Source organism: Chelonia mydas, chromosome 16 (genome assembly GCF_015237465.2).
Source record: "Chelonia mydas isolate rCheMyd1 chromosome 16, rCheMyd1.pri.v2, whole genome shotgun sequence".
Taxonomy (NCBI): domain Eukaryota; kingdom Metazoa; phylum Chordata; order Testudines; family Cheloniidae; genus Chelonia; species Chelonia mydas.
In genome coordinates this window covers 457190-598220 of record NC_057857.1, presented here as the reverse complement: position 1 = coordinate 598220, position 141031 = coordinate 457190, and the positions used below count along the sequence as shown (strand labels likewise).

The 141031-nt window shown below is 51.7% G+C and overlaps 3 protein-coding genes and 2 non-coding genes across 19 annotated transcripts; 2 read left to right on the top strand and 3 right to left on the bottom strand.

Annotated features, from left to right (window-relative positions):
* The first annotated feature begins 67504 nt into the window (after positions 1-67504).
* On the top strand, positions 67505-74742 carry STPG3 (sperm-tail PG-rich repeat containing 3). The gene is made up of 7 exons (XM_037880000.1): positions 67505-67620; positions 68503-68567; positions 70414-70557; positions 70891-70979; positions 71728-71845; positions 72834-72959; positions 74609-74742. Exons 1-7 carry the CDS (start codon positions 67505-67507, stop codon positions 74740-74742), a joined length of 792 nt encoding a protein of 263 aa, XP_037735928.1.
* A 1035-nt stretch (positions 74743-75777) lies between these two features.
* On the bottom strand, positions 75778-80933 carry RPL12 (ribosomal protein L12). Its single transcript, XM_037880067.2, has 7 exons — positions 80748-80933; positions 80406-80479; positions 79292-79390; positions 78115-78196; positions 77217-77303; positions 75968-76080; positions 75778-75875 (listed from the first exon to the last, which is right to left on the bottom strand). Exons 1-7 carry the CDS (start codon positions 80782-80784, stop codon positions 75870-75872), a joined length of 498 nt encoding a protein of 165 aa, XP_037735995.1. The 5' UTR covers positions 80785-80933; the 3' UTR covers positions 75778-75869.
* Positions 77434-77561, bottom strand: LOC114021267. The gene has a single exon (XR_003565897.1). It is a non-coding gene; the product is annotated as a small nucleolar RNA SNORA65 (small nucleolar RNA).
* Positions 78561-78690, bottom strand: LOC114021268. Its single transcript, XR_003565898.1, has one exon. It is a non-coding gene; the product is annotated as a small nucleolar RNA SNORA65 (small nucleolar RNA).
* A 269-nt stretch (positions 80934-81202) lies between the features above and the next one.
* On the top strand, positions 81203-140413 carry LRSAM1 (leucine rich repeat and sterile alpha motif containing 1). Of its 15 annotated transcripts, none has more exons than XM_037880060.2 (26): positions 81220-81478; positions 87069-87176; positions 89187-89380; positions 92018-92074; positions 93602-93646; positions 97619-97696; positions 100003-100071; positions 114553-114637; positions 117809-117930; positions 118342-118432; positions 119951-120081; positions 122377-122406; positions 123779-123901; positions 124433-124572; positions 126099-126143; positions 127307-127377; positions 129083-129182; positions 130179-130266; positions 130792-130866; positions 132593-132673; positions 135962-136057; positions 136748-136846; positions 137846-137977; positions 138502-138583; positions 138927-139063; positions 139808-140413. In XM_037880060.2, exons 3-26 carry the CDS (start codon positions 89309-89311, stop codon positions 139931-139933), a joined length of 2175 nt encoding a protein of 724 aa, XP_037735988.1. In that variant the 5' UTR covers positions 81220-81478; positions 87069-87176; positions 89187-89308; the 3' UTR covers positions 139934-140413. The 15 variants fall into 15 exon arrangements, with proteins under 15 accessions (XP_037735987.1, XP_037735988.1, XP_043386580.1 ...); XM_043530645.1 differs by having other exon boundaries at positions 81245-81478; positions 135917-136057; XM_043530642.1 differs by lacking the exon at positions 81220-81478 and adding an exon at positions 81487-81925 and having other exon boundaries at positions 135917-136057.
* The last annotated feature ends 618 nt before the right edge of the window (positions 140414-141031 follow it).

The following is a 141031-nucleotide window of genomic DNA, read 5'->3' as shown; positions in this document are numbered from 1 at the left end:
TGGGAGTTATAGCGCCATTCAGAGAGCTCTGAAGGGAAACCACTGTTGTGTGTTCACACTGTCAGTTGCCCGCGCAATAGCGTGTTCACACTTTCGGCACTTGCAGTGGTATTCAGAGCGGTGCACTCTGGGCAGCTGTCCCACAGAGCACCTCCTCCTCTTCCACCGCTAAGACTTGTGGGAAGGCGGAGGGGGTCGCGGGGCATCCGGGGTCCTGTCCCAATGCCCCATGATGCATTGCTTCGCATCCCAGCAATCCCTGTGCTTCCGTCCCTACTTGGGGCCATCTCTCAACGGTTTGTGCACTGCGCGCCCTGCCTCTTCAGGCTGCAGGAATGGATCCCGAGCTGCTGACCAGGGTGCTGCTCGCTCTGACCAGCACATCACAAGTGGCCGTGGAGTTATTCCTTAAACTACAAAGACAAGAGGAGTATGACATTGATCTCGCCACGTGTACTAGCTATGACACCAGATTACTGGTGGCATTCACAGAGGTGCTGACCACAATGGAACGCCGCTTTTGGGCTTGGGAAACAAGCACTGAGCGGTGGGATCACATCGTGATGCACGTCTGGGATGACGAGCCGTGGCTGCAGAACTTTCGGATGAGGAAAGCCACATTCATGGGACTGTGTGATGAGCTCGCCCCAGCCATGTTGGAGAAGCACATGGCGATTGCACTGTGGAAGCTGGCTAGTCCAGACTGCTACTGACTGATTGCTAAGGAGTTCGGAGTGGGAAAGTCCACTGTTGGACGCGAGTTAATGGAAGTGTGCAGGGCCATTAATCGCATCCTGCTCCAAAAGACCGTGACTCTGGGCAACGTGAGTGACATTGTGGATGGCTTTGCACAAATGGGCTTCCGTAACTGTGGAGGGGCGATAGATGGCACACTATTGCAATTCTGGCACCAGACCACATAGCCACAGAGTACATTAATCGCAAGGGGTATTTCTCAATGGTTCTCCAGGCACTTGTGGATCACTGTGGGCGTTTCACAGACATTAACACAGGCTGGTCTGGAAAAGTGCATGACACACGCATCTTTCGGAACACTGGCTTGTTCAAGAAGCTGCAAGCAAGGACTTTCTTCCTGGACCAGACGAACATCATAGGGGAAGTCGAAATGCCCATTGTGATCCTGGGAGACCCCACCAATCCCTTCATGCTGTGGCTTATGAAGCCATACATGGGGCAACTTGACAGCAGCAAGGAGCAGTTCAACAACAGGCTGAGCAAGTGCCGAATGACTGTTGAGTGTGTTTTTGGCCATTTAAAGGTCCGCTGGTGCTGCCTCTATGGGAAGCTGGACCTGGCTGATGACAATATTCCTATGCTTATAGCCATGTGCTGTACGCTCCATAATATTTGTGAAGGGAAGGGTGAAAGCTTCACTCAAGGCTGGACCGCAGAGTCTCAGCACCTGGAGGCTAAGTTTGAACAGCCAGAGACCAGAGCTATTAGAGGGGTGCAGCATGGGGCCATAAGGATCAGGGATGCCTTGAGGCAGCAATTTGAAGCTGAAAACCATTAATATTTGTTGCTATGCTCGGGAGTGCAGTGCTTGTAATGCTAGCAGGTGATTGTGATTGGTGCAGATGATGCAATATGAAGGTTTAACATAATTGTCTGTTGCTTTGAGGGCTCTTTTTGCTTTCAGCTAATGGAATAAAGATTGCTTTCACACCAACACAATTCGTTTATTAAAAAACAACCGGAGGAGAGAGTCAAACAAAAGAAAACATCAGCAATGAGGGGGATGGGGGAAGGGAAGGTCCCAGGAGGAGGTGGGATCCCAGGACAGCTAAAGATTTGTGTAAGTCCAGGGATCATATCCAACCCTCTCCTTTGGAGTACAATGCAGCAGGTACTGTACTTCAGCAGGGCAAAACTGCAGAGGGATCGGTGTTCAGTGCAGTGGGAGTCCACAGTGCTGGACTGTGAGTGGGGAGGAGTGGAATGCCGGGGGTATAGACTGGAGCCTGGAGGTTGATAAGAGTGTGTTGGCGGTGTCTGGGGGGGCGCCTGGGAAAGAGTTTTGTGACAGCAGTTGCAGGGGAGGGTGGGCGCAGAGCTGCTCGGTTTGCAGAACTAGTATCGCCTGGAGCGTGTCTGCTTGGTGCTCCATAACCTTTAAGAGCCACTCCATGGCTCATTCTGGCATGCCGCGTTCTCCTTTCTGTCCCTCTTCTCGGTGTCCTGCCTAGGGTGACCAGACAGCAAGTGTGAAAAATTGGGACGGGGGGGGGGGGGGGTAATAGGAGCCTATTTAAGAAAAAGTCCCAAATATCAGGACTGTCCCTATAAAATCGGGACATCTGGTCACCCTAGTCCTGCCACTCCAATTCCTGTTTCTCGGCAGTGGAGTGCATCATGACGTCTCACAGAAAGTCCTCCTTAGTTCTTCTTGGCCGCTTTCTAATTCTGCACAGCTGTTCATCCACTGATAACAAAGACAGAGGCTGGGCTCCCAAGGTCATCTCTGTGAAGTTTAAAAGCAACATTTTACAGAAGCAGTATTGTTTGCAACACAGACTGATTCAGGGATTTAAACTTCAGTGATTTAAACACTGATTCAGTGATTTAAACACAGCCCGTACTCACACACCTATCACTAACTGGCTGACCCCAGGAAAGCACACATGAGCCACAAGACCCCCAAAATGGTGAGTAGCCGCAGGGGCAGGGTAAATCACTCTTCCTGGACCCTTCTGTACACTGGGCATGTGGCTCTTGGGGAGAGCCAGCACTGTCGGGGGGCCTGATAATCATTCCTGTCTCCACACTTTCCACAGGATGTGATCGTTATGGAAGATAACTCACTGCTGAGGGTGAGCAGGGAATCAAGGGAGTGTCTTCTCCAAGACTGCAGCTTCCACCCTGGCCCCTATGCAGCTCACCTGTGTGCAGCAATGGTCCACCGTCCCCCCGTCTCCCCCATGAGGGCAAAGTGGAGTGGGAAAGTTACTGTTAATGGGGCAAGAAACAAAGCAGCTCTGCCGAAGAACCTGGGGCAGAGGATTGCCCAGTATCTCCACACTAGGCATGCGGTGGGAGACAAGCCTGCTTTCTGCAACCCTCCTGCCCCCAACAACTTGCTTCAGCGATTCCCAAAATCAAATCCACTTACCAGGAGCCTCCTCTCCTGTTTGTGCTTCTCCAGCATCTGATAGCTGTGACTGGCTAGCCTCCTCTGGGGTAGAAAAAAACTTTTGGCTGCATGAATCTCTGACTTCTGAGTCATCCTCTACCTGTAGGTCCCCCTTCCCCTCCACATCCTCATCCAAGATTTCCTCCTCCTGGCTCGGTCCACTATCAACTGGCACACGAGCCATCAAAGTATCCACAATGGTCTTCACAGTGGAGGTGGGGTTGCCGCTGAGTATCGCGTCCAGCTCTTTGTAGAACCGGAAGCTTGTGGGCGCAGCACTGGAGCGTTGGTTTGCCTCCCACGCCTTGTGGTAGATGTTTCACAGCTCCTTCATTTTGACCCTGCACTGCAAAGTGTCCTGGTCATGGCCCCTTTCTGTCATGCATTGTGAAATCTGTCCATAGGTATAGGCACCGACTCAGTTGATGCTCTGGAGCTGGAGCACCCACAGGGAAAAATTAGCTGGTGCTCTGCACCCTCCGGCAGCCAAGCTCTTCTCTCCTCGCCTCCTTCTCCCCCCGCCACCGAATGCACCGCGTTCCTGCTCCTCCCCCTCCCTCCCAGTGCTTCCCACCCCCCACCCCCACCGCCTAACAGCTGTTTGGCAGTGCTTAGGGCTTTCCAGGAGGGAGGGGGAACAGGGGGGACATGGCGGGCTCAGGGGAGGAGGCGGAGAAGAGGCAGGGCAGGAGCGGGGACTTGGGGGAAGGGGGCGGCTGGGGTGGGAAAGGCTGGGTGGGGTAGGGACTTTGGGGAAGAGGTGGAATAGGAGTGGGGCAAGGGTGGTGCAGGGGCAGGAATAGGCAAAGCAGGAGCGGGGTCAAGCACCCACCGGGCAGAGGGGAAGTCGGCACCTATGTCCGTAAGTATCCTAATTCCTACGGTTGGAGCGCAGCTGGGACTGGACAGCCTCCTCTCCCCAAATGCCGATGAGGTCCAGCAGCTCGGCACTGCTCCAAGCGGGGGATCGCCTGGTGCGTGGAGCAGGCCTGGCCACCTGGAAAGATGTGCTGAGACCACTGCACGCATCACCGAGCAGACAGGAAGGGGACTTTCAAAATTCCCAAGGAATGTCCGGGGTGGGCCTGATGGTTGGTCACCTGAGGGCAGGGCGGTGGAGTTCAAACCGATGACCAGAGAGGCGAGAACAGGCATTGTGGGGCACCTCCCGGAGGCCAGTTGCAGCGCTGTCATCGACCAGGGTGTCTACACTGGCCCCGCGGCGCCGTACCCCCGGCGCAGGAAGCTGGAAGCCGCTCATCGGGGTCGGATTTTTACAGCGCGACAATTGCGCAGTTTCTGTGCACTCAGTGGCTTGGCTGTGTGCTCCCCTCGGGAGTTACAGAGCAGAACGCTGCTTTACTGCCCAGAAACTTCCCAGTTTAGACAGGGCCTAAGTGTCTTAAAAGAGTATGAGTTTTAGTGTCTAGCAAAGCTATGAATTTAAGCTCCCAGGCTCACTTTTGAAGGTGTTGTGCAGGTCTTCTCTGAGGATAAGGACTGAGGGGTGAGATACAGTGTGGTCACTTTGTGAAAAGTGTTTCCCACTGTGATAGACCCAGGCCAGTTGGGTACAGCAGAGTAGTCCTGTTGGGATCCAGGAAGTAGGCGGGTGGAGCCCGCCCACTACTCAAGGACCTCCCCCAGCCTAAGGGGAGGATCCACAGGTCCAGGATTCCAAATAATTGTGGGGGACAACGAATGAGATAACAGGGATGGGAGTGAGGTCACAGGGCTTGTCAGGGTTCCCTCCCCACTCTGAATGCGAGGGTACAGACGTGGGGACCCACATGAAAGACCCCCTAAGCTTATTCTTACCAGCTTAAGGGTCTTTCATGCAGGTCCCCACGTCTGTACCCTAGAGTTCAGAGTGGGGAGGGAACCCTGACATGGTGGCAGAGTGGTGGAATCATTTTTGAACCAAAAGCACAGCAGGATTTTAAAAGGACACATTTTTCTTTCCTTTCAGCTACTTGGAAATAGGTTTTTGCTGAGAGCAGTTAGAGGTGTTTTTTTCTCTTCCGGAAGGCAGAGCGGTCAAGTTACAGTAGCAAAAGAATTCACAAGTTGGATTGGTTTTTTTCTTTCTAACTCTCGAGTATAGATAGGTTAAACACAGAAAGGTTAAGATGACCGAAAGTGGTGTCCAGAAAAAACTGGATTTAGCTAGACTGGAAGCACAAGAGAAAGAAAAGGAACATAAGAGACTGATCAAATTAAAACAACTCAAGAAAGAAGCTGCTGAGAGAGAAGAGAAAGCCAAAGAGCCTGCCCACAAGAAAGCTTTGGAGGCAGAGAAAGCTGAAGTGGAGGCAGAAGAGGCTGCCCACAAGAGAGCTATGGAGGAGAAAGAAAGAGACAGGAAGTATGCATAGGTGTTAGAGATGGCAAGGGCTAAGCAGAATATACCAGGCAACCCTAGCAATCCTTCTCCAGGTACCGCTTCCCATCCCAGAAAGTTCCCCACCTACAAGGCAGGCGATGATACTGAGGCCTTCTTAGAAAACTTCGATAGGGCCTGCCTTGGGTACAGCATCTCTACAGACCAGTACATGGTAGAGTTGAGGCCTCAGCTCAGTGGACCCTTAGCAGAGGTGGCAGCTGAAATGCCTAAGGAACACATGAACAGTTATGAACTTTTTAAAAACAAGGCCAGAATCAGAATGGGGCTAACACCCGAGCATTCCCATCAGCAGTTCAGAGCCCTAAGACGGAAACCAGACGTGTCATTTACCTGACATGCCTACCACATTGTGAAACATTGGGATGCCTGGATATCAGGAGCAAGTGTTACATCTCCAGAAGAGTTGCCCTTCCTAATGCAAATGGAACAGGGGGAAATTGGAGCCAAATGGGTGGAGGTGGCAGAAAAGAAAAAAACTAGTAGCAGTTGGGGCAAATATCAGAAGGGGCAACCCGAAACAAAACCCTATCACCGGGGGCAACCCAAGGCCCCACCTACATCTTAAGGAAAAACCCAACCACCTTATCATCCCACCACACCAGTCTCCAGCAATCCACCTCACCCCAGTGACCCGTCAGCTGGGCGATGTTTTAAATGTAATGAGCTGGGGAATGTGAAGGCCAATTGCCCCAAGAACCCCAACAAACTGCAGTTTATTACACCGAAGTCACACCCAAGGTCCTCAGGCCCAGATGCCTCCCAGGTACCCTCAGAGCGAAGGGAAACTGAGTGTGGGCGGAAAGAAGGTTATCACGTGGAGGGACACTGGAGCACAGGTGTCAGATATCCACCAATCCTTAGTGGACCCCAGATTCATCAACTCAGAGGCCCAAGTGACGATTCAACCCTTCATGTCAAAATCTTTAAACTTACCCACAGCTGAGTTGCCTGTCCAGTACAAGGACTGGTCAGGAATGTGGACTTTTGCAGTCTATGATAATTATCCCATTCCCATGCTGCTGGGGGAAGATTTGGGCAACCATGTAAAGCTAGCCAAGAGGGTGGGAATGGTCACCCGCAGCCAGGCTAAGCGAGCTTCCACACCTATTCCTGTTCCTGAGCCTTCCACCAGGCCCCGTCTGTGTTACCAGAGACCCAGACAGAGGTGGTTGAACCGGATCCCCTGCCAACAACTGCAACAGCCGTAGTGGATCCAGTCCCAGGGACCAGGCCAAAGCCAGTCCCCAAACTGGAACGGGCGAAGCAACCAGCACCAGAACCACTGCCAGCCCTGAGTCCAGCGCTTGCAACCCTGTCTGCAACTTCAACACCAGAGGGCACCACCGAGCCTGCACTGGCAGCAGCAGCAGCAAATAACCCTACACAAGAGGCTCAGCCAGAGCCTGCAATACCCCACAGTGCACCCGTGGAGAGCGGTTCACAGTCAGCGGAAACAGCCCCATCCCCTGCGTCGCTTCCAGAGGGACCAAGCCCAGGTCCACAATCCAATGAGGAACTGATGTCTCCAGCATCAAGGGAACAGTTCCAGACCAAACAGGAAGCAGACGAAAGCCTCCAGAGAGCTTGGACGGCGGCACGGAGCAACCCATCGCCTCTCAGCTCTTCTAATCGATCCAGTTTGTTGTAGAAAGAGGACTTTTATACAAGGAAACTCTTTCTGGTGGACACCGGGAAGACTGGCATCCTCAGAGACAGTTGGTAGTTCCAACTAAGTACCGGTCTGAGCTCTTGAGCTTAGCCCACGATCATCCTAGTGGCCATGCTGGGGTGAACAGGACCAAAGACTGTTTGGGGAGGTCATTCCACTGGGAGGGAATGGGCAAGGATGTTTCTACCTATGTCCGGTCTTGTGAGGTATGCCAAAGAGTGGGAAAACCCCAAGACCAGGTCAAAGCCCCTCTCCAGCCACTCCCCATCATTGAAGTTCCATTTCAGCGAGTAGCTCTGGATATTCTAGGTCCTTTTCTGAAAAAGACACCCAGAGGAAAGCAGTACGTACTGACTTTCATGGATTTTGCCACCCGATGGCCGGAAGCAGTAGCTCTAAGCAACACCAGGGCTAAAAGTGTGTGCCAGGCACTAGCAGACATTTTTGCCAGGGTAGGTTGGCCCTCCAACATCCTCAGAGATGCAGGGACTAATTTCCTGGCAGGAACTATGGAAAGCCTTTGGGAAGCTCATGGGGTGAACCACTTGGTTGCCACTCCTTACCACCATCAAACAAATGGCCTGGGGGAGAAGTTTAATCGAACTTTGGGGGCCATGATACGTAAATTCGTAAATGTGCACTCCAGTGATTGGGACCTAGTGTTGCAGCAGTTGCTCTTTGCCTACAGAGCTGTACCACATCCCAGTTTAGGGTTTTCCCCATTTGAACTTGTGTATGGCCGTGAGGTTAAGGGGCCATTACAGTTGGTGAAGCAGCAATGGGAGGGGTTTAGACCTTCTCCAGGAACTAACATTCTGGACTTTGTAACCAACCTACAAAACACCCTCTGAACCTCGTTAGCCCTTGCTAGAAAAAACCTAAAAGATGCTCAGGAAGAGCAAAAAGCCTGGTATGATAAACATGCCAGAGAGCGTTCCTTCAGAGTAGGGGACCAGGTCATGGTCTTGAAGGCGCTCCAGGCCCATAAGATGGAAGTGTCGTGGGAAGGGCCATTTGCGGTCCAAGAGCACCTGGGAGCTGTAAACTACCTCATAGCGTCCCCCACCTCAACCCTAAAGTCAAAAGTGTACCATGTTAATTCTCTAAAGCCCTTTTATTCTAGAGAATTAAAGGTTTGTCAGTTTACAGCCCAGGAAGAAGATGACGCTGAATGGCTTGAAGGTGTCTACTACGAAGGAAAAAGTGACAGTGGCGTGGAAAAGGGTCAATGACCCTCGGACGTATGCAGCACCAGCAGATCAAGGAGCTGTGTGCTAGCTTCGTGCCGATGTTCTCAGCCACCCCAGGACTGACTGAACGGGCATACCACTCCATTGACAGAGGTAATGCTCACCCAATTAGAGCCCAACCTTACTGGGTGTCTCCTCAAGCCAAAAACTGCTATAGAACTGAAGATCCAGGACATGCTACAGATAGGTGTAGTCCGCCCCTCTAAGTCCCAAAGTCAAAAAAACAGGTTCAATCCTTCTTAGACTTGGCCAGATATTACAGGCGATTTGTACTACAGCCAAATCGCCGCCCCACTGACAGACCTAACCAAAAAGAAACAGCCAAATGCCATTCAGTGGACTGAAAAGTGTCAAAAGGCCTTTAACCAGCTTAAAGCGACACTCATGTCTGACTCTGTGCTAAGGGCCCCAGACTTTGACAAACCATTCCTAGTAACCACAGATGCGTCCGAGTGTGGTGTGGGAGCAGTTTTAATGCAGGAAGGACCGGATCAAGAATTCCATCCTGTTGTGTTTCTCAGCAAGAAACTGTTTGAGAGGAAAAGTCGCTGGTCAATCAGCGAAAAGGAATGTTACGCCATTTTGTACTGTGACAAAGTTCCTGCTCTACCTTGACAGGTTTCAGAATAACAGCCGTGTTAGTCTGTATTCGTAAAAAGAAAAGGAGTACTTGTGGCACCTTAGAGACTAACCAGTTTATTTGAGCATGAGCTTTCGTGAGCTACAGCTCACTTCATCGGATGGGTCTTGCGCATATTGATGGATTTGCTCGCCTTGGAGCTTCACGGCAGCCCTCAGCTTGGCCGTTTTTCTGAACCCACAGTCCAGGTCGACTCCTCCTGTGTCTGACCAGGAGTTGGGAGGATTTGGGGGGAACCCGGGCCCGCTCTCTACTCCGGGTTCCAGCCCAGGGCCCTGTGGAATGCAGCTGTCTAGAGTGCCTCCTGGAATAGCTGTGCGACAGCTACAACTCCCTGGGCTACTTCCCCATGGCCTCCTCCCAACACCTTCTTTATCGTCCCCATAGGACCTTCCTCCTGGTGTCTGATAATGCTTTGTACACCTCAGTCCTCCAACAGTCCACATTTTCACTCTCAGCTCCTAGTGCCTTCTTGCTCCCAGCTCCTCACACGCACACCACAAACTGAAGTGAGTTCCTTTTTAAAAACCCAGGTGCCCTGATTAGCCTGCTTTAATTGATTCTAGCAGCTTCTTGATTGGCTGCAGGTGTTCTAATCAGCCTGTCTTAATTGTCTCCAGAAGGTTTCTGATTGTTCTGGAACCTTCCCTGCTCCCTTACCCAGGGAAAAGGGACCTCCTTCACTTGCTGCTACTCTATCTGCTTCTATTCTCTCCTAAAGCCCCCTGGCCTGGGCTTTTCTTACTTTTTGCCCGCACTTTAGCTCCCCCCCCCCGACCGGGCCAGATGCTTTTTCTTCGTTTTGGTTTTTTTTGCTGTTTTTCTGCTGCCGTTTGAGTGCTGATTGGCTGCCAGCTTCCTGCCAGCCCCCCCACGCCTGCCCTCGGATGCTACTACTGTTCCAGCTGAAACCCCCGGGGCGGGGGAGGACTTCCGACCCGCTATCCGGAGGAGGGGAGTGGACGCCCCCAGACCCAACCGTTTTGCTGCTTGTTTGTGGACCTGTAATTAACCGACAAGTTATTTTTTTCTTCTTATCTGCTTGGCATTTTTGGAATGCTCCACAAAGCCCGGGAGAGAAGAAAGCCGACAGAGGAATCGCCCAGGGAAGCTACAAATCATCGTGGAGGGGGCCATAAGACTGAGTAACTTTTAAACTGTACTCTCTTGTGGGGGGAGTTTGACTGTGTCTTAACTGCATTTGTAGGGGCACAGGGAGTGTGGCACGGAGCTGCCCCCCGATCCATCGGTGCCCCCCCCAACACTACTGCAACCATCACGGCCCCCCCGCCGTCCGTCCCTGCTGGCAACTTGCCATCTGCCTCTGGATTCAGCTGCTTGCTCTGAATTCCGCCGTCCGGACCAGACACGACAGCCGACCAAACGAGACTCTTTGGACAAACACGCGTGGGTCCACGTTCCCCACCACCACCCCCGGACTGCCTACCCCACAGTTTGCCCATACTACCTGACCCCAACTCCTGTTTCCTTCCCCTGTCCAGTCTGACCCATTTAGCCCCCCTCCCCCCGCCTGCAGCCCAGCAGGAGAAGTGATTAATCTGCTTCCCCCTCCCCCCTCCTCCTTCTGGTGTCTCCCCGTCTCTCCCTGCTCACGATGGCAGGGAATGGGAGGGGTGAGGCCCCTCTAACAACCTCAGTTGCCCCTCCCCCACCTACCCCCCTGCCCAACCCCCAAGCCTCCCCCCCCACCACTGCTGCCAAAACACCTGCCACCGCCCCCGCTGGGGCATTGGCAGCAGGAGGCACCGGGGCGACTACTGCCGCTGCTACGCCCACCGCCCCCCCAGATTCTAGGAAAGCCCCCCCCGGTTAGCCGGAAAGGCCAGGGTGCGAAGAAGGGAAAGGTCCCCGCCACAATCACCAGGCCCTCTATGGCAGGGGCTGCCCCCACCACTGTGGCCTCGTCATCGACCATGGGGTCTCTCCCCGCTGTTCCCTCCACCTGCTCTGCGAGCGTCCCTCCCCCGGCCCCCAGGGTGTATGCCCGGGCGGTGGCGGCCCCCCGCACGCCTGCCGCCTCGTCATCTCGCCCACCCATCGCCTCCGCTACCATCAATAGTGGCCGGGGCCCCTTTCCCACCATGACCAGGAAGCATGGCATCCCTTGCCTCCTGGTCCCCGCCTCATCCCACATGGAGACATACGTGCAGGCGTTGGCGAGGGTGGTAGGACCCACGGCTATTGTGGCCGCCTCCAAAATGTACGGGGAAGGTCATCTTTTTCTTAGCATCGGAGGCTGCCGCCCAGGAGGCGGTGGAGAAGGGCCTGGCTGTGGGGGGGGTGGTGTTTGTCCCCCTGGAGCCGCTAGAGGACCTGGGCATCCGCCTAGTCCTGACCTCCGTCCCTTCTTTTCTACCCAATGCCGCCCTGTTACCCACTCTCTCCACCCTGGGGAAACCCGTTTCTGTCATCAGCCCTCTCCCGTTGGGCTGCAAGGACCTCACCCTCCGTCACGTCCTTTAGTTCCGCCGGCAAGTGCAGCTTCTACCACCGCCAGCAGCGTGTGACGGAGAGGCGCTCGAGGGGTCCTTCCTAGTCCCCTACCAGGGAGCCCGCTATCGGGTCTTTTACTCCACGGGAGAGGCCCGGTGCTACCTCTGCCGATCAGCGGGGCATGTCCTGCGCCTAACATCAATGGGAGCCCCCTCCCCACCCCCTTAACCCTCGAATCTGTTCGGGAGGCGCCACCTCTTAGCTGCTTGCCTCCCGAAGCCCAGAGCCTCGCCTCTGCCCCCGCCCCCACCCCCACCCCTGTCCCTGCCCAATCCACCTCCTCCTGCAATGCTATTGCCGACCCTGGGGTTATTTCTTTCCTGTTTTTTGCGGATTCCCCCCAAGGAGCAGCCTTTGCATTTTCCTGCCGTGACCCATTAGGAGCTGCAATTTTCCCTCCGCCATCCCCTTCTACCCCAAGGCTTGAGACGGACCTAATAACTTTAGCCTGTCAGACGCCCCGTCGGTGGTCCGCACCCTGCCTGCCCGCCTCAGTGGACCACGAGGCTGCCCCAAGAGCCCCACCAGGGAGTAACCGGGAAATTGCAACCCCACCCCCCCATGAGCTGCGAAAAGCATTGCGGGAGTTATGGAGGGACTTGACCAAATCCTCCAAGCCACAAGGGCCCTCATAAGAGAGGGTAGAGGGACAGGAAGGCAAGGTGCTGTGGCCTACAGGGGGGTCCGCAGCTTCCGTGATAAATTACTCACTTACAGGACGGGTCACGGATTGTTGCGTGACCCGCTGGGGGCCGCGAACACCCCCGCCAACAAGGAACCCCCACCCCCGAGCCCTCCACATGACACCTCTTATTATCGCAACGTTGAACACTAGGGGCTGTAGGATGGCTCTCCGCAGGTCCCAGGTGCTCTCTTTCCTTCGGGAGGGGGGGTACTCTGTGGTTTTCCTGCAGGAGACCCATACGGATCCGACCGCCGAGGACAGGCTGGAGTGGTGACACTGTTCTCCCCTGACCTACGGCCCGAGGTGCTAGGGGTCACTGAGGCCATGCCGGGCCACCTGCTGCATCTCCGGGTCCGTATGGAGGGGCTCGTGATCAACCTCATTAACATCTATGCCCCGACAACGAGCACGAAGCGGCCGCAATTCTATCAGTGGGTGTCCGACTTCCTCAGCACCCTAGATTCTCACGAGTGCCTAGTTCTGGGAGGGGACTTTAACACCACCCTCGAGGAACAGGACCGCGAGATCTCCTGGTTAACCTCCTCCTAGCCCTAGCTAAAACAGCCATTTATAAAACCAGAGAGGGGAGGTTGGCTAATGAAGCGTCCTGCGATTGTAGGGCTGTTTTCCGATCCTCAGTACATTCACGTATCCGGGCAAAGTTCCTCTGGGCGGCGTCCACTGAGTCCCTTGACGCATTCAAGGAGCGGTGGGCGCTGTCCGAGGTTCTCTGCTCGGTGACCCCGTCCGGTTCCCTCCGTCTGACCCTTTGATTGAGGGGAAGAACGAGAGACCCCAGCCCCAGCCATTGCCGCTGTGGATACCATCATCACCGTCACCTAGGAGGGGTCCTATCACACGTGGGTGTACACCCCCCCCCCAAACTGCCCACCCTGCAGCCGTGCCCATCTTGTTGGGGACTCTCAGGAGAGGAATAATCGGTGACACTGGGCGTGGCACTAGGTAACTCGAGGGGGTGGAAGACCACGAGTGTCGAGGAAGCCCCCCCGCTCTAGGCCACCAGGTAACTCAGGAGGGTGGAAGACCACGAGTGTCGAGGAAGCCCCCCGGCTCTGGGCCCAGGCTAGCCTGAACACTTCTCCCTCCTGAAGGCTGCTGTGTTATACCTTGCGTTTGCTTTTGTTTTGTTGCATAGTTTTGTTTTTTTCCTTTTTGGTGATTCTTTGTAAGTGTTATGGAAATAAAATTCTTTTCTGCTTTAAAAAAAAAATTACTCTCCTATAGCCATCTGGCCCGACCCTGTCACACAACACTTTCCCCAAAAGTTAACAGGAACATGCTGACCCATTTTAAAAATAAGGTCAGGGTGACAGCATGATGGATAGAGATGTTTTAATCAAACCAACAGGTACAAGGTAATGGGTTGTGGTTAGCTACTTCAGAGGGGGCAGTAACTCACACCAGAGTGTGGCACCTAACTGTATCAGAGGGGTAGCACGTAACTTGTTTGTACTGGGGTATAAAGACAAATCTCAGAGGGAATGTCTTTGTCTGGCCTTGTGGGGAACGGAAAGTCCTGCCATTCACCGATCTGGTCCTTTGTAACGGGCATACATGTGTTAGTGGTCCTGTAGAGTTTGCAGGATACTAGGACCGTGCCTCATTGACAATAAACCTGGCCAGGTGCCTTCGCTTAAAAAAAAAAAAATTACTCTCCTATAGCCATCTGACCCGACCCTGTCACAGTACACTCTGAAAAAGCTACGCCCATATGTCTGGGGACGGCATTTCCACCTGCAAACAGACCATGCTGCGCTGAAGTGACTTCATACCATCAAGGACAATAACAAAAAACTTCTTCGGTGGAGTTTAGCTCTCCAAAATTTTGATTTTGAAATACAACACATTTCAGGAGCTTCTAACAAAGTGGCTGATGCACTCTCCCCTGAAAGTTTCCCAGAATCAACTGGTTAAAATTGTTCTTGAAATGTGGAACATATTGTTAGTTTTTATATAATCAGTAGTATCTCTAGAGGTGCATGTGTCTTATTAACTCTGTTTTTTCCTAGAGCTCCAGGAAGAAATCAGAGCCAATGTGGTACAGGCTGTCTGACACCATCTGTGATTTGGGGGACATGTCATAACCATAGAGGTAGCCTAAATTCCTCCTTACCTGTAAGGGGTTAAGAAGCTCAAGTAACCTGGCTGGCACCTAACCAAAGGAACCAATGGGGACAAAAGATACTTTCAAATCTGGTGGGGTGGGAGAGGTTTTGTTTTGGGTTCTTTGTTTCTGTGGCTGTTCACTCTTGGGACTAAGAGGGAGCAGACATCAATCCATGTTCTCCAAATCTTTCTAAACAAGTCTCTCACATTTCAGACTTGTAAGTAACAGCCAGGCAAGGTGTATTAGTTTATCTTTGTTTTCTCAACTTGTGCATTTTCCCTTTGCTAGAAGGAGGTTTATCCCTGTTTTGTTGTAACTTTGAAACTAAGGCTAGAGAGGGTTCCTCTGTGCTCTTTGAATTTTCTGCTACTCTGTAAGGTTAACTACCAGCCTAAGTTTACAGAGGTGATTCTTTTACCTTTTTCTCTTTAAATAAAATCCTTCTTTTTAAGAACCTGACTGATTTTTCCATTGTTCTAAGACCCAGGGGTTTGGGTCTGTAGTCCTTTTGTAACCAATTGGTGAGGATATATGCTCAAGCCTTCTCCAGGAAAGGGGTTGTAGGCTTGGGGGAATATTTTGAGGGAATAGGACTCCAAGTGGTCCCTTCCCTGATTGTTTGTTAAATCACTTGGTGGTGGCAGTGATCCCAAGGCAAGAAAGGAATCTGTGCCTTGGGAAAGTTTTAACCTAAGCTGGTAAGAATAAGCTTAGGGGGTCTTTCATGAGGGTCCCCACATCTGTACCCCAGAGTTCAGAGTGAGGAAGGAACCCTGACAGGGCAAAATGAAGGGAACCTGATGGGAACACCAAGCCGAGAACCCCAGACAGCGCCCACTCCTCCTTGAAGGTGTCAAGGGAGCCAGCAGACACTGCCCAGAGGAACTCTGCGTGGATGCGTGAATGGACTGAGGAGCAGAAATAGGCCCCACAGTCACAGGAAACCCCATTGGCCAGCCTTCTATCCCTGGTTTTGTAGATGGCCTTTTTGGCCAGGGCTAGGAGGATGTTGACAAGGAGGTCTCGCAACTTTGTGGGGCCACAGATGGGGAGTGCATAGATGAACAGGTGAGGGGAAAATTGCAACCAAAAACGTAATAGTATATCAAAGAGGAGCCGGAATAGGGGCTCCAACCTGGCGCACTCCAGGTACACGTGCGCCAGGGTCTCCCTCATGCCGCAGAAGGGGCAGGTGTCTGGGAGGGGAGTGAACTGTGCCAAGTACACGCCCGTGCTCACAGCTCCGTGAAGGATCCACCAGCTGACATCCCCGGTGGGCCTCGGGACCAGGGTGGAATATAGGCTGGCCCACTGGGGCTCTTCACCCTCCAGAGGTGGCAAGAGGTCCTGCCACTTCGTGTCAGGGCAGTATGTGAGGGTGAGGACTTGAAGAGTGTGGAGCACGAGCATGTACAGATGTTTTCTTGGCGCGGTCCGGAACCAAACTGGCTGCAAATCGTGCAGCCAGCTCGCGGTAAAGGGGTGGGATGGCCTGGCAGATCCACGGGGCAGGGGCCCGATGAAAAGGTCTGGTGGGCCTGGGGTGGAGGGTGGGCGGGGCATGCCCTCCCACAGGACCCAGTCAAGGAAGACCCAAGCAGTGGGCAGTAAAGCAGCCCTCACTTCCTGAAGTACGTGCCGGGAGTTCAAGGCCTGGAGAGCCTCATGCGCCGAGCGAGCGTCAGGGGATCCAGCCAGTCTCCCCGGTTGTAGTCCAGGAGGTCTCTGACTGTGGTGACTTCTACCAGGACCAACCTCTGGTGCACCAAGGGGGATTCCGCCACCTGAACACGAAGCTGGGGGTTGTGTAGCAGGGGCTGCACGAGGAGATCTGCCCCCACTGAGGCTGCCACAGACCTGGTGGCCGAAACCAGTTTCCAGGTCCAGAGGAGGTCCTGGTAGAAGACTGGCAGCCCAGAGAGGTCTCGTGGAAGACCTCTCGGATGGAGATAAAGGAGCTGCCGGTCGTATCGGAGCCCTCGGAAACGGCGCACGCCAGTATGCTCCACGCTGGACTACCTGCACCATAAAGGAACCTGGAGATGGAAGATGTGGACCTGAGTGCGCAGGCACTTCAGACCCTGTCCTCCCTCATCCAGAGGCAAGTGGAGGACCCCTGCAGAGACCCAGTGCAGTCCTGGCCAGAAGAACTCCAGAACCAACGTCCAGAGGTTGGCCAGGAAATCCGGGGCCGGGACCAGGGTGTTGAGCCGGTGCCAGAGCATGGACAGGACTAGCTGATTGAGCACCAGTGCCCTCCCTCGGATGATAGGGGAGGACACAGATGGACCAGGGGGCAGCTCCATCCCCCCGTGTCCCCACAAACACAGTCAAGACCCCCACCACAAGAGCACAGTTCGAAAGTTACTCAGTCCTTGAAGGCCCCCTCCACAGTGGTCTGCAGAGTCTCTGCGCGCTCCCCCAGCAGCAAACAATCCTCTTCTTCCTCCTCCCCGAGGCTCCAGCAGCTCCCAGGGAGCAACAGCAGCTCTAGCAGGCAGCCTGGTGGCCAGGCAGGAAGGACCCCTCACAGGTGGTGGTGGTGTCCACAGCAGCAGTAGCAGCAGGTGCAACAGCTGGGGCTGGGGTCCCTCACTACCCTCCTCTGGGGAGGGGGCCAGCAGCCCCCCCTCCAAGGGGCTGAAGCAGGAGCAGCAACAACCGGAGGGGTGGTCCAGCATCTAGGAGCAGAGAAGGGGGGGCGTGTCTGGCCCAGCCAGGGGAGTAGCTGGAGCTGGAGCTGGAGCAGGAGCAGGAGCAGCAGCAGCGAGAGCCCAGGGCCTAGCAGCTGGATTTATTGGAAAACCCGGGAGGTGGGCAGGTGCAAGCCTGCCCACTTCTAAAGGCCCCTCCCCCAGCCTAGCAGGCACAACCACTGGACCCAGGAACCAAATGAATACTGGGGACAAGTAATGAAAAACAGGGATCGGAGTGATAGTCACAGGTTCAAAACAAGGGTACTGGATGGGGACACCCAGCAGAGGACCCCAGACAGCGCCTACTGTTCCTCGAAGGTGTCTAGGGAGACAGCGGACGCTGCCCAGTGGAACTCTGCCCGTATGCATGAGACGAGGGAGGAACGGAAATAGGTTCCACAGTCGCAGAGCACCCCCTCATCCAGCATCTTTCTCCTGGTGTTATAGATGGCGACTTTAGCTACAGCCAGGAGGAGGTTGACGAGGAGGTCTCACGACTTTGTGGGGCCTCAGATAGAGTGTGCAAAAATGAACAGGTGCGGGGAAAAGTGAAGCCAGAACCTCAACAAGAGGTTCTGAAGGAGCCGGAATAGAGGCTGCAACCTGGCGCATTCGAGGTAAGCATGTGCCAGGTTCTCCCTCATGCCACAGAAGGGGCAGACCTCAAGTTTGGGGGTGAACTGCGCCAGATACATGCCCATGCTCCGGCTCCATGAAGGAGCCACCAACCAATGTCCCCGGCGGGCTGTGGGACCAAGATGTAATAGAGGCTGGCCCAGTGGGGCTCCTCACCCTCCACAGGTGGTAAATAGTCCCACCACTCAGTGTTGGGGTGGGACGATAGGGTGAGGAAATGCAACGTGTGGAGCACGAGCATGTACAGTTGGTCCCTGGGCATGGTTCAGAAGCAAATTGGCTGCAAGGTGCACATCCGGCTCGGAGTATGGGAGCAGGGAAGCTGCGGGGGGCTCGCGGAACAGGGGCCCAATAAAAAGGTCCGGACGGCCCGGGGTGAGGGGTGGGCGGGGAGTGCCCTCTCACAGGGCCCGCCATAGGAAGACAAGAGAAATGGGCGACAAGGCAGCGCCCACCTCCTGGAGTACGCACAGGGGGATCGGAAGGGTGGAGAGCCCCATGCGTCGACCGAGCACACGGGGAGCCACCCAGTCCCCCCTGTTGTTGTCCAGGAGGTCTCTGACCCTGGTGATTTCTGCCAGGACCAACCTCTGGCACACTGAGGGAGGCTCCGTCACCTGCACACATAGATCGGGGTTGTGTAGTAGAGGCTCCGCCAGGAGGTCCACCCCCTCGGTGGCCACAATGGACCTGGTTGCTGAAAAGAGCTTCCAGGTCTGGAGGAGGTCCTGGTAGAAGGCCGGCAGCTTGGGAGAAGTCTTGCAGAAGGCCCCTCAGGTGAAGGAAAAAGAGCTGCCAGTCACATCAGAGACCACAGAGGTGGTAGAGGAAGGCGTGCGCCAGCATGCTCCACACCAGACTACCTGCACCATAAAGGAGTCTCTGAAGGGCCTGGAGGCAGAAGACATGGACCTGACTACGAAGGCAGACCAGGCCCTGTCCTCCCTCCTCCAGGGGAGGACTCAGGACCCCTGCAGAGACCCAGTGCAGTCCTGGCCAGAAAAACTCCAGGGCTGTCCTCTGGAGCCTGGCCAGGATTCCCGGGGTCGGGCTCAGGGTGTTGAGCCGGTGCCAGAGCATGGACAGTACTAGCTGATTCAGCACCAGCACCCTCCCTCGCAGGGAGAGACACTGGAGCAGTCCTGTCCACCTCCGCAGCTGCTCACCTATCCTGGCCTCCAAACCCTGCCAGTTCTCCAGAGGAGAAGGCTGCGTGTCGGAAAGGTAAACGCCGAGATAGAGCAACGGACCCATGCTCCACTGGATGGCTTGAAGAGCGGGTGGGAGGGAGCTCACCTGCCACCCATCCCCGACCACCAGGCCAGAGCTCTTGACCCAGTTGACCCGGGTGGAGGAGGCTGCCGAGTAGATGGCCTGGCAAGCCTCCACCCGCACCAGGTTGCCCAGTTCCTGGACCACGAGGAGCACGTCGTTGGCGTACGCCGACAGGACCAGCCGCAGCTCCGGCTCCTGAAGCACCAACCCATCAATCTCCGGCAGAGGAGATAGAGGAAGGGCTCGATCGCCAGAAAGTACAGCTGGCCCGAGAGGGGGCACCCCTGCCATACTCCCTGCCTGAAGCTGACTGGCTCGGTCAGGGTCCAGTTGAGCCTGACCAGACACTCCGCCTCAGTGTACAGCACCTGGAGAAAGCCCATGAACTGGGGCCCGAAGCCGAACGCCCGCAGGGTGCCCAGGAGATACTTGTGGTCCACCCTGTTGAACGCCTTCTCCTGGTCCGGGGACAGGAGGGCGAATGACAGACCATCCCTACACCCCAGCTCCAAGAGTTCCCGGATGAAGTATAAGTTATCGAAGATGGTGCGGCCCAGGACGGTGTAGGTCTGGTCTGGGTGGACCATGTCTGCCAGCACAGACCCCAGCTGCAGCGAGATGGCCTTCGCTACGACCTTGTAGTCCACGCTGAGGAGCAAGATGGGACACCAGTTCCGTAAGTCGTGGAGGTCCCCCTTCTTCAGCAATAAGGCGAGCATGGCTTGCCTGCACAAGAGAGGGAGGACACCACTTTCCAAGGACTCAGCCCAGACGGTGATGAGGTCTGGGCCATGGACGTCCCAGAACACACGGTAGAGCTCCACGGTCAGCCCGTCCATGCCCGGAGAAATGTTGGTGGAAGCGATGGAGGGCTTCTGAGAACTTGGCCAGAGAGAGAGAGGCAGCTCCAGTCAGTCTCGGTCACCCTCACTGACCGTTGGGATTTCAGTCCAGAGCATCCTACAGGCTTCAGCGTCAGTTGGATCCGGGGAGAAAAGGCCTGCATAGAAGGCCCTGGCCCTTCCATGCATCTCCTCTGGATCCGTAAGGGGGGTGCTGTCCTCGGCCAGAAGGCAGGTGACATGCTTTTTGGCCCCCCTTTTTTTCTCCAGGGCATAGAAGAAGTGGGAGCCATGATCCATCTCCCGAAAGAGACAGACGCGGGACCGAACGAAGCCACCCCGGGCCCGATGGTCCTCCAGGGCCCAGAGCTCCTCCCGCTTCTCCCAGTGTGCTGCGCAGAGGGGGTGGATCCTCGGGGCCGGAGGCCAGACACCTCTCTAGCTCTAAGACTTCCTGCTCCAACTGCCCTCTCACCACATCCCTCCGCTGGCTGTCGCCCCAGGTGTAGTCTCGACAGAAGAGCCAAGCGCAGACCTTCCCCACATCCCACCACCGCCGAGCCAAGGGAAAGGCACGTCGCTGCCCCCACTAAGCCAGCCAGAACTCCAGGAAGGATGCCAAGGAACCCACATCCTCCAGCAAGCTCTTATTGAAATGTCAGTAGACCAGCCCCAGCCTCTCTGAACTGAGAGAGGCCGTCACAATCACGAAGTGGTGATCCGTGAATGGGGCTGGCTGGATGCCGGAGGCGTGGGCCCGTGCCAGATGGAAACATGAGAAATAAATTTGGTCCAACCAGGAATGACGCGACCGATTGTCCTCCACCCGGACATAGGTGAAGGCAATATCGTCATCTGAGTAGTGGTCACACCAGACGTCCACCAGGGAGTGATGGTCCACGATCTCCCTGAGGACGCCCGCCGCGGCCGGGGAACTCTCGAGTCCTGAGCAGTCCCGGTCCTGGAGGGTGGTGTTGAAGTCCCCACCCAGGACCACGCACTTGTAAGGATCCAGGGTGCCAAGGAAGGCCAACGCCTGCCGGTAAAAGCGCACCCTGTCCCGGGCCCGTGTTTGGGGCATAAACGTTGACTATGTTTAAGATCAGCCCCTCCACACAGGCCTGGACATGCAGCAGGAAGCCCGGCAAGACCTCAGTGACCCCCAGCACCTCGGGCAGTAGCTCAGGGGAAAACAGGGTGGCCACCCCAGCTGTATGAGTGCTGAGGTGGCTAAAATAAAACCCGTCCCCCCACTCCAGCCACCAACTAGCCTCAACAGCTGGAGCCGTATGGGTCTCCTGCAGGAAGATCACAGACTACCTCCCCTCCCGAAGGAAAGAGAGCACCTGGCTCCTGTGGAGACTCACCCTATATCCCTGGGTGTTTAATGTAGCAAAGATGGTGACTGTCATAGTGAGGGCTGGGGTGGATCCTCACGGGCAGGGTGATCGACAGCCTCCAGCGGGCCCCAACAACCCAAAAGTCGATAGGGAGTCACGGAACCTGCAGGCCCGCTGGTAGGCCGCAATGCCCTGTCTCCCAGTCACTCTCCCCTCCCCCAGAAGGGTCTTCACAGCCCGGAGGACACGATGGAAGTCCCCCCAGCGCTGGAGGGCGAGCTGCACCTTGCCCTTCGAGCCACGGGTTTCAGTTAGGAAACAGCGCAGCTCTTCCCTCAGCGCAGAGGGGGATGTGGCAGCCAACCCGCTGCCGTCCTCCGGTGGGGCCCCTGAGAGATCCTCACGGCCTGCGGAGACAGGCAAACAGGGAGCTGAGCCCCGGCGCGACTGCACCGGGCAGCCCATCCCCATCCCCGGCAAGGGACGGGTCGGCGGAGGGAATACTGCAGCCCCCATGGTGTCGGAAAAGGAGAGATGAAAACTGCCCCCTGACGGCTGTCAGTGGGTCGTGGAAATGAGACAACCTCGGGGGTGGCAATAGCATGGGAGGTAGAAGGGAGAGGGGCAGGCAGTGCTTTGGGGCAGGAGCAGGGCCAGGAGTGGGATCAGGATCAGGGGCAGGAGCAAGGACGGGACCGGGGCAGGGACTAAAGCCGGGGCGGGGACTGAGGCTGGGGCTGGGGCAGAAGAGGGGCCAGGAGCAGGATTAGGGGCAGAGATAGGAGCACGAGCGGGGACACAGGTGGGTTCATGGTCCCCAGCAGCTGAGCTGCCGGGGTGTGGCTCCTCTCGGCCAGGGCTCAGGGCCAAGGGGGCAGGGACAGGAGGGGGGCTTTTGCCGATGCTGGGCACGGGAGTTGCCATAAATGTGTCACCCGCGGCCACGGCGTTAGGCATGGTGGGGTCAGCAGTGGGGCCCCCCTCCGGAGAGGAGGCTAGCTGCTCATGCTTCGGGCCCAGCCACTCAGCATCAGCTGTCGCCCAGTGGGGCTCGGCGGCCTCAGATGGAGTGCTATCCGTGGCCAGGCAAATAGGGAGGGCCAGGGGCGCCCCCAGGACTAGAGCGGGGGCAACAACTGGGGGTGAGGGACAGGCAGGAGGAGGGGGCAGCGGGCTAAGCCACCGCCCAGATCAAGGCCCGCTGGTGGGGGGTCGTCCTCCCCCTGGGTGACTGGGGTCAGACCCAGGGCCTCGATCTCCTCAAAGACGGGTGTAAAATCCGTCCCCGCAGCCCCAGAGTCCTCCCCACCAGTAACCGGGGCAGTGATCGCCCTGGCATCAGTGGCGGCAGGGTGCAGAGGTGGCAAAGGGGCCAGGGGAGCCTCCTGCAGAGGCCTCTGCAGGGGGGGACTCGACAAGGCGGGCGGGATCGCCTCTGTTCACTGCCACGGCTTCCAAGACCAGCGCCTCCTGCTGGGCCCCATCCGGGGGCACAACAGAAGATATAACAGCATCAGCCCCCCACAGCCTATGTTGGGGGGCCTCCTCTCCCTCCTCGACAGAGGGGAGGGATCGAGCCTGTGATTTGTGGGCGCTGTGCTTCCCCCAGACGAGCACCCAGCCCTCTGAGATGGAGGGCCGGTCAGCAGGGTAGGGCCAGGGGGCAACGGCAATGGTTCCGGGGCTCAGGGCGGCAAGGGCAGGACAGCAGGGGGAAGGGAAACCTCCCCCTGGGGCGGGCCCTCTCCCTTGGCCAGCGAAGGTCTCGCCGCCCTCTCCTCTACGGGCCCCACCGAACTGCAGCTGATGGACGTGAGGCCCGCCCGCTCCTCTGGATGCGACGGGGTGCTGCCCCCATGGCCCGAGCGGGGGCTATGGCAGGAGAAGGAGGGGCGGAGGCAGTGGTAGCCGGACCACCAGGTTCACCAGTGATGACAGGGCCACCAGCGACGACAGGGCCAGTGCCCTCCCGGGTCTCAGGGGTCCCGGATGCCCCTCTGTGCCAGGCCATGGGGCAGTCCCTTCCAACATGCCCCGTCGCCCGGCAGAGGAAGCATTCGGCCTCCCCCGTCATGTAATGGACCCGGTAGTGGGCCCCCTGGTAAGGCACCAGGAAGGACCCCTCGAGTGCCTCTCCGTCACACACCGCCGGTGGCAGTTGGAGTTGGACCTGCCAGCAGAAGGACAGGACGTGATGGAGTGCGGGGTTCTTTACAGCCCAGCAGGAGAGGGCTGATGACGGAAATGGGCTTCCCTAGGATGGAGAGGGCAGGTAACAGGGAAGCGTTGGGAAGGAAGGGCGGGAAGGAGGTCAACACCAGCCATACGCCCAGGTCCTCCAGGTGTTTTAGGGGGACAAACACCGCCAGGCCCTTCTCCACCCCCTCCTGCACAGCAGCCTCTGAAGCCAGGAAGAAGACGACCTTCCCATACATTTTGGAGGCCGCCACGAAGGCCGTGGGCGCCACCACCCGTGCCAATGCCCGCACGTATGTTTCAACATAGGGCGAGGCCGGCACCAGGAGGCAGCGGATGCCGTGCTTCCTGGTAAGTGAGGGGAAGGGACCTCGGCCGCCAGGGATGGTACCGGAGGTGGCAGTTGTCGTGGACGGCACGGTGGCATGTGGAGAGGCAGCGGCCACCTGGGCGTACGTTCGGGGGCCTGAGATGGAGTGCCCCCAGAGCTGGTGGAAGGAATGGCAGGGGAAGGAGGGGCCCTGGCAGGTGTCGGGGCCACGGCAGGGAGGGCGGCCCTGCCCATGGCAGGGAGAGCAGCCCCGCCTGCAGGAGGTTTTGCTTTCCGGGTGGGGCCTTTGCCCTTCTTGTTCTCCTGGCCTTTCTTGCTTGTGGAAGGGGGGGCCATGGCAGCGGTGGAGTCTGGACCAGTAGTGGCCAAGAGGGAAGCCGCAGGTGCAGGCAGGGGTGGTGACAAAGGGGGAACCACGGGGTCAACAGGGGCAGGGGTAGGAGTAGGGTCCTCCTCCATTGTGGCAAAAAGCAGGAGGAGGCCCTCATATGGGGCTGGGGCAATGGGCAGCCACTCCTCCCTGCTAAGCAACATGCAGGGGAGGAGGGTCCAGCAGGAGGGGCAGGGTTGGGGGAAGAAGGAACAGGGCTAACCACTTCTCCCTACTAGGTTGCGTTCAGGGAAGGAGGGTGCCCCTAGGGCGGTGGGGGCAAGGCAAGGAGGGAAAACCACCACTCCTCCCCGCTAGATGATGCGCAGGGGAGGAGGGTCCAGCAGGAGGAGCAGGGCAGTGGGGGAGAATGAACCGGACTAACCACTCCTCCCTGCTAGGCTGCGGTCAGGGAAGGAGATACCAGTGGACTGGGGACTACAGGGGGGACCGGGGGAAAGGGAAGAAGCAACCACTCCTCCCTGCTTGGCTGCAGGCAGGGGAGGAGGGCGCCCGCGGTGGGGGATGTAGGGGCGAAAAAGCAGGTTTGACCCTGGGACTTTCAGAGCCATGCCACAGACCTCTACTACTTGAGAGGCAAATTAATCACTAAACACTCTTGCTTTTAAACCATGTATAATATTTACAAAGGTACACTCACCAGAGGTCCCTTCTCCGCCTTCAGGGTCCGGGAGCCCACCTTGGATGGGTTTGGAGGTACTGCGTCCAGGTCCAGGGTGATAAACAGATCCTGACTGTTGGGGAAACCGGTTTCTCCACTTCCTTGCTGTGAGCTATCTACAACCTCCTCCTCCTCATCATCTTCCTCGCCCCCAAAACCCGTTTCCGTGTTGCCTCCCACTCCTTTGACAGAGTCAAAGCACAGGGTGGGTTAGTGGTGGCTGCACCCCCTAGAATGGCATGCAGCTCACCATAGAAGCGGCATGTCTGGGGCTCTGAACCAGAGTGGCCGTTTGTCTCTGTTTTTTTGGTAGGCTTACCTGAGCTTCTTAATTTTCACGCGGCACTGCTGCGGGTCCCTGTTATAGCCTCTGTCCTTCATGCCATTGGAGATTTTTACAAACATTCTGGCATTTCGTCTTTTCGAACGGAGTTCTGCCAGCACGGATTCGTCACCCCATACAGCGATCAGATTCCGTACCTCCCGTTAGGTCCATGCTGGAGCTCTTCGGCGATTCTGGGACTGCATGGTCTCCTGAGATGATAAGCTCTGCATGGTGACCTGTGCAGGTGAGCTCACCATGCTGGCCAAACAGGAAATGAGATTCAAAAGTTCATGGGCCTTTTCCTCTATACCTGGCCAGTGCATCTGAGTTGAGAGCACTGTCCAGAGCGGTCACAACTGAGCACTCTGGGATAGCTCCTGGAGGCCAATACCGTCGAATTGCTTCCACTTACCCCAAATTCGACCCGGCAAGGCTGATTTCAGGGCTAATCCCCTCGGGGGTTGAGTAAAGAAATCGATTTTAAGAGCCTTTAAGTCGAAAAAAAGGGCTTCGTCGTGTGGACGGGTGCAGGGTTAAATCAAGATAACGCTGCTAAATTTGACCTAAACTCATAGTGTAGGCCTCAGGCAGCAAACACAGATACTACACACTCTGCTTGACCTGCAGGTTCAACACTCCCAAGCTCACCTCCCTCTGCAGCCCATGGAGAGCACAATATTGGGGCATCCCTCTATCCCCTCCCAAGATTCCACATGGCATCATGTCGCACTACTCCTACCACTCCACCCCAGGGACATTAAAGCCTATCACAGCTTCACATACATTGACCTGTGAAAGCAACAGATGGTGTAGGTGTACCTGAAATGGACATGAATGTTCCTTCTGCTTCATAAGGTCTGTTCCCTTAATTTATTAAATTGTAATAAGTTTTAAATATATATATATATTTTCATTTCACAATTTTTTTTTGCACTGAATCCTGTTTCAAAATAAATGTCTATTTAAAACAGGTTTCAGAGTAGCAGCTGTGTTAGTCTGTATACGCAAAAAGAAAAGGAGGACTTGTGGCACCTTAGAGACTAACCAATTTATTTGAGCATAAGCTTTCGTGAGCTACAGCTCACTTCATTGGATGCTTATGCTCAAATAAATTGGTTAGTCTCTAAGGTGCCACAAGTCCTCCTTTTCTATTTAAAACTGAACTCCTCTCCATTCATTTGCAATGTCTGCTATCAAATGTTTAGTAGGTCCAAAAGCAACCAATTACTTATTACTGCACAGTGTCACTAGGGTGACCAGGTGTCCTGATTTTATAGGGGCAGGCCCAATATATACGATTTTGTCTTATAAGGGCACCTATTACCCTCCACCCCCGTCCCGATTTTTTACACTGGCTATCTGGTCACCCTATGTGTCACACAACTCATAGGACTATTCACAATCAAAATTAATAGGTGCATTGATAATGTTATCTTCCTACTTGTACAGCAATCACAGGGACAGATAGAGCAGTACAAAAAAATGTGTTATTTTGGCTCACTGTTAAAGTGCTCTTTCAAAGCCTCCCTCATCCCTGGCCCCAGCCCAGAGCCCGCACCCCTTCCCATACCCCAACCCCCTGCCTCAACCCACAGCCCTCTCCTGAGCACTGCACATCCTCTCCAGCCCCAGCCTGGAGCCCTCTCCTGCATCCCAAACCCCCATCCCTGGCGCCACCCCAGAGCCAGCATCCCCAGCTGGAGCCCTCATTTATGGCCCCACTCCCAAGCCTGCAGCCCCAGTTAGAGCCTGCACCCCCTCCCGCACCCCAACCCCCTGCCCCAGCACAGTGAAAGTGAGTGAGGGTGGGGGAGAGTGAGTCACCAAGGGAGGGGGAATGTAGTGGGTGGGGGACAGGGCCTCAGGGAAGTGGCAGGGCAGGGGCGGGGCCTCAGGGCAGGGGCCGGGCCATGGTGTTCGGTTTTGTGCGGCTAGAAAGTTGGCAATCCTACTGTTCAGTTTTTCAACAATTATCATAGACTTAACCCATTCCATAGGTCAATCCACCTTTGTGATCACACCTACGTTTTTTTATGCGTTCTTGTTTGAATGTGTGTGTAGGGAGCCAGGGTGGCTCCCCTCCGAACCAGAGGGTAAAGAGCCACCCTCTGAGCCTGAGTGGGCGGGGCCAGGCCAGGCTTCCGCCAATCCCCGGAAGGGGAAGGGTGGGGCAGGAAGTACAAGGGGCGGGGCCCTCTGCCCAGTGAGGAGAGCACCAGGGAGGGAGACAGACACAGGCTGCTCCCTCGCGATCCTGCTGCCGACCCAGGCGAAGCCCTGGGCAAGGAGGAGCCTGGCCGGGGGGAAGGCCTGTGGGGACCAGGGCTACCGGCCGCTGAATACCCGGAGGAGATGGAGGGACCGGAGCGACCCGCCTGAGAGAGACCGGGTAGGAAGTAGCCCAGGGGCCCAACTACACCGTGGGGAGGGTGTGTTTGGTCAGTGGGTGCGGATTGCCCCGCTGACCCAGCGGCGGGACCTTCGCCTCCTGCCACTGTCAGGGCCCTGGGCTGGAACACAGTGGAGCTGGGTGGGCCTGCGTTCCCCTACCCCGGCGCTCCCCGGCCCGAGGGGCGCGCTACTGACTCTTGCCGGCGCTCCCCGGCCCGAGGGGCGCGCTACTGACTCTTGCCGGCGCTCCCCGGCCCGAGGGGCGCGCTACTGACTCTTGCCGGCGCTCCCCGGCCCGAGGGGCGCGCTACTGACTCTTGCCGGCGCTCCCCGGCCCGAGGGGCGCGCTACTGACTCTTGCCGGCGCTCCCCGGCCCGAGGGGCGCGCTACTGACTCTTGCCGGCGCTCCTCTCCGCTAATTCCCCAACGCCCGGGAGGTGGGGCCGAGGCCTGCCACGGAGACCATCGCCCCTAGGGGCTCGGAGGACCGACCGCCACCCGTCACAGTGTGAATCAAAGCAAATGGGATTTTTTGTGCTGAGCACACAGTGGAAGTGTGTGGATATAGTGTAGTTACTGAATGCCTCCAATACAGCCTTGTAGCTAGTCTTTCATTGTTTCTTGTTCTGTCTCCTGCTGTTACATAGTCCTTCAGACACTGGAATGCATCTACCCTTGTAGTATAGAGAGGCTGCAATATATCTTTGTAAGTGTGCTGTAGGGTGCAGATATTAGCAACTACTCAGCTATGTGTCATTTCCCCTATATGCTTGTGGTGGGGCAGAGAAAATGGCCAGCAGCCAATCGACAAAAGCCTGTAGAGAGCCAATCAGGGCCAAGGAAGAGGCAGCCAATCAGGGCTGGGCTGGATCCTATATAAAGGCTGCCTAGCAGAGGACAGGGAGTCTCTCCCTTGCTGGCAAGTGAGAAGGACTGGCTCCTGAGGGAAGGAGCTAGCACCTTGGACAGAGCAGTGCTAGGCAGGCTCCGGGGAGCAGAGGAGAGCTCCGGCCCAGTTACCTGCCAGACTGCGGCCCTGCTAAGAAGGGTTGAGAAGGTGCACAGGGCCAAAGGGGAAGTGGCCCAGGGAAGATAGGCGGATAAGAGGAGAGAGAAGAAGGGCAGAGAGAGGCTGCTGCTAGAGGGTCCCTGGGTTAGGACCCAGTGTAGCGGGTGTGCCTGGGTTCCCCCCTTCCCCCCTTGTACTGCACCTGGCCACAGAGGAGTGTGGCAAGACAGACTGCAACTTGCCCCTGAGCTGAGGGGCTAGACTTTGGGGTTGTGGTTGGCCACTGAGGCAGGTGCAAGCTGAAAGACTGCTGTTAACGTGCCCTTTCTCACCCCCCCCCCCCGGAAGGGGGTGAGACTGGAGTAGTGGGCACTGCCAGAGGGCAGTGTCCTGAAGAGGATGCCGCCGAGCAGGGAGCAACGCGGGTCCCGAGGCAACAAAGCAGACAACGGGTGAGACACCACGTGCCGAGGGTGCTCCGCAGCTGACAGGAGCTAATTCCCAGAGCAACCAGCAGGAGGCGCCAGCAGTGGTGAGTCCTGACCCCATCACAATGCTGTAACAGGATCCCTGGGGTGCAACTTGGAACTGGGGTACCACTGTTCCCCCTTAACTCTCCAGCCCCTGGGCTGTCTCTCACAATGCTTTGCTAGTGACAAGCAGCAAATCCCTCTGTTGTGCTGAGTGATAATAGCGCCCAGCAGGTGGAGTCCCACACCTAGCCAGATTGCATGAAGGCACCCAAAGCCTCTCATGAATCACATGGAGAAAGGCACCAGCTAGTTCCCCCCACCTCCCCAGCCTAGGACCCCAGAGCTGTACCGTCCTGCCCTGGTCAAAAGCCTGACCAGTGTCAGTTTATTACCCAGTCTGCCCCTCCCTTGATGTGGAGAGGACATGCACCAGCTTTTGTACACTGAACAGAGGTTTCCCAAGCACTTCAAGCAAAATACACTGTTTTAGGTAAAATATAAAACAGGTTATTACCTACAGAGAGAGATTTTAAGTGATTATAAGTGGGAGGCATAAAAGGACAGATGATTACCAAAGAAAATAAAAATAAGCGCACAATCTAAATCTTAAACCTTATCAAACTAGCCTGTATTTAGATCAAGCAGTGTTCTCACCCCACTGGATGTTACAGTCCTTAATGCACGCACTTTCCCCCTGAAGCCTGGACCAGTCACCTCTGATGATCTTCATCTTCTAGGCGTCCCGGTTGTTTCCAGTGTAGGTGGCGGGAGAAGAAAGGCCCCTTCATGCTGCAACTGTTCCTTATTTTATACCATTGGCCCATGTGCCCGGCAGACACTAGGCCAGGCATGTCCTGGTGAGCTTTGCTGAGTCACCGTGAACAAGCAGCCCCCAAGTCCCATTATGTGGTTCTCCCATAGTTCAGTCACACAGTTGATTAATGGGTGGTTGTCACGGGGCGCAGACTCTCCCAGCAGCACCTCCTGATGGTCGTCTCGGGGAATTAGCATCCAGCCTCCAGAGTGCCTTGCCGCCCCTGGCCCCCGTGTCCCTCCCGGACCCTGGTGCCCTTGTCTTGGGTGCTGCCCCCTGGCAGTACCCCCACAGTTCTGGGTCTCCCCCTCCCAGGGGAATCCCCCACCCACTATCCCTACCTCGCTTCAGTCGTAGGCTCCTGCTAGTCACCAGCTAGCCCCTGCGCCCTGGGACAGACTGCAGTATGAGCCACTCATCACAGGCAAGGGGGTTTGGACCTGCTGCCTCTGCCTACCCGTGGCTGCCCCTGCAACCCCCGTACCTAATAGGCCTTCCCAAGCCTGCAGCCTGGGGCTTTCCTAGGCCCAAGCTCCCCGGTTCCCTTGGCCTTCCCCAGCCCTGCTCCCAATCTAGGTACTTTCTCAGCCCTTGCAGCCAGGTCCCTCTTTCTCCAAACTAGAGAGAGTCTCTACTGGACCTTCTGGCTCAAAGCCTTTGCCGGGTAGCCAGTGGTTCTCTGTGTTGGATCTTCGGAGTGGATACTACCAGATCCCTTTGGGAGAAGAAAATAAGGAGAAGACAGCCTTCATCTGCCCATTAGGGTTCTACCAGTTTGAATGCATGCCCCAAGGGATTTCTGGGGCACCTGCCACATTTCAACGTCTTATGGAGAAAGTCGTGGGAGACATGAATTTACTGCAAGTGTTAGTTTATTTGGATGATCTGATTGTGTTTGGAAGAACCTTGGAGCATGAAGAAAGACTTCTTAAAGTGCTTGATAGGTTGGAGGCATCTGGTTTGAAGCTTTCAATTGACAAATGCCAGTTCTGCCGAACCTCAGTGAAGTATGTGGGTCACATCATGTCCCAGTAAAATAGAAGCACTCACTACCTGGCCACGTCCAAGTAACTACAGAGAACTCAAGACCTTTCTTGGATTTAGTGGCTACTACCGCAGATTTGTGAAGAACTATGCTACGAATGATCTTACCAGGGGATACCAGTCCAACAAGAACAAATCTGACACCAAGAATAAGAGGAGGCCCTCAAAGCCTCCTGTGCAGAGACACTATGGCCCCTTCGAACTGTTTGGGCCACGGTGGGATGAGAGATTGAAAGGGCTTTTCGGGAAATCATTACTTACCTAACTCATGCTCCAGTCCTAGTCTTCACTGATCCAAGCAAACCGTTTATCCTACATACTGATGCCAGTTTGGAGGGTCTGGGAGCAGTACTATAACAGGAAGTGGAAGGCAAACGTAAACCTATAGCCTTTGCCAGCTGAGGACTGTCTGACAGTGAAACTCACTATCCCATCCACAAGCTTGGCCTTGAAATGGGCCATCTGTAACGATGCTGGTTCTGGCAGGACCCAACTGAGAGTGCCAGTTCAGGACAAATTGCTTAAAGCAGGCAGTTACAACCCAAGGCTGGGGTTTCTATGCACACCAAGGAAAACCAAACCAGCCAGACAGAGAAGACTTTGGTTTTACCCCACTGGCTAACCACAAGTCACACAAGCAATTCCCTTAGACACTCCAGTTTCCCAGTATCACCACCAGGGTCACTCGTTATGGGGATGAATGGTTCTGAAAACCAATACCCCAGTAAAAGAAAGGTTCTCTCAATCCCAAAGGACCAAGCCCCAGACCCAGGTCACCATACAAATCAGATCTTACCCACAAATCACGCTGTTACCAATCCTTTAGAATCTAAAGGTTTATTCATAAACGGAAAAAGATATAGCTGAGAGCTAGAATTGGTTAAATGGAATCAATTACATACAGTAATGGCAAAGTTCTTGGTTCAGGCTTGCAGCAGTGATAGAATAAACTGCAGGTTCAAATCAAGTCTCTGGAGAACATCCCCAGCTGGGATGGGTCATTCAGTCCTTCATTCAAAGCTTCAGTGCAGCAAAGTCCCTCCAGAGGTAAGAAGCAGGACTGAAGACAAGAAGGAGGAGCTGCAGCAGCTTTTTATAGTCTCTTGCCATGTGGTCTCTTTCTTTGTCCCAAAGACAAGCTGTCCATCACATGGCCTGGAAAAACCTCAGAGTTCTGTCCATAGGCAGGTCCCTGCATGCCTTGCTGAGTCCCAAGGCATGTCTGCCTCCTCTCAATGGATCAATTGTATCAAGGATGGTCCTTAATGGGCCATCAAGCACGATAGGCAGAGCTGACACCAACTTGTCTGGGATGTTACTCAGAAGCATAGCACAAGTTTGAAATACAGACACTATAGACAATACTTATAACTTTAAATACAAAAATGATACATGCATACTGATTGCATAATCATAACCAGGAAACCATAACCTTGTCTTAGACACCTTATTTGACCCCCTTTATACAAGATTTGATGCCACTACAGGACCTTGGTTGCAACAATGTTCTATATGGTCCCAGTTCAAGTCAATAACATCACACCATCACTGAGAAATTTCGAGACTACTGGTATTGTGCTCAGTTCCAGGTGTGGACAGACAACAACCCACTGACTTATGTGTTAACAAGTGCTAAGCTGGATGCTACAGGGCAGAGATGAGTGGCCGCCTTGGCTAGCTATGAGTTCAGCATTCAATACCGATCAGGGAGAAGCAATGTAGATGCAGATGCATTGTCCAGAAGTTGCTGTGATACCCACGGATGGAGTGAGAGCTCTTTGCACTGTGAGTTGCCGAGAGCCAGAGGCCCATCAGAGCCTTCATGGATGTGTTGCAGAAGGTTTGGGCCCGCCCCCTGAATGCGTGCCTTCTGCTTCAGTGAACTATATTGCATTGGACCAATCTCCCTTGCCCATGCTCAATGCGGCTGACTGGCAAGAAGCCCAGCTGTAAGATATTGACATTCGTGATACACTACTTGCCAAAAGGGAGGGGCGAAGCCCAGCTGTGGTTGTCCCACCTAACCCGGAGGGTAAACTGCTATTGAGAGAATGGACCAAACTAAAACTGATTCAGGGAGTGCTACACCGAATTACCACAGACCCTTTACAAAAGCAACAAGCACAACTAGTGCTGCCAAAAGGGTACAGAGCCCTGGCCCTGAGGGCCCTGCATGATGACTTTGGAGGTGGAGAGGACCCTGAAACTTATTCGTAGTAGGTTCTATTGGCCCCAGATGGCTGAAGATGTTCACAGGAAATGTGAGACTTGCGCTCAATGTGTTCAAAGGAAACTCTGCCCACGAGGGCTGCATATCTGAAGAACATCACCAGCAACAAACCTTTGAAACTGGTATGCATTGATTTCTTGTCTTTAGAAGTAGACAAGAGGAATGTTGGGAACGTTCTAGTAGTGACTGACCACTTTACACGGTATGCACAGGAATATCCCACACGTGATCAGAGGGCCACCACTGTCGCTCGAGTACTGTGGGGAAAAATATTTCTCAGTTTATGGATTCCCAGCCCGGATACACTCGGATCAGAGGCGGGACTTTGAGAGTCACCTTCTGAAGGAGGTGCTGAGGATAGCAGGAATTAAAAAGTCTAGGACAACGCCTTATCACCCGCAAGGTGACCCTCAACCAGAGAGGTTCAATAGAACCCTGTTAGATATGTTGGACTTTGACCAGAGCAGAAGGCAACCTGGAGCCAGCAAGTCGCATTTCTGGTGCATGCCTACAACGCCACAAAGAACGATGCTATGGGAGTCACCCCATATCTCTTGATGTTTGGGCGAGAACCAAGATTACTTATAGATTTGTGCTTTGGTGTATCAGAGGATGGAGATAGCTATGAAACTCATCAACAATATGTATGCCGACTAAGAGAACAGCTGCGGGATGCTTATCACATAGCTACATCTGTGGCTCGGAAGAACGCAGACCGCAACAAACGTCGATAGGATGCTAGGGTACGTTTGCAGGAGCTCCAGCCAGGGGACAGAGTCCTGCTGTGAAATTTGGGTATTGCTGACAAACACAAGATAGCTGACGGATGGAAGGCAATACCTGATGTAAGCAGAGTCAGGATGAGCTCCACCCTGACATCTGGTGGTGAGGTGTGGCAAGTTGTGGAAAAGAACTTCAGGGGCTGATCTCATTTGCATAGGCACACTTACCCCGCCTAGCATGAGCCCATAGCTGCCCAAATGGTCACTTTGGCTGCTGTGGGATCCCCAGTCTCTCTGTTATTGGGGCAGGAAGAATAAATTGTTACCCTGATTATGGGAACTGTGCTTGGAACTGTACGGGGCCTTTTGTTATGATGGAGGGACTCACCATCAACTAAGTAGCACTCGCTAGGCAAGGGTCATGGGTTCCAAAACTCTGTGAATTGAGAGAGGTTGGGGATAGGTATTTATGCTTGGTGGTATGGGTCCCCTGGTGAGGGCCTTACATGCTAATTGCATTTCCTCCTCTCTTCACTGTGGAATATAAGAGCTAATGTTGATTCCATTAGGAGCCTAGTTACAGGCTGCTGAGCTGAATTCACTTTGGGCTAATGGTGCACCAGCACTGAGGCTCCCCTACTACAAGCTGAAATCACAAAAGAGCTAAAAACTGACTAAGAGCTGAAATCACTGAGTGTTGTGTTAAGTAGTGGGAGAGCCTGAAGGTATATTGTGGAGCAGTTTGTGGGACAGCTGGAGCGGCTTGTGGACTGGCTGGTGGAGCAGTTCATGGGATTGCAGGAGCTGTTTGTGGGACGCCGAGCGGAGCAGTTTGTGGACCGGCTGGTGGAGTAGTTCATGGGACGGTGGGAGCTGCTTGTGGGACGCAGAGCCAAGCCGAGCGGAGCAGTTCGTGGACCGGCTGGTGGAGTAGTTCATGGGACGGTGGGAGCTGCTTGTGGGACGCAGAGCAGTTTGTGGACTGGCTGGTGGAGCGGAGCCCTATGGAGCTGTGGGGCAGTCAGTTTCAGATCATGTAAGGTGCCCCTTACCTCTTCCCCTTCCCCCCCGCCATTTCCACCCAGGTTGGAAGGTAAAACTCTGCAGATAAACTTTCGAACTCTAGGGCTGCCCTGACCAGGGACAGAGACTTTTGGGTCACTGGACTTTTGGGACTTTGGGTGATTTCGGGTTGCTGGACTCAAGAACCCAAGGGAAAGGACATGCCCCAATTTGCTTGGGGTGGGTTTTTGCTCATGGGTTGTGTTATGAATCCTGTTGGTGGTGTTTCCCCAACATAATGCCACATTGTTTCTCTCTGTTATGAAAAGGCTTTTTTGCTACACTCAGACTCTGTGCTTGAGAGAGGGGAAGTATTTCCTCTTGGAGGCGCCCAGCAGGGGTGGTATATATTTGTCCCAGGTCACTGGGTGGGGGCTCGAGCCGGTTTTGCTTTGTGTTATTGGAATGGAACCCTTAGATACTGAACCCGGCCCTTGTTGCTGCCAACTCTGATGGGCAGAAGGGTTACACTTACTTGGTGATGGAAAAGCTGGGAGACCTGCCGGTCTACAAGATCAAACCTGAAGAGGGTCCAGGGCAAATAAAGACAGTGCATAGAAACCTTCTGCTGCCTGTAGGGGAATTGGTAGGCACCCCTTATGAGATGGGCCACAACAGGGCAACCGGGCAGAACAAAGGTGCTAGACCAAAGCCACCATCCAACATGGACAGCCAACCCCTTGCAGCTAACCTACCCCTATGCAGCACATCTGAGAGTGAGTCTGAGGAGGAAGACACAACCATGGTGTATCCTGGAATGGAGACAAGATTTCAGTCTCGATCAGCTGAACCAAAAGAGAGCACCCCCTCTTCCACCCTAAACCCCATGGTGGAATTATTTAGGCCCATTTCTGACACCCCTGTGGTGCTGATGGGACCCCTGTGTGATGACACACACAGGTTATTGGACAGTGGAGACATACAGGATGTCCTGGGCACCTTGGACCCTCCACTGTTAGAACTAGAAATGCAGGGGCCTATGCCAGTAGCCGAGGGACCCTCAAAGGAAACCTCTCCATCGGTTGCTCAAGCGGATGTCCCCCCTCCCATGGCAACAGAGATTCTCAATAGACAGGACAGGGTAATAAGACCAGTAAAATGGCTAACTTATGATGCACCTGGGGTGACTAGTGAGGAGCCAATACATTTAACACACAGGCTTGTGGAAGCTAAAGTGGGCTCCCTGAGGCCCTTTGGAGGGAACCAGTGAGTTGGTATAATAGGGAGTGATTTGTCAGGATGATAAATTCTCTGCTTGGGGAGGATGTAAGCAGAGTGAGGATGAGCTCTACCCTGACATCTGGTGGTGAATTGTGGCAAGTTATGGAAAAGAACTTTAGGGGCTGATCTTGTTTGCAGAGGTACACCCACCCCGCCGAGCATGAGCCCACAGCAGCCCAAGTGGTCACTTTGGCTGCTGTGGGATCCCCAGTTTCTCTATTATTGGGGCAGGAAGGATAAAGTGGTGTTACCCTGATTATGTGAATCAAGGACGGTGGAACTGTTTTATGATGGAGGGACTCGCCATCAACTAAGTAGCACTTGCTAGACAAGGGACATGGGTTCCAAAACCCAGTGAATGGAGAGAGGCTGGGGACAGGCATTTGTACCATGTGGTGTGGGCCTGTTTTGAGCGCCCAAAACACCAATTGCAGTGCCTCCTCTCTCCACTGTGGAATATCAGAGCTAATTTTGATTCCAGTAGGAATCTAGTTACAGGCTGCTGAGCTGAATTCACTTTGGGTAAATGGTGCACTGGCACTGAGGCTCCCCTACTACAAGCTGAAATTACTAAAGAGCTAAAATTACTAAGAGCTGAAATCACTGAGTGCTGTGACTAGTAGTGGGGGGGGCCTGAAGATATATTGTGGAGCGGCTGGCGGAGCAGAGCAGTTTGTGGGATGGCTGGTGGAGTGGAGCGGCTGGCGGAGCAGCTATGGAGAGGCAGGGCAGTCGGCCTCAGACTATATAAGGTGCCCCTTAACACCCTTCCTCTCTCCCCCCCCATTTCCACCCAGGCTGGGAGGTAAAACTCTGCAGATAAACTTTTGAACTCTGGGGCTGCACTGGCCAGGGACAGAGACTTTTGGGTTGTTGGACTTTCGGGACTTTGGATGATTTTTGGGTTGCTGGACTCAAGAACCAAAGGGAAAAGACACTGCCCAATTTGCTGGGGTGGTTCTTTGCTCATGGTTTGGTTTATGAGCCCTAGTTGTGGTGTTTTCCCAATTTAATGCTGATGTCATTTACCTCATGTTATTAAAGATTGTCTGCTACACTGAGACTCTGTGCTTGTGAGAGGGGAAGTATTGCCTTTTTTGAGGCGCCCAGGGATGTGTGTAAGATTTTCCCAGGTCACTGGGTGGGGGCTCGAGCCGGTTTTGCCTTGCGTTGTTGAGAGGGAATCCCTATGTACTGAACCCGGCCCTTGCTGCTATCAACTCGGCCTGGCAGAAGGGTTACATGTATAAAGCTTATACAGGGTAAATTCATAAACCGTTTGCCCTCTATATCACTGATAGAGAGATATACACACCTGTTTGCTCCCCCAGGTATTAATCACTTACTCTGGGTTTATGAATAAACAAAAGTGATTTTATTAAGTATAAAATGTAGGATTTAAGTAATAATAGACAGAATAAAGTAAGTCACCAAGCAAAATAAAGCAAAAACAAGCAAGTCTAAGCCTAATACATTAAGAAACTGATAACAGGTGATATCTCACCCTCAGAGATGTTCCAATAAGCTTCTTTCACAGACTAGATTCCTTCCTAGTCTGGGTCCAATCCTTTCCCCTGGTACAGTCCTCGTTACTTCCAGCAGACATCTCAGGTGGTAAGCAGGGGTTTTCTCATGACTAGCCACCCCTTTTGTCCTGCTCCACCCCCTTTTATAGCTTTGGCACAAGGCGGGAATCTTTTGTCTCTCTGGGTCGCCCCTCGCCCACCCACCTTCTAAATGGAAAAGTACCAGATTTAAGACAGATTTCCATATCAGGAGACATGGTCACATCACTGTAAGACCCCTAGTGTCCATTCCCCATGGGCTGGCCCACACGTACACAGGGAGGCTTTCAAGTAACTAAGGCCATTTAAAACTGATTGTTTCTGGAGCACCCTTAATGGCCTCCACTTAATATGTTTACATCAGTGATACAAGTTTATATCTTCTTCTCCTAACTCCAGAAATAATACATAAAAGCAAATAGGATTAACACACGTAGTAGATTACAAGCTTTCTAATTACACCATACAAGGGGTATTTAGTGTAAAGCGTATTCCAGTTATGTCCTATTCATATTTCCATAAAGAATATGGAGTGCAACATAGCTTCTGATACAGCCTGTTGTGACTGCATGCAAACACACAAACTAATATGGACTTGCCAAGACTCCACAGTTGCTCCCCTCCTCCACTAGAATTTGGATGAATGATTTTGTCACTCATGGGGCTACATGGACTAAGTGCACTACCTTTGTAAATGGACTACATGTCACACATACCTCCTGTTCACGGGCGGCTCAGGAAATTGTTGGTCTGGTATGGAGAGGCATAGTGACAGGGAGGGCAATATAGAGTTCATATTTTTAACATGCCAGCACATTGTAGCAAGAACGTTCAAGTTTCTATTAAAACTTTCATTGTTAAATGCTTGTTTCATGGTTTGCATTTCCCAGTCTCTATTTTGAATTCCACAAGCTGGTGTGGGGAGGGTGGGAGTAGGGGGATGCTAAGCCAAGGGCGTGCAGGGTGGGAGTAGGGGGATGCTAAGCCAAGGGCGTGCAGGGTGGGAGTAGGGGATGCTAAGCCAAGGGCGTGCAATCTGCCATTAGCAGATGCATGCTCCTACCTGCAGCTGGTAATAACATTTGCACTGGTTCATAAATCGGAAATCCCTCCGATTCCTATTTTAATACAAACATGGAGCTAGAAACTTACCGGACTCTGGGGTGACCTCTGCCTCTTTCATTTCTGCTGCTGGTTCTGCAGCATGCCGCTCTTCTGTGGGGAATCAAAAAGCTCCTCTGAGTAGGGACCCAGGATGTGCTGCAGCTGCTCAGGGGGCAAAGTCTCTCTGGGGACCAGTGTCAGTAGCAGAGTCGCCTCAGGAGCCCCCTCCAGCACCTGTTGGCTCTGCTCCGGGCCGGTACAGGATTCGGGGTAAGAGGATTGCCATCCTAGCTGAGCAGGCTGGCAGGAGGTACGGGTGGTGGCAGGAACTCAGCTGGCTCCCGGTGTGGTTGCCTAGCAACCCAATGAGCTTGGCTGGGCCACTCAGTGACCTCACTAAGTGACCGTGTTCTCTGATTGGACAGAAGGGCCAATAGATCCCTATTTAAGCCTGGTACCAACAACAGCACAGAGGCTGCTCAACATGTTCCACATCTGAAGCTGTATCGCACCGGCTTCCTGCTGCAGAGAATCAGACAATCGTAGAGCTAGAGGGAACCTTGAGAGGTCATCTAGTCCAGTCCCCTGCACTCATGGCAGGACTAAGTATTCTCTAGCTCAGCAGTGCAAGTAGGCCGGTATGATATACCAGCAAGCTATTTATAGCCGGTATGGCGTAGCGGAAAGATACAGCAGCAGCCCAGCCGGAGGAGAGGGCTCGGAATTCTGCACCTTTCCCCGCTGGCAGGGGCAGCAGCAGGGAAAGGAGCAGAACACCAGCAGCTCCTCTGGCAGCTGCACACCCCCCCCCCCAGTCTTCCCCCTCGCCCCCCCCCAGCCCTGTCTCCAGCACAGCAGGAGGAGGACAGAATCTCCACCCCCCTCCCCCATCCCAGTAACATGGGATGGATGTGGGGAGGGGATGGGAAGAACGTGGGGGCCCGGGCTGGGGGCAAGGTGGTGAGGAGTCACACGGAGGCTCACATGGGGAGGTCACATGTCTCCCTTACCTGGTGGGCCCCACCACCTACCAGTAAGACATGGGTTTTACTTGCACCACTGATCTAGACCATCCCTGACAGGTGTTTGTCCAACCTGCTCTTAAAAATCTCCAATGACGAAGATTCCACAACCTCCCTGGGCAATTTATTCCAGTGCTCAACCACCCTGACAGTCAGGAAGTTTTTCCTAATGTCCAACCTAAACCACCCTTCCTGAAATTTTAGCGCATTGCTTCTTGTCCTATCCTCAGAGGTTAAGGAGAACAAGTTTTCTCCATCCTCTTTGTAACAACCTTTTACGTACTTAGAATCATAGAATATTACGGTTGGAAGAGACCTGAGGAGGTCATCTAGTCCAACTCGCTGCTCAAAGACAGACCAACACCACCTAAATCATCCCAGCCAGTCAACTAAATCATCCCAGGTGGGCTTTAAAAACCTCTAAGGATGGAGATTCCACCACCTCCCTAGGTAACCCATTCCAGTGCTTCACCACCCTCCTAGTGAAAGCTATCATCATGTCTCCTCTCTGTCGTCTCTTCTCCAGACTGAACAAACGCAATTTTTTCAATCTTCCCTCATAGGTCATGCTTTCTGGACTTTTAATCATTTGTGTTGCTCTCCTCTGGATTTTCTCCAATTTGTCCATATCTTTCCTGAAATGTGGCACCCAGAACTTGACACTATACTCTAGTTGAGGCTTAATCAGCACAGAGTGGAAAATTACTTCTTGTGTCACTCCCGCTAATACAACCCAGAATGATGTTTGCTTCCCCCCCCCCCCACCCAAGAATGTTACACTGTTCACTCATATTTAGCTTGTGATCCACTATGACTCACATATCTCTTTCCGCAGTACTCCTTCCTAGGCATTCATTTCCCAGTTTGTAAGTGTGAAACTGACTGTTCCTAAGTGAAGTACTTTGCATTTGTCCTTATTGAATTTCATCCTATTTACTTCAGACCATTTCTCCAGTTTGTCCAGATCATTTTGAATTATAATCCTATCCTCCAAAGGACTTGCAGACGATACCAAGCTGGGAGGGGTTGCGAACTTTAGAAGTGTACTCTCTATGCCATTATCCAAATCATTGATGAAGATATTGAACAGAACCAGACCCAGAACTGATCCCTGCGGGACCCCACTCCTTATGCCCTTCCAGCTTGACTGTGAACCACTGATAACTACTCTCTGGGAATGGTTGTCCAATCAGTTATGTACCCACCTTATAGTAGCTCCATCTAGGTTGCATTTCCCTAGTTTGTTTACAGGAAGGTCATGTGAGACAGTATCAAAAGCCTTACTAAAGTCAAGATGTCCGGCCCTTGCCTGCTCTGCTCCAGCCATAGGCACCAACTCTGGGACTCAGAAAAAACATAGTGAGTGCTCAGCACCCACCAGTCACAGCTGTTCGTCAGCGCCCGCCTGTGATGGGTTTCGCCCTGGGGTGCAACCTGGAACTGGGGCACCACTGCGCCTTCTATCTCACCAGCCTGGGCTGTATCTCACACTGTGCTGCTGTGACAAGCTGCAGACCACTCCCCATCCTGCACTCACCCAAACCTTGACACAGGCAAGGACAAACCCAGCTGCACTTACATGAAGTCTTCTTCTCCCTGGCTCCACAGCCAAGGATCCCAGACCTGTACCCTTTTTGTGGTGTTTAGCTGCTGCTTGTAATTATTAGAAATGGGAGCCCAGGCTGTTGCAAATCCGAAAGGACAGGAAACAGGAAGGGGGGGGGGAGTTGAGCCGGCTGCGTGAGAGCTACCGAGGGTGCAGCAGCAGCTTGGTAAAGAGGTTTCCACTTTAAAAATAAAGTCCTGTTTAAAGTTTGTTAGTATCTTGCCTGGTTGCTACAACACTTTTGCCCCAGTCAAAAGTCTGAGTTTATTACTCAGTCCAACTCTCCCTCAAAGTGGGGAGAACAATGCACCAGTTTTTGTTCCTAAGCAGATTTCCCAAGCTCTTCTAGCAAAACACCCTGTTTTAGATAAAAAATATAAAACAAATTTATTAACTACTGAAAGATAGATTTTAAGTGAGTATAAATAGTGAGAGTACAGATTACCTAAAAAATAAGCAAAAATGCAATCTAAACTTTATAAAGTAGACAGGACTTGAATCAAGCAGTGTCTCACCCTTTTAGGTAGTACAAACAGTCCACCAAGCTTCTGTACACAAGCAGGCTTTCTTTTTTCCTGCATGGGATCTCCTTCCCCCGTTCAGTCTTTGTTCCTAAGGTGTTTCCAGGTGTTGTTTTGTAGGGGGAGTGAGGCCAAGTGATGATGCCACTTCCCACTTTTATATCTTCTTCCAGCTTGTTGGAATGATCTTTGACTGTGACATGGGTCAAACCATCTCCACCGGGTACGTGCTATTTCTGAGAGGTTTCCATTGTCCACAGTTCCTGGGGTAATCCTTGTGAGTGTTTGTATTCTCCTCCATAGGCCCTGTGATGGGGTGACTAGCCCTGAGGCCCCCTGCTGGAGGCCTTGTGCCCTCCTGCACCCTGCCCCAGAAAAGGGCAGTAGAGAGATCCTCCAAGCTGCCTAGAGCAGCTGCATGGGAAGCAGCCAGTCAGGGCCCAGCAGGTCAATGTAAGAAGAGCAGCAGGGCCAGAGCAAGTTCAGTTCCTTGCTAGGCCTGGAGAAGGGTGGCTGGTGCTCCAGGCTAGCTGCTGGGATTGCACAAGGACAACGCCCTGAGGTAAGGGTGAAGAATGCATGGGAGCCATGGGGAAGTGGCCCAGGGAATTATAGCAGCAATGCCATTTATTTAAAAGAACATTGCGGACAGCTGCTATCTAAGGAGGGATTTAAACTAGGTTCACTGGGGGAAGGAGACCAAAGCCCTGAGGTAAGTGGGATACCGGGAGGAAGCACGAGCAGGAGTGCGTGAGAGGGGAGGGCTCCTGCCTCATACTGAGAAAGAGGGACGATCAGCAAGTTATCTCAAGTGCCTATACACAAATGCAAGAAGCCTGGGAAACAAGCAGGGAGAACTGGAAGTCCTGGCACAGTCAAGGAATTATGATGTGATTGGAATAACAGAGACTTGGTGGGATAACTCACATGACTGGAATACTGTCATGGATGGATACAAACTGTTCAGGAAGGACAGACAGGGCAGAAAAGGTGGGGGAGTTGCAGTGTATGTAAGGGAGCAGTATGACTGCTCAGAGCTCTGGTATGAAACTGCAGAAAAAACCTGAGAGTCTCTGGATTAAGTTTAGAAGTGTGAGCAACAAGGGTGATGTTGTGGTGGGAGTCTGCTATAGACCACCGGACCAGGGGGATGAGGTGGACGAGGCTTTCTTCCGGCAACTCACGGAAGTTACTAGATCACAGGCCCTGGTTCTCATGGGAGACTTCAATCACCCTGATATCTGCTGGGAGAGCAATACAGCCATGCACAGACAATCCAGGAAGTTTTGGAAAGGGTAGGGGACAATTTCCTGGTGCAAGTGCTGGAGGAACCAACTGGGGCAGAGCTCTTCTTGACCTGCTGCTCACAAATGGGGAAGAATTAGTAGGGGAAGCAAAAGTGGATGGGAACCTGGGAGGCAGTGACCATGAGATGGTCAAGTTCAGGATCCTGACACAGGAAAGAAAGGAGAGCAGCAGAATACGGACCCTGGACTTCAGAAAAGCAGACTTGGACTCCCTCAGGGAACTGATGGGCAGGATCCCCTGGGAGAACAACATGAGGGGGAAAGGAGTCCAGGAGAGCTGGCTGTATTTTAAAGAATCCTTATTGAGGTTACAGGGGCAAACCATCCCGATGTGTAGAAAGAATAGTAAATATGGCAGGTGACAAGCTTGGCTTAACAGTGAAATCCTTGCTGATCTTAAACACCCAAAAGAAGCTTACAAGAAGGGGAAGATTGGACAAATGACCAGGGAAGAGTATAAAAATATTGCTCGGGCATGCAGGAGTGAAATCAGGAAGGCCAAATCACACCTGGAGTTGCAGCTAGCGAGGGATGTTAAGAGTAACAAGAAGGGTTTCTTCAGGTATGTTAGCAACAAGAAGAAAGTCAAGGAAAGAGTGGGCCCCTTACTGAATGAGGGAGGCAACCTAGTGACAGGATGTGGAAAAAGCTAATGTACTCAATGCTTTTTTTTTGCCTCTGTCTTCATGAACAAGGTCAGCTCCCAGACTACTGCACTGGGCAGCACAGCATGGGGAGTAGGTGGCCAGCCCTCTGTGGAGAAAGAAGTGGTTCGGGACTATTTAGAAAAGCTGGATGAGCACAAGTCCATGGGGCCGGATGAGCTGCAGGAGTTGGCGGATGTGATTGCAGAGCCATTGGCCATTATCTCTGAAAACTCATGGCAATCAGGGGACGTCCTGGACGACTAGAAAAAGGCTAATGTTGCCGGCACCCAGTGCCCAGAGACAAAACAACAGCAGGAGTTCGTTACCCGGTATGCTTCATTCAATAATCACAACGGGGTGGAGAAGCAGAAAAGTTTATTTGCAGCTGCAAACAAGGTACAGGGAGAATAGAATCTCAAATCCTGCACATCAGAGCAGGTCATTACACACACTTTTATATTCCTTAATGCTACTGCACTACACATCAGCCAATTAAAACTTTACACAAATACTCTGCCTTCCTCATATGGGTTACAACAATGTTTATTTCCTGCAACCTCTAACAAGCATTCCTAGCAACTTAAACAACCAGCACATTCTGTCTGGCCTTGTAGCTGTCTCTCCTATTATCTTTAACTTGGCATCAGCAAACCTTACACTATGAGGCATTATCTGCGGCTGCAACATTGTTTTAAGAGCAAAAGAGCTTATTCAAACCAGCCAGGCCTGAATTCTATTAAGGGGGGTTGAGAAGAAGCCCTTAGGCCTTCAGCAGGGAGACCTCCTCGACCCTTATGGCCTTCCATCCCCTCGACTTAACTAGTGGCCATGCCCTGGGGTCTCCAACACTAATGTAGTGCCCATCTTTAAAAAAGGGAAGAAGGAGGATCCTGGGAACTACAGGCCGGTCAGCCTCACCTCAGTCCCTGGAAAAATCATGGAGCAGGTCCTCAAGGTTACAATCCTCAAGGAATCAATTCTGAAGCACTTAGAGGAGAGGAAAGTGATCAGGAACAGTCAGCATGGATTCACCAAGGGCAAGTCATGCCTGACTTATCTAATTGCCTTCTATGACGAGATAACTGGCTCTGTGGATGAGGGGAAAGCAGTGGACGTGTTGTTCCTTGACTTTAGCAAAGCTTTTGACACGGTCTCCCACAATATTCTTCTTCCCAGCAAGTTAAAGAAGTATGGGCTGGATGAATGGACTATAAGGTGGATAGAAAGTTGGCTAGATTGTCAGGCTCAACGGGTAGTGATCAATGGCTCCATGTCTAGTTGGCAGCCGGTATCAAGTGGAGTGCCCCAAGGGTTGGTCCTGGGGCCGGTTTTGTTCAATATCTTCATAAATGATCTGGAAGATGGTGTGGATTGCACCCTCAGCAAGTTTGCAGATGACACTAAACTGGGAGGAGAGGGAGATACGCTGGAGGGTAGGGATAGGATACAGAGGGACCTAGACAAATTAGAGGATTGGGCCAAAAGAAATCTGATGAGGTTCAACAAGCACAAGTGCAGAGTCCGGCACTTAGGATGGAAGAATCCCACGCACCGCTATGGACTAGGGACCGAATGGCTTGGCAGCAGTTCTGCAGAAAAGGACCTAGGGGTTACAGTGGACGAGAAGCTGGATATGAATCAACAGTGTGCCCTTGTTGCCAAGAAGGCCAATGGCATTTTGGAATGTATATGTAGGGGCATTGCCAGCAGATCGAGAGACGTGATCATTCCCCTCTATTCGACATTGGTGAGGCCTCATCTGGAGTCCTGTGTCCAGTTTTGGGACCCACACTACAAGAAGGATGTGGAAAAATTGGAAAGAGTCCAGCGGAGGGCAACAAAAATTATTAGGAGACTGGAACATATGACTTCTGAGGAGAGGCTGAGGGAACTGGGATTGTTTAGAATCATAGAATCATAGAATATCAGGGTTGGAAGGGACCCCAGAAGGTCATCTAGTCCAACCCCCTGCTCAAAGCAGGACCAAGTCCCAGTTAAATCATCCCAGCCAGGGCTTTGTCAAGCCTGACCTTAAAAACCTCTAAGGAAGGAGATTCTACCACCTCCCTAGGTAACGCATTCCAGTGTTTCACCACCCTCTTAGTGAAAAAGTTTTTCCTAATATCCAATCTAAACCTCCCCCATTGCAACTTGAGACCATTACTCCTCGTTCTGTCATCTGCTACCATTGAGAACAGTCTAGAGCCATCCTCTTTGGAACCCCCTTTCAGGTAGTTGAAAGCAGCTATCAAATCCCCCCTCATTCTTCTCTTCTGCAGACTAAACAATCCCAGCTCCCTCAGCCTCTCCTCATAAGTCATGTGCTCTAGACCCCTAATCATTTTTGTTGCCCTTCGCTGGACTCTCTCCAATTTATCCACATCCTTCTTGTAGTGTGGGGCCCAAAACGGGACACAGTACTCCAGATGAGGCCTCACCAGTGTCAAATAGAGGGGAACAATCACGTCCCTCGATCTGCTCGCTATGCCCCTACTTATACATCCCAAAATGCCATTGGCCTTCTTGGCAACAAGGGCACACTGCTGACTCATATCCAGCTTCTCGTCCACTGTCACCCCTAGGTCCTTTTCCGCAGAACTGCTACCTAGCCATTCGGTCCCTAGTCTGTAGCGGTGCATTGGATTCTTCCATCCTAAGTGTAGGACCCTGCACTTATCCTTATTGAACCTCATCAGATTTCTTTTGGCCCAAACCTCCAATTTGTCTAGGTCCTTCTGTATCCTATCCCTCCCCTCCAGCGTATCTACCACTCCTCCCAGTTTAGTATCATCCGCAAATTTGCTGAGAGTGCAATCCACACCATCCTCCAGATCATTTATGAAGATATTGAACAAAACCGGCCCCAGGACCGACCCCTGGGGCAGTCCACTTGACACCGGCTGCCAACTAGACATGGAGCCATTGATCACTACCCGTTGAGCCCGACAATCTAGCCAGCTTTCTACCCACCTTATAGTGCATTCATCCAGCCCATACTTCCTTAACTTGCTGACAAGAATACTGTGGGAGACCGTGTCAAAAGCTTTGCTAAAGTCAAGAAACAATACATCCACTGCTTTCCCTTCATCCACAGAACCAGTAATCTCATCATTTAGACTGCAGAAGAGAAGAATGAGGGGGGATTTGATAGCTGCTTTCAACTACTTGAAAGGGGGTTCCAAAGAGGATGGATCTAGACTGTTCTCAGTGGTAGCAGATGACAGAACGAGGAGTAATGGTCTCAAGTTGCAGGGGGAGGTTTAGGTTGGATATTAGGAAAAACTTTTTCACTAGGAGGGTGGTGAAGCACTGGAATGCGTTACCGTGGGAGGTGGTGGAATCTCCTTCCTTAGATATTTTTAAGGTCAAGCTTGACAAAGCCCTGGCTGGGATGATTTAGTTGGGGATTGGTCCTGCTTTGAGCAGGGGGTTGGACTAGATGACCTCCTGAGGTCATCAACCTTCCAACCCTGATATTCTATGATTCTATGAAATCAGTATAAGAAAAGCTGCAGGGCCAGAGCAAGTTCAGTTCCTTGCTAGAGCTGGAGGAGAGTGGATGGTCCTCCAGGCTGGTTGCTGGGACTCCACAAGGACAGAGCCCTGAGCTAAGGGTGAAGAATGTGTGGGAGCCATGGGGAAGTGGCCTAGGGAATTATAGCAGTAATGCTGTTTATTTAAAGGGGCATTGCAAATGGCTGCTATCTATAGGGTCCCTGGGCTGGGACCTGGAGAAGAGGGTCTCCCCCACCTCCCCCAACCAGCCACTGGGCACCCCAGAAGGGGAACTGAACTGTAGTGGCCCAGCTGAAGAGCTGAGGCTAGAAAGGCCCTGAGAGGGCAAAGACACTGACTCCAGGGAAGGAGCCTTGGGGCACTGCTCCAGTTTGGAGCAGGGACAAACTGAGAGAGACATCACAGGGGGCACCAAGAGAGGCCCCTGTTGAACTTGTAGCCCAAAAGGGGTTTGCATTTCTTTATCTCTCAGACTGTGTATGATTTGACCGGAGGGCTGAGTCACCAAAGACCCATCACAAACAGAGAGAGAGAGTGTAGGCACACGCACTCGGCCAGGGGACGCTCACGAAAGGTGAGTGTGACCCTGTTACAGGCCATCAACGTTATCTGGCCTGTTTATTGTTATGCCTGAAAGGCTGCTTGTGGGTGTTCCCAACCGCACAACATATTTCAGTTGCACATACACAGCAAAACTTCATATGCCATGAGAGCACCTACAGCTTAACAGGATATTAATGTTCAACAGATTTAAGACTTTCAAAATGATACTCCACAAGGCATACTTTGTACAAAACATATCACAATTATAACACCATGGTGAATATGGGGTGCAGTGCCGCACTCCTGATCAGCTGTTTGGTAGCGCCGCTGATCAGCTGTTCAGTGGGGATGCTGATCAGCAGTTCAGCAGCTGGGGGAGGTGCTTTGGGGAGGGCAGAGAGCAGCAAGCAGTGGGTGGGCAGGAGCCTCGTGGAAGGGGTTAGAGCAGGGGCAGGAAGAGGCAGAGTGAGGGCAAGTCCTTGGGGGAGAGAAGAGATGGGGTGCCTTGGGGCAGAGCAGGAGTTGAGCACCCCTGGGGAAAACTAAAAGTCAGCACCTATGGCTCCAGCTCTGGCCCCTGCTACCTCCAAACCCCTGATTCCTAACCCTTGGCTCCAGCCATTGGCTTGTCTCCTGGCCACAGCTCTAGATCTGCTTGTTGGTTCTGTTCTGGCTCCTAACCCCTTGCTCTGACCACTGGTTTGCCTCTTGACCACGCCTCCAGTGCTGCCCTCTGGTTTTGCTCTGACCACTAGGTTGCACTGCTTACATGTCAGTGTGTGACTGGGTGAAGTCATCCCCCCCATCTTCTAGTGGGCTGCTCAAACTATCACATGGGGCTCCCCTCTGGAAGAGCCCCAGCAGGAGCCCAACCCATATTCTCAGACATTATTGGGTCCTACAGGCTCAGGTCACCCCACTATGCAACCCGAATCCAATGCTCCAGCCCCTGGCAGCATCTTCTGTCCCCCCAACACTCGCATCCACTTTATGCAAGCCCAGGATGCCTCTACCTGGTGAGTTCAACAGGGATCATCCCAAGTTTTATTGGTTCCTTAACCAACCACAGTCATACCTTTTGGATTGGTCCCAAGTGGGATTAGTACTTAGTCTGCTCAGCAGAGAGGTCCTGAAGTGGGCCTCCCCACTCCTGGAGGACTCCAGACCTCTCCTTGCACACTTCAAGAACTTTGTACAGGCAATGGTTGGCATCTTTGACAACGCTAACCAAGATCCTATTGCAGAAGCTGTTTTCCATGCCCTCTATCAGGATCCTGGCTCTGTTGCCAAATGTGCAGCAGAACTTCTAAGTCTGACTGCAGACGCCCACTGGAATGAGGCTATGCAGTGACACCACTTTAATGACCCTATCAAAGATAAAATAGCACAGGTGTAACCTCCCCCTAGCCTGGGAGCCTTGATTGATCTTTGCATTAGGATTGGTGATTAGCTAATAGAGCAAGCCCAAGAAAAATGCCATACTACCTGGCCCCAACCAGCCAGAATTCTTCCAGCTCCTAGCGGCCAGTTGTCCTATCAGACCCCAAAGTGATGCAAAATGCCCAGCCTTAGCCCCGCCTCTCCAGACAATGAAACTGTATTGTGGGATGCCTAGGCACATTGTAGCAGGGTGCCTGGCCAAAGACCAGCTCACTTCTGGGTCAGGAAACACCAGCCCCACTACAGGTACTAGGGTTGGGTCAGCACTCCACTCCTTGCCAAAGCAAACTGCAAACTGCCTCTCTGCAGGAATCTTGGCAACCCCTTACCAGCACATTACCCCGCTCTGTCTCCCTTTCAACTCCAGAATTCTGCCATGCCCAATGTCCACTTAGAAGCATTGGTCAACTTGAGCGCCTCTGGCAATTTCATCAACCAGGAGTTTAAGGGGCATAAAATTCCTATCCTTTGCAAAGACTTCCCTGAGATTGTTGGGGCTATCAATGGGTCACTTCTCTCTTCAGGCCTCATTATGCATCCAATAGCCCTTGTCAAGGTTCCTTCCCCACTCAGAACTCTAGGGTACGGATGTGGGGACCTGCGTGAAAAACCCCCTAAGCTTATTTTTACCAGCTTAAGTTAAAACTTCCCCAAGGTACAAACTATTTTACCTTTTGCCCCTGGACTTTATTGCTGCCACCACCAAGCATCTAACAAATATATAACAGGGAAAGAGCCTGCTTGGAAACGTCTTTCCCCCACAAAATCCTTCCAAACCCTACACCCCCTTTCCTGGGGAAGGCTTGATAAAAATCCTCACCAATTTGCATAGGTGAACACAGACTCAAACCCTTGGATCTTAAGAACAATGAAAAAGCAATCAGGTTCTTAAAAGAAGAATTTTAATTGAAGAAAAAGTAAAAGAATCACCTCTGTAAAATCAGAATGGTAAATACCTTACAGGGTAATCAGATTCGAAACACAGAGAATCCCTCTAGGCAAAACCTTAAGTTACAAAAAGACACAAAAACAGGAATATACATTCCATTCAGCACAACTTATTTTATCAGCCATTTAAACAAAACAGAATCTAACGCATATCTAACTAGATTGCTTATTAGCCCTTTACAGGAGTTCTGACCTACATTGCTGCTCTGGTCCCGGCAAAACCAACACACAGACAGAGAGAACCCTTTGTTTCTCCCCACCTCCAGCTTTGAAAGTATCTTGTCTCCTCATTGGTCATTTTGGTCAGGTGCCAGCGAGGCTATCTTAGCTTCTTAACCCTTTACAGGTGAAAGGGTTTTTCCTCTGGCCAGGAGGGATTTAAAGGTGTTTACCCTTACCTTTATATTTATGACATGCCCCCCAAATCACAGCTAGGGTGAAACGCTGGCTGGGATTTCTTCCTGGAGCTCTAGGAGAAAACAGAGTGAATAAGACACATGCACCTCTAAATATCCTACCAAGTACATAAAGACTAACAATATTTTCCACATCTCAAGGACGATTTTAACCAGTAGATTCTGGGAAACTTTCACGGGAGAGTGCATCAGCCACTTTGTTAGAAGCTCCTGAGATGTGTTGGATGTCGAAATCAAAATCTTGGAGAGCTAAACTCCACCAAATAAGTTTTTTGTTATTTCCCGTGGCGGTATGAAGCCACTGTAGCGCAGCATAGTCGGTTTGCAGGTGGAAACGCCATCCCCAAACATATGGGCGTTGCTTTTCCAGAGCGTAGACAATTGCGTAACATTCTTTTTCACTGACTGACCAGTTGCTTTCCCTCTCAGATAGCTTCTTGCTGAGAAAAACTACAGGGTGGAATTCTTGATCCGGTCCTTCCTGCATTAAAACTGCTCTCACACCACGCTCGGACACATCTGTGGTTACTAGGAACGGTTTGTCAAAGTCTGGGGCCCTTAGCACAGGGTCAGACATGAGTGTCACTTTAAGCTGGTTAAAGGCCTTCTGACACTCTTCGGTCCACTGAACGGCATTTGGCTGTTTCTTTTTGGTTAGGCCTGTCAGTGGTGTGGCGATTTGGCTGTATTGCGGTACAAATCGCCTATAATATCCGGCCAAGCCTAAGAAGGATTGGACCTGTTTCTTTGACTTTGGGACAGGCCACCTTTGGATAGCATCCACTTTGGCCTGTAGGGGGTTGATAGTTCCTTGGCCCACCTGGTGTCCAAGGTAAGTCACTCTGTTTAGGCCTATTTGACACTTCTTAGCCTTAACCGTTAGTCCTGCCTCCCTTATGCACTCGAAGACTTTTTGTAGATGTTCCAGGTGTTCTGCCCAGGAATCCAAAAATATGGCCACATCATCAAGGTAGGTGACTGCATATTCTCCTCTCCCTCTAGGAGACCATCTACAAGTCTTTGGAAGGTGGGGGGTACATTCTGCAGCCCGAAAGGGAGTACATTAAATTCATACAGCCCAACATGTGTGGTGAAGGCTGACCTTTCCTTGGCGGATTCATCTAGCGGTACCTGCCAGTACCCCTTGGTTAAGTCCAAGGTAGAGATGAACTGGGCCAATCCCAGTTTCTCTAATAGTTCATCTGTGCATGGCATTGGATAGTTGTCTGGGCGAGTTACAGCATTTAGCTTACGGTAGTCCATGCAAAAACGTATCTCCCCATCTGATTTGGGAACTAGAACCACTGGAGATGCCCATGCACTGCCAGAGGGGCGGATTGCACCCATCTGTAACATACCCTGGATCTCCCATTCTATAGCAGTTTTAGCTTGAGGAGACACTCAGTAAGGTTGGACTTTAATTGGGTGAGCATTACCTGTGTCAATGGAGTGGTATGCCCGTTGAGTCAGTCCTGGGGTGGCTGAGAACGTCAGCGTGTAGTTAGTGCACAGCTCCTTGATCTGCTGTCGCTGCATACGCCCAAGGGTCATGGAGAGGTTCACCTCTTCCAAGCCACCAGCACTTTTCCCTTTGTAGTAGACACCTTCAGGCCACTCAGCGTCATCTCCTCCCTGGGCTGTAAACTGACAAACCTTTAATTCTGTGGAATAAAAGGGCTTTAGAGAATTAATATGGTACACCTTAGGCTTTTGGTTGGAGGTGGGGAATGCTATGAGATAATTAACAGCTCCCAGGTGCTCCTGGACCGTGAATCGCCCTTCCCACGATGCTTCCATTTTATGGGCCTGGAGCGCCTTTAAGACAATGACCTGGTCCCCTACTTTGAAGGAACGATCTCTGACATGTTTATCATACCAGGCTTTTTGCTCTTTTTGAGCATCCTTTAAGTTTTCTTTAGCAAGGGCTAAAGAGGTTCGGAGGGTGTTTTGTAGGTGGGTTACAAAGTCCAGAATGTTAGTTCCTGGAGAAGGTGTAAACTCCTCCCATTGCTGCTTCACCAACTGTAATGGCCCCTTAACCTTGCGGCCATATACAAGTTCAAATGGTGAAAACCCTAAACTGGGATGTGGTACAGCCCTGTGGGCAAAGAGCAACTGCTGCAACACTAGGTCCCAATCATTGGAGTGCTCATTTATGAATTTACGTATCATGGCCCCCAGAGTCCCATTAAATTTCTCCCCCAGGCCATTTGTTTGATGGTGGTAAGGGGTGGAGACCAAGTGATTCACCCCATGAGCTTCCCAAAGGCTTTCCATAGTTCCTGCCAGGAAATTAGTTCCTGCATCTGTGAGGATGTGGGAGGGCCAACCTGCCCTGGCAAAAATGTCTGTTAGTGCCTGGCACGCACTTTTAGCCCTGGTGTTGCTTAGAGCTACTGCTTCCAGCCATCGGGTAGCAAAATCCATGAAAGTCAGTGTGTACTGCTTTCCTCTGGGTGTCTTTTTCGGAAAAGGACCCAGATTATCTACAGCTACTTGCTGAAATGGAACCTCAATGATGGGGAGTGGCTGGAGAGGGGCTTTGACCTGGTCTTGGGGTTTTCCCACTCTTTGGCATACCTCACAAGACCGGACATAGGTAGAAACATCCTTGCCCATTCCCTCCCAGTGGAATGACCTCCCCAAACGGTCTTTGGTCCTGTTCACCCCAGCATGGCCACTAGGATGATCGTGGGCCAAGCTCAAGAGCTTTACCCGGTACTTAGTTGGAACTACCAACTGACTCTGAGGATGCCAGTCTTCCTGGTGTCCACCAGAAAGAGTTTCCTTGTATAAAAGTCCTCTTTCTACAACAAACCTGCATCGATTAGAAGAGCTGAGAGGCGATGGGTTGCTCCGTGCCGCCGTCCAAGCTCTCTGGAGGCTTTCATCTGCTTCCTGTTTGGTCTGGAACTGTTCCCTTGATGCTGGAGACATCAGTTCCTCATTGGATTGTGGACCTAGGCTTGGTCCCTCTGGAAGCGATGTAGGGGATGGGGCTGTTTCCGTTGACTGTGAACCGCTCTCCGCTGCTGCACTATGTTGGGGTTCAGGCTCCGGCTGAGCCTCTTGTGTAGGGTTATGGGCTGCTGCTGGTTCCGGTTCTGGGACTGGCTCAGTCTGGGTCGCTGAGACTGGATCCACTACTGCTGTTGCAGATGTTGGCATGGGGTCTGGGTCCATCACCTCTGACCGGGTCCTGGTAGAAGTTTCTGGAACAGAGCTAGGCGGGACATCTTGCTTAGCCTGGCTGCGGGTGATCATTCCCACCCTCTTGGCTAGCTTCACGTGATTGGCCAAGTCTTCCCCCAACAGCATGGGGATGGGATAATCATCATAGACTGCAAAAGTCCACGTTCCTGACCAGCCCTGGTTCTGGACAGGCAACTTGGCTGTAGGCAAATTGAAAGAGTTGGACTTGAAGGGTTGAATTGTCACTTGGATCTCTGGGTCAATTAAATTGGGGTCCACTAAGGAAGCATGGATAGCCGACACTTATGCTCCGGTTTCCCTCCACACGGTGACCTTCTTCCCGCCCACACTCACAGTTTCCCTCCGCTCCAAGGGTATCTGGGAGGTATCTGGGCCTGAGGACCTCTGATGTGATTCCGGTGCAATGAACTGTAATCGGTTGGGGTTCTTGGGGCAGTTGGCTTTTACATGCCCTGGCTCGTTACATTTAAAACATCATCGAGCTGACAGGTCACTGGGGCGAGGTGGGTTGCTGGAGAACGGTGTGGCAGGATAACAAGGTGTCTGGAGTATTCCTTGGTGTGTAGTTGGGGCCTTGGCTGCCCCCGGTAGTAGGGTGTGGTCTGAGGGTGTCCCTTCTGGTATCCACTCCAACTGCGACCAGGGTTGTTCCTCTCTCCTCCCTCCACCCATTTTGTTCTGGCTTGCCCTGCCTCTCTGGTGGTCTGGGACTGCTCGTATCGATCAGCATAAGAAGCAAGACTTTCTGCTGAGTCCATTTCCTTATCCCATAAACACTGTTTTATTTCCTCCTTGGACATATTCAGGAATTGCTCCTGAGCGATCAAATCACACATTCCGTCAAAGCTAGTGACACCCCTTCCTTGGACCCATTTATGTAACAGATCCTTCATCTGGTTTAGATAAGCCACATTACTTAGTCCAGGCCCACTCTTAAAGGTTTGAAATTTTACTCTGTATGTTTCAGATGTAATTTGAAATCGCTTTAAAACCAAATCCTTGAATTTATAGTCAGAAGCCTCATCAATAGGCATCTTATTGAATATGTCCAGAGCTCTTCCAGTTAATTTTGCGACCAATGTGGTCATCTCGTGAGCTTCAGGAATTTTATGGAGAGTGCACAGTCTCTCAAAGGTGAGAAAATATTCAGCAATATCACTGGATTCATCATACTGTGGACATAGTCGCTCCCATTTGTGGATTGTTGGGGAAGGATGGTTAGGGTTATCCAGCAGATTCCACTCAGCCTTTGCCTTCTCCATCTCCAGTGCATGCTTCCTCTCTTTTTCATTCTCCTCCTCAGCATGCTTCCTCTCTTTTTCCTTCTCCTCCATTTCTTTTTCCCTTGCCTCCATAGCTCTCCTGTGGGCAGCCTCCCTTTCCTCCTCAGCATGCTTCTATTCTTTTTCCTTTTCCTCCATTTCTTTTTCCTTTGTCTCCATAGCTCTCCTATGGGCAGCCTCTTTGGCTGTTTCCTTGGTTTCTGTCATGTTTGCCTCTCTGTTTTTAACTAACTTTACACCTGAGAGTTAGAACTAAAACAAACAAACAAAAAACTTGGCTTGTCAAAACAAAAATAGGTTGTGCTGTAACCAGACAGCTATGTTCTCGGATCGTGACTGTCAGCCTACAGACAAATCCTTTAAAAAAAACTAACACCTTTGTCTCCAGGCAAATAGACAGAAAACCCCTCTAGTTGCTCTTAGGTAAAAAACAACTTCAGGTCTGTGAAGACTTGTGAATTTCCCTACAGGAGGTTAACTACCCTGCCTTTAGGTAGAGAAAACTCCAGCTCACAAAAGACAATTCCTTTTTGTCTCTGCTCTGGCCCCCAAGCAGAGACAAGGAAAACTCTAACTGCTTTCAACTTAAAACCTGCTTTCCAGCAGCCCAAAGGAAAAAAAATATTTCCTTTTAAAATCTGGGCTTCAGGTTCAAAAAATCTCAAATTGATCTCAAAATGATTTCAAGTTAATCCCACCACTCTGCCACCATGTCAAGGTTCCTTCTCCACTCTGAACTCTAGGGTACAGATGTGGGGACCTGTATGAAAAGCTTCTAAGCTTATTTTTACCAGCTTAGATTAAAACTTCCCCAAGGTACAAACTATTTTACCTTTTGCCCCTGGACTTTATTGCTGCCACCACCAAGCATCTAACAAATATATAACAGGGAAAGAGCCCGCTTGGAAACTTCTTTCCCCCACAAAATCCTCCCAAACCCTACACCCCCTTTCCTGGGGAAGGCTTGATAAAAATCCTCACCAGTTTGCATAGGTGAACACAGACTCAAACCCTTGGATCTTAAGAACAATGAAAAAGCAATCAGGTTCTTAGAAGAAGAATTTTAATTGAAGAAAAAGTAAAAAAATCACCTCTGCAAAATCAGATAGTAAATACGTTACAGGGTAATCAGATTCAAAACATAGAGAAGCCCTCTTGGCAAAACCTTAAGTTACAAAAAGACACAAAAACAGGAATATACATTCCATTCAGCACAGCTATTTTACCAGTCATTAAACAAAAGGAAATCTAATGCATTTCTAGCTAGATTACTTATTAACTTAAGGAGTTATGAAGAGCATTCCTGATCTGTTCCCGGCAAAAGCATCCCAAAGACAGACAGACCCTTTGTCCCCATCCCCCCCAATTTTGAAAGTATCTTGTCTCCTCATTGGTCATTTTGGTCAGGTGCCAGTGTTAAGGAAAAGTTAGCACATGTGACTCCATTTTGGTTTGGGACCCACCATTGTTTAAATGCCAGCACATCATACACCAGGAGGAGTAATCCTTAGATACTGAATCCATGTGAAAATCCTCCTCCTTGTCTCCAGCCTGCCTTGATTTGCAGTATCTGGTTTTTGTCAGTCTCTAACTCCCTGTCTCTTGGCCTTGATGTGAGGCCTCCCATCCTGATAATAAAAGTTACTGATGCATGGCTTTAGGACCATGCTGTGTAATTAACATACTGGTATAGCACGAGGAATGCACCAAGCAGGGATAGGTGGTAGATAAGACAAGGGTTTGTTTATTGGCTAAGGTTTCCGATGCACGAGGGCAACATGCTTTGCTAAAAGGTATATAACCTTTGTATAAAGAAAAGGAGGACTTGTGGCACCTTAGAGACTAACCAATTTATTTGAGCATGAGCTTTCGTGAGCTACAGCTCATCATGCTGTAGCTCACGAAAGCTCATGCTCAAATAAATTGGTTAGTCTCTAAGGTGCCACAAGTCCTCCTTTTCTTTTTGCGAATACAGACTAACACGGCTGTTACTCTGAAACCTTTGTATAATTTGCAGTCGGGGTCCCCTCCTGGCTAGCAGGGGGGCACCACGCTCGAGCGTAATAAACTTAGTGTCTTTTGGGAACTCTGCAGTTGTGGACTTTATTTCTGTGCCTCAGCCTAGATTCAAACTGTGCGTGACCTATCAGGTATAATTCGCAGCATTGGTGTGCGTGTCCTACCAGGTGTAATTCGTAGCACCTGTGTGCGTGTCCTACCAGGTGTAATTCGTAGCACCTGTGTGTGTGTCCTACCAGGTGTAATTCGTAGCACTTGTGTGCGTGTCCTACCAGGTATAATTCGCAGCAGTTGTGTGCGTGTCCTACCAGGTGTAATTCGTAACACCAGCGAGGTTATCTTAGCTTCTTAATCCTTTACAGTTGAAAGGGTTTTGCCTCTGGCCAGGAGGGATTTTATAGTTCTGTATACAGAAAGGTGGTTACCCTTCCCTTTATATTTATGACAACAAGTTAAAGCATATTCCAGACAGTTGAAATGATTCTAAGTGGTTGTACCTTGTCACAGATGGACAGTCTGTCACAGGCTGCTGACAGTAATTGCTAAATGCTTTGAATCTTATACATTTCTTTCACTATCAACACATACGTATATACATCTTTATTAATACACACACACACACATACTATACTATACTATACTATATACTATACACTATAGTATTGACTGACAAGCTGACTCTGTCTGCTGACGCCAGATTTCTTCTGGTGCTTCTGCCTTCTTGCTTGCTTCTTCAGGTCTCCTTTCTTTCCTTCGCCTTGCTTCACTCTCATCCGCTCATCTTCATTCTGCTGTCCTCAGCTCCTACTCCTTGTCAGCAATGTCTGCTGCCCACTGGCACGCTGACCTTTGTACAAGGAAAACTGGAATCTGGGGAATTTCCCTGGTCTCTTGACCGCCACTTTCCAATCTTTGCTGCCAAGCAACCCAGTTGTGGCCCCAATCTGCCAGACACCAAGAACCAACAGTGCGTCCCCAGATTCAAGGTTTCATCTGCAACACGATCTCCTTTATCACAGGGATCACCTCTACATTTCTGAGGGTAGCTCCTGCCTTTAGGTGCTAAGGTTGTGCCATGACCTACCCATGGCAGGACACTTTGGCCAATTTAAAACCTGGTAACTGATCACGAGATACTGCTAGCAGCTGACCCTAAGAACTGCTGTTAAAAACTGTTATGGCCTGTGATTGCTGTGCCCATACAAATAACCCATGATCCAAGCTTGTGGGACTCCTTCAGCCCTTCTCCACACCTCTGCATCCTTGGTTGCACCCTCTCAATGGACTTTATTTTGGAGTTACCGTGCTTTCAAAGGCACCCATTTATCCTGACTGTAGTGGACTTCCTGGATAAGATGGCCCATTTTATTCCCTGCCACGCTGTGCCATCTGCCCATGAAACCACACAAGCTTTCCTGGCATGTCTTTCGGTACCATGGCATTCAGATATGCATCATTTCGGATCAAGGCCCGCAATTAATTTCTCATTTCTGGCAGGAATTTCCTCACCTTCTAGGCACAAAGCTCCTCTCCTTGACAGCCTACCATCTGCAGACTGATGATCATACTTGCAGAGGCAACTCATTGGGGGAGTAGGGGCAGGGGAAGGGTCAAGGGCCAGAGCCAGAGCCAGAATGGAAGAGCCAGGGCCAGAACCTTTTCCAGCCACACTGGGACATTGCCCGGTGCAGTGCAGCGGCTGGCTAGGAGAGCACCTGGCTGTGCTGCCCCCCACCCAGGCTCAGCTTCTGGGAACAGAGGCCGAGGGAGCCGGAGTGCCCCATCCCTGCCCCTCTGGCATGCTCAGAGTTAGCTCCTGGCCCCATAAGTTCCAGGCCAATGGAAGCTGGGGAGTTGGCGTTGGGGGTGGTGGCGGCAGCATGCGGAGACCCCCTGCCCCTCCCAGGGGCCACAGAGATGTGCTGGCCGCTTCTGAGATTGGCGCAGGGCCAGGGCAGGTAAGTAATCCTGTTGCACCGCCAGACTTTTAGCACCTAAAATCTCCCAATTTGGCTTCAGTAGCCTCTGGGAGATAGAGCCTGAGTCCAGAAGACTCCTGGTGAAACCGGGAGAGTTGGCAACCCTAAGGGGTGCAAGCCAGAGGAGCGATCCTGGGAACCAGAAGAAAATGTTCACGTTCCTGATCTCCTGAGTGAATTTCACCAAAGATACCCTGACAAGCCAGAGCCAAGGGCAGCAGGAGGAGCCCTCAAGGGGGATACTGTCAGGAACTCAGGTAACTCTGGGCATGGCTGCCCAGGAACCCAAAATGCTTAACTGGGCCCAATAAACCCTCACGAAGGCCTGGTCCTCACTACAAAGTTACATCACCACCTTGGGTTGACCTAATTGTGCATGTGTGTACATGTAAATTTGTCTCCCACATATGCTAGCATAACAGGCCACTTACATAATAACACCACTACCCTGAGCCAAGGTTGAGGTGTGGAGATTGACACAGTACTTATGTCAACTCATAGAATCATAGAATATCAGGGTTGGAAGGGGCCTCAGGAGGTCATCTAGTGCTACCCCCTCTCAAAGCAGGACCAATCCCCAACTGTAACAGTCCTCCAGCAGCTGTCCCACAATGCCCCACACTGAGTTCTCCAGGGTGACCATTATGAACGCCACTGCCCAGGGGTCACGGAGACTGGACGCTCCCCGCCACACTTGTCCCGCCCCACTTTAAAGCCCTGTGAATTTTTGAAATTCCTGTTCCTGATTGCCTGGCTTGGTGAGCGCACTCAGCAGCTCTCCATTGCCCAGCTATGTGTTCCAGACGTGCTCCTGCCTGAGGGAGACAAGAGGTGTTGGATCTCCTGGGCCTGTGGGGAAAAGATCCTACCAGCTGTAGAAACGACGATATCTCTGAGCAGCTTGTTTGGGGGATGCAGGAAAAGGGGCACATCAGGGGCCAGCAGCACTGCCACATGAGAGCCAAGGAGCTGCCTGCCAGAAGGCCAGCCACTGACCTGGGGGCGAGCGGGGGACCTGCTGCTCCTACAATGAGTTGGTGTCATACTTTGCGTGCACACAACACTATCAATACTTCTGAGAAGCCCAAGTTACAGGCCTTTGCCACGTACAGCAGGGAGGAGTTGGAGGCAGATGAGGAGGAGGGGCATAGAGGAAGGCAACCTGGGGCAGCGGTGTATTATTGCCTAGGCTGAGAAATTTATAACAGCAGCCAGAGGCGCCAACTTCCCCTGGCACCGGTGGGTGCTTGCGCCCCCTGGCAGCGCCCCAACTCCACCCCTTCCCCGCCCCATTCCAACCCCTTCCCCCAAAGTCCCCGCCCCGACTCCACCCCCTCCCTGCCCCTATTGGTCCCCTTCTCCAAATCCCCGCCCCGGCCCCGCCCCCTCCCCTGAGCACGCGGCATCCCCCTGCTAACCCCAAACCGTGCAAAGCTGTTTCACGCACAAGCGCTGGGAGGGAGCGGGGAGAAGCAGGACCCGGCGGCGCGCTCAGGGGAGGAGGCGGAGCAGAGGTGAGCTGGGGCGGAGGGGCGAGGCACACACTGAAACCACCAATGACAGCGTGAATTTGTAAAAAAAACTAAAAACAAGTTCGTATGGGGGCTGCAATTATTTCAGGGCCTAGGGGCAGGAAAATCATTAATCCGCCACTGCTGGGGGATCCAGCTGTGCAGTGAGCCAGGACCTGTTTTTGACTCCACCACAGTCCAGCCACTCAAGCACAGGTGAGCCCAGTAGAGAGGAAATAACCTCTGGTAAGGGTGTACATAAATTTTCCATTACAGGGGTGCCCCCCCCCCCCAGAATAGCAGGACACAGCTTTTGACTTTTCATCAATTTACTTGTGCTAGAAGAGGGAGAGTGCTTGCTTTTCATTTCCCGCCCCCCCCACCCCGAGAGTGAGGCAGGAGGTGGGGGCCATGTGGAGCTCTTAATTATGTACACAGGGATGTCCCTTGAATCCTCCTGAGAGATTTCAATGAAACTTTCATGGAGGTACCTGCCTTTGCCAAAGAATTCTAGGGAGGGCTGCCTTATTTCTTTCTCCATGGTAGGACACTTTCCCATGTCAGTCAGCGATAACTTTGGCAGGCACCATTGCAATAACCAGGACAGCAGCATACCGGCCAGGATGGCTTCGGGATGCCAGGAGCAGTGCTCCCTCTGTCTGTGTAGCTCTCAAGAGTGAGATCTCAGCTGAAATCAGAACCACCTGTGGAAAATGGCACCAATCTTCAGTGCCAATGCCCTGTGCTACTAGTGTTCATGCACCAGAGCAATTCCCTTCTCATTTCCCCATCCACTGGTGGGCCATACTCAAGTTTCGCTTGTCATAGTGAATATGCTGACAATGATACCTCTGTGTGTTTTACCTGCAACTTCTGCCATTACGGCCCTTGGGGTCTCCCCCTCCACACCTGTGGAATGCCTAAGCCAGATAAGGCGGAGAAAGAAGAGGACTTGGGTTGACATGTTCAATGAGATATTGCAAGTCTGGACGGTGAGCACAGGGCCTGGAGAGTGGACAGCATGGAGAAGGGCAGACAGGAGAGAGGCCCAGGATGCCCAGCTGGAAAAGGAGAGGAAGATGCAACATGACATAACGGCACTTCTCAGGCAGCAGACACGGAGATTGTAGACCAGACTGTAGGCAACCTTTCAGAAGTGGTGTGCTGCCAAGTCTTCATTTATTCACTGTAATTTAAGGTTTCGCATGCCAGTAATACATTTAAACATTTTTAGAAGGTCTCTCTCTATAAGTATATGTAACAATAGTTTAGTTATATAGTATAGAAAGTAAATAAGGTTTTTAAAATGTTTAAGAAGCTTCATTTAAAATTAAATTTTAAATGCAGATCTTATCAGTTTAGTGTGATCCTTTCCCCTTGCTTTTCCTTGCTGAGTTTTCCAATGTCTGGCACGTATTTGGATATTTTAAGCTGCACATAGGCTTCTGAGTGATCAGTTGTTAACTGGCTCCAAGAGGGACAGAGGACAGATTTCATGTGTGGAAAATATCTGTTCACACAGGTATGTGGATCCAAATGCTGAAAGCATTGCAAATGCAATTTTCTTCAAACAGGTAAATTTCACTGGCAGGGACGTCCAGCAGGTCAGAATAGAGGCCCCATGATCTCTCTGGGTAGCTTCAAGTGCACTCCGCAGATCTCCAAACTTTGGTGCCCACAATTCTGAGCTTTTTAACTGAATGAGCTGCATTTCGAAATCTTCAACACCCATCCACTGAAATACAGACAAATCCAAGTCACTTTCATTGAACTTTTCAAGTTTAATTAGAAAAGAAAGCTTTGGGCCAAATCACTGGGGGAAATCTTGAAATCTGTCAGAAAATTCTGATTCCAGTTCTTGCACGTGCATTCCAATCTCATCGACACTGACAGTGCAATGTGTGGATAGCTCTTTTATGTGTTGGAAGTAGCAGAAAGTCGAAGTTCAAATATCCCGAGAAAAAACTGCTAGTTTTACAACAAATGCCTTCCAGGCTTCATAAAGATCCAGAACCATTTGCCCTGCACCCTGGAGACAGAGGTTGAGTTCATTTGGGTGAGCGGTGATGTCAGTTAGAAACATGAGCTTACACAGCCTTTTGTCATCATCCACTTCAGGTAGTTTTGTCCTTTTTCTTTACAAAGTGCACCAAAATCTTGCCACAATTTAGCCACCGAATGTTGCTGTGAAGTGAAATGTCGTTATACGCACTGTCCATCTCTTCTAGCAGTGCTTGAAATTGTCTGTCAGTCAAAGCAGATTGAGCAACAAGGAAATTCACAATTCACGCCACTGTATTCATCACATTATTAAGCTCTGAATTAGAAATTTTAGCACACAGGTTTTCTTAATGGATGATACAGTGAAATTTGACTGTCAGGTGACCAATGTGATCTTCAAGTAACTTTACAAATCCCTTCTGTTTTCTGACCATGGCAGAAGCACCATCCATTGTCATACAAGGTATTTTTCTGATGTCAACTCCTCGTTCTTCAAAATGGTTTACAAAACTTTCCACTATATCTTTCCCCTTTGTTGTGCCGCGCAGGGGTTTTAGACAACAAAGTTCCTCTTGGATTTCATTGGAAACACAATATCTTGCAATAACTGCCAAATGTGGAACGTCGTTTATATCCACGCTCTCATCAGCTGCAACGTTAAACACTGCTGTGTCTTTTAATGCAGTCGTCTGCTTTTCGTTAATGTTTTCTGCCGTTTCCCTTATGCATCTCTCAACTGTTCTGGCAGAGACAGGAAGTTCTTTTATTCTAGATATGATCATATTTTTATTTGGCAAATCATTGAACAAAACCTCCGAACTGCTGAGAAAAACTTTTTATATGTTCCCCATCTGTAAACAGCTTTCCGTTTTTTGCAATGCACTGTGCAATCTTGTAACTTCCTTCTGTAGCTTGATTTTTACTTACATTTAAGCATTTAAACACTGCTTTGCTTCTCATATCCTGCTACTGCTTTTTTGATCAATTCAGTATTGTCTGCTTCGTCAAGAAAGGTTTTTTCATGTTTCGTTTCAAAATGTCGTCGAACACTTGATGTGTGACAAACAACACTTTCACAACAGAAAGTACAAACAGCACGGTCCTTCTTTTGAATAAATCCAGTTGTCTGTCCAAGAAGGCTGAAATGAACAGACATCTAACTTTGCTTTTTTAGGACCTGACATTTTGTCAAATGTACCCCTCAACTCACAGTGGGGGAAAAAATGGTGACAGCGGGGGCACACAACATCAAACGTAGTGCGCTGTTCCATGTGGCCTGATATAAGCAGCAAATCAGGACTTAAAAATATCCCAGTGGCACTGGAACAATTTTTAAGGTTGGGGTGCTGAGCCGTGCCCCTTCTTGCCCCTGTCTGCACCCCTCACTGCCCCAGGCTGGGGCCAGTGGGCCTCAGCTGGGGATGGCTGCAGACCACCAGGCCGAGGCCAGGAGCACAGCCAGCAGCGGAGACCCCCGGACCGGTGGCCGGGACCAGCAGTGGGCTGAGCGGGAACCCTGGCTGGTAGGGGACTGACAGCTGGTACCTAGGGTGACCAGATGAAATGGAGAAAATATCGGGACACATGGGGGAAGCAAAAAAAAAAAAAAGGCGGCTGGAGCGGCCAAAGCCTCAATATCGGGACAAATGGCATCCTGATCGTGCATCAGTTGGGACGCGGGACAGAGACCTAAAAATCGGGACAGTCCTGATTTTATCGGGACGTCTGGTCACCCTACTGGTACCTCATGCCGGCAGCGGGTTGAGCAGGGCCGGTGGCCGGGACCCCAGAACAGCAGCAGGCTGAGCGGGACGGGCAGCTGGGACCCCAAGCCGGCAACAGAATGCCACTGAAAATCAGCTCGCATGCCACCTTTAGCAAGCGTGCCATAGGTTGCTGACCTCTGCTGTAGACTGTGCTTGATCCAGGCTCGCCTCCCTCTGCAGCCCATTGAGAGCTCAATATCAGGACATCCCTCTATCCCCTCCAGCATTCCACATGGCATCAGGGGCCGCTGCACTATCCCTTCAACTCCATCCTGGGGGACATTAAAGACTATCACAGCTTCACATACACTGACCTGTGAAAGCCACGGATGGTGTAGGTGTAGCTAAAATGGACTGGAATGTTCTTTCCCCTTCATAGGTTCTCTTCTTTTTATTTGTTAAATTTTAGTAAGTTTAAAATATATTTGTTTTAAAATATAATGTCATGGTTTCTTTTTTGCACTGAATTCTGTTACAAATGGTCTATTTAAAATGTAACTTATCTTTTAGTTTGCAGCACCTGCTATCAATTGCTTAACAGGTCTGAAAGCAACCAATTGCTTGTTACTGCACAGTGTAACACAATTCATAGGATCATTCATAAACAAAAGTAACAGATGTATTGACAATCTTATACTCCTACCTGTACAGCAATCACCACCCAATTCCTAAGAGGCCACAAAAGAGCAGGACCAGGTAGAGCACAGTATAACAAAATGCATTACTATGGCTCACTGTTAAAATGGTCTTTCAAAGCCTCCCTGAGCCATACAGCTCCGCATTGAGCTCTTCTAATTACCCTTGTGTCTGGCTGTTCAAACTCAGCATACAGCTGCGCCACCTCCACCCCCCAACAGAAAGTTTTCCCCCCTTTGCTTCACAGATATTATGCAGGGCACAGCAGGCAGCTATAACCATGGGGATATTTTTCCCACTGAGGTCCAATCCCATGAGTAAACGACACCAGTGACCCTTCAGATGACCAAAAGCACATTTGACTGTCGCTCTGCACCTGCTGAGCTGGTGATCTACCAATGCTTGCATAACCATAGAAATGTAGCCCTTTCTGTTGATGTACTCTGCAGCAAGGTGGACTGCTGCCAAATAGGGATATGCATGGTGGCAACTCACTTCTCCACTGTCAGTACAGCTCTCCTTTTGGTATCCCTGTGCTGGAGGGTTGCAGCCAGCTCAGTGCGCAGATCCAGCAGTGTTGCCTTGCACATACAAAAGTTCTGCAGCCACTGCTTGTCATCCCAAGTCTGCATGACCATGCAGTCCCACCAGTCAGTGCTCGTTTTTCAGGTTTAGAAGTGGCGCTCCGCCATCGGCAGCTGCTCCATGAATGCCACAAACAACCATGAATTGGTTTTTGCTGTCCCACAGCAATCTGTCCTGCAAGGAATTGTCATGTCCTCCACTGATTTGGTTCTTCTTGCAGCTCTGCAAATACTCCAGGATCCTGCACCCAGTGCTTGCAATGCTTAGGACGATGTTGCAGAGTTGTACAGGCTCCATGCTTTTCTTAGAGCTGGCAGACAGCAAGGAGGGCCGCACAGGTTTGTGGGATTTTTTAAAAAGATGCAAAAATTGTGGGATACAGATGACGTTATGGGATGGCAACCGTTGAAAACTAGGAAGTTGATGCCCATGCTTCCAGTCACTCATGTGACTCATTTCATTGCCACCATGCATTGCCAAAACTTCCCAAAAGGCAGTGCACTGGATGGTGGTAGGTTGCACAGTGGGATACCTCCCCATGGTTCACCGCACTCTGCATTGATACAGAGATCCCTGGTGAGTACACACAAACGCACACACACCACCGACACAAGGAGCCAAGTATGCACGCATAATAACTGTGGTGGCTTTATGCCAACATAACTTGCGTCAACATGAGTTTGTAGGGTAGACATGGCCTCAGTGACTGTGCTCCCTGATTGGATAGGAGGGCCAACAGATCACTATTTAAGCCTGGTGGTAACAACACCCTGATGGATATTCAATGCATTCCACCCCCACAGCTGCACCAGACCCGCTTCCTGTCCAGCCCTTGCTCCCATCCTTCTCTGCTCTTCTAGAGTCTGTCCCTGCCTGCCTCCAAACTCCTGATTCCTAATGCTGCCAGCTTCTTCACTATTTCTTGGTACACATGGTCATTCCTTGTTAAAATCATGCTTTTTGCTCATCTCACACCAGAGAGTCACCAAAATCTGGCTGTGCGCCCATGACCTGGAAGCAATGTGCTTGGCAAAGGACTTCTTCTGGTGGTGGCCATTGCAAATACAGGAGAAGGTTCAATGTGTTTGCAGCTCATCAGTCAGAATAAAATGAAAGGGTTAAACACCGAGCTGCTGTACTAGAACAAGAGGGGCCACTTCCGTTTCTTGGGAGTCATTTACCGCTTTTGGGATAGAGAGGCTAAACAATACAACAGCGTCAGCACACTCTCAGGGACTGAGTCTGGGGGGCCTTGCCCCGGGCCCAAGCTGTGTCCACGCTGCAAAATTATGGTATTTGGGCCCGAGTCCTCAGGGGAACCAGATTTGACCCTTCCACCCCTGTGGAGTTCTGGGCCCAGTCCCAAGTCAGACAGATTTGCGTATAAACTAACAGGGGTTTGGGTTTGCCTCTGGGTCTGAGCCAGGGCTTACATCGCAAAGTGTATGTACCCTAAGTCTCTCTGGCAGGAGCCCTGCTTTGCACTAGTGCCGTGTCTCTACACTAGAGGTTTAAACTGATGTAACTGCTGGGGCAGAGTCCCCTAGTCTAGCCAGGCTCCAAAGCAGAGCGGGGAAGTGCCTTCCACAAGGTCACACAGGAAGGCTAGCAGAGTGGTTCCAGCTCCCCAGGGCTGCTGCAACAAGGGAGAATGGAACCTACAAATCTTCAGAATACAGGGACTTGCTGATGTCACACAGAGGGGAGCTATTATTCCATCCAATGGCTGGAGGACAGTCCCCCCCGCCAACACAGAAGGGCAATCCGTCGCAGAAATGGAATATCAGCAAAAACTCACCAAGTTTTTGGCCCAATACTACATGAATGGCAACCAGCACTGGAAACCACATGGGAAACCATTGCTCAACAAGCAGCACACACAGTATCACTGGTAACACTGGGCAAGCGTGTTTAAAGAAGGGGGATTTTCTCGGTGCCCTCCCATCTGCTGGGGCAGCTCCTGTGTGCGCAGGGGTTCTGCCCTTAGGGTTGGTCACACGCTCTGGAGGTCCCCATCTGAGGGTTTTCATTCTGCCCACAGAATCATGAGATTCTGATGCTGAGCTCAGGTTTGAAGAGTTAACACAGGTGTCAGATTTGAGCTATTCGCTAACAGGACAACTCCATGGCAGTGTCAGAGCCCCCTTCCCTTTGGTTCACCAGGAGCTCAGGGGAATGTCACTGGGACATTGTGCCATCCACAGTCAGGTCACAGATTTAGTAAGTCCAGACTGATAGCGACCAAACATCATCACGACCTGACAGCTGTTCAGTGGCTGGGCAGCAGCAAGGTTGGTGGCCGCCAGTCATAGCCTCAATCTGCTATTTCCACCCCAATGTGCACCCTTGTCTGCAATCCCAGCGGCATCCCCGGGTGACTGAGCTCCATGATTCATCTCAGGGCTGGTGCGGGGAAGATTACCACTGCCTGAAACCAGCACTACATGCTCTGTCACTCCCCAGCTCGACATCCCAGGCCAGGCCCTGTGCACAGGGCCTGGGCACAGACCCAGTTCTTTACTGTTTTTTGTGCTGTCCCTGTTGATTCCTGTTATAGTCTGTTTGTGCTGCTCCCCACATGCTCAAAGGCGCACTCTTTGAACACAGCTGGTATGATTCTATTTTATCTGTATTTGAAGCTGGCGTCAGCTCCGTACCTTAATACCCACCTTGCCACTTCTGTGTGTCATGGGGGCAGCTCCTCCCAGAGAGGGCTGAGCACTGCCCAAGGCTATGGGGAGGGACTGACGCTCAATGTGTGTCTTGTTTGCAGGGGTCGCCTGAATAGAGAACCCAGCACGCTTCTGTTACCGCAGATCAGTGTGCTGAAGGGCAGCAGTAAGTACAAGTGCCTCAGATGGCCTAGGCTAGGGGGAATCCTGCCTTGGTCGGGGCTATGGACCAGAGATGAGCTCAAACTGCTTAGCTCAGCTGTGCTTGGGGTGCTCAGATCCGGCATTTTGCCCCGTAGCCATATTTAGTAGGGACAAGAATCTCAGCAGGGATGTCAAGACTCTCTTCAGCACAAGCTTTCCCGGGAGTTTTCCCAGTGAAATGCTTTACACTGTGGCCAGCAACTGATCCTTTTTATTTATTAATAAATGGCTGCTGCAGGGAAGCGGGGCCCTCTCTTCCCTCAGCCAGGCTGGCAAAAGCCCCCGTCCTTCCGTCACCCGTCTCTCCCCTGCTGCCAACCATGTATCCCCTGCCCTACTCCTGTTGGGATACCAAGGAGGCAGGAGTACACTGTGCTGGGTGGCCATGGTCTGTCGGTGGCTGCATTAGTCAGGCTGCAAGAGACAATGGAGACTGGCTCCTTCCCTGCTGAGATTTTGGTCCCTACTCGATATGGTTACAGGGCAAAATGCAGGATCTGAGCACCCCAAGCTCATCTCCAGTTCCTACTGGTCTCCAGGAGCAGGTGCGCCAAGGGGGCTTTCACTAGGGTCTGGGGAGCAACACTTGGCAGCACACAGTTGCAGGGGAGGGAGGAAGGTTGGCAGCAGCACAAACAGCCAGGCTCCCCATTTGCATGCCCATCTTTTCAAGGCCAAGGCCCAGGAGGAAGCACTGCTAGATTCCTAAAGCCCAGGATTAGCCAGCCCTGTGTGGGGAGGAAACGTCTCCCAACGTTCCAGTGCAACCACAGTCACACACTAAAACACTCTGAAGCTGGCTCTGACATGGTGGCCCATGGCCTCCGCCACAGAAGAGTCCCTGATGTTTGAGCACAGAGCCCAAGTCCCGGAGAGGAAGGACGTCAGGGCGGGGGAGGCCGCAGTGGTTTGGGTCTAGGATCCAGCAGCCCAAACATACACTGAGGTCACAAGGGAGGTGTCTGCACCCAGCAGCAGACAGCCGTGCCAGGAGCCCACCCACTGCGCCAGAGCAGGGGGTGCCCAGAGCACAAGGTCTATCAGGCAAGGCCAACCTACGCCGGTCACCTACTGTACATCTCCCGGAGCAGCTGCTCAGCGGGGGATGTCCCAGCAAACACCCGAAGGCCTGGCTATTCCAGCCTTTGCCTTCCTGGCCCAGCTCCTGCTTCCTCCAGGATCTGCCAAGCTCCATCTTCACCCACCTCTCCTCACAGGGGACCCCTCTCCTCACGGAACCATACCCCCACTTTCCCCACAGGCCTCTCCTCTTCTCCCACCCTTCCACTCCCTCCCCCCACGTTATCTATTCCCACTCTCCTCTCCACCCCACTGGGATGGGCTCTAGTTCTTGGTATTTACCAACCATTGGGTCAGACTTCCCCCAGCCAGTGCCAGGGCTGGCCTCTTCTTCCTCCACCCACAGGAGCACCAGGCTCTTGCTAGCACTGAGCTCCAGCGCCTTGTGCTGCTGCCGAGTCCAGCTGAGGGCAGCTGGCAGAGGGGCTCGGGGGCTCCTGTAGCCATGAGTGGGTCTATAGTGCTTAGAAGGGCATAGCATCGCTGTGCGAGAACCACCTCCCACATGCCAGGGCACTGGCTTGGGCTGAACCACCCCAGGGGCGATTGCGAGAACCTGGGGCAGTGCTGAACAAACGATGGCTGCTGGCAGCTGCGCTTCCCCTGAAAGCCCAGCCAGCTCCAGACCAGCCCTGGAGCGTGTAACTTACAGATGGGGCATGGACCATGCAGCCAGCCCTTTACCCCAATGAGCTTGGCTCCTTCACCATGTTGTGCTGTTTTCCTAGGATACAGAGAGGCAATGGATAGCCGCCCGCCTCTGGTCATCAATGTAGATAGCCCTGGGCCAGCTGCCTACTCGCCACCCACCAGGAGCTGCAGGGAGACCAGTGCTCCAGCCTATACCTTTGGGAGGAAGACGCCCCCTAGAGGTACTCAGTGGGTTGACCTGCTTTCAGTCACTGACCAGATGTCTCCCAGTGTGTGTCTGAACAGCACCTAGCACCATGGTGTCCTGGTCCAGGACTGGGCCTGCTACGTCCTACTCCAATCCAAACAATACTGGTATGTTTAACTCTTTGCCCTGGGACGGGGAGTAGTGAATTGCACAGCTGTGGCTCTTCAGGTGTCTGTCTGTCTGGTGGATGTGTTATTTCAGTCCGCTCTCCCTACGTCCTACCAAGTGCTTGTATAGGTGGAGCAAAGGGCTCCAGGGTGAAGGGAGCAGCTCCCCAGACTTACCCTTTGCTGTTTGTTTTCTCCAGAGGGGGGAGGCCGCAGATCCTGGCAGAAGTCCTGGTTCCAGAGCAAAAGCCCCTTTACCAGGAAGGCGGATTTTAACACAGAGAGCAATGTAGGTGATCCTTGTTTATTTCTCTTTGGTTGAATCTTTACAAATTCCTCTCCCCCTCCCAGAGCTCAGACTGGAAAAAACAGGAGGTGGTATTCTCCCAGGCTCTGTCCTCCACCAGCCCGCGCATCTGAGACCGAATGAGCCGCCATGGCATAGACTGTGTTTCTCACCCCTGTGTGCAAAGAGCCTCCATTGTGGAGGAAAAAGATTATTGCATGGCCATGGACCTTGTGCAGCCATTCACAGCAGTGCAGAGCCAATGCAAAATGCTTGCCCTTGGGAGCTGGGAGCATTTTACATCCACTCTGCATGCGTTTTACACTTGTGTAAATGACTGCCCAAGGCGCAGGGCTGGGATGGACAAGGCTCAGACTTGAGTTGATCATGTGGCCAGCAGGATGGCACAGTCACATGGGGAAGACACTTCAGGCAGTAGGGGGAGCAGATGGCAAAGAGAGACACTGTAGGCACAGCATTTAAAGAGCTCTAGATGACCTAGCAGAACTGGAGCAGCCTGGAGCCAGACTGCTCCTCTTCACTAACGATCACGCTGGCCATCACTTTAGCCACCCATGACCTCAGCCTTTCCGGTAACTGAGGAGTCCCTGAGTGTTCCAGACCCTCTTTCCCCGTAGACCCACAGTGCACCAGTCTCCCTGATGCTCCTGCAGTGGGATCTGCCCTTCACTGTAATGTCTGTTACTTTACTTAGCACTGTGCTTTGATAAGACTAACTCTGTTCTGGTAGTGGCCGTCTCCATTCCACTACACGCAGGCCTCGACCCTGGGCCCCCGGCAGGCCAGCAGACCAGGGTACCCGAGCTACAGCATTGGGAGAAAGGGGAAATTCAGCCTTGTCAGCAAAGGTGAGTGTTCTGATCAGGGCCATAACCGGGTGGGGCGAGCAGAGCAGCCGCCCACAAAGCCATGGGGGCAGAAAAATTACAGAAAAGCAGTATGGGGTGTAAATATGCTCTCACCCTGGATGCTAAAATGCCCAGTTATGGCTCTGCTATTAACACTGACTCCTCCCAAGTTCTTGTGCCCAGTAAGGTAGTCTCCTCTTAGCTCTCTGACCATCTTCCCCAGCACAGCTCTCTGGGCTGCTGTCAGACCTGCATGTGCCCTTCTTGGGGCAGCTAAGGGCCTACACTTTACTGCTATGGGTGGGTCCCTCTCTTCTGTCTAGCTGATCTCAGTGCAGCTCTCAGCATTAGCAGTACCCTGTTGTTCAAGGCCTCATTTAAGGTGGAATCTCCTTCCTTAGAGGTTTTTAAGGTCAGGCTTGACAAAGCCCTGGCTGGGATGATTTAGTTGGGGATTGGTCCTGCTTTGAGCAGGGGGTTGGACTAGATGACCCACTGAGGTCCCTTCCAACCCTGATATTCTATGAAGCCTGCTTCCCAGCACTGTCCTCTAATAGTTTATATCCTTCTGTAACTCTCTAGCTGTCCCCCATGTACACAGAGAAGAGCTAGCATTTTACCTCTTAAAACGACATGGTCAAAGTATTTTTTTTATTTTCCTTCACCATTACTCAGCCTTGTAAAATTTCACCCACTCAGGGGTGTGACTTGACAAGGCAGGTAAAATACACATCGAACCAAAAATCTGTTTGCTCAAACACAGCACTTTGTTGCTGTAGAGCCACATGTGAACACAGGGTTGCACAGTGTAGTTGGTTGTTGAAAAGTCACAACACCTGTATATTATGGGAGCTACGGTCCTAGGTCCTGATTTTATTCTGTTAGCAAGATGATAGGGCAGACCCCAACACCACTGTCTCTTCTAAGTGTCTCCAGGTTTTGTTTTAGTCCCGAGTTTGGTATCATACTTTCCCATTTCTTTTTCCAGATGCTCAAATTGACCCAGCACCAAATAAATATGACACAACACCAGCATATTTCCAGGTGTTGCAGACCTCACCTTCTTACTCTATAAGAAACCGGCCACAGGGGACTCATAAATGGGGCACTTCAGGTAAAAAAAACAGCAAAGCCCTGTGCAATTAAATCTATTACTCTCTGGCTGTATATACACTTCACCGTGCAAGCTAAGCAGCAGTTTGCTACAGAGCAACTAACTTTCTGCATATTCCCTGCGTTATTGCAATTGTCTCCCCTATTCTTCTTACCATATTCCCATTTCTCTTCCCCTCTGAGATTTTTCAGGGGAAGGGATGGAGCAGACAGATGCCATTCTTGAAAACATGGGAGTAGGTTGTGTCAAGCAGGACACTGATAATTTCACACTCATGGGTGATAGTGAAACACCACTGACAGAAAAAACGGATTAAGTAGAAGTTCTGTTTTGAGGATAAAACAGGTAGCAGCCAACTTGGGGGCCACATATTTTGTCAAAGCTCAGTATGAATTGGGAAACACTGTTCCATTCAATGTGGGAAAGGACCCACAGCAAAACAAGCAGCTTTGGCATAGTACAGTGGTTCTCACTATGGGTCACGACCAATTTTTCTGCACTAGGGCTAGTTCTGTGCTGGTTTAAAAACAAAATCAACCCTCCCCCCACCCATTACTACAGTATCTAAAGTGAAGTGTAGACCTGACCTTAGTTGGCATTAGGACCAGAGAATTTTCAGATTTACAAGGTACCTCAAGAAGTAGCCAGGTTTTTAGGATTGCTCAGCATCCCCTTGAAAATCTGACCGAACACAGGAATTTCTCTCCTGAAAAGGGGGACTGAGATAGAAAGAGGGACTGCTCTGTCCTAATCCCAGCTGACACCACCTCAGCAGCCAGCTTGGATAAGTCACTTGAGCTGTCTGACTCAGTTTCCCCTTGTAAACTGAAGAGGTGAGCCAGGGTGGGATGCAGTACATCTGCTAGGTTACAGCTGCAAAGCATTTTGAGCTGCAGTTGACTAGTGTTCATATTTAAGTGATCATGATAGCACTGCACACACACTATTGTAAATCCTTCCAGGGGCACATCCCTTATTTTCATACTACAGCGAGAAGAGGCGGTTCTAGCTCAGAAGTTACCACCAAAGGCTGCATTGTGTTTTCAGTTACAAGCAAAACTCACTAGGAGCATGCTCAGTTTCAGAAGTTTTACAACCACTGCTGTTCCTGCCATTCGTGTATGGGGCTATTGTCATTTGCAGATACCCAGCCTAACTGTAGAATGGCAATTTTAAACACTCTGGAAATCTAGGCCTCCAGACGTTCAGTTTGAGTTAGTACTTTTCCACTGAAGGGGTAGTTTGCATATTCTGGCACTTCGGCTCCTGCACCAGGAGATCTTCGTAGCTTGAACATTTAAATGAAAACATGCAGGCTACAGCATCTGAATTTCATTAGGTCTGTATACACCTAAACCACCCTGCCAGACACATCAAGGGGAGCAGAAGCAACTATGGAGTTGGTTTTTACAGCAGTAGGTGAAATCTTAAAGCTCACAGGATGCATTTCACATGCTAGTAATTCATGGACACAGCACTAAGATCCTGTTTACATGTAGTTAGGAAAGCCACGGGTGGTGGGATCCTAATGTCTATCCCCACATGAAATGCTGAGCAGAGACTCTTAGAGGAAGCCTTTTAGTACCAAGAGAAGGGCAGATTGTCCACAAATTTAAGATGTACCAGCTGCTGGGTTTTCTTCCTTTCAGGAAACACACCAGGACCAGGATCATATGATGTTGAGAAGGGACACATAGCTCGTTTGCCCAGCTGCCCAAGTGTCATCATCCAGGGCATCAGGAGACCTAAGAGACATGAAACCGGGCCCTTCACAACTCTCTGAACAGGAGCTGCAAAGACCAAATAACTTTGCTCAATTTCCATCTGCTTAACAGCAGCCCATGTAGTGTGTTCATCTAAAGAGGCTCACAAAGTTAACACAGACTAAGATTCATTATGCAGTGTACTCTATTACTAAGTCTCCTCCCTACACGGATTCTGATCTGAAACAACCTGTTTATTCAGAGAGAAGTACAAGCCCAGTACACCTACAAAGCTTGGAGCTGTACTGTAATAATGGGTAGCTTTTGCTGTTAGAGATTGAGGATGCTAATGTTGACCAGACACACATTTACAAGTAATAAACCCTTGAAAATTGAAGTTTTGAATTGGACTAGGTACCTATTACACATTAAGAACCAGGGTGCCTGCCTTCACAGACGCTCAAGCAGAGGACTTTGGGAGCACTCACTTTTTACCTGCTATTAAAACAGATTTGTCTAAGTATATTTAACACGGCTGGGTGTTCAGGAGTAAATTTCCATTTAAGATGGTAGTCATGTAATGTCAAGATCATGCTGTATCCTGTTTCATCACTACCACAGGTGAAAACTTCATAATTTAAATGCATTAGCTCAAGCTAGCCACCTGAACAATCTGCCTGCAGGCTGTATTACATTTTATGACATGACTGCAGTCCTCCATAGCCTACACATGCAAAGATATCAGTTATTTATGCTCTTCTAGCTGTTAGGTACACATAGCACTAGCATAAATTAAGATTTGCACAGATTTACTATTCTGAATAAACCACCTGCTCACAAGGAATACATCTATTTATGATGGCAAGTTTTAAGAGGGATAGGAGTTGAGAGGCAATTTCTGTAGCATGTTTTCTCCATTCCAAAATGCAGGGGGTGTCTCAAGGACAAACTGTTAGTGTAGGTACTAGATATTAGTTCAGTGTGTGACCAGGAAAAAATCCTGTAATCTTGATGTGGAAGAATACAGATTGTCTGGAATCAACCATGTGTTTAGATTCCAGCATTTTGCACCTTCAGATGACAACCTGGATCCTGTATTTAAATGACCAGACTACTCTCACTCAACTGCAGGTTTTATTGAGGTTTCCTAATTGTCACAAAAAATCTCAATCAGCTTTCATGTTGAGAGTTCTTCTTGGCTTCTGCCTTAGCTCTGTTGAAAAAACAAAACAAGCCTCCCATTAGTAAAGAGATATTTTGTTCTTAGACGATGCTAGTCAATTTCAACTGAAGTTTGAGACTTACAGCTGGGCATTCTATTGTGCCACTGTTGATGTCATCGATGACATCATGAGGATGTCTGCCATCAATATTGCAGCCAACAGACTGAGCAGTTCCTAGAATCTCCTTAATAGTTCCTGTAACAGAGAGACTGCATGTTAGACCGCCCCTGACAACACAGTGATGTGACACAGACCAAGCCTGACTTGCTTTCAGAGTTCAGATTTTTCCATTGGGGGAAAAGTGTCCCTGTTAGGTACGCTGGTAGCAGCAGGTCAGTGACGTACTACAGCACGTTAATTCCTGTGCATGTCTCCCTCCTGGTGGAAGTCTGTTAAATACTGAACTGTTTGATGAATGGGTGCAAGGAGGCTTGGCATGTGTTATATGGGAGGCTCCTCTCCTGGGGTCCAGTGACCCCTAAAAAAATTTCTAATGGAGGTGCAGACCCCTTTGGAAATCTTAGGCATAGTCTGGGGACCCCCAGGGATCCATGGATCATAGGTTGAAAATCACTGCCCTATGCCATTTTTCTACCTATACAAGCTATAACCTCCATCCCCAGAGGTCTGCAAGGTACATTAGCAGGATTCACTGCTGAGGGCATAATGAGCATATCCTGGAACCTGGGTCTCCTGCATCAGTGCAGCACATTGTCTCCTGGGTATGTCGATCTAGAAAGGTCACTGATGTTTCAGCACGGACAAGAAGGTACATGGGACCTTCCAGAAGGACATACACAAGTTCCTTCGTATCCCCTTTCAGAGCTGACTTGGCTGAATGTATCTCAGTAAGACAGGCCTGTTACTAAGCGGGTGTGACCAATTTCTAAGACTAAGGTATCTTGAGAAACTGAATCAGATATGGAAGCTACTCAAGAGGATTTATATTGTAGTTTAGGAAGCTAGCTAATGCCCAGGTATCTGTCAGCAGGGGACTGGCTTGTCCGCTTTGGAAACAGACTGCACTGTGACAGGGTCAGGAGTATGGGGGGGGAAAAAAGTCCTGCCATGTTCCGCCTCTGCCAGCTTGACTGTCCATGCTCATGAATCTACCCATTCACACCAGGAAATATAAGTGAAAACCTACAGCAGAGGCTGAGGTTGCTGGCATGGAGCCCAGAGCTGCAGAGTAGGCCAGCTAGTGGGTAGACAAGCAGGATGAGGGGCTCTGCAGCCCATCTGAGTTCAGAAGGCAGAGCTGGTTCAGGCACTCAAGACCAGCCTATGGCAGCCACCACATTAGTAACCCCCTAGCAGCATACTGCTCTTACCAGAGAGCTCCCGGGCCAAGGACCTGTGCCTCATCTGGCGTGCAATGTTTACTATCTCATCAAAGCTGACACTGCCACTGTGTTTAACTGTGAACAAAATCAAAACACCAGTGAGTCCTCTGAAGAGCAACAAACAAATCAGTTCAACATCTCAACCCTGGGAGCGAAGAGGGTAGGGGGACAGTATAGCAGCACACTCATTCCTTGGTTTATCATCTGGTGTTCCCAGACTTTGGCACAGAGTTACCCACGAAGAGAATAACCCTGTTTCCTAAGCTGGTGTTTTCTATCAGCTCACCACTGGATTGTACCAGGCACTTCATACTAGACAGGTACAGTGGCAGGTGGCTGTTTTACTGAAGTTTTAGATCAGACAAACTCCAGGGGTTCTCAAACTGGGTGTCATGACACCTCATGGGGTCATGAGGTTAGTATGTGGAGGTCACAAGCTGTCAGCTCCAAACCCCACTTTGCCTCCAGCATTCATGATAGCTTTAAATATAAAAAAAATGTGTTTTTAACTTGTAAAGGGGGTTCGCACTCAAGAGGCTTGCTGTGTGAAAGCAGTCACCAATACAAAAGTTTGAGAACTTTTTATGGAGCTGGTCATAAAAGTACAATGATCCACAGGCAAATCATTTCAATTCCCTGCATCTTAGGGAGTAATTTCCCCTTCAGATAGATCTTGGATTGTACTTCTGTGCCTTGCAGGTTGGAATCGTGAAGTGCTTCACAACATTAATGAAGCCCCACAATCCCCTACAAGGTTGGCAAATATTCCCATTTTGCAGAGGAGTAAACTGGAGGTAGGCAAGTTAAGTGACAGCCAGCTAGATCTGGGCTGGCTGCACCACTTAGCACCAGTGACCAATGGAAGTTAGCAAAAAAGAAAGCTTACTGTTCTTCTGCTTCTTCCTGTCACGAGGAGGCTCCTTGAGGGCTTTGATGATCAGGGCAGAGGCAGAAGGGACAACCTCGATCTGAATGGGGGAGGGGAACATGTTTTCTTTAGGAGATACTGAGGTCAGAAAGCAAATCCAGAATGCTTGACAAAAATCAGTCTTTGAAAGAGCTAACAGCCTCCAACTCACATGCACACAGAATTGTAATAAACCTAAATGCATTGTATTTACTAGAAAATAATTGGGATCACCCTCCCACCTGTTTCAGAGTAACAGCCGTGTTAGTCTGTATTCGCAAAAAGAAAAGGAGGACTTGTGGCACCTTAGAGACTAACCAATTTATTTGAGCATGAGCTTTCGTGAGCTACAGCTCACTTCATCGGATGCATGTGTGTACTCGACATGCTTGTTACTATTCTTCTCTATGGGAAGACGTGTGATTCAATGTTCCCAGCCTTTCGGCACAGAGCTCTCCACACACAGAATAGCCCTGCTTCCTAAGCTGGGGATTCCTCTCAGCACACCACTGGAGTACACCAGTCACTTCAGTACAAGACAGGTATGGTGGCGGGTGGCTACAAGTATACTGAAGAGTAGTTGGAATATTCCAGTTTGGCACAGCGTTTCCCTGGTCTAAAAACTTGCTCTCCACCCCATCTCCAGTATCAGCCAACGATTCCCCCTATAGTAGTCTCTTAATAAAGTGTTGTCATGGTTCCAAGACCAATACGATACCAACCCTGGCAGACTGATGAACTCATTTGTTCCTCTCCATTCTATTGTCATTAACCCTGATAGTCAGTTTGATGCCTGCTCTTGATTCAGACACACTCCACTATTTCTGAGCACAGTGGCATACACAGCATCTTTAGCCTGGACAGCCCTGAATTATACACTGAAATGCAGCTGCCTCTGGATGGTGGACCAGAGACAGTTCTGGCATTGGATACACCCCAGCTCTTCAGAGCCTACAGAGATTAGGAAGGACTTTGTTTTTAAGGTCTCGTCCAGGAGACCCCCACACAGTAAACTGCATGGAACTCATTTTATCTACCTCGGAAGGATGAAGGGCTGAGTCAACCCTGCCGGGACTGACACTTGTGGTTCAAGCAAACGCAGGTGTTTCAAACCTGGCGCTTCTCCCACCAAGCCATCCCTTCTGGCATTTAGTACCTGAGCTTGCCTGTTCTGGATAGTGAGTTTCACGGTGATCCTCAGCCCCTTCCAGTCACCTGTTGCCTTGGCGATGTCATCACCAACCTTTTTGGGAGACTGAAGGCAAGAACAAGCATTTAATTGATTATTTTCTCTTCAGAGAGAATTTCCAACACTTATTCGTTTGAACTCCTGTATTATGCTGTACACTTCATGCCCTGTACCTGCAGTTATTTTTATTGCTGTATTTGAAAGATTCCCCTCTTCCCAAACAGCTAAATTCACTGATTGAGCAAATACAAACCCTTCTGTGTATCTCTGAAATCTCATGGAGAGAGCAATGCCTCAGCAAAGCGAGCCACAAACCCAGAGTAAGTGGCAGCGAGGACTGCTGGACACACATTAAACAGCTTTCTGCAGTTTTTCCTCTGCCCTAACTGGCTATTTGCGCCAGTCCACTCCCACCCTCAGTCATTTCCCATGCCCGATCACACTTCTCACTCCCTTCAGTGGCCCTTCTATTTTGCTAAATCCACCCCCCCCGCTCCCTTTTCAAAAAGCCCATCTCAAAACCAGGGCCCCCCCTCACACCCAGGGAGGTGCACTAACATGTTCACACACCACACCCAAAGAGATACAATAGCCTAGTTATACAAAAACAACGCTAAATTCAATTTCTTGCAAGTTTGCTCTCTGCCCAGTCACAAGGAGCAAACTCACATCCATGGCAAAACCTACAGCATTTTAGAAGAGCTAACTCCTTTTATGTTGAGCAACTGACCAGTTTACAGCCTTAGCAGTCTCTGTAAAGAGAGCTCCTATCTAAACGGGAAGCGGGTACACTGGATTCCTGTACTTAAAGAGGCAACTGACTCAGTCTAGCGCAGGACTCACGCACTTGGAGCTCAGGGTACAAGGTTAGATTTCAGCTCACGGCTATGCTGTAGGGGGGTTTCAGAGGTTCACGTTAGGACTAAAATCTCTCGTTTAGACTAAAGTAACTTCACCCTAATCATACCCCTTTAGTAGCGTAGCCATCCAGGCATCAGTTACAGACATTTCAGCAGCATCTGCCAAGCGTCGTGTAATACCACGAGCGACACAGAGCAACCCCTCTCCCAGCGCCACTCACCAAACCCAACGGGCCGATTTTAGGCGCCAGAGCGGAAGTGGCACCGACCTCCCCGCCGGTGCACCTCAGGAACACTGCGGAGAAAGCGAGAGAGGCGTCAGGGCGCTCACGCAGCCCGCGGGCCTTGCCAGGCCCCTGGGCCCGGCCTGAGCCGCGCAGGGGACGCCGGGAGCAGAGCGGCCGATCGGGGCTCGCGGCGCGCTCGGCGCCCAGGCCGGGCACCCGCAGGCAGAGCGCGCCAGGCCGCCCCGCGCAGGGGGCCGCCCCCCGCCCGGGCACAGGGCTCCCCGGCCGCCGCGGCCCCAGGCCCGGCACCTCACGGGCCGCCCCGCACCAACGTACCGACTTTGATCTCGTTGGGGTCGAACTTGGGCGGCATGGCGGCGGGCCCGAGGCGGATGGAGCCGGATCCGGATCCGGGACGCGAGACTCAGGCAGCTCCCGCCACCTCCCGGCCTAGGGCAGCGCGTACAAGAGACCAGAGCTGCCTCCGGTCGCGCAACATATACTAGCCGAGATCTCGCGAGACACATGCAAGCCACACCCAGCCGCCATGTTAGGGGTGGGCAAGAGCCCACAGGAGGGCGGGGGATCCGGCCGCCATGTTGTGTGTGGGCAAGGCCCCCAGAGGCGAGCTAGCCGCCATGTTAGGGGTGGGCAAAGCCCCCAGGAGGGCGGGGGATCCGGCCGCCATGTTGTGTGTGGGCAAGGCCCGCAGAGGCGAGCTAGCCGCCATGTTAGGGGTGGGCAAGAGCCCCCAGGAGGGCGGGGGATCCGGCCGCCATGTTGTGTGTGGGCAAGGCCCCCAGAGGCGAGCTAGCCGCCATGTTAGGGGTGGGCAAAGCCCCCAGCCTAGCTCGCACGGTAACGAATCCCCGTCTAGCTGCAGGTCCCTGGGACTCCGGATCGCGGGGCGGCTTGCTGTGCGAGCGCCGCCCGCTCCACCCCCGCCGCTCCCGCGCCTGGAGAGTGGGGCGCGCTGGCCTCGCCTCCGCGGCGGCGCGGCCAGGTCATGTGACCCCGCAGCCGCGGGGCGGGGAGCCCGGAAGTCCCTGCGGTGACAGCGGAGCGCGGTGAGTCGGGGGGCGAGGTCGGGCGTGAGGGGAGCCCGCCGGGGGCTGTTGGCGGAGCTCCCCGCCGGCCCTGGCTGTAGCTGCCCGGGGTCCCGGCGGCCGGGCCGGCTGCCCCGCCGCGAGGTTGCCGGTCCCGTGGGGCTCCCCCTGCCCCGGGGTTTCCGCGCTGGGCTGCGGCGGCCGCCCTCGCCCCGGCCCGCCGCGCGGCCTGAGCGGGGAGCGGAGCGGCTGGGCCTGGCGTTCCCCTCCCGCCAACTGCCCGCCAGCCCCGGCCCTGGCGAGAGGCCCCTTCCTGCCTCCGCGGGGTTGAGTGGCCGGCTCGGGACTCGTCAGCGCCTTCGGATCCCGCTGGCACGGTCGCCGCTTGCACATCGCAGGTGCAGCTTCGCCTGGTCAGCGGCGTGACGTGACGTACGCCCAGAAACCTGTGACAGGAACATTATTAAGGTTTGAAGTTCAGGCATGACTCAGAGTTAGGCAGTGCCGGTATTCAAACTGGAAATAAGGCGTAAATGTTTAACAGTGAGGGACGGTAATTAACCACTGGAACAATTTATCAAGGATTGTGGTGGATTCTCCATGGCTGACCATTTTAAAATCAAGATTGGCTATTTTTCTGAAAGATCGGCTGTAGGAATTATTTTGAGGCAGGCATCTGCTCTGTGTTGTACGGAAAGTCAGACTAGGTAATCACAATGGTCCCTTCTGGCCTTGGACTGTATGAAAGAGTGCTTGTGCAACCTTAAATCAGCCTCCTTGCTTTTATGCATCATACAGTCTTGTAATTACATGGTCATATGGTATAAGACATATTGACACCCATATGTGTCATCAGTGTGGCTGGAACCTTTAGATCCACCACACAGACCTCTGCCACTTGAGCTAATGGAGTAACTGATAGCAGGTTGTGCACTGGAGAGGAATAAGAACATAAGAATGGCCAGACTGGGTCAGACCAATGGTCCATCCAGCCCAGTATCCTGTCTTCCAGCAGTAGCCAGTGCCAGGTGCTTCAGAAGGAATGAACAGATTGGGCAATCAAGTGATTCATCCCCTGTCATCCACTCCCAACTTCTGGCAGAGGGTAGGAACACTCCGAGCATGGGGTTGCATCTCTGACCATCCTGGGTAATAGCCATTGATGGACGTATCCTCCATGAACTTATCTAGTTCTTTTTGAATCCTGTTGTTGTTTTGGCCTTCACAACATCCTCTGGCAACAAATTCCACAGGTTGACTGTATGTTGTGTGAAGAAGTACTTCCTTTTGTTTGTTTTAAACCTGCTGCCAATTAATTTCATTGGATGACTCCTGGCTCTTATGTTATGTGAAGGAGTAAATAACAGTTCCTTATTCAGTCATGATTTTATAGACCTCTATCATATCCCCTCCTAGTCTTTTTTCCAAGCTGAAAAGTCCCAGTCTTTTTAATCTCTCCTCGTATGGAAGCTGTTCCCTACCCCTAATCATTTTTGTTGTCCTCCTCTGTGCCTTTTCCAATATATCTTTTTTGAGATGGGGCAACCAGATCTGCACACTATTCAAAATGTAAGCGTACCATGGATTTGTGTAGAGGCATTATGATAGTTTCTGCCTTATTATCTATCCCTTTCCTAATGATTCCTAATATTCTGTTTGCTTTTTTGACTGCTGCTACACATTGAGCAGATGTTTTCAGAGAACTGTCCTCAGCGACTCCAAGATCTCTTTCTTGAGTGGTAACAGCTAATTTAGACCCCATCATTCTGTATGTGTAATTGGGATTATATTTTCTAATGTGCATTACTTTGCTTTTATCAACATTGAATTTAATCTGCCATTTGTTGCCCAGTCATCCAGTTTTGTGAGATCCCTTTGTAAGTCTTCATAGTCTGCTTTGGACTTAAGTATCCTGAGTAATTTTATATCGTCTGCAAATTTTGCCACGTCACTGTTTACCCCTTTTCCCAGATCATTTCTGAATATGTTGAACAGCACTGGTCCCAGTACAGACTCCTGAGGAACCCCGCTATTTACCTCTCTCTATTGTGAAAACTGACCGTTTATTCCTACCCATTGTTTCCTATGTATTAACCAGTTACTGATGCATGAGATGACCTTTCCTCTTATCCCATGACTGCTTACTTTGTGTAAGGGTGAGGGACAGTCACAGTCTCCTTGTGCATCCAGTTCATAGAATCATAGAATATCAGGGTTGGAAGGGACCTCAGGAGGTCATCTAGTCCAACCCCCTGCTCAAAGCAGGACCAATCCCCAACTAAATCATCCCACCCAGGGCTTTGTGAAGCCTGACCTTAAAAACTTCTAAGGAAGGAGATTCCACCACCTCCCTAGGTAATACATTCCGGTGTTTCACCACCCTCCTAATGAGAGAGTTTTTCCTAATATCCAACCTAAACCTCCCCCACTGCAACTTGAGACCATTACTCCTCGTTCTGTCATCTGCTTCCACTGAGAACAGTCTAGAGCCATTCTCTTTGGAACCCCCTTTCAGGTAGTTGAAAGCAGCTATCAAATCCCCCCTCATTCTTCTCTTCCACAGACTAAACAATCCCGGTTCCCTCAGCCTCTCTGGTCTCCCATGTTTAAGAAGGATGAATTCAAACTGGAACAGGTACAGAGAAGGGCTACTAGGATGATCCGAGGAATGGAAAACTTGTCTTATGAAAGGAGACTCAGGGAGCTTGGCTTGTTTAGCCTAACTAAAAGAAGGTTGAGGGGAGATATGATTGCTCTCTATAAATATATCAGAGGGATAAATACCAGAGAGGGAGAAGAATTATTTAAACTCAGTACCAATGTGGACACAAGAACAAATGGATATAAACTGGCCACTAGGAAATTTAGATTAGAAATTAGACGAAGGTTTCTAACCATCAGAGGAGTGAAGTTTTGGAATAGCCTTCCGAGGGAAGTAGTGGGGGCAAAAGATCTATCTTGCTTTAAGATTAAACTCGATAAGTTTATGGAGGAGATGGTATGATGGGATAACATGGTTTTGGTAATTAAATATTAATGGTAAATAGGCCCAATGGCCTGTGATGGGTTTTTAGATGGGGTAAGATCCAAGTTACCCGGGAAAGAATTTTCTGTAGTATGTGGCTGGTGAATCTTGCCCATATGCTCAGGGTTTAGCTGATCGCCATATTTGGGGTCGGGAAGGAATTTTCCTCCAGGGCAGATTGGAAGGCCCTGGAGGTTTTTCGCCTTCCTCTGTAGCATGGGGCACGGGTCACTTGCTGGAGGATTCTCTGCTCCTTGAGGTCTTTAAACTACAATTTGAGGACTTCAATAGCACAGATATAGGTGTGAGGTTTTTTTGTAGGAGTGGTGGGTGAAATTCTGTGGCCTGCGTTGTGCAGGAGGTCAGACTAGATGATCATAATGGTCCCTTCTGACCTAAATATCTATGAATCTATAAGTCATGTGTTCCAGTCCCCTAATCATTTTTGTTGCCCTCCGCTGGACGTTTTCCAATTTTTCCACATCCTTCTTGTAGTGTGGGGCCCAAAACTGGACACAGTACTCCAGATGAGGCCGCACCAATGTCGAATAGAGGGGAATGATCACGTCCCTCCATCTGCTGGCAATGCCCCTACTTATACAGCCCAAAATACTGTTAGCCTTCTTGGCAACAAGGGCACACTGTTGACTCATATCCAGCTTCTCGTCCACTGTAATCCATAGGTCTTTTTCTGCAGAACTGCTGCCGAGCCATTCGGTCCCTAGTCTGTAGCGGTGCATGGGATTCTTCCGTCCTAAGTGCAGGACTCTGCACTTGTCCTTGTTGAACCTCATCAGATTTCTTTTGGCCCAATCCTCTAATTTGTCTAGGTCCCTCTGTATCCTATCCCTACCCTCCCGCGTATCTCCCTCTCCTCCCAGTTTAGTGTCATCTGAAAACTTGCTGAGGGTGCAATCCACACTATCCTCCAGATCATTAATGAAGATATTGAACAAAACCAGCCCCAGGACCGACCCCTGGGGCACTCCACTTGATACCGGCTGCCAACTAGACATGGAGCCATTGATTGCTACCCGTTGAGCCTGACAATCTAGCCAGCTTTCTGTCCACCTTATAGTCCATTCATCCAGCCTGTACTTCTTTAACTTGCTGGCAAGAATACTGTGGGAGACAATGTCAAAAGCTTTGCTAAAGTCAGGGAACAACACGTCCACTGCTTTCCCCTCATCCACAGAGCCAGTTATCTCGTCATAGAAGGCAATTAGATTAGTCAGGCATGACTTGCCCTTGGTGAATCCATGCTGACTGTTCCTGATCACTTTCCTCTCCTCTAAGTGCATCAGAATTGATTCCTTGAGGACCTGCTCCATGATTTTTCCAGGGACTGAGGTGAGGCTGACTGGTCTGTAGTTCCCAGGATCCTCCTTCTTCCCTTTTTTAAAGATGGGCACTACATTAGCCTTTTTCCAGTCATCCGGGACCTCACCCAATCGCCATAAGTTTTCAAAGATAATGGCCAATGGCTCTGCAATCACATCCGCCAACTCCTTTAGCACTCTCGGATGCAGCGCATCCAGCCCCATGGACTTATGCTCGTCCAGTTTTTCTAAATAGTCCCGAACCACTTCTTTCTTCACAGAGGGCTGGTCACCTCCTCCCCATGCTGTTCCAGCCTATCCTCCCCACCCCAGCTCCACGCCTTCTTGCCCAACCAGCCTCCCTGTGCAACCAGTCCTAGCCTCCCCTTCCTTCCTGACTCTCAGTCTAGCTTCTTGCCCAGACAGTTCTAGTCTCTCCCTAATTTCCTGTCACAATCTGTTCCCCTCCCAGTCTCACCAGACTCCTTGCCCCAGTCAACTCCTTTCCCACCCTCAGGGTCCAGCTTTTGTCCCTTCTGTATCTGGATCAGGCAGCTTCCTCCTCCACACGGCCTGGGTGCCAGCGAGGGGTGGTGGTGGTGGTGTCTCTGAGAACACTGGAGAGACAGGCTCCCTGCTCTCAGTTCCAGTGACTTGTTCCGCCCCAGTCTGGAGCAGTAATTACAGGTAAAGTCCAGCTTTTCCCCTGTAGCCCTGAATTGACGCATGCGCAGTCACTTGGTGGGGATGGCACAAGCGCAGTCTGGTCACAGGTAGAAGTTGCGAGAGGATGGAGCATGCTCAGCCTGTGCGAACTGTGATTTTTTTCCAAAGGCGTATAACTCAGCCATGTTTGGGTGGGTTTTCATACGGAAGACAAAATACCTTTGTTTCAGCAAAGTGCCATCTCCCTGCTGAATGTCACCAGCTCCAAAGTACTAGAGCATATCAAAAGATCGCCAGATATTTTTTTTTTAACATTGCAAAAGGACTTATTTTTCCCTAGTGTTGTTCTCGGAAATGGCTGAACCATTCTGGCTGAAATTTTCAAAAATTCAGTCTGAGACAGACACCTGGCATGGAGAACTTTACCTTAAATGGTTGAAATCTGTCAAAGTTATAAGCAATTGAAAATAGAGTGTTATAATGGGATGTGTCAGGCGACATTAATAGGCAGTACTACCAGCCCCACCTATAGTATAGTGATGAGAGAGCTTTCATGTATACAGCACCTGAAAAATGATAGCTCCTTTTATCATGCACCCAGGTCATGTGCTGTGTGCCAGCTAACCCACATCTGCTGGATGACTTCCTGAATTTCCGAGCAGTTTTCAAGCAGCTGCCATTTAAAGGACCCAATTTGCCAGACAACCAGGTGAAATTTCTCCTTCTAAACTGCTCATCCTGCCCTTCACAGCAATCTTCAGTCTTGGAGCAGTGGCATAGTTAAGGGCCCATGTCTCAGAAATGATTGGAGATAGAACCAGGTCTTTACTTTCCACTGGGATGCCCAGCACCCAGTTCTAGCCCTGGAAGGACCTGAGATATCAGACCTTCCACTTCCCTCATTGTTATGTCAGAAAACTATTTTAATGTTTAGAGGTCTTTACAATGTATTATTTACAACTGTCCTCACCCACTGGAGCTCTGCGTGTTTGGGCGCATATAATCTACAGCAGCCTACCTTTGTAGGTGACAGGCCTTGAAAATTGTATCAATTTAGAAACCTAAAATCTTGCAAACACTTTTACAGTGTTTGACATGTACAAAATATACGTGGAGATATTGTAGGCATAAAGAAACCGTGCCTTCCCTGACTCACTTATGCCTTGACTTCTTGTGAGTTATGCAGCTACCCCAACATCAGCCAATAAAACCTTTGTAATGGACCTGTACCATTGTGTATTGTGTGTGTGTAAATTTCTACATAGAGTATCATGTTATAAAGCACTAGGGGCCATTCAAACAGCCAGTTCTAGATTGGCTGAATATTCCTAATTCTCTCATTCTGCAGCTAGTGCAAGCTGCTCTTAGTTTCATTCTGGCTGCTGGACTTTTCCATTTTAATGTTATTCTGAGGGAATGAAAGCTGCCATATTTTTCATGAACTTAATGTCATTATTTTGTTTTTCATATTATAAATCTTAATAATGTCTGCTGCTGTGATGCTCCCTCTGATGGGACTGTATCTGCCATGGTCGTGTACAGCAGATAGAAAAGGAGGACTTGTGGCACTTTAGAGACTAACAAATTTATTTGAACATAAGGTTTCGTGAGCTACAGCTCACTTCATCCAGTGCATTCAGTGGAAAATACAGTGGGGTTCTCTGTGTAATATAAATCTCCCCACTGTATTTTCCACTGAATGCATCCGATGAAGTGAGCTGTAGCTCACGAAAGCTTATGCTCAAATAAATTTGTTAGTCTCTTAGGTGCCACAAGTCCTCCTTTTTGCGGATACAGACTAACACGGCTGCTACTCTGAAACCTGTCAGTATAGCAGATAGTAATACCTCAGTAATACATAGTCCTAGTCACAGCTCGTCTGAGAAAGAACCATTCAGTTACACTTTGCAACCCTGTATCCCAAAGCTCTTTGAGGTTTTTGGGTACATTATCTCCAAACAGTAGTAACCCCTAGTGCAGGTTAGTTCATGCAGGCCTCATTTCTGAAGATAGGAATGGTCTTGGTGTGCTAACAGCACTCTCCTCTTATTGCTATTGATACTACATGATTGCAGTATTGTTTGCATGGTTGTTGGTTAATTCAGGATTGGCCAAATGTGTCCCACAGAGTCCATAATTCGGTGTAACAAGGCCACCCTAGTGTTTAATATGGCAAGTGTTCGTGCTGCAAAAACTACAGGTCGCAGCATCAATGCTCCAGCTTAAGCTGAGAGGCTTGTGCTCCAGGCACTGCAGTTTGGAATTTATTGTCTCTGCAGCCCATACCACCGCATATGACTAATGCAGTGGCAATCAACTCTTATTTTATGGGCAAAGTTTAGGTGCATTTGTGTTAACATAGGTCCGAATGTAAGTGATTATATCTTGAAAAGTCTGCCAACTGAAAATGGGCTTTAAACTGCTAGATGTTTTAAGCAAAAGTACTAGGTGAGTAAATTGGAGAAGTATTCTGTATTTCTGTCTAAAAAGCAAGTGCTTGAAAAGTATTACATTAGCACAAGGCAAAGGTGGGGTTTAAAAGCATAAAATAATCTACTGCAATGGCAGGTACTACCTGGATGCAACATTAGCACCCAATTGGGCACTCTAATCCTTGTGCCAACATGGAGCCCCAATGACTTCTGGGGATTATCTGGCAGAATCAGAGCCTAAACCAGGACAAACTCAGGGATGGTGATTTTCTCTTCTTTTTACTTAGAGTGCAATTCCTTAACCCAGGCTCCCTGTCAACACCTGTTACGTACACTTCCTGCCTCTTCTGCCTTTGTTTACACTGGTCGCTTTCTGCCACTGAGACAGATCTGGAGTGAAAAGTGAAAGATGCTGCTGTTCTTCCGTAAAAGGAAACCCAGTGATGCGGCCCGGAAGCGCCTTGAATACCAAATGTGCCTGGTAAGCTTTGGGATGGTGCTTTTCCCTTTTCTGTATCCCTGTTTTGGATAAGGATGCTAAGCTGAACTCCCAACCACTGGTAACTACAGATCCTATGGCACTTTCATTACTAGGTGCTACTGCAGTGCAAATAATAATAATAAATAAAAGTTCAGGTGTTTACCTGCGCTATGATTTGGCTAGGACAGCTGGGGTAGATGCTCAACTGGTATAAGTTGTCATAGCTACATTGAAGTGAATGAAATTACATTGCTTTATACCACCTGAGGGTCTGTCCCCTGGTTTATATTCTTCCTCCTTAAAACCATCCCCAGGTAGTTTTTTCACCACTTCTAAAAGTAGTTGTGGAGTGGTGCTGGCATAGGATGGCTGCCATGTTCTGCCCCAGAGGCAGCCACATTTCGCTAGTGGGAGATTGATTCCTATTTAAGCAGACAGCAAAGTGCTTCAGGATGAAAGGCCTTATGCACTGTATGAATATATGTAAGTAGCTGGTGTAACTGAGAAGAGATGAGTGGTTTTAGACTTTTTTCCCTATTCATAATTTTAATAGTTTAGAGACACTATCTAGCCAAAGGATCAAATGTTGCTTTGGATGCCTGCATCCAGTGTGTGTATTTTAAACTAGTATGATGCATAAGCTCCACTTCTCTAAGCTCTTGCTGACATCTTGCTCTGCACTAAAACTTCATTTAAACCTGAATTTGGCCCTTGTATTTTCTGACATCAGTTTCACTACCCGGGTTAATAACAGTAGTTACATCTAATTGTCTGGTGAAAACAGGAATGAATAAATATGTATTAATGATGCTACTCCCTGAAGTCGTTACTGTGGAAATGATTAGACCCCCAAAACGTAATTTACCTTAGAAGCTGCGGAGGACTAGAAGAACTCTTCTTCCAACTGGTCATTGTATCTTTTAATAGCTCAGAGATGAGGATGCTGAGTGTTATGAAGAATTGCCCTTGTGGCTTGCAGCTGCTTCTAATTCTTCCTAGTAACCCCAGCGGTCTGACCAGTAAAAGTGATGGTTTTCTTTGAGTCTGAACGTTACAGTGATTTATGTGTTCAGAGTCCAATCAACTAATTGGACTGGCTTGGCAGTTGTTGTTAGCCTCTGTCGGGTTCCCCATCATAACTCCCTTTCACTTTTAAGTTTGTGTAAGCTGCCTTCATTTCAGTAGACTGTGTGAAATGAATTTGCTGGGAGGGTGTCTCTGGCTAGTTCCTGGTGGGACAGGTGTACATGTCACAAAATACACAAAAATGGTCACTTATTGGCCCCCTTGTTGACAATCTCAGCAGAGAGGCCAAGGACAGTGAACTTACCCTCTTGCCCCACATATGGTTGCACCATGTCACGATTGGCACATTGGTGGGGCAGTAAAGGGGCAGCTTTCCCTTCCTTGCTGGGGCTGTACCTGTTCTGGAAATAAATGGGAACTTTGGTCTCCAGGGCTATCAGTCTGTCAATCCACCAACCCTAAAATTCACTCAAACTTCCACCTTCACGGATAAAGCTTAGGTGGTGTTTAAAATTGACTTTTTGCTCCTTGAAACTTGTCTGAGGGCCCCAATTCGGCAAGGTGCGTAAGCACGATAGCGCTTTTGAGTCAGTTGGACTATTCACAAGCTTAAAATTAGACATGTACTTAAATATCCTTCTGGATCAGGGCCTCGGTGCTTATGCACTTGAAGACCCTGATCCAGCCCCCCTCGAAGTGAGTGGTGAAACTCCCATTGCTTGCAGTGGTGCAGGGTCAGGCCCAAAGTGTGTCTCTGCTCTGGAAGAGTGTCTGTAAATCTAGCACTGTGGGGTCTGGTGTTTGTTGTCCCAGGATTATTGCCATAGGGGCTGTGCTTAGTCTCCAAGTGAAAGGATTTTTTTCTAACTGCCAGCCCTGCAGACTCAGTCTGGGCTCCAGGTCAAGCTGGACTCTTTTCATCTTATGAGCATCACTAATAATATCAAGTTCTGGAGGCCAAGTTACGCTCCCTGGTGCAACCTCATTATCGCCTTTAGTGGTAGCAACAGGTTGCACAAGTGCTACAAGCTGGAACATAACAACTGCTTTACACAAGAAGGAATGAACCCCAGCTCCCCTTTCTGCAGCTGAGTTAGCCCTGTAGCAGGAATAGAAAGCAGCAGTAATTACTTTTGTTCCCATAGATAGCAGATCTGATTCTGAATGCACAAAGGGAGTAAGAGGTACCATTTTTACAGTAGTCCCTTTATGTAGTAGAGCCTCCCTCTCATTCATTGCATGATCTGTTTATCTCCAGTCCTAGAGAACCGGGAATTATGTCACTAAAACACTTTCATATGCTCTCTGTTAAAATCTTCTCGCACAAGTAAGTGACATCTCTGCTCTTGATGCAGAAATTCACTTTTCTGAACAAACAATGTTTGTATTGTAGAATTTAGTTTCTTGGTTGCATGAACAGGGCTTCAAGTATAGCTATGGAATATACTTTGCATCTAATACTGGCCTTTGATTGGGGTGGCCATAGCAAAGAGCTGTGATGAAATTTCTAAAGAGAGGTCAGCAGGGTAGTTTAGCCAACATGCAGCAAGAGGCCACTTTTCTCTCTTAGCATTCTAAAGGTGCAGCACATATTTCTCTCTCTCTCTCTAGGCAAAAGAAGCTGGTGCTGATGACATTCTTGATATATCTAAATGTGAACTCTCTGAGGTATGTGATTTGCAGAGTGAGGGGACCTGTCCAGCTCTCTCATTTCCTTCCCAATATAGAACGCCAGTCGTTATAACTCTGATGAGACTAGAGCAGTGGTCACCAACCAGTCGATCATGATCAACTGGTCGATCCCGGAGGATCTCTCAGTCGATTGCAATCTCTGGCTGTGCAACGGGGCTGCTGCTAAGACAGGCTCCCTGCCTGCCCCAGCCCCAGGCTGCTCCCAGAAGCGGCTACCACGGCCCCGGGGGTCTCCCTCCACACACTGCTCCTGCCTGTAAGTACCACCCCCACAGCTCCCATTGGCCAGGAATGGGGAGCTGTGCCCAATGGGAGCTGTGGAGGCCATGCTTGCAGAGAGGGGCAATACACAGAGCCACATGCCCCCCCCCCCCCCCCCCCCCCCGGGGGCAGCAGGGGCGTGTTGGCGCTTTCCAGGAGTGGCATGGGGCTGAGGTAGGCAGGGAGATTGCCTTAGTGGCAGCCACGCTGCACCGCTGACTGTGAGCCGCTGGAGGTAAGTGCTGCCTGGAAGGAGGCCGCAACCCAAGCCCCAGCCCTGACCCCCCTCCCAGAGCCAGCACCTGCACCCCCTCCTGCACCCCAACACTCTGCCCCAGCCCGGAGCCCCCTCCTGCACCCCAACCTCCTGCCCCAGGCTCAGCACAGAGCCCCCTCCCACGCTGCAAACCCCTCGGCTCCAGCCCAGAGCCAGAATCCCAACCCCCTACCCCAGCCCGGTGAAAGTGGTAGTGAGTGTGAGGGAGAGTGAGTGATGGGGGGGGGGGGAATGGAGTGAGTGGAGTTGGGCTTTGGGGAAGGGGAGGGGCCTCAGGGAAGGGGCGGGGTAGATCCTGGGTTGTCTTTAAATTCAAAAAGTGATCTTGGGTGATCTTGCTGGTCTGGAGACAGAGATGAACTGCTTAATTTATCTGTCATGGCTTTATCTGTGCAGAATTGTTGCCTCTTTGTTCAGTCTAGTTCATCTTTTGAAGTGTGGGGCTTCTGCCCCTTTCTTGGGAAGTCTTCTCTGTGGCCTAAGACAGTAGTTCTGCACCTTTTCTATACTAGGAACACCAACATATGTAAAGGCATCTGTCCTCTCCCCTTTCCCATTTGGCCAGGTTGTGTGCTGGGAGTTACAAAGACATGCTGGGATTCCCCATTTGTATAGAGACTCACTGAGAATGTGCCTGGCCTTCTGAGGGATCTGTGCGCTGCCTGTTAAGCCACCCAAGTCCTGGACAGCTGTCCAGACCTAGCAGCACATTCTCTGTTAGCCTGAAGTCCCTGTCGTGCTGCCCAGAGCCACTGGTTGATGTTCACAGCAGTGCAGTGAAGTGCTGGGTCCTGGGACCAGCTATTGACTAATGACAGAGACAGTAATCTTAGTATCAGTTTGGTTTTTAATGAAAGTGGATTGTTGTGTCCTGTGGATGGATACTTTAGAAGTGCTTAGAAAATTAATGGCACGTTGCAATGTATTGTTGTGATCTATTGGGCTATTTTTGTGCTTGATTTCAGATTCCATATGGCGCTTTTGCAACATGTAAAGTTTTGCAAAAAAAGGTAAGAGAAGTCTAAATACTAAGCGTTATTACAGTATGTGAAGTGCCTATGTAGCGTATATGGGCTTACATGATGCTTCAGAGGAAGGTGAAATCTCTGTCCTTAATGCACTTGACCAGTTATGCAATGCTATACATAGAGGGTGTTCTGATGTTTTCTTGAGGCACCCAGGATTCTGTTACCTTGTTACTCCCCTGCCTCAGTGAGAGAGAGAGACTTGCTGGTGCTAAACATGGTGTCAGCTTCCTGTCACTCTAGTCTGGTAGCCACTCAAACAATCTCCTCAGAAGCTCTGCCAGCCTTGCTTTGCCTTGCCGGTTAACTTTAGGTGCACTCCAATCACCCTTGAAAGCATTCCCCGCAGTATCCAGCCCATCACTGGACACTCACAGAAATTACCAAGTTTGCTATCTCCAAAGGGACACTGCACACACCAGCCTGTTTGATTCAATGAAGGATTCACGGTCTGCTTAATATTACAGCACTGAGATGTACTTATGATAAAATAAAGAGAAGTGTATTAACAAAGATGGAGATTTAAGTGGTACTGCATAAAGGTAATGAAAACAGAATCAGTTAAAAACAAAACTATAACACACTTCTAAAAGACTAAATTTTAGCAGGCTACCGTCCTTTGGCTAAAGCAGTTTTCTAACCCTCAAAGTCTGTCTGCAGAGCTTGCTGGTTTTCAGTCAAAACCAGCATCCACAATGGTCACGAATCACTCCCCTCTGCCAGAGACATGGATAACAAAATGTCTTTTAGCTTCTCCTTATATTTCCTCAAAACTCATTCTTTTGACCCCAGAGACAAGACAACCCCCCCAGTGGTTTTAGTTTTTGGTGCTTTCCCAGGCTGATTTCACACTCCCTGCTTCCCCGGTCAGCCTGGCTTTTCCTGTTGTCTTACATGCAAATGCAGCTCCCATCATATTGGATTTTGAATTGCTTGATTTACCTGCCTGCCGAGGTCTCTGATGTAAACCAACATTCCTGTTTCTCGGACAGACTTGTTCATCAGCCCTGCCGGGTCACGTGGTGAACACATTTTGTAGCACATACATACAGCTTCTTAGTTATCACCCATATATACATCTCGCAACGCTAATGATGACCAGTATACCATAAGACAGAGGTCCCGAAAGTGTGGGGTGCACCCCCTTATGCTGGCATCGAGTGGGGCCTGGGCCAGCTGCCATGGGGGCAGGGAGGGAATGCCACCCAGCCCCTTCCCACCCCCAGCTCTGCTCTGGTCCCGCCCCCAGGAGTCCCCAGCTCCCGGCCCCACGCCTGGCCCTGGCCTCAGCCTTGGCGTGGCTCAACTCACGGCCCCACACCAGTCCCCAACCCTGGCACCCCCACCGGAGCTGGGCTGCGGCCCTGCTCCCAGCCCCAGACTCACCCCTGGCTGCAGCTCCAGCCTTGGCACCCTTACCCCTGTCCACATCCCTCCTCCCCGAGCCGTGTCCCCATTCCTGGACACTTTGGAGACCACTTTGCGGTCTCTCGTTTGGGGACTGCTGCTTTCAGCTTTCATTTAATACCTCACATAGAATATCAGGGTTGGAAGGGACCTCAGGAGGTCATCTAGTCCAAACCCCTGCTCAAAGCAGGACCAATCCCCAACTAAATCATCCCACCCAGGGCTTTGTCAAGCCTGACCTTGAAAGCCTCTACGGAAGGAGATTCCACCACCTCCCTAGGTAATGCATTCCAAGTGCTTCACCACCCTCCTAGTGAAAAAGTTTTTCCTAACATCCAACCTAAACATCCCCCACCTCAACTTGAGACCATTACTCCTTGTTCTGTCATCTGCTACCACTGAGAACAGTCTAGATCCATCCTCTTTGGAAGCCCCTTTCAGGTAGTTGAAAGCAGCTATCAAATCCCCCCTCATTCTTCTCTTCCGCAGACTAAATAATCCCAGTTCCCTCAGCCTCTCCTCATAAATCATGTGCTCCAGCCCCCAATCATTTTTGTTGCCCTCCGTTGGACTCTCTCCAATTTTTCCACATCCTTCTTGCAGCGTGGGTCCCAAAACTGGACACAGTACTCCAGATGAGGCCTCACCAATGTCGAATAGAGGGGAATGATCACGTCCTTCCATCTGCTGGCAATGCCCCTACTTATACAGCCCAAAATACTGTTAGCCTTCTTGGCAACAAGGGCACACTGTTGACTCATATCCAGCTTCTCGTCCACTGTAACCCCTAGGTCCTTTTCTGCAGAACTGCTGCCGAGCCATTCGGTCCCTAGTCTGTAGCAGTGCATGGGATTCTTCCGTCCTAAGTGCAGGACTCTGCACTTGTCCTTGTTGAACCTCATCAGATTTCTTTTGGCCCAATCCTCTAATTTGTCTAGGTTCTTCTGTATCCTATCCCTACCCTCCAGCGTATCTGCCATTCCTCCCAGTTTAGTGTCATCTGCAAACTTGCTGAGAGTGCAATCCACGCCATTCTCCAGATCATTTATGAAGATATTGAACAAAACCAGCCCCAGGACCGACCCTTGGGGCATTCTGCTTGATACCGGCTGCCAACTAGACATGGAGCCATTGATCACTACCCATTGAGCCCGACGATCTAGCCAACTTTCTATCCACTTTATAGTCCATTCATCCAGTCCATACTTCTTTAACTTGCTGGCAAGAATACTGTGGGAGACCGTATCAAAAGCTTTGCTAAAGTCAAGAAATAACACAACCACTGCTTTCCCCTTATCCACAGAGCCAGTTATCTCATCATAGAGGCAATGACCTTGTCAGGGTTCCCTCCCCACTCTGAACTCTAGGGTACAGATGTGGGGACCCTCAGGAAAGACCCCCTAAGCTTATTTCTACCAGCTTAGGTTAAAAACTTCCCCAAGGCACAAATCCTTCCTTGTTCTTGGAATGGTATCGCTGCCACCACCAAGTGAGTTAGACAAAGATTTAGGAAAAGGACGACTGTTTCCCCAAAATATCCCCCAAAACCCTTCACCCCCTTTCCTGGGGAGGCTTGAGAGTAAACAAGGTGAGCACAGACCAGACCCTCGGGTTTTTAGGACACTAAAAACCCCAATCAGATTCTTAAAAACAGAACTTTTATAATAAAAGAAGAAAACGTAAAAGAAACATCTCTGTAAAATCAGGATGGAAGATAATTTTACAGGGTAAGATTTAAAACATAGAGGATTCCCCTCTAGGCAAAACTTTAAAGTTACAAAAAAAACAGGAATAAACCTTCCTCTTAGCATAGAGGAAAATTCACAAGCTAAAATAAAAGATACTCCTTGCTCTTACTTACTATTTCTGTAAGTTTAAATGTATCATTCAGTAGGAGCTGGATTGCTTGCTTGGTCTCTCTCTTTGTCTCCGGAGAGAACACACAAAACCCAAAACAAAAATCTTCCCCCACAGATTTGAAAGTATCTTCTCCCCTTATTGGCCCTTTTGGTCAGGTGCCAACCAGGTTATCTGAGCTTCTTAACCTTTTACAGGTAAAGGAGGGATCTTATGCTACCCTTAGCTGTATGTTTATGACAGACCTTCTTTACAGACAAATACTATGATAGCAATATGTTAGGTGTAGTGAATTTGTCAAGCCTGAGAGGAGTTGCTGTCAGAGAGTAGTGACCCACCAATGAGCCTCTTTATCACAGGAGAATATGTGTAGGAATTCTTGCTGAGCCTCTACAGGAGTTAACTTAGAAAGAATCAAATCTCCTGCTGTCTTAGCCTGCATGACCTCAAGTATTATTGATCAGAAAATTATCCAGACCCCTCTTTAAATTCAGCTGTGATATCTGACTCTGGCCTCCTATGGCAGCCAGTTCCACTCATGCAAATAAATATTTTATTTAATATTTAATCTAATCAGGTCTGAACCCCTTACAGAAATAGAACAATTGAATACAGAATGAAATCCACGGGGATGTGGTTGTTCAGGCTGTAATATCTCCTGTGATGTTATTCCAATATTATTTTTTTCTTCAGGTGCTGATTGTTCATACAAATAATCTAACATCTCTGGTTCCAAAGTCCTGCAGTCTCCTGAATCTCATAACTGTGAAGGTAACCTGTGAGCCTGTAACAATGTCTCTGTTCGCATTCACTCAGGGTTAAAAGTAAACCCTCTACCCATCAAACTGATTCTCACCTCTAGGGACTGGCAGCAAGGTGTAAAGTTTTCTTCACTGACCTCACCCCTTCAGTTTCATCCCCGGGAGGCAGTGGCAGGAAGTCTTTACCATCTGGGCGCTGCTGAGCTCCTGTCACTGGCACTACTGTGAATCCATTTGTTTGTAGAGGCTGGGATTTTCTTGGCTATGTCTACGCTACGAAAGTACTCTGATTTTACAGAAGTCGATTTTTGGGAACAGATTGTATAAAATTGAGTGCATGCGTCCATACTAAGCACATTAATTCGGTGGTGTGTGTCCACAGTACTGTGGCAAGCGTCAACATTCCGAGCGGTGCACTGTGGGTAGCTATCCCGCAGTCCCCGCTGCCCATTGGAATTCTGGGCTGAGCTCCCAATGCCTGATGGGACCAAAAATTTGTCGCAGGTGGTTATGGGTAAATGTCATCAGTCAACCCTCCTTCCCTCCGTGAAAGCAACAGCAGACAATCGTTTTGCACCCTTTTCCCTGGATTGCCCGAGCAGACGCAATCCAGGGAAAAGGGCACGAAATGATTGTCTGCTGTTGCTTTCACGGAGGGAAGGAGGGTTGACTGATGACATTTACCCCTAACCAGGCAGAGGACCCAGCAAACACTGGGACAATACGCTGCCAAGCTTTGTCATGCAATGATACCAGATTACTTGCTACTAGCATGGCGTGGTAAAGTGTCCTACCGTGGAAGACGGAATAAGGCTGCTCTCCCCGGAAACCTTCTGCAAAGGTTTTTAGAGTACCTCCAGGAGTGCTTCATGGAGATGTCCCTGGAGGATTTCCGCTCCATCTCCCGACCCGTCAACAGACTTTTTCAGTAGCTGTACTGGTCACGAATGCATCCCAAGTCCTCAGGGCTACTTAATCATTAAAAAATGCTTGCTTTTATAACATGTATTATATTTAAAAAGGTACACTCACCAGAGGTCCCTTCTCCAGCTTGGTTGGGTTGGGAGGGTATTTCAGTCAGGGTGATAAAAAGATCCTGGCTGTTGGAGAGAACAGTGTGCTGTGTGCTCTCCTCAAGCTCCTCCTCCTCATCTTCCCCATCCACAAAATCCTCAGGCATGGCGGAGAGTGTCCCATCACGGACAGGGGTGGGGTAGCGGTGGCGGCCTCCCCTAGAATTGCATGCAGCTCAGCGTAGAAGCGGCATGTCTGGGGCTCTGTCCCGGAGCGTCCTTTTGATTCTTTGGTTTTCTGGTACGCTTGTCTGAACTCCTTAAGTTTCACGCGGCACTGTGTTGCGTCCCTGATGTAGCCTCTGTCCCTCGTGGCCTCAGAGATTTTTTGAAATGTTTTGGCATTTCGTCTTTTGGAACGTAGTTCTGATAACACGGATTCCTCTCCCCATACAGCGATCAGATTCAGTACCTCCCGTTCGGTCCATGCTGGAGCTCTTTTTCGATTCTGGGACTGCATGGTCACCTGTACTGATGAGTTCGCCTGGCCAAACAGGAAATGAGATTCAAAAGTTCCCGGGGCTTTTACTGTACACCTGACCGGTGCATCCGAGTTCAGAGTGCTGTCCAGAGCAGTCACAATGGTGCACTGTGGGATAGCTCCCAGAGGCTAATACCTTTGAATTGTGTCCACACTAACCCTAATTCGAAACGGCGATGTCGATTTCAGCGCTAATCCCCTTGCTGGGGAGGAGTACAGAAATGGCTTTTAAGAGCCCTTTGTTGGAAAAAATGGCTTCGTTGTGTGGACTCCGACATAAACTCGTAGTGTAGAGTCATAGAAATGCAGGGCTGGATGGGATCAGGAGAGTTCATCAAGTCCAGCCCCCTGCACTGAGGCAGGACCATCCCTCACAGCTTTTTGTCCAAGCTGTTCTTAAAAGCCTCGAGTGACAAGGATTCTCTACAAGCTTCCTTGGTGACCTGTTCCAGTGCTGAACTATCTGTAGAGTTAGAAAGCTTTTCCTAATATCTAACTTAAGTATCCCTAGGTCCAACCTGAGCCCATTACTTCTTGTCCTTCCTTTGCTGGACGTGGAGAACAGTGGATTACTGACAGGAGCTAGGTGCCCAGCACCTACCAGAAGTCCATAGGAATTGGATGCCTGATGTTCTTAGGGCCCTTTGAAAGTTGCAGCCTGGCAGACTGATTTTCACTGCTGGGTAACTCCTCTCTGTGCTTACAATATGACACCTTCACCACAAGCTTGATTGATGACAGAATCTTCTCCTCCTGTCCTAGGTTTTAGATCTCCATGACAACCAGCTGACATCACTTCCTGATGATATTGGCCAGCTGACATATCTCCAGGTAAAGGGTTTGTGGGTTGTGTCCTGGGTGCCTGATTTAAGATCTGTTCTAGGACAGCGTGGTTGATTTGTATTGCTATTAAATAGCTAACTAGTATTTTAAATGACAGTTGTCAGTCACTGGATCCTTATCACTCACTTGACTTTCCCTAAGAGCCAAGTTAATCGCATTGAAAATGGCAGTTTGGGGCATAGCAGGCACGTCGCATTCCTTGGTGCCAGTTTACACCATTCTGCTATAACTGGCCTTCAGGATAGGGCAGCGGCTGGCAAACCACTCACAGCTGGTCACCAACCATGTGCCAGAGGCATAGAGAGGCTGCAGTTTCCAGTCCAATTCCTTTCTGAAATACTCAGGTTATGCAGCTCCTTTTGAAATGAATGTGTCCCAGTGTGCCTATTGTAACTCTGACGTCCTGTCGCCACTGGAGAAAGAAGATTAGTCCTCCCCTCCAGCTCTGCGCCCTTGCCATGGAGAGCATGGAAGTTCATTACTCCCTGTTGCTCTAGGAAGTTACTGGACATTCCACGATGGGAACCCACTGGAGCACAGGGATCTTGTCTCCTGAGAAATGAGAAAGAGCATTACAAGACTTAAAGTATGTGTGTATTGTACATAATATGGAGGGGGCACATGTCCTGTGCAGCCTGTTAGAGACCTGCCCTCAGCAGTGACTTTGAGAGCCCTGTTTCATAGACCATGGGAAGCTGTGCATTGTGGAGGAGGGAGATGGTCTCCGTGGGTAGGGTAGGATTGGACCATTATGTAAACAAACTAACTGAGACCCCAGAAGCATGCTCTGATTGGGTTGTATGCTCTGCCCTTCTGTTGGGAAGGTGGCGCTCTAGCAATGGAGGCTGGGAAATATGTTCTAGATGGGGAAGAAATAAATCGGCATCTGCCAGTCTGAGAGGGGATGGGACTTTGCTCCGTGCTTTGACTGGGGGGGCTAGATAAGAGCCTCCCCTAGTAAACACTGAGATCCCACAGTAGTCCCAGGCAAGGAATAATGGTTGCAGTGTCTAATGAAAAATAGACTAAGCAGTGACTAACTAATGTGTAGATCCCAATAGGATCACTCTCCTGTAGCCCTCTGGCCTGGAGGGAGAAGGAGGGAGAGGGCTGCTGCTGCTCCTGCTGATACGGATACTGCTGCTGTTAGGCCCTGGGCTCTCCCTGCTGCTCCCCTGGCTGGGCCAGACACCATCCCCCTTCTCTGCTACCTGGTTGCTGGCCGGCTGCTGGACCCCCCCCACCCTCGGGTACTGCTACTACTCCAACTGCAGCCCTTTGTGGGGGGGGGGCCTGCTGGCCTGCTCCCCAGAATGGGGGAGTGAGGGACCCCAGCCGTTGCTGTTAGGACCCCTCTCAGGTGGTGGTGGTGTTTTTCTGCCTACCCGGACCACCACCTGGAGTTCCTGGAGCTGCTGCTGCGGAGTCTGCTTCCTGGAGCTGCTGAAGCCCCGAGGAGGAGAAGAAGAGGACGATCTACCAGTGGGGGAGCACCTTGAGACTTTGCCGGCCACCGTGGAGGGGGCCTTTGGAACTGAGTAACTTTCAAACTGTGCTCTTGTGGTGGGGGTCTTGACTGTGTTTGTGGGGACACGGGGGTGTGGCGTGGAGCTGCCGCCCGATCCATCTGTGTCTCCCCCCCAACCACCACCGCTGCCCCCTCCACCACCCCCACTGGCTGTATACCATCAGCCTCAGCTCCTGCCTCTGGACTCAGCTGCTTGCTTGGCTTGCCACGCCCTGATTCCACCATTTGGGCCAGAAGCAGCAGCCAGCCCAAACTGACTTTGTGTAAGTGCATGTGGGCGCACATGCTCCCCCCTGGACTGCCCACCTCACAGCTTTTCCCCTTGCTATCTGCCCCATTTGCCCCTTCCAGTCCTTTGCCCCCCCTTTGCCCCAGCCCCCCTTACTGGTTTGGTTTGTTTGTCTGCCCCGCCCGTTTCCCTCTGCAGCCCTTGTTTGTTTGCCCTGCCCCAGCCTCTGAAGCTAGCCCCTTGCTCCGTGCGCCCATGCCCCCTCCCATGCGCTTGTGCCACTCCCCATTTTAGTTTAAACCCTCTTCACTGCACCCCCAATGCTGTTGTATCCCCCCCTCCCCTAGTGCAGCTAGAGGAGCCAGAATCCCACCCAGTGTTGGTTATTGACCCCAACCCCTGATTGCCCCCCTGTCCAGCTCACCCCCTTTGGCGCCCTCCTCCCCTGCCTGCAGCCTAGCGGGGACGAGTGGTCGACCTACTTCCCCTCTCCCCTCCTCTTTCTGGTGTCTCCACTTCCCTCCCCGCTCTTGATGGCGGGGGACGAGACGGGTGGGGCCCCTCCAGAAAACCCCACCATCCCTCCCCCACCTGCTGCCCTGTTGCCCCCCTGAGCCTCTACCTCCACTGCTGCAGCTGAGCCACCTGCTACTGCCCCCGCTGGGGCACCGGCAGAGGTGGACACCGGGGTGACCTTCGCTGCTGCCACGTCCCTCGCCCCTTCCGACCCTGGGGAAGCCCTCCCAGCCGGTGGGAAGGGCCAGGGTAAAAAGAAGGGCAACGGCCCCGCAAAAAAGACCAAGCCCTCCATGGCAGGGGCTGCCCCCACTGCTGCAGCCCCGCCACCGACCGCGGTGCCCCTCCCCACTGTTCCCTCCACCAGCTCTGCGGGTGCCTCTCCCCCGGCCCCCAGGGCGTACGCCCAGGAGGTGGCAGCCCCCTGGCCTACCACTACATCCTCTTTCCCGCCCACCCCCTCCACTACCATCTATAGCGGCCAGGGCCCCTTCCCGACCTTGAGCAGGAAGCATGGCGTCTGTTGCCTCCTGGTGCCTGCCTCGCCCCATGTGGAGACGTACATGCGGGCATTGGCAAGGGTGGTGGGACACACGGCCATTGTGGCAGCCTCCAAAATGTACGGAAAGGTCGTCGTCTTCTTAGCATCAGAGGCCACCGCCCAGGAGGCGGTGGAGAAGGGCCTGGCTGTGGGGGGCGTGTTCGTCCCCCTGGAGCCGCTAGAGGACCTGGGCATCCGTCTGGTCCTGACCTCTGTCCCTCCCTTTCTTCCCAATGCCACCCGGTTACCTGCCCTCTCCACCCTGGGGAAACCCATCTCCGTTGTCAGCCCTCTCCAACTGGGCTGCAAAGACCCTGCCCTCCGTCACATCCTCTCATTCTGCCGGCGGGGCGTGACGGAGAGGCGCTCGAGGGGTCATTCCTTGTCCCCTATCAGGGGGCCTGTTACCGGGTGCACTACTCCATGGGGGAGGCCCGGTGCTACCTCTGCCAGGCGATGGGGCACGTCCAGAGGGACTGCCCCTTGGCCTGGCAAGGAGGAGCATCCGGGACCCCCAAGCCCCGGCAGGGCGCCGACCCCGTCATCGCCGGTGCCCCTGGCTGCCCGGCGCCTGAAGCCACCCCTCCTCCTTCCCAGCCCACCACTGCTCCCGCTTGGGAGAATCTGGTGGGGCCTGTGGAGGAGGGTACAGCAGGAACACCGCCGGGCATGGGAGAGGGCCTGGCCCAGGGGGAATCCTCCCTTTCTTGTGCCGCCCCACCGTTACCCCCCCCGCCCCGAGTCCTGAGCCATCGCGTCTGCCCCCTGAAACGACCCCTGCTAGCCAGCCCCCAGATGATGCCATGGAGGGCAGGGCCCTAGTACAGGGGAAGCAGGGCAAGCGGAAGGCTCGAGCTCCGCTCCTCCCAGCCGATGCGGAGGCCCCCCAGAAGACCAGGAAGGGGGGCACTGATGCCGAGCCTTCCGCTTTGCCCACGGGTGTGATCCATCCACCGGTGCCGGCTGGGGAAGATGTGGCAGCACCGGAAGCTAGTATCTCCCCTCCACTGGAGTTCCTCCCCTCCGAGGCCCCCAAGGGAGCCCCTCCTGCCCTGGTACCATCTGAAGCCCCTGTGAGCCCCGAGGTGACCGTCGCTTCGGGTGCCAGTGCGGAGAACCCCGGGGTGGTGGAAAGCGATCTCCTGTCCATATATGAGGAGATCGAGGCCCTGGGTCTGACCCCGGTCACCCGGGGGGGGGAGGACGACCCTTTGCCAGCAGTCCTCGATCTGGGCGACCTCACTCCAGCCCCTCTTTCCCCATGCTCCCTCCCCCTGACTGTTGCTTCTGCTCCCACCTCCGAGGAGTCCCTGGACTCTTCCATCCGCAGAAGGTGCCCCGCTGACAGCCACCAAGCCTGTTGAGGCAATGGCCAGTGCCATGCAGCCGGGACCTGAATCACCAGGGGCACCCCTCGTTGGTGTGGAAAAATCGACTTACTTCCCGGGCGGGGGCTTTACAGAAGACAGTCCACCTCCTGATGCCGTGGCTGCCAAACCCACCATAGAGCCTGCGCCCGGCATCGCTGAGAGCCCCCTCCTCACCCCCCCCCAACCCTTGAGCCTGACCGAGAAGTGCCACCGCCCAGTTGCTTAGCTTCTGGAGTTCAGAATCTCGCCTCTGCCCCTACCCCTGTCCCGGACCCTGGCCCTGCCCCGATGCTGACCCTGTCCCAATCCCCTCCATTTCCTGCGATGTTATTGCCGCCCCTGGGGCTTTCTCCTTCCCATTTCCGGTAAATGACCCCCAGGGAGCGGCCTTTGTGTTTCCCTGTCCCGATCCACTAGGGGCTGCTGTCTTCCCTCCGCCGCCCCCTATTGCCCCAGGGTTCGAGGTGGGCCGCGTGGCGCCAGCCCATCGGGCACCCCATCAGGGGTCTGCACCCTGCCTGCCCGTCTCGGTGGGCCACGGGGCTGTGCCAGGGGCCCCGTCAGGGGAAGACCAGGAGACAGTAATCCCACCCCCCCTTGTGCTGCGAGAGGAGCTGCGGGAGTTTTTAGAAGATGTCCGTGGCTCCCGCAACAAGGTACAGCTTGCTCTCCAGCGATGGGGGGACTTTCATCAGGTCCTCCGGGCCGCAAGAGCCTTTATGGGGGAGGGTAAAAGGACCGGGAAGCAGGCTGCCGCAGCCTACCAGCAAGTCCGGGGCTTCCGTGACTCGTTACTCACCTACGGGGTAGGTCACGGTTTGCTGCGGGTCCAATGGGGGCCGCGAGCGTCCCTGCCGGCAAGGATCCCCCCCCAGCCCTCCTCATGGCACTGTTCACCATCGCAACATTGAACACCCGGGGCTGTAGGATGGGTGTCCGCAGGTCCCAGGTGCTCTCCTTCCTTCGGGAGGGGGGGTACTCTGTGGTTTTCCTGCAGGAGACCCATACGGATCCGGCCGCCGAAGACAGCTGGCGGCTGGACTCAGGGGACAGGATCTACTTTAGCCATCTCACAGTTCGTATGGCTGGAGTGGCGACCCTGGTCTCCCCCGACCTACAGCTCGAGGTGGTGTGGCTCGCCGAGGCTGTGCCAGGCCGCCTGCTGCACCTCTGGGTCCATATGGAGGGGCTCATGGTCAACCTCGTTAACGTCTATGCCCTAGCATCAGGCCCGGAGCGGCTACGATTCTATCAGCAGGCGTCCGCGTTCCTCGGCACCTTGGATCCTCATGAGTGCCTGGTCCTGGGCGGGGACTTTAACACCACCCTCGAGGAGCGGGACCGCTCGCGGACCGAGCAGTGCCTGGCTGCCGCGGACGTCCTCCGGGAGATAGTCGAACACCACTCCTTGGTGGACGTCTGGCGCAACCACCACCCGGATGACATTTCCACTTTCACCTTTGTCCGGGTGGAGGCCCATCGGTCGTGCCGCTCCCGGTTGGACCACATTTATTTATCACGCTTCCACCTTTCATGAGCCCACTCCTCCAGCATCTGGCTGGCCCCATTCTCTGACCATCATTTAGCCACCGTGACAGCCTCCCTTCTGCACGGAGAGGCTGGGGCTGGCCTATTGGCATTTCAACAACAGCTTGTTGGAGGATGTGGGCTTCATGACATCCTTCCGGGAGTTCTGGCTGGCCTGGCAAGGGCAGTGGCGTGCCTTTCCCTCGGCACGGCAGTGGTGGGACCTGGGGAAGGTGCGCGCCCAGCTCTTCTGCTGTGACTACACCCGGGGCGCCAGCCGATGGAGGGATGCGGCGATAGAGCAGTTGGGACGGGAGATCTTAGAGCTGGAGAGGCATCTGGCCGCCAGCCCTGAGGATCCGCCCCTCTGCGGAGTGTGCCAGGAGAAGCGGGAGGAGCTCCGGGCCCTCGAGGACCATCGGGCCCGGGGTGCCTTTGTTCGATCCCGCATCCGTCTCCTTCGGGAGATGGATCGCGGTTCCCACTTCTTCTACGCCCTGGAGAAAAAGGGGGGCCAAGAAGCGCATCACCTGTCTTCTGGTAGAAGACGGCACCCCCCTCACGGATCCTGTGGAGATGTGCAGGAGGGCAAGAGCCTTCTACACAAGCCTTTTCTCCCCGGATCTGACCGATCCTAACGCTTGCAGAATGCTCTGGGAGGAGCTCCCTATGGTCAGTGGGGGCGACCGAGACCGGCTGGAGCTGCCTCTCACTCTGGCCGAGTTCACGGAAGCCCTCTGTCGCATGCCCACCAATAAATCTCCGGGCATGGACGGGCTGACCGTGGAGTTCTACCGCGTGTTCTGGGATGTTCTCGGCCCAGACCTAGTCACCGTCTGGGCTGAGTCTTTGCAGAGCGGGGTCCTCCCTCTTTCGTGCAGGCGAGCCGTGCTCACCTTATTGCCAAAGAAGGGGGACCTCCGCACTTTACGAAATTGGTGTCCTGTCTCACTCCTCAGCACAGACTACAAAGTCATAGCAAAAGCCATCTCGCTGTGGCTAGGGTCCGTGCTGGCGGACGTGGTCCACCCAGACCAGACCTACACTGTCCTGGGCTGCAGCATCTTTGACAACCTATATCTGGTCCGGGACCTTTTGGAATTCGGGTGTAGGGATGGTCTGTCGTTCGCCCTCCTGTCCTTGGATTGGGAGAAGACGTTCAACAGGGTGGATCACGGGTATCTCCTGAGCACTGTGTGAGCGTTTGACTTCGGACCCCAGTTTTGGGGTTTTCTCGGGGTGCTGTATGCCTCCGCAGAATGTCTGGTCAGGCTCACCTGGACCCTGACCGAACCGGTCAGCTTCGGGCAAGGAGTACAGCAGGGGTGCCCCCTCTCGGGCCAGTTGTACGCTCTGGCGATCGAGCCCTTCCTCTGTCTCCTCTGCAGGAGGTTGACAGGGTTGGTGCTGCGGGAGCCAGAGCTGCGGCTGGTCCTGTCAGCGTACGCCGCCGACGTGCTCCTCGTGGTCCAGGACCCAGGCGGCTTGGTGCGGGTGGAGGCCTGCCAGGCCATCTATTTGGCAACCTCCTCCACCCGGGTCAGCTGGGTCAAGAGCTCTGGCCTGGTGGTCAGGGACGGCTGGCAGGCGAGCTCCCTCCCACCGGTGCTTCAGGCCATCCGGTGGAGCACAGGTCCGCTGCTCTATCTTGGCATTTACCTTTCTGCTACGCATCCCTCTCCACCGGAGAACTGGCACAATTTAGAGGGCAGGGTGGTAGAGTGGCTCCGGAAACGGACAGGACTACTCCGGTGCCTCTCCCTTCGAGGGAGAGCGCTGGTGCTTAAATCAACTAGTCCTGTCCATGCTCTGGTCCCGGCCCCAGGTTTTCTGGCCAACCTCCGGACATCGATTCTGGAGTTCTTTTGGTCAGGACTGCACTGCGTCCCTGCAGGGGCTCTCCATCTACCCCTGGAGGAGGGAGGTCTGGGCCTGAAGTGTCTGCACACTCAGGTCCATGTCTTCCGCCTCCAGGCCCTGCAGAGGCTCCTTTATGGTGCAGGTAGTGCGGCGCGGAGCATACTGGCGCACACCTTCCTGCGCCGCTTCCGAGGGCTCCGAAACGACCGGCAGCTCCTTTATCTCCATCCGAGAGGTCTTCCGCGAGACCTCTCTGGGCTGTCGGTCTTCTACCAGGACCTCCTCCGGACCTGGAAACTGCTTTCAACGACCAGGTTCGTGGAGGCCACCGAGGGGGCAGATCTCCTCGTGGAGCCCCTGCTACACAACCCCCAGCTTCGCGTGCAGGTGGCAGAGTCCCCCTCGGTGAGCCAGAGGTTGGTCCTGGCAGAAGTCACGAGTCAGAGACCTCCTGGACTACGGCCGGGGAGACTGGCTGGATCCCCTGACGCTTGCTCAGCGCATGGGGCTCTCCAGACCTCGTACTCCCCGGCACATACTTCAGGAGGTGAGGGCCGCTTTGCCACCCGCTGCTCGGGTTTACCTCGACCAGGTCCTGCATGAGGGTGCGCCCCTCCCACCCTCCACCCCTCATCAGGCCCCTGCCCCGTGGACCCAAATGACCTCTCCACCCCTTCACCGTGAGCCGGCTCCACGAGCTGCAGCCGGTCTGCTTCCAGACCGCGCCAAGGAAACATCTATGCACACTCTTGCTCCATACCCTTCACGCCCTCACCCTTGTGTCCCGCCCCGATACAAAATGGCGGGACCTCCTGCCACCTTTGGAGGGTGCGGAGCCCTGGTGGGCCAGCCTATATTCCACCTTGGTCCCGAGGCCTGCCGGGGATATCAGTTGGCGGCTCCTTCACGGAGCCGTGAGCACGAGCGTGTACTTGGCGCGGTTCACCCCTATCCCAGACATCTGCCCCTTTTGCGGCGTGAGGGAAACCCTGGTGCACACATCTGGAGTGTGCCAGGCTGCAGCCCCTATTCCAGCTCCTCACAAATATTTTATTATTCTTTTGGTTGCACTTTTCCCCTCACCTTCTTATTTATACGCTCCCTATCCGCAGCCCCACAAAGTCACAGGATCTCCTGGCCCTAGCTAAAATGGCCATCTATAAAACCAGAGTGAGGAGGTTGGCCGATGGAGTCTCCTGTGACTGTGGGGCCTATTTCCAATCCTCCGTCCGTTCACGTATCCAGGCAGAATTCCTCTGGGCGGCGTCCACTGACTCCCTTGACGCCTTTGAGGAGCAGTGGGCGCTGTCTGGGGTTCTCTACTCGGTGTCCCCGTCCGGTTCTCTTCGTTTGACCCTTTGACCACACTCCTGTCCCTGTTATTTCATTAGTTGTCCCCCGTATTTATTTGGTGTCCAGGTCCTGTGGATCCCCCTCTTAGGCTGGGGGGGGATCCTTTAGCAGTGGGCGGGCTTTGCCCGCCCTCTTCCCGGATCCCAATAGGATCACTTTCCTGTAGCCATCTGGCCTGACCCTGTCGCTATATATATATACACACACACGGTATAAGTTTTAAACAAACAATTTAGCCGTGTACACAGCAATGATTGTGAAGCTTGGTTGAGGTGATGGAATCAGAGAGTGGGATGTTTCCCAGGGAATGCGTTACTGCCAAATGATGAACTAGCACTTGGCTGAGCCCTCAAGGGTTAACACGTTGTTAATGTAGCCTCACACTCTACAAGGCAGCACGAATGGAGGGGAAACAGCATGGCAGAGAGAGACAGAGATGTGTGAGAGAGATGCGCATTGCCCTTTTAAGTACTCAGCCCACTCTAAGTACACTGCCTTTTTAAGTAGATCAGCAAGTTGAGACAGCAGCTGCTGCCAGCAAGCTCCCTCCATCCCGAGCCCTGTCATGTTCCCCTTCTCCCCCACTCTGTGGAGATGGGGGGCAGGAGTAGGGGGAGGATGACACCCTGACATTAGCACCCCTCTTCCCCCAACCCTTGCACAGCAAGCAGGAGGCTCCGGGGAGCAGCTCCAAGGCAGAGGGCAGGAGCAGCACATGGCAGTGGGGGGAGGGACACCTGAACTGCCCAGCAATTGATAGCCTGCTGGGTGGCTGCCGCACAGGGAACTTAAGGGAGCTGATGGGGGGCTGCCAGCCCACCCTGGTTCCAAGCCCCCACCAGCTCGCTCCAACCAGCTGCTCTTTCTGCAAGCAGAGGACAAAGCAGGCAGCTGCCAAGCAATGTTATCAGGGAGCATTGCGCAACTTTAAACAAGCATGTTCTCTAGTTGATCAGCAATGTAAGAACATAAGAATGGCCCTACTGGGTCAGACCAAAGGTCCACCTAGCCCAGTATCCTGTCTTCCAACAGTGGCCAATACCAAGTGCCCCAGAGGGAATGAACAGAACAGGGAATCATCAAGTGATCCATCTCCTGTCATCCACTCCCAGCTTCTGGCAAACAGAGGCTAGGGACACCGTTCCTGTCCATCCTGGCTAATAGCCATTGATGGACCTATCCTCCATGAATTTATCTAGTTCTTTTTTGAACCCCGGTATGGTCTTAGCCTTCACAACATCCTCTAGCAAGGAGTTCTACAGGTTGACTGTGTGTCGTGTGAAGAAATACTTCCTTTGTTTGTTTTAAACCTGCTGCCCATTAATTTCATTTGGTGACCCCTAGAGCTTGTGTTATGAGAAGTAGTAAACAACACTTCTTCTTTATCTACTTTCTCTACACCAGTCATGATTTTATAGACCTCAATCATATCTCCCCTTAGCCGTCTCTTTGCCAAGCTGAGAAGTCCCAGTCTTATTAATCTCTCCTCATACGGAAGCCGTTCCATACCCCTAATCATTTTTGTTACACTAACAAAACGACGTTAACGGGATGACTTTAAGTGAGGAGTACTGTACAAATAAACCAACAAAATTAATTCTGATTACAGCAGCTTTGGTAGAGGGTTCTGCTGGGTTTCATGCCCCTAGACCAGGGGTAGTCAAAAGGTGGACCAAGTTCGAAATCCAGACACTTTTGAGTGGACTGTAAAGGTCAGATGGGCTGAAGCCAAACAGGGCTGGATCCATGGGGAGCAGGGCCTCCCAGTGGCATAGCTAGGTGGAGCGAACATAAAAAAAAAGGTGCCACCCGCTTGTACTCACTGGGCGGCGCTCCGGGTCCTTGGCAGCACCGAAGGCCCCCGCCACCGATACCTGGAGCGAGTGAAGGCCCCTGCTGAGCCGGAGCGCAGGAAGGCCTGTGCTGCCGAAGTACCACCGAGGAGCCGGAGCACGTGAAGGCCCCTGCTGAGCCGGAGCGCAGGAAGGCCCCTACCACCAAAGACCCGGAGCGCCACCAGGTGAGTAAAAATTAAAAAAGGCCCCAATAAATTAAAAAGGCACCACTTGTGCGCAGAGGGGGAGCAGCTGCTCCCGCCTGGCTACGCTACTGGGGCCTCCCCGTCAGGGGCAGGTGGCTGGGCCAGGCTGCGGGGCACAGTGTGTCTCCAGGTGGCTGCTTGGTACAGCTGAAGCCTCACCAGCTCCGTCCTCCACCAGCTGGCAGCAGCAGAGGGATGTAGCGAGTGGGCCATATGGGTGAATGAGCAGGCGCTGGCATCTGGGCTCAGTGAGTGGAGCAGCAGGAGCCCCTCTGGGCGGGGAGCTGGTGGGCGATCTGGGGGCTTGTGGGGAGCTGGGTCACCCAGCCCACCAGGTAAGCGGAGCTGCCACACATCTCTCAACCAGGTCACCTGCCCTACCACAGGGCCTCAGAGCCAGGCCCCGGCTCCCCACCCTGGAGAGGGGGCGAGGCGGGGAAACACTGACTGATGGGCTGGCACTGAGTCCCAGGCCTGCACCAGCCACTCTGACACCATGACACAGAGCAACACTGCCTCCCACCTTGAGAGTGAGGCCCCAGGGGCCCCATCCAGGACTTCCCAAATACTCCCTCCAGCACCCCCCAAATACCCCTCCCAGTACAGAGACCCTCTAGACCCCTCAGGAACTCCCTCCAGTACCCCCCAAATACCACATCCCAGTACACACACACACCCCTGCAACACCCCAAATACCTCCTCCCAATACACATAGCCTTCTTGTACCCCCCACCCCTCGAATCCTCTCCCAGTACACAGACCCTCCAGCATCCACCAGGTAACTCCTCCAGCACACCCAAATTCTCCCTCCCAGTGCACCCACCCCCCTGCACCCCTAAATATCCCCTCTCAGTAAACACCCCTCCAGCACTCCCCAATTACCCCTTCCCAGTACACACACTTCTCCCTCATCTCCCCAAATATTCCCTCTAGCACCCCCAACTGTACTGCCACCTCCCGCTTCCCTTCCGGCCATGTCCTGGGAACTTGAAATATGGTAACCCTAAGCTGGGTGTGGTCAATCAGGGGTATGGGGAAGGGAGCTAGGGGCGGGGGGTAATATGCCTACAATAATTTCATTTGACAAACCAAAGTTAATACTCCTTGTAAACTCAAAACAAATTCAAATTTAAAACCGTTGTCTGAAAATGTTTTAATGCTAATATTTGCATCTGATATTTTATCTATGTACTTTCTCAAAGTCTCAGATCTAATTTATTACATCTTTCCTGGAGATTATTTTTAGGTTATGCAGTGCATTAACAATATAGGCCCTGGCTGTATTACACAGCATTGTATGTGTTGAACAGGGTCACTTGTGGTGTGAAAAATGTTTCTCTGGAGTCTGGACCTTGACTATGCTCTGGCCAAGAAATTTGGACCTTGACAAAAAAAAATTGACTACCCCTGCCCTTGACCCCGATACTCCTGGGGGAATTCTGCTCTATTATGCGTGTGCAGAAGTCATGTGTTCCACAGAATTCTTTTTTTCCAGCAGAAAATACATGTGTCCCAGAAGTGCTGCAGTTCCACCTTTGCCCAGCAGAGGCTGCTGTGGCACCAGAACAGCTAGCAAAGAATTCCCCCAAGAAAAAAAAACCAGGAGGACTTGTGGCACCTTAGAGACTAACAAATTTATTAGAGCATAAGCTTTTGTGGGCTACAGCCCACTTCATCGGATGCATTGAGTGGAACATATAGTAAGAGAATATATAATATATATATATATACACACACACATACAGAGAAGGTGGAATTTGCCATACAAACTGTAAGAGGCTAATTAATTAAGATGAGCTGTTATCAGCAGGAGAAAAAAAACTTTTGTAGTGATGATCAAGATGGCCCATTTAGACAGTTGACAAGAAGGTGTGAGGATACTTAACTTAAGGGAATAGATTCAATATGTGTAATGACCCAGCCACTCCCAGTCTCTATTCAAACCCAAGTTAATGGTATCTAGTTTGCATATTAATTCAAGCTCAGCAGTTTCTCGTTGGAGTCTGTTTTTGAAGCTTTTCTGTTGCAGAATTGCCACCCTTAAGTCTTTTACTGAGTGGCCAGAGAGGTTGAAGTGTTCTCCTACTGGTTTTTGAATGTTATGATTCCTGATGTCAGATTTGTGTCCATTTATTGTTTTGCGTAGAGACTGTCGAGTTTGGCCAACGTACATGGCAGAAGGGCATTGCTGGCACATGATGGTATATATCACATTGGTAGATGTGCAGGTGAACGAGCCCCTGATGGCGTGGCTAATGTGATTAGGTTCTGTGATGGTGTCACTTGAATAAATACGTGGACAGAGTTGGCATCGGGCTTCGTTGCAAGGATAGGTTCCTGGGTTAGTGTTTTTGTTGTGTGGTGTGTGGTTGCTGGAGAGTATTTGCTTCAGGTTGGGGGGCTGTCTGTAAGCAAGGACTGGTCTGTCCCTCAAGAGTAACTCTGAGGAGTCTGGGACAGCCATGGACTGTAACGGGTTACTGGGTCCTCAGCCTATGTGTCAGTATATTGCGCCCATCTGATCATAGCTGGCTTATTTTTCTGTGCAAATAAAGGGAAAAGATGGCGGAAAGTCAGCCTGTTTTCCACTTGCTGCACCTGGACTCAGTTCTGTGTTCTGCTTTCACCAATGAATGGGGATCACCATTGTTCTGAGTAACTGGACATGCTCTGGGTCTTGCTCCTAAAGGATAGCTCTGCAGGGTCTCTTACTAGCAAAGAGAAAAGGAGTACTTGTGGCACCTTAGAGACTAACCAATTTATTTGAGCATAAGCTTTCGGATGAAGTGAGCTGTAGCTCACGAAAGCTTATGCTCAAATAAATTGGTTAGTCTCTAAGGTGCCCCAAGTACTCCTTTTCTTTTTGCGAATACAAACTAACACGGCTGTTACTCTGAAACCTGAATACTAGCAAAGCGAGACCCTTAGGCCATGTCTACACTACAGCCTGTGTCTGCAAAATTTATGTTGCTCCGCGAATATTCCACACATCTCCGAGTGACATAAGTTACACCAACATAAGCGTTTGCATGCACAGCACTATGTCAGCGGGAGAGCTTCTCTCACCAATATAGCTTATGATGCTCGTGGGGGTGGTTTTATTATGCCAGCAGGAGAGATCTCTCCCATCGGCATAAAATGTCTTCACCAGATGCGCTGCAGCAGTGCAGCTATATCAATACAGCTGCGCCACTGCAATGCTGTCCGTGTAGACATGGCCTTAGGGACAGCAAATTGACAAATCCTCTTAAAGTGACTCAGTGGGAGCTTCCAAAAACAGCTCTTCCCAGCTAAGCCAAAACTGTGCTCATGTCTTCTGGTCAGCTGCAGAATCCCATGTCTCCCTGAGTGACTGGCGATGGCTCTTTCCAAGAGCTTTGTTACCCGAACAGCAGTTCCTAAACCCATTGGGCTCATGGGCACCCTGACACAGCATAAGCAAGCAGAGGTTCCGAGGCTTACGGAATGAATCGCCTGAATATCTTCTCTCTCTTAACATCCTAGGTCCTAAACTTTGAAAGGAATCTCTTAAAAGTTCTTCCACGGTCTATAGGGGACCTTGCCCAGCTCCAGACCCTCAATGTGAAAGGTATGGCAAACTTTTCTAAGGCTGGCCACCAGAAGAGCAGCAGTAACAATTTCCCAACTCCTAATTTGCATGTAATTTACATATTTTAAAACCATATTGAACTCTCACACCTGTGGCTCTTGCTTGCCCTTGTATCTTCCTTGTTAGATGATCAGAAACCGTTGCTAGTTCAAGCTCTCCGGCAATGACAAGCAATGGCCCCGCGCCTGCTCAGACCAGCGGTTCTAGGGCAAGAGCAATGACAAGCAATGGCCCCGCGCCTGCTCAGACCAGCGGTTCTGGGGCGAGAGCAGTGACAAGCAATGGCCCCGCGCCTGCTCAGACCAGCAGTTCTAGGGCGAGAGCAGTGACAAGCAATGGCCCCGCGCCTGCTCAGACCAGCAGTTCTAGGGCGAGAGCAAGGGGCACCTGCATTTTAGAGCTCCCCAGTCTGTGTTTCGCCCTCTGGCTGCACTTTGGGCACCCTGGCTTAGATTACACATTCCTTGAATCTCCCAAACATAGAGGGGAGGAGAGAAGGGATCCTGCATCTGTGGAGGGAAATACAGTCAGAGAATGAAAGTAACCTCTTTCTGCCTGGTGACTTTGCCTCTGCATATGCCAGCGATGCTAGACCGGAGGAAGAGGACTGGAGGGCAGGGGAGTGGGAATGCTGTGTATGCTGGGTGGGGTACTAGTGATCTCTCAGGGATGGGGGGATGTAGATCACATGTGCTATTTATCACCTTAACCGGTCATTTCCTCGATTTTGTGTGCTTGTTACTTATGTACAAAGCCCACTGACACTCAACCCTTTGTTAACAAAGTTTTTGTGTGGAAATTTCCTTTGTGTAAATTCAGGCATAAAACTCTTCTCTACTGAGTGCTATGTTTTGGGAGCGCATGAATACAGGTGATTGACATGACAGGAGAAGTCACGCAAACAGAAGATGACTCTTAAATGTTTGAGTGCTGGGGTTGTTTCTCAAACACGTTGACATACCTCTTGCTTCTTGATCTCCTGTGAAATCCCCCTGCGCTGAACCAGGCGCTAGGTCGGTTCAGTTTTCTGCTAGGCTGGTAGAAAGGGCCAGGAAGCAGTAGGATTGGCAGATCTGCTGTAGGCTATTGAAATACTCCCCTTTTTGGTTTAGTTGTGACAATGTTTTTGGTGTGGTGGTGTGGGGGGTGGGAAGAGCTAGACTCTGTGCTGTGAGCCTAGTTCCTGGCAACAAGAGAAATGAAGGGCTATAAATATAGAAAGCTCTCAGGAAACCTGTCTCTGACACTATGTATAGAATCAAGATAATGAGAGAGGTGGGCAGCAGCAAAGGGGTAAGTCAGGTATTGTAACAAGCAGAAGTGGCTGCCTGGAAATAGCTTGCACTAGCCAAACTTTAAGGTAGGCCCACCAGAACTCAGCAGCCAAATAATTCTCCTGGATTTGCCAGGCCTGTATCTCTGCCTTGGCCACAGTGGGCCAGCGTCCCTACAGAGCAGCACAGGCTTAGGAGAACCCACGAGAACACTCTGTTAAAGGGAACATTGTGAAGCAGGAAGGGACCGGAGAGTGTGGGTGCTTAGGTAATCGCTGTGTTCATCTGAAACCCTGTCCTCTTTCCCCTTAGATGCACAGGCCAATAGTCAGTGTCCTTCCCTCCCATTCCATGTCTTTGCAGCGGAGTTAAGATGTTCCAGCACCGTGTGTAGTCCTCTTAGGGTATGTCTACACTGGAAAAAACCCCACGGCAGCAAGTCTCAGTGCCTGGGTCCACTGACTCAGGCTGATGCTGCAGGGCTAAAGCTAGCAGTGTAGATGTTCCCACTCGGGCTGGAGCCTGGACTCTGAGACCCTCCCCGTTGCAGAGATGTACTCACAGACTCAATGTCTCAGAAAGTGTGACTGAGGAAGGAGGTTCTGTGCCTGCTGAACTGCCCAGCACGTTGTAGTGCTTAGCAATAGCTGATCTGGTAAGCCTCAGGCTGGGGCTGTCAGGATAGGCCCTGATGACCTAGCTAGCTGTGGCCAGCTCAGGCATATATCAAAGCATTAGCCATACCAGAGTGTCTGTACAGTTTGTGCAGTTTAATAAACAGGCTGGAACCAAGAGGTCCCGCAAGCCCAAAGACTAGGTCTCTCTATGAACTAGGTAGCTGGCAGGGCTGATTTCACTCAAATGAGCAAGAACAGCAGTTCAACTATTTGGGGGCATCTGTGCCTGCTCCTGGCTTCCTTCCCATCTGTTCCCCATGTGGCCTCGCTATCACATTAGGCTCCTCGCCCCCATTGTGGCTGTTGGCAAGTCTTGTCATTTGTGGCTGTCCACAGTCTCTATGCCCCAGCCTCTCCTCTGCTCTTACCCATGCGGTGACATTCTCACTGCCCCATGCCCTCATCCCATCTGGCTCCTCTCCAGTCTGGACACTGCTGCCAAAATCCCTCTCTCCTAGCTGCTCAGCCCTGGGCCCTTCCCCTCTTGGAATTCCTCGATTGGCTTCCACTTCCCTCCCCTGCCCTGTTCTCCTCCTCCCCTCTCAGGCCCTGACCAGCTCCACCTCTTCCTCCAGCTCCCCTCTTCTTCCCTCCTGCCTTCTGAATTCCCTTTGTGGTTTTACTCCCACTTTCACTTTTGTTCCTTCCATGCAGCCACTTAAGCCTGGAGTCCCTTCCCTCTGCTTAGGGGTCAAGCCCTGCCTCTTTGTGAAGCCCCTTGCACTCAATCCACTGAGTCCTTAACCCGGTACATTTGGGTTCTGGGTTGTAGCTAGTCAGCCTCTTAGGCCATTAACCATCCTCCCAATATCTTTTGTAAGGGGCTGGCTTGTCACATGGTGTTGGCTTCCAGCTGGCTGTGCCCCACTGTTACCTTCCCAGGGAAGCAACTGCTGTAGTGACCCCAGGGATGTTATGGGGCACTGTTAGCGAGCGATCTTGACTATGAGGGAGGAGTCTACATTGGTCTCTGTGTTAAAATGTGCTGAGCCTGCACCAAGTTTTGAGATCCCCTCATGTATGGTACATAATGTAGGGACAAAGTGATTTTTATGCACAGACTAGTGTAATCTCAAGTCAGTGTATTGAAAATACCAAGCTAGCTGGCAGCTGAGGGATTTGCAGTTCAGAGGAGTGAATTCTCTGAAGGATCAGTTTGGGGGGTGGACTAATTTGGGGGGTGGACCTTTTCTCCCTAGGTAATAAGCTGAAGGAGCTGCCTGCTACCCTGGGTGACCTGCGCAGCTTGCGCACCCTTGATGTCAGTGAGAACCTGCTGCGGGAATTGCCCCAGGCGCTGGCTCACATCCGCACACTGGAGGTACGCAACCCCTGCGCACATGTGGCAGTGTTAGGCCCCCGCAACCCAGGCAACTGCAAGGGGCCCCGAGGCAGTGAGGTGACTCTGTTACTTGTCCCTGGTGACAAACACAGTTGCAGCCGAGCTGGAACACACCCTACCTGTGCGGATGATGTCATTTTTCTCAGCAGAATGGCATCCTCTAAGCGCAGGAAATGTGAGATCACGGTGGCTGCGGGTGATGCCTGCTAGTGCAGAAACATTCTGCCATTCAGTTATAGTGGGGTGCAGTGAAAGTATGGCAGTTCAATCTCTAGGGTGAAACCCTCCTTTTCTGCTGCTTTGACCCCCTGGCTTTGAGCCAGCGGGACTCTGTCTGGGTTGTTAGATTGTGAATGAAAGCTGGAGCTCTGTGTGCTTTTTGTTTTGGAGACTCTGACGCTGGATGCTTCGTCCATGACATACCCACCATATGATGTTTGCAATGCTGGCACAGAGTCTATCCAGCAGTTTCTGTGCAAAGGTAAGCAAGGGGAGCAGCCTGTGGATGGGGGTGAAAGGTCAAGGGTCTGCTGCACAGCATACCTGGGGCTAAATGCCAATCAGGTCCTGCCCTGAGTTCCAGGAATGTGTCTGTGAAGGTGTGATGTTCCAGAGGGGGTTGGTACTTCATGGGCTGTACCTGGTACCTCTGGGAGCTCTTGATTGGCATTTTGCTCGTGTGGCAGGTACGTTAGACAGCATGTAAGCCGTAGCTGGCAGACATCCAGAGTATGAGCTACGGGATGGGTATTGACTTCTTAGTGGCTTCTTGAAATTGCTGACCAATTTCTGAAAGGGGCAAGATTGGTCTTGTGGTTAAAGCATAGGAGTGGGAGTGTGATGGCGAACGTGGACCCCACACTGGCCAGGAAAGGGTTAATAAGCTGCTGTGAGCTCAGTCAGCCCTGCTCCACTCCACCTGCAATAGGCGTCAGTCTTGGAGGGAAGGTTACCAGGGGAACAGCACAGCTCAGTGAGGGATGACTGGGACGGAGAACAGGCTTCCAGCTCTCATTCTGAGAAGTGCCTGGCTGGGGCTGCAGACGGCTTGAGAGACAGCTGGCTGCCAGAGCCTTCCTCGGGGAAGGTGCGCCCAATTCAGGACTGTTCTTCTGATTTGCTACTGATGACTTGCCTGCAGTTGCAGAAGCAGGTGGCTGCAGGTATTGCCTTGCCTGAAGGGGGTGACAGCCCGATAAAACATTTTTGCTTTTTTACACCTGCCTGAGGACTCTGTAGCGGTCTATCCTGAGCCCAGGAGAAATCAAGGTGCAGGGAGTCCAGAGAGCTATTCCAGGCTGCATTACTGACTCTGTGTGACTGTGGACAAGCCACAGTCTCTACGTCTTCTGTTTCTCATCCATAAAATTGGGACAATGTGACTTCTCTTCCCCACGGGAGGATGTCAGGCTTATTTCACAAAGGGCTTGGAGGCCCTGGGAGAAGAACAAGGGACTGTATTAAAACACAAACCCTTAAGCCTGCTCGAGGAGAAGAGGGCCAGGGCGGAAGCGTTGCTTGTGTGTGTAAGCTATATAGCCAATATGGGGGGTGCCAGATGGAAGTGCTCAGTCAGACTTTCAGCTGAACTCCCCACGATAAGAGCGATCAGGGTGAGAGTCAGAACTGTAACGTTACTGTAATTCTGACTGGGGGCAATCTCCCCCTCGGCTGATCCCCATGCAGTCCAGTCAAAGTGGATCTGGTGACACTGAGTAGCCTTGTTTGTCCCTAAGGTGAAGGGGATACTAATGCTCCTCCCATCCCAGTGCTTGAGACCATTCATCACAGCCACCATCTTCCCAGGTGAGAACAAAGTCACATCACTCCCTTCAGAGCCTGCTATTGCCAGCTCCTAGCTGGCTTCAGGGATCAACGAGCTCCTTCAGGCACTCTAAGAGGGTGGGGAGTGAGAGACTGTGACTGGAAGCAGAGTCTCCCTGGGCCAGCCCTGACCCATGTGTTGTTGTAACTGGGTGGCTCTGTGTGCTTTGCCTAGAGTCTGGAATCAAATACTGCCCTCCCTCCCAGTATCTGCTTCCGGTCCTGGAAAGTGATGGAGGAGAAACATCAGTGGATGGTGTCAACAGGCATGTGCATAAATACATGGAGGAAGAGAGCGAGTGGCAGGTGAGGATCTCAGCCACATACAGAGCGGAATACCAGCACTTTGCACTTCTGCAACACCTTCCATCTGCAGATTTCCATGCCTTTAGTTCACTAACCGTCAGGATCTCTCACCGCGGGAGATATGGAAGCATCACCCTTACATCCATTGGCTAAACAGAGTCACTCGGGTCATGGAGTGAGTCGATGGCGGAGCCCTGATGCCCTGGCACACAGCTCCATTACCATGGCCCTGCTGCTCAGGGTGTACAAAGCGCCCTAGAAGCCAGTTGCAAAAAGCACATGTTCATGTTAGTATTTTCCTGCACTAACTTCATTTTAGGTCAGCATCTTGAAAGCAAGGAGGCAGGATAGCTAGAGGGATGCACAGAGTGTAATGCGGTGTGTGCCCAGCATTGCAATATTAGGGAATTCTGAGTTTTCTCCAAGGGGCATCAATTAAGGTGCCATATAGGCGACTTTCCTGTTCGAAGGTCAGGCTTTAGAATGAGAATTCCTGCAGCTCCACCTCTGTGGAGTCAGCCCTTGTAAGTCTCAGTTTGATACTGCTTAGCTGCTGATGCCATGTGGCAAGTGTGCTGGGAGAATCTGTTGAGAATCCTTCTCCCATAAGCCATACTGTGTTTTATTTGAACTCTTTCCTCACTTGGGGTATTGTGTGCAGACCAGCATGCCCCACTGCTTGCTTCTCATTTGGGGGCAACATGCCTAATTAGGCCCAGTTTACCACCATGTAAATGCAGAATCACTGCTTGTGGTCAACAGATTTACATGAGAGCAGAACCTGGCCCATCAGCTTCTGTCTCTCACATTTCAAACCCTTCCATGGTAGCTAATTGGCATTGGCTTTAGATGGACCATGGTACTGTAAACTGAGGACCCAGATTTCTAGATATAATATGGGGCATGCAAGGTCAGCCCTGTACAGGGCTGTGTGTAGAAGAGCTTTTTCATTGGACCAGCTTTAGCTATTTGGGTAGGGCTAGATACCTTTTCAGTTACAGGTTCTCTCTGGGAGCTTAGCTGGGAAATCTACTGCTTGAAAGTAGGTTGCTGTAAAACCCTCATATTCATTTATTTTTTCGTAATAAATGAAGAGATTTGTTTGTATTCAGTTTTCCTTCAACAGCATCTAGAATCCCGACATTGCAGCCTTGTCCTAGGGCATGAGAACCCGAAAGTGACAAGCTGCCTGCTCAGCTGCAAGCTGCAGGTTGTACAAATGTAACAATAATGCTAAGCTTCTCTATGGTATATCTGCATTCTTAGGTTGCCAAGCTCTTTACAAAGGGGGGTGAGCCTCGTTATCCCTGGTTTATAGATGAGGAGCTCTGCATGTTCACAGCCCTTGCCCACCTCTTCTGTGGAGTTGGGCTCTTCTGTGACTCAGGGTCTGAATTTCCTTCTTTGCACGAAGTGTAGCTCCTTTCACAGACATGGAGTTTCTCCTGATTTACACCAGTGTGAGAAGAGAATCTGGCCCCGGGGACTGGTGGGGGGAACTGAGGCACCTCCTACAGACTTGGCCCTGAATCTTCAGTGGCCCCAGAGCATACTCCTTTCCACCAGGTTCTGAATCTCCGTGGCACCTGGCTGGGACAGGTGCTTCTCCCAAGTGTGCCTGGGCAGGGGCAGCATGCTCTCAGAACGGCAAATGTGTGTCGAACCGCTTCCTCTTTAATCTTGCTGTCCCTTTAACAGATTGTCAGGCCATGTCTGCGCTACAGCAGCACAAGTATGGTGCCGTAGCTATGCTGCTTCCTCTGACAGTGACGGAAGGGTTTTCTGTCTCTGTTGGTAATCCACACCCCTGAGCGGCAGTAGCTAGGTGGACAGAAGCATTCTGCCATCAACCCAGCTGCATCTACCCCAGGGGTTAGGTCGGTGTAGCTACAGAGCTCACAAGTGTGAAACACTGTAGCTATGTCAACCTAACTTAAGTGTAGACCAGGCCTTAGGCCATGTTGACACTAGAGAGCTTACAGTGGCGCCGCTGTAAAATCTCCAGGGTAGCCGCTCTATAATTAAGCCACCTCCAACAAGCGGTGGTAGCTGTGTTGGTGGGAGAAGCTCTCCTGCCGACATAGGGCTGTCCATACCGGTGCTTACGTCGGTGTAACTTACGTCACTCGTGTGGAGAGTATTCACATCCCTGAGTGACATAAGTTATACCGATGTAAGTGGTAGTGTAGACATAGCTCAGTTGAGGAAGAGGGAATGGAGTGGTCTAACATTACCTACAGAATGTGGTTCCCCTGATTAAATACCTCTTTCCTAACTATTTCATTTACTTTTCAGAACAAATTCTTGGATTATGAGAAGAGGAAGGTAAGGAAGAGTCCCTGCAGCGGCCTTTTCTGGGAGTTCTGAGTGTGCTCGCTTCTCTTTCTGTGTAGTTGAGCAAACTAGCACTGAATGTCTTGAAACCTGGAGCTCTGCAACCCCCCGCTCTCTGAGTGAGAGAGGCATCTGAACACACACACCACATCTGGCTCTGAAGGCAGGAATTCCCTGACACGCATTAGTTGTTTTCCTTTCAGATCAGTTTGTTTTGGCAGCCGTGGCATATTCTTGCGTGAGAAGTCCCAGTTCAGGTTAAGCTTGTGTCCATCTCCATGTGGAAGAAGCAGGGCTGCTTCTAGTGCTTATGCTGTCTGGAGCCCTCCAGACACTTTCTTCACTTCTTTTCTACTCTCTAAGCTTCAGGAGTTTTAGTGCCTGGCTAGATCCAGAACACAGTGTGTAAACGTATCCACACACAACTGTGCCAGAGCACCCACGTCCTGACCTGTAGCCCCCTGCTACTCCAGCCCTGGGCCCCATTCTACTGAGGTACCTCAGTACTGCCCCACAGCAGCTGCTGTTCCTGACTCCCTTCCTCCTACCATATAGCTCTACCAATGCACCTGCAACCCAGACCTGCATCCATAGTGAGAGCCCTTGTTGCTGCTCCACTCCTTTGCACATGCAGCTAAAATGTCCGTGATCTTTTCTGCAGCCAGAGTGCTGATTTGCTGTCAGTTGTCGCCCCAGGACTGACATTACTGCGCCTCTGGCTTCCACCTCTCATTGAGCCTCTGGCTCTGGGATTCTTTCCCCTGATGTATTGACTGGCTGCATTTTTTCCAGTGAAATCTCACTTTATTTCCTGCCCCTTTCTCTAACCTCTGCCTGTCCTCGCTGCTAGGCCAAGTCCATGAATGTTCTGCATCAGCACTGCCGACCTCTGTTAGTCACTCACTCTGTGTGTCACCCAGTTCCCTCTCCCTCAGCTCAGACTTTCTGACTGGCTGACTCTATTGCTGATGGCCTTCTCAGCTGTCATTCTGGAGCTCCTAGGGATTTCACTGGCCAAGCTAACAGTACCTTGCTGCAGCTCTCTCTTCCCTACAGCGTGTTGTGGGACTGGGGGAGAGGGTGAGCTCACGGAGTGTGAACTGACTTTCTGACCATGCTGAAATGTTAGTAGCATGGCAGCTGGAACAGCAGTTTCCTCCTGATGCTGTTTGGATTTCTGTATGGGAATCACCGGATTTTTCTAGTTAAGCACTCCAGCTCCCTGCCTGGTTTAGCCAGGACGTACAATTGGGATCTCATTTCCCTGATACTGTTTTTATCATCCTGGGTCTTGGTTTGAACAGGGGAATAGCCTGCAGGCTGCCGATCCCAACCCTCACTCTGCTTCTCGCTCCTCTGCCAGGAAGAGAAGATGCTGGAGAAGCTGGAGTTCGAGCGTCGCCTGGACATGGGGCAGAGGGAGCATGCTCAGCTTCTTCAGCAGAGCAGCAATCAGAAGGAGGAGATTCTGCAGACTGTGAAAAAGGTACATCAGCTGGGGACCAAGGCTCTGGCACCCAGCCTGTGGCTGAAGTTTGCATTTGATCAGGGCTGTCCATCTGTCCAGCTCTGGACAGACTTGACCATTGCCCACCTGTTCCCTTTCAGAACAGGCATTTCATGTATTGACGTGTGGGCCCCACCCATGCAGAAGGCCCCCCCCAGAGGCAGCACTGACAGGGTTCTCTCGGCTCTCTGTTATTTTTATTCCCAGTTTCTCCTCTCCTTTTGACTTTCCAGAGGGCCTTTCAGGGATTGCAGGGACAGTCCTGCACTGGCCCCTCACACTGGCCTAGGGGTGGCCTAGCATGTCTCTGCTCTCTCTAGTGTCTCTGGCTTTCATGTGATTCTGTTAGTGTCGGTGTAAGCTCTGGATTGGCTCCCTATCCACCCTCTTGGAACCTTTCAGCTTCTTGTAATAAAACACCATCCTCAGCAATTCTCATGGGCTGTGGGCACAGCCCAGCAGAGTTGTCACTTCTCTCTTCTGCTAGTTTCCCTTTTCCCCTTGCCACAGGAGCAGGTGAGGCTGGAGAAGGGTCTGACGAAGCATCAGCGCAACCTGGAAGGAGAGCACCTGAAGCTGCTGGAGCAGCTGAAGCAAATGGAGCAGGGCATTGCCAGCCGAATCCAGAAGCTGCTGAAGGAGAATCAGAGGTTGGCCTCCTCCCTGGACACCTTGCAGTCAGTTCTGCCCCTCTGCGCATTTATTTCTCTGTGTCCCATTTTGCGCTGACCTGCTGCTCATGACCTGTCCATTTCTCTGAGGTTTTTCCATAGTCAAACTCCCCAAGCAGCGCAGAAATGACTGAGCAGTGAGGGTGAATCCCTGTGGCGGGGCAGGGACGAGGCTGGAGAACAACCCCAAGGGAAACCCTCCGTGCTGTGAATCCTTGTTTGCAGGCACATTCTATCCCACAGCCTTCCTGGTACAGACTATGGGTAAAACTAGTCAACATGCCTAAGGCCATACATCCAAGATATCCTACTTTGTACAGGTATAAGCCCCTAGTGTGGAGAAAGATCTTCTACACTTTCCACGGTATGCATCCGATGAAGTGAGCTGTAGCTCACGAAAGCTTATGCTCAAATAAATTGGTTAGTCTCTAAGGTGCCACAAGTACTCCTTTTCTTTTTGCGAATACAGACTAACACGGCTGTTACTCTGAAACAGTTACACAGTGTCTCTGGGCCTTGTACCCAGAGAGCTGGCCTTGGGCTTAAGACACCGGACAGGGACCTGAGCTTTGGGTTCATTTCACAGCCCTGCTAGTCTCTGCTTCTTCTCTGGCTTTAGCAAAGTTTTTGGAGGTCCGACTGAATGACTACAATAGTCCTGTCGCCCAAGTCTGAACTCTGTGAAATCCATTAGGTGCGAATCAGCCACAGGCCGCTGTTATCACTGGGGCTGGCCACTGGAGGGCGGCATAATCACATGTGTTTAGCCTATGGGGGACAAACCTAAACTTTCAACCCAGAATTCCTGGTGCAATTAACTGTGAACAGAAGAGTTTGGGCCAGGGTGGAAGCTGCTGCATTCTGGGTGTCCCAGCTCCCACTGCCTGGCCTGAGTCTGCTTGGCACAGAGCTGCAGATGGATTGGTGCTGAGCTGAGCCCAGACCCTGCGGGGAGGGAAATGTCGCAGAGGCGCTGTACCCCAGGAACTGTGTGTCCTCTTGCTTTGCAGGAGAGGGGAACGCCAGCTAGTGTGTGTGGTGTATGGAGTTATATGATGAGGCTGCCAACAGCAAGGAAGACTGCCAAGCTCTTCCATGCTCCAAGGGGTAAATCCTCTGGCTAGCGCCTAGCCCAAGCCCTGGGAAAATAGGTACAAGGAAGGAATCCTGCTCCACCCCCACTCCCCCAGTCATGGGATTAGCCTCCCAGTGGCTCCCCCGGAGGGGCGAGGATGGGAAGATCTACCAGAGGCAGTGTCCCCCACCCCTTGCCTTTTCCATGCCTGTGCCCTGAGGAGTGGCGGGGGAGCTCACATAGCTCCTGCCCCCACATAGCAGAACTGCACCCTGGCTGCAGCTGACGGCTCCACCAGCACAGAGGCAGGGATAGTGGCCAAGCCAGTGGGCTGGTGGTAGCGGCATGTGGCTTGCTCAGGGACAACTCCACTCCCTGGGGAGAAGGGTGCCCTACTCTGCAGTAAAAACCTTCTGCTTTATTTTTCTAGGCAGAAACAAAGTTCAGAACTTCTGAAATCCCTGGAGAACGAGAGGTAAGTGCCCTGCCTAGGCTCCTCTGGGCAAGGGTGAGCGGCTGGGGTGGAGGAATGGACTCATTCACCTCTAGATTCACATCTGAATCCAGCTCAAGTCAGCAGGGATGGAAAGTTGTTTGCATCTGGCAGCCATTAGGTGGCCTGTGTACAATGAGTTTGCTGGGCCTCGGCCTGATTCCTGGTGAAGCAGGAGTCCACACCACAAGAACCAGATCCACAGTTGGCAATAATTGGCAGGCTCAGCAGAAAGTTCAGGGTCTAACCAGGCTGCGAACGTTGCTGAGGATAACCAGAATACCCACGGTTGTTACAGCTAACAGTATGGGAAGGGCGAGGAAACAGTGTCTCACTCTTTGGGATCAGGATGAGGCGTAATGTGAGGGCAGATTATCCCTTGTCTGCCTGCTGCAAGGTTCCTTACATCTCCCTCTGAAGCTTGTGCTTTGGGTGCTGTCAGAGACCTGACACCAAGCTAGATGGCCCCAGTCTGATACAGTCTGATTCCAGTGGGAAAATTGACCTCTCCTCTCCCCCACAAAGAGGAGGTCCGTGCAAGCTCCTGAAGCCCTAAAATGTGGGTCAGAGGCGTCTCCCTTCAGAGGACCCAGATACATCTGCTGGCTGTTGTAGGGCAGAGGGTTTCCGGGAAGGTGCCGCGCTGTTGGGTTGAGCACTTTGGGGCCATCGATCACCACCATCCTTGTTTATGCAGTGCCATTGATGTGCGTAGCAAGGCGGAGATACAGAGTCCTTGGCAATCTAGAGGCTGGGGGTGTGTATATGGGGGGACCCCAGAGAACAGGAAGCAAAAGGAAGGGCTCACGATTTAGGGAGAGGAATAGAGGTTTCATAGAAGTATTTTGTTTCACTTATTTCTTACTCCCTTGGGTTTTCCCAAGGGCAGACAGCCTGCTGGCAATGCCCTCTGGTTCGGCCCTGCTGTGAGCAACGTACGCACCCTCCCCAATGGACAGGCAGCGTCCTGCCTGCGGCTGAAGATTCCTGAGCCTCTGCAGGCCTCCTCCTGGCATCTGTTGCTCACACGGATGAGTGACCAGATGGAATCACTCAGCCATTCAAGTCTAGGGTGCAGCTTTGAGGAGGGTGGAGAGGACGTGGCTGGCTGGCAAGGGTGAAATGTGGCTCTGCTTCTTTCCTAGAATAAGGATGGACCAACTGATGGCAATAACGCAGGAGGAGACGGAGCAGCTACGCAGAAGGGAAGTGGCCTGTAAGTCCAAGGGAAGGGGGCTGTGGTAGTCATCTGGGGAGTGGAGGGGGGCTGAGAGGGCCATATCCTCTGGGGAGTGGAGGGGGGCTGAGAGGGCCATATCCTCTGGGGAGTGGAGGGGGGCTGAGAGGGCCATATCCTCTGGGGAGTGGAGGGGGGCTGAGAGGGCCATATCCTCTGGGGAGTGGAGGGGGGCTGAGAGGGCCATATCCTCTGGGGAGTGGAGGGGGGCTGAGAGGGCCATATCCTCTGGGGAGTGGAGGCGGGCTGAGAGGGCCATATCCTCTGGGGAGTGGAGGCGGGCTGAGAGGGCCATATCCTCTGGGGAGTGGAGGCGGGCTGAGAGGGCCATATCTTCTGGGGAGTGGAGGCGGGCTGAGAGGGCCATATCTTCTGGGGAGTGGAGGCGGGCTGAGAGGGCCATATCTTCTGGGGAGTGGAGGCGGGCTGAGAGGGCCATATACTCTGGGGAGTGGAGGGGGGCTGAGAGGGCCATATCCTCTGGGGGAATCGGGTTGGGGCTGTGAGGGCCATATTCTCTGGGGGATGGAGGGGGCTGAGAGGGCTGTATCATTGGGGGGAGGGCTGTGAGGGCCGTATTCTCTGGGGGATCGGGAGAGAGAAGGCAGGGAGGGCCATATCCTGGGAGTGGCTCCTGGCTACACATGACTCTTACTGCTATAGCTTGCCTGAAACAGTGGTGTGAGCAGGCGTGTAGCTAGCACTGGGTCCCTGGACGGCAGCTGATCCATTACCCTCCTGCACTGCACCACTAATCCCAAGGAAGACACATCCCTCTGGTCACTGCCATGGCCGGAGCAGTGAGAGATCTGGCAAGGGATCAATCCCCAGCACACACACAGCACTTCGTACTTTCAAATCAGCTATAACTGGCAACCAGCCGGGAGAATGAGGCAGCACTCAGACCTGCCTGCCTGTCGCGGGTAAATGCTGTGCCCTGTGGGGGCGGGGCGTGGGAGTGCTGCCTGGATCCCGCTGAGCCACCTTTGCTGTATGGGGTGGAAGAAACTGACTTTGAGGTGTGGAAAGCAGCCCAGTGTGTGCACTCGTCACACAGAGACACACGTCTCATGTATGCTGTTGGCATTTGCTGCTGGGATTAAAATGTGCGTGTGCAGGAGCAAGCGCGTGCACTGCTGCGACAGAGACATCTGTGCCGACGCTCTGTCTCAGTCAGTCTCCTGCCTCAGCCCCTATTTGTGGATACTTCAACCCTCGAAGCAGTGACTTAAACCTGCCTTAGTGGGATGGCAAAGTTTTCACCAATCTCTCTATTTCTCTTCAGCAGCTGCGTGGAGGCCCCAGGCTGCAGTGGGGAGATCAGACCTGCAGCCCAGTGAGACCACTAGTTAGTGACTCTGCTCCTGCAAGCAGCCACTGGGGAGCTGAAACTGGGGTGGTGCCCTGCAGAGGCTGAGAGCATGTCGTCTGTGCAGAGCAGACTCCGCAGGGCACGCTCCTGGCAGGCCTCTCATCGAGCCCTGATTAGTGGTTGCCCATTGGGAGGGTGCAGCTGGCTAGCTTTCCTCTCTGAACAGCTTTACATGGAAACAGGGATGGAATGAAAATTGGAGGGGGGACCCCAATATTAGCAAGTTCTTGTAGCTGAGTGGGGACCAGGAACGATGCTGGACACAGAGTTAACTTGCTTCTAGCACTAACGGCTCCTCTTTGTGTCTCCCAGCTGCCATGCAACAAATGCTGGCTGAGAGCTACAAGAACAAGCTCATCCACATGACCTCCGAATCTCGCCGGCAAGACCTTGTCAACCAGGCCTGCTCCAGGTATCTTGAGAGAGCAGTGTGACTGGTAGCAATGTTATAGAACCCCTTTCACACCAAAGGGCCCCAGCACAATTCTGAGACACACACACATAGGGATCTCTGCAGCCATTTCTGGAGCAGAGCACAACAGCTATTTAACAGCAAACAACAGCACTAAAGATTGAAGAACAGAAGGGCCACCAAGATAGAGCTCTTACGTTTAAACACAAGTAATACGAGTGTTACGAATGCTCTGGATTAGTAAGAACTGAAAGAACAGTGTAAACATGATTTATTTTATTTCTTACATTTCACTTGGTTTGGAGGGTGAAATGAAACCAGTCATTTCATTTTTGAGTCGTCACTTTCACTGCCATGCAGTCGCACACTGCTCTTTGGGGTCCTCCACGCTACCTGGAATCCATGGGGCGCTTTGGGGAGAGGAAAAGAATCAGAATGTTGGTTCTTGTCCCTTGAAAGCAGCCAGAACAGTTTTCTCATTGATCTTCAATCAATTGCACTTACAGCACAGTTCTGCTCTGAAAGTGACAGTACAAATGGCCCACTGGGACATCTTTGTACTTGAGATCTGAGACCATTTCCTCTGCAATCACTGAGGCAATGCACTTCATGGGACTATTTATACAAAGTCCTCTCTTGGAGCAGAGGCCACGCTTTACATCCAGGGAATATGATCCCCACGCTGTGCTGTTTTATGAGCTGTCGGGCATGGACGCTGAGTCACTCACAGCAGGTGCACCAGTAAGTTGTGCATCTGTTTTTGTTTCATTTATCGGCCAGGGTTGGTTGGTGGGAAGGAGTTTACACACCTGCCAAGAGCAGGTTAATGTCACAGTGTGAGAGCTCTGGCTGTCCATGCTCAGTAATAAACTCTCATGTTTTAGGAAGTCCCCATTCCTGGATTTCTCTGGGTTCATTTCCATGGCCAGCTTGTCCTCTTATTTGCATTGCAGTCTGAGACCCTGTAATAATCCCCTGGTGATGTATCTCTTGCAGCCTGGCAGAGATGGATCAGAAGTTCCAACAAATCCTGGCTTGGCAACAGCTAGATCAGAACAAGGCCACTAGTCAGATCCTGCGGGAGGTAGGCTTGTGATCAGGGAAGCTAAGTGCATGTTGTAATGGGGGTGGGGAACAGAGCTGGCATGACAAGCACATTGGCTATTCTAAAGCCTTGTTAAAACTAGTTAGTTGGGTGCAGAAATTTCTGGCAATCTGGATAATTGGCTGCAGTGGCTAAAGGGAAGCTATGTAATTACTTGTTTCAGAGTAGCAGCCGTGTTAGTCTGTATTCGCAAAAAGAAAAAGAGTACTTGTGGCACCTTAGAGACTAACCAATTTATTTGAGCATAAGCTTTCGTGAGCTACAGCTCACTTCATCGGAAAATGTTTGGCCTTAATTTCTCTGTGCCTCAGTTTACCATCTGTAAAATGGGGCAATTATGTTTTACTTCTTGGGATTGTGAGAAGGCACCCAGATTCTGCAAGGGTGAGCACCAGGGAAGTGTTTGTAAATCAGATCATTTCAGCGTAGTGAGGGTTGCTTGTGTGTTTGCATCCCCATGATTGGGCCTCGTTCCTGGGCTAAGCAGAATGTAATGTTTCATAGAGTGAAATGCAGAAAGCGGCCTTTGAAGCCCTTCAGGTGAAGAAGGATCTCTTGCACCGGCAGATCAGGAACCAGGTGAGTTGGCGCTGGCAGAACAGAAGCAACAAAAGATTCAGCTTGTTCATCTGAGTGATGAGACCGCTGCAAGGAAAGTTGCCGTGCTGCGTATGCAGCGCAGGGTCTGAGGAAAACCAAGCACCCTTCTGTTTCTGTAGGGCTGTGTAACACAAAGTGTCAGATTTGATTTAACAATACTTCTCTCCACCATGGAGGAATGGCAGTGAGGCCTAATAGATCCAAGGGAAATGCTGGAATCCCCATTACTTAAGTCATCTGAAACTTGACTGGCCAAAACATGTGAGAATGGGTTATAGAGAGCAATCCTGCACTGGCTTCTAGGGATGAGCCAGAGAGAGCCAGGCCTCTGCCATGTGACAGGCTGCATAGTGAGCGGGGCTGCTGTCTCCATAAGAATCCATTGCATCTCCATCCAGACCATTAGACTTGCACATTGCGGCATGAGCTCATTATTATTTGTTTCTGTTGCCAACCTGCTGTTTGATCTCCATTTTGTTAAAGATGAAGCATGTTACTGGGGGTGGGTAGTGGAGACAGTTCTGGGGAGCACGGCCCCGGGATGCCCCTCTGGTTAAATGACAGAGAGGACCTGGCCAGTTTCTCAGCGGAGTGCTCCAGGCTTTCCCTCATCTGACCCTAGGAAAGGAGCTCGGTGTAGGAGGTGGGGAGGAGAAGTTGAATGGCTTTGCTTTGCTATAATGAGCTAAACAGGGCCAGTCTTTGCAACTCGTGGGAAGCCCACAGGCTGCTTGCACATATATATGGACCTCATCAGCGATCAGATCACACAAATGTGCTTTTTGCTTGAACTTGTACCTTCCGTGCAAGGTTCCGTTGCTGGAGTTCACCAGCAACAAGAACCTTGCGGATGGTCGGTTTGCTTATCTTTGGTCTACAGTCCTAGGGTGTCTTGGGGACATGTCTGGCCTTCAGGTCTCACTGCTGGGCACCTCTCTATTAAACGCTTCGCTCCTGGGCCTCCACTTCCCCTGCATTCCATTGGCATGCTGTGCACCTAATGGAGTGTTAGGATGCCTTCGGAGCAGTCAGCTGCATGCCAAGGGTGTTCTTCTTGAATGGTCGTGGGACGTATAGCAGCAGATAAAATAATGGTTCAGGTACAAGCCTGGGCTACAGGCTATCTGGGATCTGTTCTTGGCTTTGCTACTTATTTGTTGTGGGATTGTGGACAAGTCACTTTGCCTTTCTGTGCCTCAGTTTCCCCATCAGTAGTATCTGTTATTTGTATTGTAGTAGCACCTAGAAGCCAAGTGTTGTGTGCACTGTACAAACACCTGCGGAGCTTACAATCTAAGGAGCTGCATTAACACAGAGTTAATGTGTCCTTAATTTCCAGGCTGGCTGGGAGGCTTGAATGAACCAACTGACTGCAAAGCACTTCCAGGCCATAGGCTAGAAGGTGCTTAGAGACAGGCACATAAAATGCCTTCTGTTGTTGGGGGGCGGAACACAGCTAGTTAGCATCAGGCAAGAGACTAAGCACGAGCAGCTGGCAGCGCAGTCATGCAGGCAGTGCAAGTTAGCTTGTGGGTTGTTTACTTGGCCCTGGAGAATTGACAGAATGAAGGGAGACAACAGGCTTTCCAAAGCACAGTCCAGCCCCCTGTCTCCCCGAGGGCAGCTGTGCAGTTTTGCCAGCGCGAAGGCAGCTAAATAAAAGTCATTTCAAATGTCAGTAAAAACTGTTTCATCTTCTGTTTAGATTAAGTTAATAGAAACAGAGTTATTGCAGCTGACACAGCTGGAGTTAAAGAGGCAAGAACTGGACACAGAGACACTGCAGGTATGTAGGGCTCTGGGACTGCCCCCTCTTCTACTCTCTACCTTCACTCTGGGGGTCTCAAAAGCTCTGCTCACTTCCTGTGCTCTTTGCAGTTTCTAGGCAGTTTCATGCTTAGTCAGAAGGGGATGTTCCCCAAATTCCCCCTCTCCTGCTGCTTTCTGCAAACATTGCTGCTGCTCCTGAAGATCTTGAGTAATTTTCAGTTTGAAAACTTGGCACAAGCAGGCTCATTGGGCAGGGAAGGAGCTTCTCCTAGCACACATCTGCCAAGCATCTCATGTTTTCTTGCATTGTTTTGTTTTAATTTTAATTTGTTTAAGTATCTGCCAAAAATGACCCACACCTCCCTCGTCTTCCTTTCTAAGCCATGTCTCCAAGGCCATGACAGCATCCCCTCTGCCCAGCCAGCCTTCCATCTCAAGGGGAGTTTTCATCCAGCTGTAGAGGGAGCTCAAGTTGGGTTAAAGCAGCTTAGCTTTAGTTTTCTTTCATGTGCCTTTGCAGGAATTGTCTTCCTATGTGAATTATCCCATAGGATTTGCCAGTTCAGGTCACCGGTCCAGTAAGTCTGGTATCTGTAGCCAGTAGCTGATGTGTCAAAGGAATATAGTTTGCTTAGTACACTCAGCAGCCATGTAATACTGTAAGTGGTGGGGTGGGGTTGGGAGTTCCTTCCTGACCCCGGAACTGATCAGTTGACACCCTGAAGCATGAGATTCGATTGCCACCTAATCAGCAAGTGTGACTGTAAATACTTTTAGTCATAAAACACTCCAGTAACTGACCTCTAGTGGCAGGGAACCCTCCATGCTCATTATACCTGGGGGAAGCAAGCCAGTCGCAATTCCCTCTCTTCCAGAAGGCTGCCAAATAGCTCAGAGTAGATTGTTAAGAGCTGGGCATGTCCCTGTGCACCCTGATACACAGCCCAAGGATCATGGCGCAGCTAGTCGCAAAGCAGCGGCTACAAGGGGAAAGAGTGGGAAGTCCTGTGGTCAAGTGAATGAGATGGGGCTGGAGTGTAGGCAAACTATGGCAGAACCAGGGATGGTGGTAAAGTGTCAGAGACTGTGTCTTGACCCTAATCTGTCAGCTACTCTTAGCACCGACCGCTTAGAAACTAGAACTGAGCCGCATTCCCCCGGTAACCCATTAGCCAGCGTGGTTATAAACAAGCCCATAGCACAGTAGTCTCATGCATTGTCTTGAACCCTTAATGCAGGATCAATGCCCAAAATGGGGTGCAGCAGGAACGCACCTGAAGCCCAACTGTTGCACTAGATATGCATCAAGTGGAGCAGACTGCAGCTGCCACCTTCTTTAGTACCAAAGTGCCGCCTGCAGAGATGCCAGGTCCCATCATACAGTGACTGGCCTGAGCACCCTTCCAGCTGCTGCGAGCTACAGCCTGTACAGGCCACAACCAGCCAGGGTAGTTGGAGAGCAACACTGGAGAGCTCTGTGGTTGCACTCCAGCCACATGTGCTCCAAGGGGCTAAACCCCCTGAATTGGTACTGTGGGTGAATGTTCTCCCCTGGTAGCAGCTTGATCTTGGGCCTCCGTGAAGTGGGTGCACTGGGCATGCCTAGGGGCTGTGGGGAACCTAAGAGAAGGCCTGAATAACTGGCCAAGGAGAGCTGGCCATGTGGGGAGAGGAGCACCAGGCTGGATTCGCCATGTGAGAGCTAAGCTGCTGCTTCTGAGCCGTGCATCAATGGCTAAAGCCTCCAGAAATATTACTTACCCTGTCCTGAGAAAATGGGGAGAGAGTCAAGCCACTTAGAGTGGGACAGCCTGGGGGGGGGGGGATCGGAGCAGATTGCTCACAGAGGTATGTTTCCAGCAGAGCTTTCCAGGTGGCTTTCTCCAGGGTAGTTGTCTTATGACCTTCAGGGAAGCTGATCTGTTCTGTGCTTCAAACCAGCTCTTTCTTGCTCACAGAATCCTGGATCTGTGTTTCTGTGGAAATGAAAGAAATCAACAATTACAAACAAACGTGAACACAACAGTTCTGTGTTGAGGGAAATATCTTCTCCAAATGAGATCAGCACAAGACAGAGGGGTTGTGTGGCTGGTGTCCCATGCCTAGTACCTCCCTTTGGGACAGAGAGGAAGTCAGCGGGTATTTCACAGTCTCCTGCTGCACCACTCACAGTTAGGAGGCTCTTGTCATTAAATCCTCTGCTGAGACATAACCCCCTCAAGAGTTACGCAAGAGCAGAGATCAGAACCCACTGTTCCTGTCACAGGAAATTTCCGCCAGCAATGTGTCTGAGCCCTGTCAAGGCTATGCTCGATGAGAGCTTCTCTCTTCTGCCCGGGCCTCTTCTGGGGGGTTGGCTCCAAATAACGTCGCTGGCACCTTGGTCCCAGCCATCTAAAATGTCCAGCTCCAGTGTTCTGTTGGTTTCACCGTACTCTACGTTCCTCCACACTAACAAAGAGCTATGTGGGATAAACCTCTGCAGCTGCACCCCTGTCGTGGCCAGCGAGAGGCGCTGTGATTGGAATGTCCAAGGGGTATTCCAGCTGTTCCGCTGTTGTCACTGTACTTGATAGCGATGGTTTACAATGATGGCTGCACCTCCACAGCATCCTCCCCTTCCCCACAGCCACAAGCTCCGGGCAGCATACAACAGAACGAAGATCAAATCCAAGCCCCATGGCGTACAGCTCCATCGAACCAAACAAGCCCCCTGCCATGGGGCCTGATTCTATCTGATACTCATGAGATCTCAAGGCGTCCACCCATCTCCAAGGCCATGGAGATGCTGTTGCCTAGGCCTGTCCCCACCCATCTGGGTACCTGCAGGCTTGCAGAGCTCAGCCTCTGTGGCCTTGTTGCAGATAAGGAAGGGGAATACGGATGTTCCTATTGCTATAGATTGAGGCAGAGTCTCCAGCTGGAGTGTGCGGGTGGGTTATGGGTGGAGGGCTGCCTCAGTGAGTCTGGTCACTCTGCACAGCATGTGGCAGGACTGGGGTAATGGACAAGTTCAGGGCGTTATGTTGAGAACACGGGAACTGCCATTACTGGGTCTAATGCGCATGTCAGCGACCCCAGGGACCCAGCAGAAATCTCCCTGAGAGCGGGATTGGGCGTCTGCTCAACTTTGCTGAGGTTCAGTTGGACACGGCTCAAAAACTTGGGTTGAGTATTTGAGCAAAATAAATGCTCTGCCCACTGGAGGTTGTAGGGTGTGGCTGAGGGACAAAGCTCTGCAGCTGCACCCCTGCCATAGCCTCCATGTGGTGTGGAGACAGGGCTGCCTCTGCTTCTGTTGCAGGAGATGATCACAGAGCAACGCCAAGCCCTGAGCTACATGCTGCAACAGCTGCTCAAGGAGAAGAAGCAAAGGGAAGAGGAACTGCAACAAATCCTGGTATGTGGTGGGACTTGTTAATGACTCTGCGTAGATCAGGAGCAGCAGGCAGTGCCATGTGGAGGGTAACCATGGGTGCTCTTGGCCATGGGGAGAAAAGGGGACCGAGATGAGGGACATGATATTCTGTGCTCGTAGGGCCCGTTAGTGTCAATGGGAGCCTTGCCAGTGACTTTGGAGGGCTTTGGATCAGGATCATAGTGTCCTTGGACCAGTGTGGGTACTGTTTGGCAGAGGTCAGCATGCATCCTCCCTCCCTGCCAGAGCAATGGCAGCCATTGCAGTGGTTGTTTCAAGGGGAGAGGTAGGGAAGGAGGGGAGCAGGACACAGAGACCCTTTGCAGTATCCATGGTCTGCCGATGTGCTTCATCTTCTTGAGCCATAGCACTGGCAGCCCCTTAGCAGTTTGGTCCCAGCGCATGGGACAAGGGTGCCTGGAGGGTGGGGACAGAGAGAGATGGAGAATCCTGGGGGTGAGCAAGAGGAGGGATGTGGGAATCAAAGCAGAGTCAGCCCCAGGAGGCCGTTAAGGTCTGACTGTGCCCAGCCCTGGCTCTCCATGGCAATGTGAGCTACCATCGGTGTCTCTGAGCTTGCTCCATGCTGACGGTGCTGTTGGCTTCCCCTTTGGGTCTGTAATTCAAACTCCCCTAAAGCCCGGATTCTAATTCACCTTCTTTTTCTTGCAGCTCGAGATGGAGGCGAAAAGTGAAACGAAGCAAGAGAACTACTGGCTGATCCAGTATCAGCGCCTGCTGAACCAGAAACCTCTCTCACTGAAACTCCAGGTCATTGAGGGGTATTGTTGGGATTGCAGTAGTGCTGGGGCCATGGTACTAGGCGCTGCCCCAAATCTAAGCTGGTAACAAGCACTTTCCATTGCCCTGCCCACGTGCTCAGCTGGAGCTAGGGCTGGAGAGCAGTTCCATTAGCAATGTCACCACAGAGGCTGAAACGCTGCTAGATCTGCTCCCCTCTGATCCCCTTGTGCGGTGCATTGCTAGACCTCCCTGCCCTGCGCAGGGTTATGGCTGCTCAGCATCTCCACAGAAATCCCAGTGCAGCTGTCAGGAGGAGATGCTCTTCCCTTTGAGCCTGCAGTGAGCCAGTAGCTCAGCATGGCATTGGGGGGCGCTGGGCTGCCAGAGGTATGGGCCTCACCCTGAATTTTTAGCTCCTGGTGATGATTACACTGATAGCCATTTTAAGAACAGGACTTTTGGTCTTAGCCAAACTCCAACTCAGGCAGCTGCACTCAGCTTCCCCAAATCCCCCTGCAATTTCAGTTGAATGCAGGAGTCTTTTCACTTCCTGCCCATAACTTTTGCCCTGTGTCATGCACTGTTACATAACTGCTGGAGTGGTGCAGAGGTGGCTGATTTCAGCAATAGTTGAATTGATCCCTGTTGGCTTGCATATCGACTGGTGTTTGTAAAGCACTTTGGGAGGGCAGGTACCTGCCAGAATGGGAACTGTCAAACCCTTGGTTTTATTCTTCCAGAAATGGAACATTTGGGTCGTGGCAGGCAAACTAGAAAGGTGCAAACGCTGCTCAGGTGCATTGGGTGCTTCCAGGGATGCAGCATCTCTTGGGGAGCAGCCATACCTGTGAGGAAGGCTTCTAACCAGCTACTGCCTAGAGCAGGGGTTCAGCCTAGAGAGCCGGTTTGGGAGCAGTGCCTGTTCCTCTGATGTGGCTTTGGAATGGGGTCTGATCCTGACCCGGGGGCTGAACCCTGCACACTTCCTGGCTGGGGGATGGCTGGGACTTGCCTTGTCTTTTGCAGGAGGAGGGCTTGGAGAGGCAGCTGATAAACCTGCTAATTGAGCTGTCAGCTGAACAGTACGTACCAATCTTTGCCCATCATCGGCTGTCACTGGAAATGCTCAGCACCATGACCCTCAGCGACCTGGCAAAGGTACGATGGCAAATGCCCCTGCAATGCCACTCCCTGCCTCTGCCCTGCACTCCAGGAGCTGATCCTGCCATGGCCCTGGGCCTGAGCAGCCTGGGGAAGCCCTGTTGGGTTTTGTGTGTACTGCTGTGGGGGCGGGGAAGTGGGGACAGGGGACTGGATGGAGTGCCTCATGCAGCCCCATGAGCCAGATCCAGTTGGGTGCTTTTCCAAGGGCCTGTTCCCCGACACAGGGAGCCTTACCAAACGGCTGCTGCTGCTCAGAAGCCACTCCCTGCAGCGTCTCCTGGGAAGGAATCTGTACAGCTGGCTTGGTACCTTCATCCTCCCCTGAGTGCTCTCCAGGCCTTTTGCTGGCCCATGCCAAGAAACGCTTTGGTTCTGGCTCCAGGCCTAGTGGAGACACAGGAAGGCATCACCTGCTTCCCAAGGCATTGCGGCATGAAGCCAACGAGCTTTGCCCAGGCCATGTATCCTGTTCTCAGTCCTGGCCTCTCAGAGCTAACTGGCTTCTCCTTGTGCTGCAGATTGGAATAACAGAAACTGGCCTGCAGCGTGCGATCCTCAGGCGAGCCCAGGAGATCCTGGCTGTGGCTAAAACAATCCCAGGTACCACCAACTTATTCCTCTGCCTCATTGCTGGATGTCGGCGTTCTGTAAGAGTCCTGGTCCCCTTCAGCCCAGAGCAGCCTCCTAGCCCTCTGGGCTGAAGGTCTGCAGCTCCGTGCAGGCACTGGACAGCCCAAGAGGGGAGGGGGAGATGTGCAGGGCTGAGTGGGAGCCGGAGAAGAGGCAGGCCAGGGAGGAGCTGCAGAGCTGGTTGTTTAGAGAAGGGAGTGCTGCAGCCTCCCACCAGTCAGATGGCAGGGCTCTGTGCTGTGCTGCTTGGCGTGGGGGCTGGTATTAAGGGGAGGCTAGTGCTGGCACTCATGCTTTCTCCTGCTGACTGCAGAGCTGCTGACGAGCACTGAGACCAAGGGCCCTGCAGCCCCAGAGCCGAGCACCCCCCGTGAAGAAATCCTCCCTTCTGCACCCCAGCTGGAGCTGGACGAGAGGAAGTCTGAGTGCGTGGTCTGCATGGAGCAGGAGGTGAGTTCCTGGAGCCGGGGAAGGGACTGTTGACTGGAATGCCGCAGCTGGGCAGCAGTGTACAGCAGGGAGCTCCCAGAGGCTGACCTACTGGCTGGGATCAGCGTCCTAGCCCGGGGCAGGGCCCTCTCATCTCTCCCTTTATGGAGTCTGACACGACACCCACCTCCCGCCTCAACAGCTGGCTGCTGTAGGGAGCTGCTTCTGATCCTTGGCACTTGCCAGGAGCCCAGTGTGTCCTCATCACGTCTGTGAGCACAGCCCTGGGCTGCCAAGCAGACTGCCGGGAAGAGCAGTGAGTGGAGATGCTGGCCCTGCTCGCCTTGGCTTCCTTCCAAGCGGTGCTCACAAGCAGGAGACGGGGGAGTAGGATCAGTCTGCCTGAGCTCTCTGCTTTGGAAGCCCTGCTTTGCTCAGTGTATTCAGGAACATAGGAGAGTGAAAGCTGGGCCCGACACTGGATCTACTTCAATAGGAACATGCGGTGCTTAGAGGAAGGGACCAAAGATCAGGACACCTGGATTCTAGTCCCAGCTCTGCCATGGACTCAGTGGGTGAGCTTGGGCAATTCACAGCCCCGCTCTGTGCCTCAATTTCCCCTCTGTAAAAGGGGAATGACACTGCTCTTCTACCTGGAGGGTGCTGTGAGGCCTAGCAGGTGACTGTGTGTGCCAGCCTTTCTGCTGTGCGGTGGACGGGGCAGGAGCAGTATGACCCCATCTCTGCTCCTCCTCCTTCCTGCAGGCCCAGATGATCTTCCTGAACTGTGGCCACGTGTGCTGCTGCCGGACGTGCTGCGAGGCCCTGCGCACCTGCCCCCTCTGCCGCACAGACATCGTGCAGCGCATCCGCATCTTCCGCAGCAGCTAGCCCGGGAGCAGCTGCTGAGCGCTTGGGGCTGCAGGCTCGCTGCCCAAGGCTCCTCAGAGGTCTGGGTGGGTGTCAAATCTACTTATGCCCATGCCGCAGTGTATCAACCGCCCCTCCCACTGTGATGTGTACACTTTGCACTGGCTCAGAGCCTGGGAGGCTGCTTTGGGGGGGACTGGAATGTGCAGTCCCCTCATGTCCTGGGGGGTAACTCTGGGGTTGAATGTTCTCGTACGATCTTGTAGGCATGTCTAGCAACACCCCTCTTCCCCCCACAGTAACCCCTGCAGTCGCCCCCTGTGCTATGCAGATGGAAGCGGACTCTGCTGAGTGACTCATGGGTTGTCTCAAGTCCCCCTGAGTGTTGGTAGATTTCTGCCTCCCTTGCCTTTGCATGGCCCTCTCTGTCTGTGTGCTCCCAAGTCTCCTGGGGGGGCTGAAGCCTATCCCCAGCCTGTCTAATATATTTATTTGCCTTCATCAACGTGATCTCACTACACTGTTTCCTCTGAGCCAGAGGAGACTGGCTCAGTCAATAGCTTCCTTTTGTGCTCTGAGTAGCTCCCTTTCGGCATGGACCTGGGCACCTAGGAGACCAGAGCTACTCCATGGGGTGCTGTTGCTGGGAAAGGACAAGCATTTGGCAGCAAGCGTGTGATTCTCTGGGAACCCTGCCAGGCCCTCACACCCAGACTGCTCCAAGCCCTCACCGTCCTGCACCATGCACCAGAGAGATCTGACCCTTAGCAGCTGACCATGCTGGGAGAACCATGATTGCCCTCCACACACACACACTCTTTAACCCAGCTCCCATTGCAGGGGGAGGGCCCATGGGTCTGGCAAGGAGCTGTTTGTCAAGTTGGATCTGCTAGCTAGACATAGAGGGGGCTGGTTCTGAATGTAAGTGGCTGCTCCAGTCTTGGCATCTTGGACTGCAGGCTGATAGCGCAAGTCAAGCATGGTCCGGGACGGCCCACTCCTGTCACTGGGTTTGGGGAGGGACAAACCAAGTGGCATCCATCAGTGATGTGACTGGAGAACTTGCAGCTGACCCTGCAGGATGGGGCTCACAGGTGGTCTGCTGGGGCCATTTGTCCA

Excerpts from the sequence above, each read along its gene's own strand:
- STPG3 (XM_037880000.1), top strand. The coding sequence starts at position 67,505 with ATGGAATATCAGCAAAAACTCACCAAGTTTTTGGCCCAATACTACATG. Across the intron at positions 70,980-71,727 it reads ATTTTAACACAGAGAGCAAT|TGGCCGTCTCCATTCCACTA; the intron begins GTAGGTGATCCT and ends CTGTTCTGGTAG. Across the intron at positions 71,846-72,833 it reads ATTCAGCCTTGTCAGCAAAG|ATGCTCAAATTGACCCAGCA; the intron begins GTGAGTGTTCTG and ends TTCTTTTTCCAG.
- RPL12 (XM_037880067.2), bottom strand. The coding sequence starts at position 80,784 with ATGCCGCCCAAGTTCGACCCCAACGAGATCAAAGTCG. Across the intron at positions 77,304-78,114 it reads CAGGAAGAAGCAGAAGAACA|TTAAACACAGTGGCAGTGTC; the intron begins GTAAGCTTTCTT and ends TTTTGTTCACAG. Across the intron at positions 76,081-77,216 it reads CTTGGCCCGGGAGCTCTCTG|GAACTATTAAGGAGATTCTA; the intron begins GTAAGAGCAGTA and ends TCTCTGTTACAG.
- LRSAM1 (XM_043530644.1), top strand. The coding sequence starts at position 89,309 with ATGCTGCTGTTCTTCCGTAAAAGGAAACCCAGTGATGCGGCCCGGAAG. Across the intron at positions 92,075-93,601 it reads CTAAATGTGAACTCTCTGAG|ATTCCATATGGCGCTTTTGC; the intron begins GTATGTGATTTG and ends GCTTGATTTCAG. Across the intron at positions 120,082-122,376 it reads AGGAAGAGAGCGAGTGGCAG|AACAAATTCTTGGATTATGA; the intron begins GTGAGGATCTCA and ends TTTACTTTTCAG.